At 49.9% G+C, this 119,586-nt stretch overlaps 3 protein-coding genes, 2 long non-coding RNA genes and 1 pseudogene across 19 annotated transcripts in view; 3 read left to right on the plus strand and 3 right to left on the minus strand.

Moving 5' to 3' along the window:
- Positions 1 to 13,986, minus strand: part of WDR4 (WD repeat domain 4) — a 24,256-nt gene extending 10,270 nt beyond the window's left edge. For all 3 annotated transcript variants that reach the window (XM_059921642.1, XM_059921643.1, XM_059921644.1), the window contains exons 1-6: positions 13,853 to 13,986; positions 11,842 to 11,907; positions 10,697 to 10,840; positions 3,697 to 3,853; positions 3,001 to 3,113; positions 412 to 472 (exon numbers count right to left, since the gene is read on the minus strand). In XM_059921642.1, the coding sequence (XP_059777625.1) occupies positions 412 to 472; positions 3,001 to 3,113; positions 3,697 to 3,853; positions 10,697 to 10,840; positions 11,842 to 11,907; positions 13,853 to 13,941 (630 nt within the window). In that variant the 5' untranslated portion in view covers positions 13,942 to 13,986. The remainder of the gene's footprint in view (positions 1 to 411; positions 473 to 3,000; positions 3,114 to 3,696; positions 3,854 to 10,696; positions 10,841 to 11,841; positions 11,908 to 13,852) is intronic.
- An 8,964-nt stretch (positions 13,987 to 22,950) lies between these two features.
- On the plus strand, positions 22,951 to 33,124 carry NDUFV3 (NADH:ubiquinone oxidoreductase subunit V3). Of its 2 annotated transcripts, XM_059921645.1 has the most exons (4): positions 22,951 to 23,108; positions 24,330 to 24,450; positions 29,477 to 30,571; positions 32,885 to 33,124. In XM_059921645.1, the coding sequence occupies exons 1-4, from the start codon at positions 23,061 to 23,063 to the stop codon at positions 33,046 to 33,048; spliced, it is 1,428 nt and encodes a 475-aa protein (XP_059777628.1). In that variant the 5' UTR covers positions 22,951 to 23,060; the 3' UTR covers positions 33,049 to 33,124. The 2 variants fall into 2 exon arrangements, with proteins under 2 accessions (XP_059777628.1, XP_059777629.1); XM_059921646.1 differs by lacking the exon at positions 29,477 to 30,571 and having other exon boundaries at positions 22,954 to 23,108.
- Positions 33,125 to 42,329: 9,205 nt separating this feature from the next.
- Positions 42,330 to 46,374, minus strand: LOC132365020 (uncharacterized). Its single transcript, XR_009503031.1, has 5 exons — positions 46,312 to 46,374; positions 45,980 to 46,113; positions 44,021 to 44,165; positions 42,751 to 42,881; positions 42,330 to 42,649 (listed from the first exon to the last, which is right to left on the minus strand). It is a non-coding gene; the product is annotated as an uncharacterized LOC132365020 (long non-coding RNA).
- Positions 46,375 to 53,636: 7,262 nt separating this feature from the next.
- LOC132365019 (uncharacterized) lies at positions 53,637 to 62,281 on the minus strand. Its single transcript, XR_009503030.1, has 3 exons — positions 61,671 to 62,281; positions 60,982 to 61,035; positions 53,637 to 55,036 (listed from the first exon to the last, which is right to left on the minus strand). It is a non-coding gene; the product is annotated as an uncharacterized LOC132365019 (long non-coding RNA).
- Positions 62,282 to 62,713: 432 nt separating this feature from the next.
- On the plus strand, positions 62,714 to 107,490 carry PKNOX1 (PBX/knotted 1 homeobox 1). 12 transcript variants are annotated; one of them, XM_059921647.1, is made up of 14 exons: positions 70,588 to 70,694; positions 71,042 to 71,252; positions 76,272 to 76,437; positions 78,233 to 78,301; positions 79,260 to 79,366; positions 82,867 to 82,994; positions 85,002 to 85,173; positions 86,984 to 87,154; positions 90,946 to 91,045; positions 91,932 to 92,029; positions 95,982 to 96,110; positions 99,550 to 99,626; positions 101,799 to 101,971; positions 104,307 to 107,490. In XM_059921647.1, the coding sequence occupies exons 5-14, from the start codon at positions 79,298 to 79,300 to the stop codon at positions 104,516 to 104,518; spliced, it is 1,329 nt and encodes a 442-aa protein (XP_059777630.1). In that variant the 5' UTR covers positions 70,588 to 70,694; positions 71,042 to 71,252; positions 76,272 to 76,437; positions 78,233 to 78,301; positions 79,260 to 79,297; the 3' UTR covers positions 104,519 to 107,490. The 12 variants fall into 12 exon arrangements, with proteins under 12 accessions (XP_059777638.1, XP_059777641.1, XP_059777631.1 ...); XM_059921648.1 differs by lacking the exons at positions 70,588 to 70,694; positions 76,272 to 76,437 and adding an exon at positions 63,777 to 66,569; XM_059921650.1 differs by lacking the exons at positions 70,588 to 70,694; positions 76,272 to 76,437 and adding an exon at positions 63,777 to 66,569 and having other exon boundaries at positions 71,089 to 71,252.
- LOC132365022 (small ribosomal subunit protein eS26-like) lies at positions 71,272 to 72,271 on the plus strand (annotated as a pseudogene).
- Positions 107,491 to 119,586: the final 12,096 nt, after the last annotated feature.

Consider the following 119,586-nt stretch of genomic DNA (forward strand, 5'->3'; position numbering starts at 1 on the left):
ACGCACTCACACAGGGGCGGGTCAGGGAGAAGGGCTGAGAGCAGCAGCGATGGGGAGGAGGGGAACCAGGTCCCTCTGGGATTCGGAAAGGGCCGTCTACCAACCGTTTTAATGAGGTCACGGTGCTGTAAGGACCCCTCAGACCGGAGTCCCTGCACACTGGTTCCGGCTCAGCGCCCGCACACGCACTCACACGCACAGCCCTGGAGCAGGGAGCGGGCCGGCCAGCTCTACCCTGCGGCCCACAAGCACCACCTAGTGGACGGCCACCCAGGAAAGGCACGTGCTGACCTCCCGACCACACTGGGAACAAAAGACAGGCTGCTGGCTGACAGGCCCTCCCCCAAGCGAGGCTCCAGGCTGCAACCCCACCAAGGGGAGCGGGGCGCGCGTGGGGAGTGCAGCACTTACCCCGGAGGAGGACAAGAGCAGCTCGGGGTGGTCGGGCACCACGAAGATGCGACTCACAAACCTACAGGTGGAGAGAAGCAGAGGTGAGCCGGGCTGCTGTGACTCTGCCCCGCCCGTATCACCTCGACCCTGACCCCAAGAGCAGCCGAGAGGAGCAGCGTGACTGCGTGGGGAGCACGCCCTGTCACTCGGGCCCAGAGGCACCCCCCGGCCGCGCCTGCCAGGAAGGCCCCAGCGGGTCTGCCCTGCTCGGGAGCTGCCCCAGCGCGCACGGGGTCTGTGACAGCAGGGTGGCCTGCGAGCAGGGCGGGGTGGAAGGGGAGCGGCACCACTGACCGCAGCCAGAGCCACACCCATCGAGCCTCACCCAAGCAAGCCAGCTCCCCCCAGAAAGCAGCCTCGGGGCTGCAGGCGCGCACCCGCATCTCTAACGCGCTCACTAGCTCACGGGCGCCTGGGGACCCCTGGGGAGGTGGGGACCCCTGGGAGGGGGGCCCCCGTGGCTCCCTCGCCTCCACCGGTTCCCATCCCAGCCGCCTGGAGCTTCACCCCGGCCTGGGCCCCGTCCTGGCTGCAGCCACCCTCCCTCCCCAGGACAGCCTTCCCCGAAGGCCCTCAAAAAGGAACAAGTACACGCTGCAGGGGGAATGCAGCCGGTGTCCCCCGCAATGGCACGTCCACGACAGCGGGTACGAGCCACCTCGATGTCTCTACAGGAAAGGAGTGGAAACCACAGTTTCCAGGGCCTTCACCAAGACTCTTAAAGAGCAATGATTGGTCATTTATTCGCCGAAATATCCACTGAGCACCTCGTGCCAGGCGCTGTGCTGAGGGCTGCAGACAGCAGTGAGCAAACCTGACAAAGACGTGCCCCAAGTCTAGGACTCGGGGGGAGACAGGCCATAGGAGACCCTGGGTGTCAGCGGAGGCTCAGAACGGCCCGTCCAACAGAAACACGGCCCCAGCCACGATGTGAGCCACGAAGGGCATTTTACATTTGCTGATAACCGCGATAAAAAGGTAAATAGACTCAGATGAGACTAATTTTAATACTATGTTTTGACTTAACTCAATATACCCAAAATGTTACCATCTCAACCTGCAATCAATATAACAAATAATGAGCTATTTTTACATTGTTTTTTCACACTGTCTGGAATCAGGTGTTTTACACTAACTACTGGCACATCTCACTTGAGACCTGGTGGCTCATGGCTCTGAACTGGCCGCACAGGCTGAGAAGCCCAGCTGGGAGGGGCTGGGGGGGGGTGCTTCCTGAGAGGGCAGGTGGCATCGGGCAGAAAGCTGAGTGAAGGAGGGCGCTGAGCCGCATGGGCAAGAGCTTGCCCGGTGGAGAGAACGGCAGATGCAAAGGCCCCGAGGCACAGTGTGCCCAGTGGGGTGGGGAGCAGCAAAGACCCCCGAGAGACGGCAACGGGGCGGGGCCTGGCAAGTCACAGGAACCCTGCTCGCAGGATTACTAGACAACTGAATAAAAGCTAAAACAACGCTATCATGACGTACAAACCCAGCAACCATCGACCTTTAAGGTCAACGTTTACATTCCATTCAAAAACCAGGAAACAGGAGCAACATCAGAATTGAATTAAATTCCTCCAATTCTTCCCCTGCCTCAAATAACGTAGTTTAAAACACTTCAGCCAGTTAAACTAAGTGCTTTTCCTTCCTGAAAACTGTAATCAGCCTTTTGCCTCAGGAGAGCAACATTCTTCAGAAACGCCACCCTCACATAACGTCAAACTTCACTTACTAAACGAGCGCTCACCTGCCAGAAGACAGATCGCAGAGCAACGCCACCCGCCTGGACGACTTAAATTACTGAAGCACGTTCCTCGTCCCCCGACACACACCCCACTGACCTCTGACTACTGCCAGGCGCTGATGGGCATCTACGCTGGCCTGCGGTGACCACGAACTGGGGACTGAGACCTCGGTGCCACCAAGAAAACCTCTGGGAAATAGATTCTGAATAGGGAAGGAGGTTCTGAAGGTTCTGAAGCCCTGGGATCAGGGGGTGAGCTAGACCGGGGCCTCATGAGGAAGCAAACCGATGCAGGCCAGGCCACCCAGGCTGGTCCCCTCCTCCCAGGAGGCACCTCTCGCTTCGCGACCAGCTTCCCCAGCTGAAGGGTCCGCCTGCATTTCAAACCTGAGCCTCGCTCTGTGGAGGGTGAGGGACTCACTGGGTGCGGGGATGGGGGACACTCACTCGGTGAGGGGACGGGGACAGGGGACACGGTGCGGGGACAGGGGACACTCACTAGGTGGGGGGATGGGGACGGGGGACACTCACTAGTTGGGGCGACGGGGACAGGGGACACGGTGCGGGGATGGGGACACTCACTAGGTGGGGGGATGGGGACAGGGGACACGGTGCGGGGACAGGGGACACTCACTAGGTGGGGGGACGGGGACGGGGGACACTCACTAGTTGGGGCGACGGGGACAGGGGACACGGTGCGGGGACAGGGACACTCACTCGGTGTGGGGACGGGGGACACTCACTCGGTGCGGGTGCGGGGACGGGGACACTCACTCGGTGTGGGGACAGGGACGGGGGACACTCACTCGGTGTGCCCAAGGCAGAAGGACTCGATGTTGTGTGGAGCCGCGGCCCAGCTCACTCGGATTTTCTCGTCCCGGTCGGCAGTGAGGACATAGCGGTCGTCGGGACTCACGGCCTGTGCACGAGGGTTAGAAAGGGCTGGTTAGCACGGCCGGCTCCCCCCGCCACCCCAGGCCTCAGCTCAGGTGTCCCCCGAGGGCCACAGCTGCCCCACACCTCCTGCTCCCGCCCCAGCCCGGCCACGCCCACTCCCGTCTCCGGCACCTGGTCACCTTCCTCTCCTTCCTGTCACATGTCCCCATGTCCAGCCCGCCACTGAGTCCTGGTGATCTGTCCTTCACGACCCCCCCGGTTCCTGTGTGCCCCTGCAGGGTCCCACCCCGCCCGCCGCCCGTGGCCGCAGCCCGGCCCTCGTGGGCCTCTCGGGGCCTCTGGGGGGGCAGCTCCTGGCTCGGGGGCTCGGAGGACGCCTGCTCTTTCCACACCCCTCCCCCTCGTCTCCCCGACCTGGGCCTCCCCCACATCTAGACCACCCAGCTGCCCCTAACTTGACCGTCCTCCTTCAGCCTGCTGCCAGCTTCACCTCTGAAATTGGGGCCCTGCCCACAGCGGAGCCCAAACCCGCCCCCCTGGCACACAGGCCGCCCCCTCCTCGTCCCGAGCCGGACTGTAGCCAATGAAGCACGTCGCCCACGTACCACATCCAGCAGCATCGACAGGTGTCCCAGTTCAAGCTTGCCGCTCCCGTGCGGCTCCAGCACCGAAAAGGAATAAACGTCCCCAGACTTGTCTGCTACCAGAACCTTCTCCTCAGAGGCCGTGAAGGTCAGGGCTGTGCACCTCCTCACCACAGACCTACAAGGCCAGAGACGCCCACGGTCGGCCTATACGGTCGGCGCCAGGGCCGCCCGCTGACCTGCAAGGCTCCCGCCACGTGGCAGTTACCGAAGACGGTGCCAAAAACATAAAGGATGGAAACAGAGCCAATGCCTCAGACAAAACCTACTTTCGCGATATTTTTTCTTTTAAAAATGTGCTAATGGCAGAATCTGGGTGGCGGGTACCTACGTGTCCAACGTGAGACCCGCTCAGCTTGACAGTGTGTTTGAAGGCTGTCGTGATAGAGTGCTGGGGGCGGGGCTCCCTGGCCTCCCTGTGCGTCGGGGGGACGACAGCAGCCAGCTTCCTAGAGGCCAATGCGCTCTGGGCCGCGACCGCAGCTGCGGGGGGCCCTCCTGCCCCCGCGGCTTCCCGTCCAGGACCCCGCCCTCCGCACCGCCCACCCACTGCCGGCTCCGCCGGCTCGCCAGGACCCTGCGCGCGCTGCTCGTGCGCACACGGGAGGGCCGGCCCCCTCCGCTGGGGGCACATCACAAATCCACATGCTTGATCCGGAGCCACAAGAGCTGGCACGTCTGCGAGCTGGCTCAGTAATGACGTCAGCCACGAGGAGCAAAACCTCAAGCTGTGGTGACACAGGCCCCATCGCCGGCCTGCTCGCCCCGGGTCGGGGTCATGCCATTCCCTCCTGTCGCCGTTTTTCATTTTGTTTCTACTGGGACGTCTTCCAGGTAGCAAAATAGGCTCTCCACGACAAGGTACCCGTATTTTTCATTCTACGTTAGAGACAAGCCGTAACGCTGCTTTACACACAAATGCCTTCCGTTTATCTACACGCATGGCCTCTTCACAGAAGGGCCGGTCTCAGCTTTGCTGTCACCTGAGGGCTGGAAGGGGACCCACTGTCCCCGTAAAGAGCTAACGTCCGTGCAGATGACACCCAGCTCACAGCAGCCGGGACTCCAAACTTCCGCTTGAAACGGAAACTGAACGTTACGCCCCCCGCCCCTCACATAGGGCCCATCAGAGCCCTGCCCGCCTCTCGGGAGGGAGGGAGGGACGAGAGGACAGAGAAGCTAGCGCGAGCCCCTGCTGGGTTCCAGGCGCCGCCACGGGGCTCGGCAGCTGCTGCACCGCCCCCACGCCTCGGTCCGGTGCCGCCCGGCAAGGAGGCGTGATGCCATGAACGTGGGGAAACAACAAGGAAAGGGAGCCAGACCCCAGGGCGAGACTGATGAGAACTCGCAGCGCGCCCGTCACTTAAACAAACGGCCTGTGCGGCACCAGCACCACAGCCGCACAGCCTAGCGGGCCGACTGAGCACCTGCACGGAGCGCAGCCACAGCCTGGGGGGCGGAGGGGGAGGCACAACCCGTGGCCACGGCCTGGGGGGAGGAGGGGGAGGCACGGCCTCCTAGGGCGCACTGGCCTAGGACAGTCCTCGGGAAGCAACAGGCTTGCATCCCAATGAGCTCGCCCACCCCAGGAGGAAGTGAGCCCTCCAGAGCCGGCCCCCTCCCCACTGCAGCCCCCGCTTCCCGCTCCGCATCTCGCCCCTTTGTCCTCTGCCAGCTGGGGGCTTCCAGCTTCTCAGGCTAAACCCGTCCTGGCAACGATTCCAGGATGTGGCTCAGCTGTGCAGTACGGGTGTAGGAATTGGGACCCGTGGGCATCAGGACACAGGTGGCAGCAGGCCATCGGACAGGACCATCGGTGGCTGGCCATGCCGCCCCAGCAGAACGAGCCCCGGGGGCACCAACCTTCGGCCTCTGCGGGGTCTGGGGCCTCAGCGCTTTCCCTTGCTCCACGGAGGCACTGGGTTCAAGGTCCAGGCCCCTCTCCTCAGGCCCCCCCCAGGGTGGGTGTGGCCCCCTCCTCCGTGCCAGGGGCAGAGGAAGGGGCCGCTAGAGCGAGCTCTGAGCCGTGAGCAGGTCCCACAGCCGCTCGGGGCCCCGGCCGGTCAAATGTGGATGAACTGGACGTCAGATGTACCAAGGGTGGGTGCTGTTCTGAGGGGGCCCATCGGATCCCAAAGGGGTCTGTGCCCCAAAGGTGAAGAGCTGCCGCACCCCCTCCAGGGTGACGTCCACTAGACCAGCATGGGGGGAACCGCCCACTGCATGTCGTCACCCTGGCGACTTCAACTCACCCTGCTCTCCTGCAAAAGCGTAATCAGAGAGGGAAGGCGCTGAGCTCAGGGTAAACGCACAGGAAAAGGCAACGGGAGACACACGACCCCTGCCCTGAGCTCGCCCCGGCCCAGCCCCTTGGCACCATTATCCGAAGGCTGCAACATGAGGGAGGCCCTGGAGTTGTAATCTGGTTCCTTAACTTCATCCAATCACATCGTGCCTTCCACACCACCTAATGCAAGCATTTCCTACACAAAGTTATTCTGTGGATATCAACTTAAAAGCCAAGAGAACGTACGACTAAAGGGAAAACGCCCAGCACCAAGACCGCTGAGGTCTACGGCCCCAAGTGTTATTGGGTCTCACGTGGAAAGAAGCCCCGACACACGACCTTCCAGAGACAAAACAACACGGCACCTTCCCTTCAGTGCACACCCACAGGCCTCGGGGTGGAGGGACCCAGGCACGGTCACGGGGACCAGGCGTCTGAACACCTGCCCTGCCCCGCACCCGAGGAGGCCTCACCTAAACTCTCGCACTAAGAAGCCCGACGTCACGCAGACCCCCTGCTCCCTCCTCAGACCCTGCACGAGGCAGGACCCTTCTAGAACAGCCAGAGCCCCCCAGAGCCCTGGGCGCTTGCCGTGCCACCCCGGCAGAAGGGCAGGACCTCCGGAACCAGGACCCAGGAGTGCGGCAGGCTGCGTGGACACCCCCATGCCCACGTCCAGAGTGAAATCCCTACCCGCCCGCGGAACGCACACAGAAGTGGCAGTTCACCCGCGTGTCTGCCTTCCAGCAAGTCCAGAGCTGCCACCTACAGAGCAAGAGCAAGCTGGCCGCCAACTCTCCCCACCACCAGCAGGCCCTGCGCCCGCACCCACGCGTCACAGAAGTGGTCAGTGGGCCTGCGAGGGACCCAGGGGTCAAGAGCCCTAACAGTGGGCACACCCCCTCGGTGAAGAATCACCCTCATCCAAAGAGAGGTCAGGCCCGTGGCCTCACGGCCTGGGAGGAGGTGATCTCGAGGAGGACAAAACAGGTCTCCAGGGGCAGAAACAGATCCCGTGAGGAAACTGTCGCAGGCGGAAGGCAGGTGCCGGGGAGGCAAACGCCGAGTTGGAGGGCCACGCGGTGTCTCTTGCTAGGGATCTCTGGATGATGAGATTCAGGGTGATCTGTTTTTGTTCCCACTTTGGCCTTTTCTGAGGTTCCCAAATTTTTACATGAACCAAAAAAATTCAAGGGGGAGAATGGAAAAAATTGCTGTGGTAGGAAAGCACACTGCTCCAGGGACCAGACAGGACACCTGCGAACCTGCCCTCAGCTGCCCTCCCGCAGACCCCACAGGGGCAGGTCTGCACACAAGCACGCCCGTGGCAGCTCTGGACGGCGGCCTGGGGGAGCCTGTCGGCCAAGGCTCACCCGAAGTGTCTCGCTCAGCACGCGACGCTATACGGACGGCCGGGTGACAGGACAGCCGCAGTGGATGGATGCGTTTAACACAAATGGGAAAAACCCACGTTCCCCAACCACCCCGCAGGAAAGCACAGGGCGTGAGAAGACAGCTCACAAGATACAAGCAGTTCTTCAGGGTGAGGCTGCTCTCCTCGCTCCTAACAAGGCAAGCATGCAAGGTCCCACTTTTCTTCTCACACGGCCCCAAGTCCAAGGTTAGACGCTACTCAGTGCTGGGGTGTGAGGCGCTGCTCCTGCACTCGGGGGGGTAAAGGGAAAAGCCCTTGGGAAGGCCATTTGTGATAAGCGACATAATTTACAAATACACATCTTCAGACTTGGCGACTCAGTTTTGGCAACTTTTACAGATAAATGAGAAAAATTACGTCTGTATATGATAATTCACTGAAGCACTTTTTGGAAGAGCAGAACAAGTGAAAGGCAGGTAAGACATGTCCATGAAGAGGGAGGCCAAGAAAACGACGGGACTGCACGCAGTTGCTGCTCTTCACGAAGTACTGCCCAGCACAGACGTCTCTGCCATCGGCTCCATCGGGTGTACCTCCAACACGCCCTTCAGTCCTGAAGACCCCGAGTCTCCTCTGACCCAGGCCGGATCCCCTGGGTCCTCTGATCATTGCCCGGGTCCCCTCGTCAACCTGGGGGTCAGACGCAGATTTACGGATGTCCTTGGAGGGCGATCAGAGCTCTGAAACATCACGCTGCAGGCAGAATCAGTCTGCATGTCCTCAAGGTACACCGGTGGGCGTACCAGCAGCACGGCCAAACAGCCGTTACTTTAGCAGAAGAATTACTGCCAGATTCCTTTAGATCGTTTGATTTTCATCTTTTGGGGCAAAGCCCCCTTTGAGAATCTGGTGTAAGGTATGGAGACTCCACAGACAAAAGTCAGCAGTCAGGGGCTTCCCTGGTGGTGCAGTGGTTGAGAATCTGCCTGCCAATGCAGGGGACACGGGTTCGAGCCCTGGTCTGGGAGGATACCACATGCCGCGGAGCAACTAGGCCCATGAGCCACAATTACTGAGCCTGCGTGTCTGGAGCCTGTGCTCCACAACAAGAGAGGCCGCAATAGTGAGAAGCCCGCGCACCGCGATGAAGAGTGAGCCCCGCTTGCCACAACTAGAGAAAGCCCTCGCACAGAAATGAAGACCCAACACAGCCATAAATAAATAAATAAATACTTTAAAAAAAAAAATCTATTAAAAAAAAAAAAAGTCAGCAGTCAGGGTCAAGAAAGGAGATTAACTACTGTTACGGGCTGAACTGTGCCCCCCCCCCCAGATTCATGCTGGAATCTAAAACCGCCCCCCAGACTTCAGAATGTGGCTGTATTTGGAAAGACAGCCTTTAGAGAGGTGATTCAGGTGCAATGTGGCTGCTCAGGTGGACCCCAATCCAGCGTGATGGGCATCCTTACAAGAGGAAAACAGCACACAGAGGGATGACCGTGTGAAGGGACAGCAAGAGGGTGGCCATCTACAGGCCACGCCCAGGAGAAGCCAATCCTGCTGACGCCTTGATCTTGGACCTCAGCCCCCAGAACTGTGAGGACTAAATACCTGCTGTTTAAGCTGTGGTGTTCGTCACGGCAGCCCTGGCGGCCTCATCAGCTACCATCACCTGCCATCACTGTCGCGGGCCTGCCCTCCCCGCTCCCTACAGGCTGTGGAAGCAAAACCAAGGCTACCTGCAAGGATCCCTGTGGGGGAGCTCAGGGTCAGAAACCCCAACGTTCCCGGCGATGTTCAACCCTGAACCCCGAAAATACATGACATCGTCTGTGCTCTAAGTGACCCGCTAATGTTCCGGCTATGCTGGCAGGAGGACGCTGCCTCACAGGCCTCTCCGGTTGAGGGTGATGTGAATCCACATCGGCAGGAAGGAGCAGCTCATCATCAATTATCCTGTGGCTATACGGCAACACACATTTAAGAGTCATTTTGGGGCTGGAAACTGTAATTGACTGTGGGCGATAGCTGGAGGGCATGGGTGCAGGGAGATTCCCTGTACATCCTTTTAATTTTCTGTTTTAAGCTTTTAAAACATGAGCATCTATTGCCCATCTAATACACAAAAACATGTATAAGGTAAAAACGAAGTAATGTTACTGGACTTTATTTTTAACCTGACTGGAATCGAGCGCAGAGTGGGTACTCCTTGCTTTTGATGCCACCTGGAATCTGGCTTTTTATCCTTCTCTTAGCAAATAGGATGAGATAAAAATCTTAGAAGTGTAGCTGTCCCAATACAGGTGTGAGTCGGCTACAACAGGAAATTCCTTGACCTTGGCCCTTCAGTAGTTAGAACATTATAACCGCACACGTTTATCTCTGATTATGAGAGGGCAGTTAAACCCTGCAGCCGCAGGGAGGCGAGGAGGAGGGGAAGGGCCGGCTCTGCTCCAGGTGGGTGTTTCCATCAGTGTCAAAGAACAATCAAAATAAAGCCAGCCTGCACCCTCCGAAGGAAACAGAGAAGGTGCAAGTTAAGAGCGTATCAAAGCCAAAGGACATTTATATCTGCCCCCAGCCGACTGTCAGCATCACCCACCTCCTCTCCAAAGACGAGGAAGCTCTCGGGAAGCGAGCGCTCAGAAAACCGCAGTGCCCCCTCCCTTCGAGGAAATGATGGAGAGAGATGCAGGAGAAGAATAAAAAGTCGGAAGAGCATGCACAGGACTTGGCTGGGTAAGAGGAAACACCTAGGCCCAGTGACAGCTATGTTCTTGCTGAGTTACTGACATCATCTCCCATCAATGCTGAGCCCCCAGCCCTTGAGATACGCAAGTAAGTGTACCGACTTAAAAACTCACCAAGTTAAAACCGTGGCCCAGGTGCCTTAACTTACACGAAGCCCCTGACACACTCTCAGGGGGCATGCTGGCGTTCTCTATTTCTGCCACCACAAGACTGGAGGAAAACTGTTTGGAAAGCACGATGGCACAATGGCCAGGGGCACAGACTCTGTAGCCAGTGACCAGGACAGGGCCCAGCTGAGCTGAGTAACTGGAACTGCTTCAAAGTTTCCTGAGCAGCGGTGTGGGTGAGAACACCGCCCCGCCCCACTCACGGGCCTGTTATGAGAATTAAATCAGTTAACACAAGTACAGCACTCGAAACAGCTCCTGGCACAGAACTGGTGCTCTGTGTTAGCTTCTTACACTATCGCTACTGTCACTATTGTTATTGGCATGCAAGTGTAAGCCGTGCGTTCAACATCGTAACGATTCAATGTTAGCATTTCATACCTGACACTCAGACATTGCCATGGTTTTGTACGGAAAAGAATCAGACGCTTACTGTCATCAGTTAAAGCAAAATAGCTGCCAGACTTGGAGAAGGTGGACGCCAGAATCGTGTCACTCCCCTTATCCACGGGCTGTCCGTCCTCCCTGAGAAAGAGAGGGGACAGGTCAGGCCTTACCTCAGCAAGTGAGACTGCGCCCTCCAGGCCAGCCCTGTGCGTTTATAACGTGATCGGACGCAGAAAATGTGATGAGGTTCACGTAGCCAGAATAGAAAACATATTAAGGGGACATGGGGAGGTTAGAGACCACTCTAATGTTTAAGGAGTAAAGCTAATTAAACAGAAAAGTCTCTCAGCATACACACCAGAATCCCAAGGGCTGAGCTGCAAAGACCCTCAGAGGCCCACTCCCTCAAGGACATGAACTCATCTACAACTAGAGGCAGGGATCAAATCATATTAAGAAAAATAAAGTGGGCCCCAAGCCCGATTCTTCTAAAGAAAACCACCATACAGAATGACCATACTCTGAAAACAAACCTATGGTTACCAGGGGGGAAAGGTGGAGAGGGATAAATTGGGAGATTGGGATTGACATATACACACTACTATACATAAAACAGATAACTAATAAGGACCTACTGTATAGGACAGGGAACTCTACTCAATACTCTGTAATGACCTATATGGGAAAAGAATCTAAAAAAGAGTGGATGTATATATAGATGTATAGCTGATTCACTTTGCTGTACACCTGAAACTAACACAACACTGTAAATCAACTATACCTCAATAAAAATTTTTTTAAAAACCATACTCTACTTTTATCTTTCAGTTAGCTAAAATTAATTTCATATACATGCTTTCAATGCATTTAAAATTGCCCTGTTATTTCAAAGTGCCAGTAAAATAGCTAATTACTGACAAAAACGAATTTAAAGTATTTTAAAAGGTGCTAATATTCTTAATGCCGAATTTGAAAGGTAGTTCCACATTTCTCTCCTGAGGTGGCACCTGGTTTATCCACACAGCCGGGTCACAGAAATGAAGAATTCAGCAAATAAGACAACAGCTTACACCTCAGACTAAACGGTCCCATTATGCAAACCATGCATCAGCCCTGAAGAGGCGCCCCTACCATCTCACCCTTTATGCTCTTGTGTCTCCTTTTCTGCAGCACTGCAATCATATATGAAGAGGCTGTCATCATCACTAAAGAAAAAAATAACAAAAACATTTTAAAGGAAGCACTTCGTTAATTATAATGCTCATTTCTTTTTTTTTTTTTAACCTGGATCAGAAAAATTTGCGTACTCACTAAGGGTCTTATCCACAAGAAACTGTCTCCATAAGATATTTCAGGAGGGGCTTCCCTGGTGGCACAGTGGTTGAGAATCTGCCTGCCAATGCAGGGGACACGGGTTCGAGCCCTGGTCTAGGAAGATCCCACATGCCGCGGAGCAAATGGGCCCGTGAGCCACAACTACTGAGCCTGCGTGTCTGGAGCCTGTGCTCCGCAACAAGAGAGGCCGCGACAGTGAGAGGCCCACGCACCGTGATGAAGAGAGGCCCCCGCTTGCCGCAACTAGAGAAAGCCCTCGCACAGAAACGAAGACCCAACACAGACAAAAATAAATAAATAAATAAATAAATAAATAAATAAATAAGATATTTCAGGGAACAGTTAAGGAGCTTTATTTGCTTAACCTATTTATATTTGCCATACATATCTGATATGGTCTGTCCATAAAAGTCAGTTAAGTGAAATAAGTGAGGACAAAAACTCAACAGGAAGTAATATACCGTTCTTTGATAAGCAGAACATCAGTGCAAGATGGCTATGTAAGAAGAAGTTATATTCTGATGTTATTGAGTTTTCAGAGGGTCTTTTGCACCCAAGTTTAAAACCGCCATAACTTGTTTAGAAAAATGTCTCATCTGCCCCAGAAAAGCTCCCATGGCTGCCAAGCATTTACCAGTATAGAAGCCACCCACCTTCCCTATCAGACCCTGAGCTCCCCCTCCAGTGCCTGGCACAGAGAAGACATCGTGCAAATTTATAGCCTTTAAAGTGACTGCAGCCAAACTCTTTTCACGTGGAACACTGCAGTGCAGGAAGAGAAACAGTCCTCCAAGCCAGAAGCTGTGCCAGCCAGCCACTAGATTTCCTCAAAAGGTATGGAATGAAGCAACCAGATGGAGTCTAATTTAGCCATCTCTCACTGTGGCATGTGTTAGATACCCCGAGGCTCTAAAACAAAATAACCTGGGACAGACAACAGGTTTGTGAATAAATCTGTGAAATCTAAACTTAACATCTTATTGGATCTCTGAAACCAAACACTGAACAAAGAACACAGAGAGTACCTTTACATTTGACAGACACATTGTTTCAAGTATGGAAGAATCAAAACTACCCTGGGAAAGAAAACAGACGCCGAAACTGACCACCACTAATATCCAAGAGGCTCCTGGGTCAAGACTATTCGATCAACAAACATTTACTGATTTAAAAATCCCGGGAACGATAAGGAAGGGGCGTGAAATTAGCGAAAGCAAAAGCAGGACCTTGTAATGGGCCACTAGGGAGGTGCGCGCAGTGACTCTGGAGTACCCCCGAGCGAGGAGGTGTCAGATAAAACCCTCCAGCCCCGAAGGGCAAGTAGGGCGGGGTCGAGGGATGTGGGCTGGGAGGAGGAAACAGGCACCTACGCAGGAAGAGGGAGGGGAGAGAGGGAGTGCGCCGAACTTGGTCCCCGGGAGTAAAGCCCTCTCCCCAAGGGAAAGCAAGGGCTGCTTTTCACCCCTCTCTCCAGAGAGGGTAGGACCAGCGTCCCCCGGACCTCGCAGAGCCCGGAAGTGTCCCGCGCCGAACCCTCAAAGAGCGCCGAAGACCCACCGCGGAGGGCGCGGGGCTCTGGGCAGGCGGCTAGGGGACCCCCGGGAGGATGTTGGGAGAAAGGCGCGAAGAGCGGACATTCCGCGGCGCAGGCACGCGGCCGGGCCCAGGTGGCAACGGAGAGCTCACAGGTAGCAGTGGGGCTCCCCGGGGTCACCCCAAGGCGGGTGCAACCCCGGCTGTGCGGGAGAGCCGGGGTCTCAAGGCCCCGACGCGCGACCGCAGCCTTGGCTCCTGCTCCAGACCCAGACCCCTCACCTGTTCGAAGTGGAGGTGGCCAGTAACCGGCTGCCGCCCCGCACCACCAGCGCATGCCCGCACAGCGACAGCCCTGCAGAACCCGCCATGTACCCGCCCGCGGTACAGCCACCCACGTGCGCCGCCTAGCGCTTCTTCCTGCCAGCGCCGAAAAGTGACGTCAGACGTAGACGCCGCGAGGAGACGTCATCCGGGCTGGCCCCGCGAACGCGCCAGCCCCGGGCATGCGCAGAAGGTGCATTCTCCCTTCAACTCGCAAGGTGGCTTTCGCGCCTCTGGTGGCTTGGGGTCTGTTGCTGATCGCGTTTGTCCGGATGGAATACACTTGCTTGTTTAGTGTTCGTCTCTTTCTCCAGACTGCATAGGGCCAGTTCTGGATCTTTCTCACGCTGTGGCTGGGCGACTTGGCTGGCCTGGTACCTACTTGGTCCTTCAAAAAGTGAGAAGTTCTGAGTTTGCATCCAGGTCGAGGACGCGGTGTCTGAGGTGGACTCAGAGCTGAGGGAAGAGAAGCCAGACGCGCCCGAAACGCAAAGCCTCTGAACTGCTATGTTTTTTTTTTTTGTAATTATTTTATTTATTTATTTATTTTTGGCTGTGTTGGGTCTTCGTTTCTGTGCGAGGGCTTTCTCTAGTTGCGGCGAGCGGGGGCCGCTCTTCATCGTGGTGCGCGGGCCTCTCACTATCGTGGCCTCTCTTGTTGCGGAGCACAGGCTCCAGACGCGCAGGCTCAGTAGTTGTGGCTCACGGGCCCAGTTGCTCTGTGGCATGTGGGATCCTCCCAGACCAGGGCTCAAACCCGTGTCCCCTGCATTGGCAGGCAGATTCTCAACCACTGCGCCACCAGGGAAGCCCCTGAACTGCTATTTTAAAACCCAAGATAGGGCTCTTTTCCTGTGTTCTTATGCTCATGGAGTGGCGTCACCAGGCACCAGTTATGCGGGATGATTTCTCGGGACTCTCCGCCCCCATATTCCACACTGTTCATCTAATCTCCTAAATCCTCCTGGACGCCCCTTCTCTCCATCTCCGTGGCCTCCGCCACGACACAGCCCACAGGAGTCCCGCTGCCCACTGGTGTCACATCCGCCCTTGTCTCCCCGCCACCCCACCCCCCCATGCACTTTCCACACTAAAGCCAGAGGGACCTTTTCAGAACACAGTTCCAATTCCCTGCTTAAAATCAACAAGTGGCTTCTCATTGTTCTCAGTACAGAAACCAAATCCTAATCTTCCACTATGAGACCACGTGTGGTCTGCCTCCTAACGACTCTGCAGCCTCCTTCCCTACCAGGCCAGCTTCAGTCTCAGGGCTCTAGCCATGACTACCCTTCCGTTCACTGGAACAATGGTCCTACTAACCACAGGACCTTAGCACGTGCTATTCTTTCCGCCTGAAATGTTCGCCCCCACACCCTGTATATGTCCCTAGTTAATTCCAGTCACCCAGTTTCATCACAGTGGAGTCATCACTTAATCAGGGAAGCCTCTCCTGACTTTCCATTATTTGCATCCACAGCACCGTGATAACTTGTTTAATGTCTGTCTCCAGACTACAAATACCATGAAGGCAGGCACTGATGCCTACTAAATTGGCAAGTCACTGATCAATGCCCCAGCTTGCACCACAAAACCTGGCATGAAGTCAGTGCTTAATATTTGCTAAGTAAATAAATGGAACAACTAATTGACAGTCTTAAAAGATCAGCTATTTTTGCATAAGAGGAATTATGATAGGCATGAGGCATGGAAATTCTGCCTGACCCAAACCCCACCTCCGGTTTGATTCAAGGATGAATTTACACCCAGACTTAAAGCAGAATGCTTGGGGGACTTCCCTGGTGGTCCAGTGGTTAAGAATCAGCCTTCCAATGCAGGGGACACAGGTTCGATCCCTGGTCGGGAATCTAAGATCCCACATGCTGTGGGGCAACTAAGCCCGCACGCCACAACTACTGAGCCCACGTGCCACAGTGAGGAGCCCACGCGCTGCAGTGGAGGATCCCACATGCCGCAATGGAGGATCCCGTGTGCCGCAACAAAGATCCCAACGAAGAACCCGCGTGCCGCAGCTAAGACCCGATGCAGCTAAAAATAAAATAAATATTAAAAAAAAAAAAAGCAGAATGCTTGGGAAAAGTTTGGCTTCCTTTAAGACAATGAGGTAAAATGGGCTTTCATGGAGGCAGAAGATGGAAGAGTCTGTATCACAGAACGGAGAACACAGAGGGCTGGGGGTGGGGGGGAGAAGGGGCAGGAGCTAAGCTGGAGACTCACATGAGATCATTGCAAGGGAGCTTCCACGGAGGGATTGACGCTGGGCAGTAACCAGAGGAAGCAGGAGGCTCCACAGTGTTTCTGAAGATGAATCGGCTATAAACATTTCTATTCAGCTAACCTAGCCGGTACAGTGAAAGTCCATACTCATGGTCTGGGGTATTTTTCAGGCCTGCAGGTGAATTTACAGTTTCTCTTCTGGGTGGGATAACAATACCAAGACCACAGAGATCCTAGAAAGGGGCAGCCAGTCATCAGCACATCAGCAGGCTTGCAAGCAAATTTAACTTTCTTTACAATCGTGGTTTACATCGTTTTAAATGTTCTGTAACACACACTCTAACAGATACAATTAACTGTAATGTGCGTATTTAAACTGACCTTGAAGCTTCACTACTTTCATGTTATAGGTTACAACCTTGAGAAATAACTACAATTTTTTTGGAGTTGCAGTATTCCTCCTAAGTCTTTATTATTTGTTATTTGGAGGAAAAATAATAAAGACTTAAGAGGAATCCTGTATTGTATCAAAAGACGCAGAGCAGGTATAAATGAAAACTTAAAGATCTGTACTTGACCATCAGATGTAAACAAAACTTAAGCATTTTGAACTTTTTGAGTTGATAAATCATTTGCCTCATACTTTGAATTCTTATAGTACTTGTGCCAGCAAGACTTATTTTCCTCAAGATTTTTTTCGTCAAATTTCAAGATAACATCTACCTTTTTAATTTTAATCAAATCTAATTGAAGGGGCTTCCCTGGTGGCGCAGGGGTTAAGAATCCGCCTGCCAATACAGGGTACACGGGTTCAAGCCCTGGTCCGGGAAGATCCCACATGCCGCAGAGCAACTAAGCCCGTTCGCCACAACTACTGAGCCCACGCACCTAGAGCCCGTCCTCCACAACAAGAGAAGCCACCGCAATGAGAAGCCCGCGCACTGCAACGAAGAGTAGCCCCTGCTCGTGGCAACTAGAGAAAGCCCACACGCGGCAACAAAGACCCAATGCAGCCAAAAATAAATTAATTAATTAATTAATTTTTTTAAAAAAGTTAAGAGAATAGATCTTGAAAGTTCTCATCACAAGAAAAAAAAGTTTGCAACTATGTGTGGTAATGAATGTTACCTAGACTTACTGTGGTCATCATTTCACAATATATACAAATATTGAATCATTATGTTGTACACCTGGAACTAATACAATGTTATATGTCAACTATATCTCAATAAAAAATAAAATAAAAATTTTACGGAAAAGAGAAGAAAAAAGAAAATGTTACACATATATGTGTATATATATATATATATATACACACATATATATGTATATATAATTCAGCCATAAAAAAGAAGTAAATCCTGCCACTGCACCATTGCAACAACATGGATGAACCTAGAGGGCATGATTCTGTGTGAAATAAGACAGACAGAAAAAGATGAATACTGTATAATCTTATTTATATGTGGAATAAAAAAACCGAACTCATAGAAACAGAGCAGATTGGCAGCTGGCAGGGGCAGGGGTTGGAGTGGGGAATCAGGGGAAAATGGGTGAAGGCGGTCAAAGGCTACAAACCTCCAGTTATAAGATGAATAAATACTGGGCATGTAATGTACAACATGGTGACCATAGTTAGGAATATTGGATTGTATACTGGAAATTTGATAGAGTAGATCTTAAAAGTTCTCACCACACACACAAAAATTATACCTATGTGAGGCGAGGGGAGTGTTAACTAACCTTACTGTGGTAATAATTTGCAATATATACACTTGACCCTTGACCAACTCAGGGGTGAGGGGCGCCAACCCCCTGTGCAGTCGAAATGCAAGTACTGCTATCTCTGCCTCAAAGGGCAGTAAGCTGACGCAGTTTGTACCAAATCAGGACTCAAACCCCAGTTCTTTTGATTCCGCATATTGTGATTGCTAATCGAACACAAACTTTTCCCTACACTTAGTTAATGTAAAGACCTGTAAAAGGAAAATACAGGTACTATATTTATTGAAAAAATACAGGTATAAGTGGACCCATGCAGTTCAAACCCTGTTGTTCAAGGGTCAACTGTACATATGTCAAATCATTACATTATTCACCTTAAACTTACACAATGTTTTGTCAATTATATCTCAATAAAGCTTAAAAATTTTTTCCATTAAAAAAAAATAAAGTCACTCATAATCTCCCATTTGGTGTGGTTTTGACATATGTTATGGGTTGAATTGTGTTTCCCCCAGATATACTGAAGCTATATGGAAGTCCTAACCCCCAGGACCTCAGAATATGACCCTATTTGGAGAGAGGGTCTTTACAGAGGTAATCAAGTTATAATGAGGTCATTGGGGTGGGCCCTAATCCAATATGACCAGTGTCCTTATACTACGGGGAAATTTAGATACACAGACATGCACAGAAGGAAGACTCAGTGAAGACACACAAGGAGTACGCCTTGTGAAGACAGAGGCAGAGACTGGACTGATGCAGCAGAAACCTAGGGACAGCAAGGACTGCTGGCCACCACAGCTAGGAAGAGGCAAGGAAGGATTCTACCCAGGGTCTCAGGGGGTGCGTGGCCCTGCTGACACCTTGATTTAGGACTCCAACCTCCAGGAAAAACTGTGAGACAATAAATTTCTGTTGTTTTAAGCCACTCAGCTTGTGGTCCTTTGTTACAGCAGCCCTCGCAGGCTACTATGACATATTTTCATCTTGAGGACACTGGTATTATAACAACTAAGTTCTTAGTGGCAGCACTCAGCTTCTCGCTTAGTTGGTAGTGACCTTTGTCCATCAGAGGGTTGGAAAGTCTCCAGTAACAGCCACTTGGTGAGGCGGGAGAAACGTGAAGGCAGATCTTCCAAGCTGGATGCAAGTTTTATCCTGGTTGGTCCATCTAGGATGAGTTAGAGCATGGTTATATATGCAGGATTCGTAGACACAGGACCTTGCTGGATAAGCCTGGTCATCATGTCAGTGTACAAGAAGACAGACTTCCTAGTAGTATCATTGGAATCTACATCTTTTCCATGAAACAGTGGGCGTCTAAAATGATCATATCAGGACTTCCCTGGTGGTCCAGTGGTTAAGACTCTGTGCTTCCACTGCAGGGGGCACGGGTTGGATCCCTGATTCGTAAACTAAGATCCCACATGATTCATGGCACGGCCAAAAAGTAAAAAAAGAAAAAAGAAAAGAAAACAATCATATAACTTTGAAGCACCAAATGAAACAAAACATTTGTGGGTTTTTTTAACTCATCAAAATGCATTATGAAATATTTCTTACAAATCAAAACCGTGTACATAAAAGAGCAAACGCTCATGTACCCCCAATATACCTTAAGAACTAACCATTACTGGACTTCTAACCTCCAGAACTGTGAGAAAATAAATTTGTTTTAAACCACCAAAAATAAAAAAAGAACTAACCATTACAAATAGAACTGAAGCCCCAAGGCTCCCTTCCATGTAGACCTCACTCCTGTCTCCCAAATCCCCTCCAGAGGTAGCCCCTATCTGATTCTTTCGGGTGGCTTGTCCTTCTTGTTAATAAGTAGGAAACACTTTATGTATTTTGGATACCAATTCCTCACGAGTTAAATGATTTCCCGGTTTGTGGTTTGTCATTTCACTTTTTATAGTATCTTTTGCTAAAGAGAAATTTTAATTTTAGAGCTTGGCATGTCCTGGACCATGGGAGGCATGTGTATGTTTTAACCCCAGACTCAAGAGAGAATAGGCCTTGAGATATTTATCCCCACCTGAGATAGAGACACTTCCTGTGGGCTTTCTTTGCAGGTTTTTTGCTAGCGGGTGGCTTTGCCCAGGTTCACCCTGTCACTGAGGGGAGCTCTGCAAGGGCTTCCTCTGGTGCTCTCCAGCCCACTCGCAAGTGTCCTCAGGGCCGAAGTCTTGTCTCCTCTTCTGATGTCAGTTACACCAACGCTTTGCCTTACTGAGATCAGCAAATGCTCCCAGGGCAGTGCTGGCTTCCTGTAGTTTCTGGCTTCTGTTTTTTGGCCCCTGGAGATACACACTTCCTGTGGTCCAGGACACACCAAACTGTGAAAAACACGATCACACTAGACCAAGACAAGCAGCACTAAGAAGAGTATGGCAGGCAAAACCCAAATCCACTCTGGAGGAATACACATTCAACCCAGAACTTGGGAATTTCCACAGAGAAGAGCCCAGAAACACGAGCTTCCAGTACATCACTTCACAGCAATCATGAATAGGAGCCAGCAGAGACCACGGAAAACAGAACTGGCGTGAGAACGGAACTGGTCATTTGAAATTATGCTTGTAATATTGTACCCAGCATTGCTACATGTTTTGTAACCTGAGGGTTTTTCATTACGTCTCGTGGCCACATACTGCCAGAAATAGAAGTCATTACATATGTTTTAAAACACAGTTTTAAGTACATCCAGTATAACTTCAACTTTATTTTCTTATTTTTTCTTTATATAAAAGCTTTTAAATTTACTTTTCCTGTTTGCTGAGCAACCTGGTTTTTTTATTCTATTATTAAAAAGAAAATGATCTTACTAACTTAGTAAGGCATAACTATGTATGGTCATTCTAAACAATAGTTTAAAACTACACTGTTACTATATACACACTACTATATATAAAATAAACAACAAGGACCTACTGTATAGCACAGGGAACTATACTCAATATTTTGTAATAATCTATATGGGAAAAGACTCTGAAAAAAAAAAAATATATATATATAACTGAATCACTTTAATGTACACCTGAAACTAACACAACATTGTAAATCAACTATACTCCAATAAAAATAAATTTAAAAACTACACTGTTATTGAAAGCTTTGTTTTAAAAAAATCTGAATTTAAGACATCATTAAATCATACTTATTTACATAGGATAATGCCATAATACATTTCCTTTGGGGCTTACAAAGTATGTACATATTAGCCCAGGATGCAGAGTGAGGTCATGCATATGGAAGGTGTGATAGCTGAGTATGTTTATTTTCCTCTTTGGCCCAAACACCTTTGAGTTCAGGACCCATCACTGGGTCCAAGTGATGCCCAAGTTATCTAGTTATCTTAAAAAGAAGTTTAATTCACCCTTGGTTGGGTGGGTGGTGGATTCCTAATAGTTTAGATAGAATTTTATGTGATTCATTAAGGAATATAGACAAACACAAGTTTTTGAGGTTTTGCCTAAAAACGCTGGATCAGCACTTGCTAGAACTTCAGGCAGAGGTGACGGTGCCTGCAGAACGACTAGGGCAGAGAATTAACAACTGAGGAACAACCTCCGCTGTCAGCAAAATCTAGCCTACACTTTTCCAGCTGACTGTGAAAGACGATATAATCCCCTCTCCACAAATACTTGTGAAACCACCGGCCCTTTCTCTGGCCTCTGCTTGATTTTTCTATTTCCTATTTGCCTCTTGCACTTGGCCCTGTTGCTTCTGTTCCTTTTGGCCAAATGTCGTGTAGGCCTGCCTTAACCTCCCCACCTGACTGCAGCAGCTTCCAAGGAGGTCCTGCTCCCCCCAGGCTTAGGTGCTGGTGCCAACTAAAACTTGTCACTTGCCATCTGCCTCTACAAAGATGAGGTCACCCACCACTGCAGCCGCTCACCTTCAACACCCCCTGAAAGGAGTTCAGGGTGGAGATCAGGAATGATGCCCTCTGTGCTCTGGGAGAAACTGGCAGCACAGGCCTTCAGATAGTTAGAGATTTTCAGGAGGAGATTTTATGAGCCAAATATCTAGAAAAGCACTAAAATCACTCACGGTGACATCTGCTCCTCCTGATTAGCATGATCTGAGGGTGGAGTTTTCCGCCCTCTGACCTCAAAAGGTCATTCGTCAGACACCTGGCCCTGGCCCAGTTTTAGGGTTGGTGATCCCAACCAGTCTTAGCCGGCTTGAACTGGACAGGAGCCCACCCCAAGCTCCTGAAAAACCACTAAAGCCTCCGTTACTATAGTGACCCATAGGTCAGAGGTGTTATCTATAGGGGTGACTAAGGAGTCAAAAGTAATTAAGGTGAGCTCGGTCAGTGAAGGCAGGTTAAAAGCAGAGTTTTTAGCAAGCTGTTCCTTTAGCTGCTATTCTGTCAGACAAGCTCAAGTATTTCTGTTAGTCACCAGTTTCTGTTAATCCTATGTGGATGCTTTTTTTTTTTTTTTAACGCTACGGGGCACGGTTTCATGGGGTATGTTTTGCCCATTTATCTAGCACTTGAATGAGTCTCCAGCCTTAGCCAAGGTGGAGGGCCTCTCCCGGGTGGAGTTGAGGTGTGGGTGTGCTCCTCTTGGTTGGAATGCTTGCCGGCACCGGGCATGGGCAGGAGTGGGGAGTGAAGGCACGATCAATGGGGGAGAAGGAAGCCAATAACTAACTACACCTACTCCATGTCTATGCCTAACTTGGGGCAAGTCTGCACCGCAAGTTATAAACACTCAAGTAAACTAAAGCTTGCACTTCTGATCTGCTTGGCTCCGGGACTAGTGCGGTCACAGGCCAAAAGAGCGTCCACGGTCCCACCTGAGGCTGCCCTGCGGGGTGACCACAGGTGACCACTCCGGTCGGAGGACAGGAAATGGCACCCACAACGACCACTTTGGTGACCCAGCGCCCAGGCCGCCGAGCCATCCGGGTCCGCGGGCCCCACCCGCCAGTGATTGGTGGCTCTTCCCGGGGGCGTGGCCTCGAGGCGCAGCGCGGGGAACCTGGAGGCCGCCAGGATGCGCGCGCAGGACCTCGGTGGTGGTGCGCGCGCAGCAGCCGGAGCCCCGCCCCGCCCCGTCCCTGCCTGTGATTGGCGCCTTCATCCTAGGGGGCGGGCCCTCAGGTGGCAGAGAGCGCGCTGCGGCTGCGTCTGTTAGGTGTGATCTTCTCCCTCCCGGCCTGTCCCCCGGCCCGCGCCCCCGTCATAGCCATGGCGGCCTCGCTTCTGCTGCGGCAAGGACTAGCCGGGGGGCTGAAGGTAAAGGGGGGCCGGGCCGGCGCCCGGGTGCCCACGGAGGGCGGGGCGAGGGCCGCGGCCCTGACGGTCACCTCCAGCCGTCCGGGGACGCCGCTGACCCCACTTCCCGGGCCGAGGAGAGGACGCCGTGTCGGAGGCCGGGCCTGGGGAGCGGCGAGGGTCCAGGCGACCCCGGCCACCGTTCCCTCTGGTCCTGGATCACCGGGAACCTCCGGTGTGCGGTCCGGGCCTCCGACAGGCGTGGGGGCCGCTGGTGCCCCGCGCCGAGCCCTGTCCGAACCCTTGAAGACAGTGTCTCTACTGCTTACTTAACCCGCGAGGAAATGAGGGCACTTTCAGGCACCTGGTTGACCCGGTAACTTACGAGGCAGCCATGTGAAGCCAGCTTAGGTTACCTCATCTGTGAAAAGAAAGGAGGAAAGAAGGGCTTTCTTTCTCCATATAGGAAAAGCGAAGTCCCCTTCACTATCTTTAAAATTAAAAGGGGCTCTTATTACAAAAGCAAGAACTATTCGTGGCAAAATAAAGTACAGATGGTTGGAGGGGAGATCTGTTGTCAGAGAGGCCACTATTTACCTCTGCATATGTAGTCCCAGTTCATTTTTTTTTAGCTTTCATGTACACACATACACACGTGCTGACGTCATAACCATAAGAAGCAAATGTTTCACTCTCACATGTGGGCTGTAGGCACCTCTGTTCTGTGTCCAGCATCTGGAACAGTGCCCAGCGCATAGCAGGCCTTAGTAAGTGTATGCTGAGTGAATTAACGCTCTGTAAAATGTTTTCCACTTATGATACATGGTAGGCAGTTTTGAAGCAACTATTATTCATCTACATTATTTTTCATGGCTAGATAGTGCTTCTACCTTATATTCTAAGTACAGGAAAACATTTTATGAAAAGAATCAGTATTTTGTAGGTTGATAGGTAATTGGAGAGTACAAAACTGTACGCTCAGGAGAAAGTCTGGTTGGAGAAATACCCAAATGTTAATAGTGACTGTCCTTGAACTCAGGTGTTTTTTTCTTGCAGCTTTCTTTGTATTTTCCCACATTTCCATAATACACATAGATTAAGAGAATTGTAACAACCGTTAGAAACATGCCATAGGTATGCAAAGCATTTATATGTCATAATAATACATAGTATTCATGTCGTAATAGCTGTTAAAAACGGTATTACTCTAAAATATTCGTATTTGTGCCATTCTTTTGTCAGACTGTGCTCCTAGAAGCAGGAGTGTTTCGAGGACTTGCTTCTACTGTTTCTCTCTCTGCAGAATCAGGAAAGAATGAAAAGGGATTGCCACCGAATCCCAAGAAGCAAAGTTCACCAAAAAGTAAGATTTTAGTGGTTGTCCTAAGGGAGGCAGAATACAGAGTAAATCAGTCAGCTTCCCAAGCAGGAAAAGGAGTTTACTAGCTACATAATTGGACTCTTCGTTTCTAGCAGTGTCCAGGTTATAATCAGACATAGGATCTGTAACAGGCTTTAGACCAAACACATCAGTAACATAACAGTTAACTCTGTTAAGGCTGAACTCAACGATTAGCCCTGAACTGTTCTGTCTGTATTTTCTAAATGCCAAACTCCACGGACAGCAACGGGGTGCAGAGTATGCAGGCTCTGTGGCATTTAGGTGGCCCTAATACCGATCCCGTACTCCCGTGAAGTAGCTGTGAACCCCACCTTTTTTTCTTCCCTGATGGTGACTTTTCAGTGTCTCTGGGACTTATCCGTAGTCTCCCAGGCTTTGCTTGGTCATAGCCCAGGATTGCAGGCATTCTTTTATGACCGTGGAGAGAGAGTTAGGAGCAGGCACCGTTTTCCATTATGACTCACTTTGGTGACGCATGATTCTAATCTGCTTCCAGCTCTTTCCACAGTCATTTTGACTTTTTCCCCTGAATCCAATGTAGTGTATCCTCATAGGAGGAAAACAGGAAATGCAGCAGTATAAACCTGATTATAACCCAGGTCTATTGCGTTTAGTCTTAACTGATGAAACCCTCGTTAACTCTTAATATATACATATGATATATACAGTCTCTTTATAAATCTTTGACTGTATGGGGTTTAGAATGATAATTTGAGTTTGTCTTATTTTCATCAAAGTATCATTTCCTCAGTTTGAATGCTTGAAAGTGTGTAGACACTTTTGTTTAGTCCCCCTTCATCTGCCCACGGAGACGTGGGCAGCTTATAAAACGTCCGCGCGCTGTTGAGAGAGCCAGCCACCCACTGCCTTTCACACGCCATCCATCCACGCTGAGGAGGCGTAGCCCCCCTGTGGTGTCTACGCGCCCCCATCCGAATTCAACAGGAACGTTGTTGTTTTCTGTCCTGTACCTGCTGTGTTTTTAAAGCCAGTATTCCGTTTTCATTTTAATCTGTACGTTTTTAAACAGGTATCTTAAACATAAGGACCCTTCTTCTTTTTTCCAAAGATCCCCCTTTTTACAAACGTGCTTCTGTGTATGAGTAGGAATGGAATACTTCATCCTGTGGCGGTTTTGGGTGCAGTTACGAGAAGGGAACACTGAGCTGGGAGTTGGCCTTGGGCTCATGTAGCTTCTGCCTCTGGGCGTGGCAGGCCCTACCGCCCTCGGAGTTCCTCCGCGCTGAGTGGGATCAGCGCGCCAGTCCTGGCCTGGTCGACGTGAGACTGGTGACCAGCGTGTCATGTGTATGTGCTGTCAGGTGGGAGGACAGTTTTTAGAGCTACACCGTCTTTAATGCACATTATGTTTGTATCTCAGAATTTAAAAAATAATTACAATCCCTCCATGAAGAAAAAGAAATGATGCTTCTTAGTCAATATGTGCAGGCCTCGGTATTTCTCCCGAAGTGTCAGTGATCGGTGAGTGTAAGATACAGAAACGCCTTGGCCCGCCAGTGGCGCATTGCCACTGTGGGTGGCTTTGGAAGCTCTAGGGAAAGTTTCCTGCATGCAGACGGGGCCCTGAGCGCTCACCCTTGGGTTCACATCTAGTCCGGGATCTGCATCCGGGGTGAACACGCTCTCCATTGTTCCACCTGGGGCGCCAGCCCATCGTAGCCACGCTTCCTTCCTGAGGGGAGCCGCCAGCACGGCGAGCACAGACATCAGAAGCCGGGTCTCCAGGCGGGTGCCTCCCCTGCACAGCTGCCTGGCTTGCCAGCTTTGATGTTCTGGTGAATTCCATCACTAGGCTGAATTTGCAATAATCAGTAATAAACCATTGACTGGATAACTCCTATGTTGCTTTTTAAAGACTCTGTCAAGAAGCCAAAGTTAATTATCTACTTCAAGTCCCTGTTCCAGTTTGAGAAATGAGGAATCTCCGGAAATAGGGGTTTGGTGTATTTAATTCTAACCAGCGTTGCTAGGCACTGTTTTAAGCACTCCGTATCTCCCCTCCACACCCTGTGAGAAGGTACCATTAGTATCCCTGGGTTATAGATGAGAAAGTGGTGGGGGGGGACTCCTGAGCTGCCCAGGGTCACACAGACATGAGTAGTGGAGCCCGGTCTGAGCCCAGGCAGTAAGGCCCCACGGCCCGTATTTATAAGCAACGCGCTGTCTTGCCTCTGAAAAAAGTCTCAGTTCTCGCATGTTCATTAAAACCAAAACCAAAAAAAAAAACTTCTTTTAGTAGTAAAAAACATGTAAAAAGAGGTTTTAGTGACCATATAGAATTTGAATAACTATTCTTTCACATCTTGTTGAAATGCACCTTTGTTTCTGAATGTGCTTTGTTTCTGAAATTAGTTTTGTGACCCACTGACAAGATGTGGCGGTACTGTAAGGCTGCTGATCTGTTTCAAACACCAAAGTCATTTTTACTTTCAGTAGGGGACTACTAAAAAGTTGAAGGTCATGCCCTCCCTTGCTTTTCAATGAGCAGAAAAGAAACTCAGGAAATTCAAATTGAGAGGAGATAGAGAAGCAATAAGAGAACTCCTGTCTCTGCGCTGTCACTAGTGTTTGTAGACCTTTATTTACGTGGGTTGTGATGGTCTCTGAGGGTTCGAAACCGTCCCTGAAAGCCCTCCTCTTGTGCTGGGAGGGGTGTCTCCATGGCTAGTCTTATTTAAGTAGCTTTGTGTTTTTGTATATTTATCTTTCAAGGAAAGTCACACTGAAACTAAAACGTTTTCAGAGTATGCAGGCATCCCGCCTCTAGAAACGCAAGAGGTTTCATGAAAACGAACAGGTAAAGTCATACTTAATATTCAAAGTGAGAGCCATTGTTCCTGTGCCCGATGGGTGTGTCTCCAGGTGACATCATCCTGCACTGTTGAATGCAGGCGTGGGGTCCACACTGGCACTTTGGCACAGAGGTCACTGGTGGCAGCTGCGGATCATCGTGGCAGGCTTCCTGCTGAGTCACAGAGGACGCTGGGCCTGTGCTGCAGCAGGTCAGAGGCTGGCTCTTAATAAAAAGCAGATATGCTACTGTGGTTTATTCTATTAGCCTTTCCATGGAATTGTCCCAATAACTACGCCTGAATAAAAGATATTTTAAAACATTAATGTTCTTATTAACATTATATGTTAATGTTAATAAGAACATTAATGTTCTTATAACATTAAGACAAGTTTCCTTTTTCAAACAAAATAAACTATATCATTTGAAATTTTCTTTCTGTTTTCAATAGGTGATAAATCAAACTCTAACGTTTTAATAACTTATTTACGTTTTAAAAAATCTCCACAGTAAATTTTAGAAGATTGAGGCATAATAATTAGATAGCAGCCTATCTAAAATAAGCCTTATTTTAAGTTAATTTTTTACACTTGGAAAATTCTTGCTCAGCATAAAAGTGGATTAATGATACAGGTGAGCAGGCTAGCAGGGTTTGGAGACCAGCCTGTGTTACCCATTGCTTATAGGAATTTCTGTGCTATATCAGGTATGGTTTAGAAAGACAGAGAAAGAGAGAGTTCAAGTGCATGTGCATGCCTTTGCCATGTTTTTATGTTTAACATGATCCTGGAGCTCTGTTCTGCTCCTGCAGTCAGAATGCAGATTCTGGGGTGGCACACGGCCACAGAATCAGACAGGGCGTGGAGGAGGGGGTGGTGATGGGGGTGGAGGTGATGCGGTGATGGTTTTTTTAAACAGTAACCCAGTGCTCTAGCTGTTCATTCATATCCTCTTACACTGCCCATTAATCTCTCTCTGGCCCATTTCTGATTATTTCTGGTTATTCCTCAGTTTTCTTTGACCATTTTCTATCATTCTGTTTTATATATATATAGAGAGAGAGAGAGAGAGAGTTCCTGAGCTCAGAAAACAATTAGAAACTTTTTTGGATACCAGTAAGATGGTAAAGTTTCGAAATACATTTTTTTCCACTTTAACTTTAAAGAAGTAGTATACTTTTTAGTATAAAATAGACTCCTAGACTTGAAAGTAAGGAATGCATTTAGAGTTTGCTCATCTGAAATATATTTTTTAAAGTTTTGCTTTAGATTTGAAAAATAATTTTAATTTATAAAAACTTGTCCTGTATTTTTCTTCTAATCTGTATGGTTAAAAAAGATTTAGCACCTGAGAAAATTGAATGAAATGAGCTCTCATGAATGTACTGTGGTGGGCTTTCATTTTCTTTTGTAACTGACTCTACAAAGTCTAAGACTTTTATATCAGCACCTTTTTGTAACAGCTTAAAACTCATTGTTTCCAATGATATATATGATACTAAATTATTTTAGGCTTTTCTGGTCTTGTAATACTTTTCCTTGGCAGAAGAAATCCCCAAATGATATGATTTTGCAGGACTTTTCTTCCTCTCGGGGCACCTTCATTTGAATCACATTATCCCCTCCGTCTGATCTCCCACTCTTCAACTCATGCATATGCTCACCCCAGACCCAAACCAGGCTACTGTCTCTACTTCTGCTTTGCTGTTTTGTTCAGAAAGTTCAAGTTCATACAATACGGGTAATTTTTTAAAATATTTGAGGTGTACCAGTTTTTTTAGGGATTTAAGAAATGATACATTTCTAAAACTTCATCATCTGAAAATATATTATAGTTTATCTTAAATTTAGATGAAATAGTAGCTTAAAAAATAATTACCATCCAGCAGCTCTCGCTGCGAAAAATGGAGACAAGATTTTTACTTCTATTGGTAAAAATCCCATCTTAAAAAGTTTCAGCTACCAAGAAGAACATCTGCCTTTTTTTGCTGTTCTCTGTCTTGTGTGGCTTGCCTTTCACTTAAGAGTGGGTTTCGACGGAACAGTTCCTAAGATGATTATGTTGAAGATATTATCGATAACAAGGTGATATGTTATGAAATGTCTGTGGCCTTGGTGAATTTTCACTGTTTTACTAAATATTAAAAATAATCTTCCTCTTTATGCCATTTCCTAGCTGTAGTGGAACTGAAGGAGAGGGGCCGCCAGCTAGCCGCCCCAGCAGCAGATGAATTGTCTAAAAACGTACCTTCACCCACTTCTTCCCCACCAGTTGTGAACCAAGGCAGGGTGCTAGCTGGCCCTAACCCCGATGCCAGCATGCCACTCACAGACCGAGGGCTTCTGAAGTTTTTGCCAAGAAAGACTTTGGTAGAGTTTCCTCAGAAAGTTGCACCTCCACTCGGAAAACAGGGTTCTGATTCAGAAGCAACCCAGCAGAGCAGGAAAGGGACAGATGATTCATCTTCGTCTTCATCTTCGTCCAGCTCCTCTGATTCAGAGTCTGACGAGGAGGGTGACAGCTCAGAAGCGGGTCCTCAGGCGAAGAGCAAACGCAGAGGAGGGTTTCCCGTAGCAGAGGCCTCTCACTCCTCTGCAGACGGGGCCCCCCAAACTGAAATATCTGCACAAGAGAAGAGTGTGTCACAGCAGCCGCATCCGGACCTCGTCTCCGCACAGAGGCCCCACCAGGCAAAGAAGAAAGGGGCCTCCAGTCAACCATCAGAGGACAGAAAAGACCCCAAACCAAAGACCACAGCACCCAAGTCACACGCAGCTGAACAGTTTATGGAGCAAGATGTAAAGGAAAAACAATGGCAGCAAGTATCTACATCAAATGAAATAGGTAAAGAAAGCCAGAAGCCACTCAAAGGTAAAAAAACCTTATCTGACCGTACGAAATCAGGATTATCCACGCAACCGAATGGCAGCCCAGCGCCCACTCAGTCTGCAGAAACCAGAGCAGGAAGACGGCTGCCAGCAACTCCTGAGACCAAAGAAAGGCTTTTGGAAAAACAAGTACCAGAACCTGATGGGGAGGTGGCTCTTTCCCTGTTCAAAAAAGAAAATCTGGGAAAGCAAGTAGCAGAAGGAATCTTGAAGGCTAAGGAAGAGATTTTGGAAGATCAGTTACCAGTAAAAAATTTGAAGCCAGTCCCTCTTCACAATAAAGACGTTTCTGATGAAAAGACAGCAGTACTAAAGCTTGAGGAGAAGGGCGGAATCATCGAAGACTCAGCAACTCAGATGGAAGGCCAGGACGGCACACAGGGTATACCTTGACTTGTGGCCGAGAGCTCTTGTCCTGTGGTGGTGGGTGAGACTCTGAAGAGCCGTGTGATCTGAGGAAGCATTGCGCTTGATCAGATTCTGTGGTAGGAACATGGCCGGTAGCGCTGTCTCAGACAAGCTGAGGGATATATGTTAATTATGGATAAACGTTCCTGAAACATTTAAAATTTATATCACAGTGGAAGAGTATGCCCTCGGCACTCTTGGACTGTCCCTTAGCCAGTATCACTTGTGAAAATAGGCCATTTAACATTATCACCCTTAACTTCTGAGGGTGTTTAAGTGTTCATTTCTTGAACCTGCAGAGCATGTCACCGAGTGGAGGGGGGCTGTCCTATTAAACTCCCACAGGTGAGGAGCGATAGTTACACTTGTGGTGATGGTCTTCAGGTGAGCCAGACGGGCTGTTGCTTTCAGCATCTTTATGCCTAAGGGAAAATCGCATTTTAGGGAGTAAAGCCGTGACATGAAGGCAGCCATGAAACGCACGAGTCTAATTTACACTAGACGTTTCCTGCTCCTAAAAAGTGCAACGGGCTGCTTTGTTTTTCTATATTGAATTTTTATGAAGTGCTTTTTTGCTACCCTAAATTTTTAAAGGGAAACTTTATTCCTGTTATTTTACCATTTTCTTGCGCTTTGAACTTCATAAAATGCAGTGTGCTTTAGGTGGATCATGGCAAAACGGTAAAGCAGGTGGCCTGTTTTAGGATCTGTGGCTCTGGAAAACGCATCACTGACAAACCCCGCTCCTTCCTGTTTGCTCTCTTCTTTTTAAAGCCTCCCCCTTGCCTAATTTACATTCCCTGTAATTATACTTACTGGTTGCACTATGTTGACAGGATTTATGTGTCTTCTTCCCTCTCCATCTTCTCCCTCTTTCATAAATACGCGAAGTGCCAGCGCCTGCCAGACTTCTCCAGACATCAAGAACCACTTTCCTGACGCTGCTGTTGTAGTCATTCTGCTGTAAATTTGTAAAACCTTCAGGATGATAACAGAGAGAATTGGGGGTTTTCAGACTGCAATCTTTTTGAAAACAATTTGACTCTACTCTTTCATGATTGTGTTATTTTTCCAGTATTCTCTTTGCCCTTCAGAGGCTAAAGACACTGCCCAGGAGTGCAGCTCACTTGCAGGGGGCAGCGTCTACAGGGGGGCCGACTTCGTAGCTCTCCCGGCCCAGCTGCCTGGCTCCTTGCCCTCCGGGGGGATTGGTGTTGGACAGGAGTTCTCCAAACCCTCGTTCCCTCCAGTCAGCACCTTCCCCACTTGGGCTGTAAGAGTACATCTGCTTGGCATGTCCCTGCACCACATCGAAGATACTCTGCTTGTTGAGATTGGAAAGATGTCACTTCTTTAAATAAGACATCATTTATTTTAATACAACCAAAAAAATGAAAACCAGAACTTTTGGTATGAATCCAAATAGTGGAAAACTAGTTATTTTTTGTGCCGCATGAGTAGAAGTGGCGTGAGTCCCGATGGCAGTGGTTTAGGGTCAGTAAGAGCTTAACCAGCCTGAGCCGTCATCCCACACCAGCTTTGCTGTGCCTCCATCGTGTCGCGTGTCACGTTGCAGGAGAGCCGGGTGTCTTTTGCTTCATCCACGCTCTTAGTTTTAAGATCACCAATTGTGTAGGTGTGTGGATTTTAATTCTTTTTTCCACTTAGAGAAATAAGGCTAAGTATTTCTTAGTCTGTGAATCTGAAGTATACCAACAACTTCTTCAAAAAAAGTTAAACGAGAAACTACACATCTCATTTCCAGTTCCCCTTAACTGTGTCATTATTATTAAAACCACTGGGCTTTATCTAATTTTCTTGTGTTTAGAGACTTAAAAGGCTCACTTAGTTTCTGCTTTTAAATTTCTCTTCTGTGAATGGTTTATTTCTATTAGAGACAGATTTTTAATAGATCTGCTTTTTTTCTGCATCTTTAAATGACCTGAAAGTCCCTCCATAACTGTTCTTGGCATTTTCAAGTCTAGAGGTATACAAAGTTAAGATGTTAAGACACGATGTAAAAACTATTCCATTTCTTACATTATTGAGGCTATATGTTTTAGTATAAATTTTCAGCTAATTTATTTTGCTTTTGAAGACACTTGCTTTATGGGCTTTTCTAAGTAGACAGTGCATTCAGGAAGGGTTCATGTAGAATGCTTGGTATGCGAGTGTGTGTGAGTGTGTGTGTGTGTGTGTGTGTGTGTGTGTGTGAGAGTGTGCGCTGACTCATTCAGAAGCTCCCTCCCTGTCGGAGGTCCTCACGGACGCTGTGTTTCCCCCGCAGAGTCCCCGCCGGCCGCCACCCTCACTGAGCCATTTGACAACACCACGTATAAGAATCTCCAGCATCACGACTACAGCACGTACACCTTCTTGGACCTAAACCTGGAGCTCTCGAAGTTCAGGATGCCTCAGCCCTCTTCAGGACGAGAGTCACCTCGCCACTGAGAGCTCAGTTTAAAGATTAACCTTTCGGTGTCTTTCTGCATTCTTTCGTGCGAAAATAAAATCCGCTCAGTGGTCATGAGGCCTGGTGTGTAGGATTGCTTTCCCTTCCACACCTTTCATAGTGAGTTGTGAATTGGCAGCGGTCCTGCTGATGATTTATTCACCATGTGTTTAGACGCATCTATGTGCAGGGAATTTTTCTTTTCCTTTTTTTTAATTAAAAAAAATTTTTTAATTAATTAATTTATTTATTTTTGGCTGTGTTGGGTCTTCGTTGCTGCGAGCAGTCTTTCTCTAGTTGCGGCGAGCAGGGGCTACTCTTTGTTGTGGTGCGCTGGCTTCTCATTGCGGTGGCTTCTCTTGTGGTGGAGCATGGGCTCTAGGTGCACGGGCTTCAGTAGTTGTGGCACATGGGCTCAGTAGTTGTGGCTCGTGGGCTCTAGAGCTCAGGCTCAGTAGTTGTGGCGTATGGGCTTAGTTACTCCACGGCATGTGGGATCTTCCTGGACCAGGGTTTGAACCTATGTCCCCTGCATTGGCAGGCAGATTCTTAACCGCTGTGCCACCAGAGAAGTCCGGGAATTTTTCCTTAATTATCAAGTATGGCTCACTGGACAAATCCACACAATTAGAGAATTGTAGGTGCTTTCCCTCTGTGCTGGGCCCCTGGTCAGTTTAGCGTTTTCTGGTTCACCAGCAAGGTGTTGATAAGGGCAGCAGGGCCTTCTGATTTGGTAGACCTAGTTCTTGATGAATTGGAAATAGGAGTTTTACACATTTTAACTAACTGCTGCATTGCAAAGAAATGATTAAATTATGGCGTTTTATTATGAAAAGGATCGGAATTCTTTTGCTCACTTGAATCAGGCATGGGATGTAAACTCGGGGAAGTTTCGAGCGGTGGCATTACAGACAGGTGAAGGTTGTATAGGGTCCAACAGCAGCTGGGTTCCCAGGTGGCCCGGCAGACGGAGCTGGTTTAGCCACGGAGGGTTTCTGGGTTGGCCGAAGAACTGCGTCGCTCGCGGGAACCTACCCAGGCTTGGGGCCGTGCGCCGTGCGAGCAGGTTCCCGTGTGTCACTCGGTGCCTGCACCAGGCCCCTGTGAGGCCGGAATAAACAGTCCGCTCTGAGTAGTAACAAATCCAGATGACGTGTTGCTGGGATGAGAGACTGCGCCCATCTGTCAGGGCCTCGCGTCCCCCCCCCCCCGCCCCGAAGCAGAATGTCCATCTGCACACCGGGGACGTTTCCTGGTTTGCCTGTTCTCACACTTCCCTGATGTTTATGTGCCCAAACTCGTGGGCCTTATTTCATTTCAATTCTAGTTCTTGGCCTCTAGTCAATTTATAGCAAACAGTACAGTGTATTATAACTTCTGACTCACATTTCTGTAATCCTGCGTTTCTTAAAATGAGTCCAAGTAAGGATACCAGGACTGAAAACATGGTGTTGAGAAGTAATATTGTGATCGTATGTCTCAGATTTTGTTATCACCCCAGAGGCTTAGCAACTCTGCAAGATTCTTCTAATCACATTTTTTATTATAATAGCACTAAAACCCCATTACCAAAAGAAAGAAAATGGAAAATACTAAGATTACCTAAAATCCCCTCTGCTAACCCAACCATTATTAACACTGAACAGGTTTTCCTGGTGGTGGTGGTTTCGTTTAGATACAACCATATAATGTATGTATGGTTTTCCATCCTTCTGGGGTTTTTTTCATTTGATAGCTTGCTTCTCACACTGGCCCCCAGAAGCCCTGTGCTCTGTGGTGGCGTGGGCGGGGCCGTGGACTCTGCTGCCACGGAGTGTGTCTCCCTGGGCTGTTAACACCACGGAGAGTTGAAGTTCTTTTTACATAAAAACCAGTCCAAATATATTTTAAGTTGCATGAAGTTTTCCCTTGGAACCAGTGCTGTTGGGCTCATCTTTCAGTCTCTCTGGGAGTTTGGTGTCCTCTGCCCCGCCGCCTGAAAAGGCTTCACGCAGCCACGATAAACAGCACCGGGCATGGCTCTGCATTTAGACCCCCAGATCCTCCATCTGGGGGCAACACCGTGGTTACCCGCCAAGTGCAGCTTTTTGGATTTGTGTAATTTCCCATGTTCTCCTTTAAAGAGTGCTACCGGAAACATCTTTGTGAATGTAACTCATTTTGTATTTTGTATTGTTTCTTGAAGATGAATTTCCAGAAACGGAGCTGATGAATCATAAGTGATCCATGAACACACGTATTGCTCTCATTTCTGTGAGATTTTTAAACCGGCTTAATAATGTTTTTGAGTTCAATAAGGTAATGATTCTGCCTCCTTTTATATTTTTCCCATCACGTCACCTGAACTCTGACATCTTCCTAGATGCTGGTTCTCTTACACCTGTTACAACACGTACCCTGGGACTGCAGGAGGCTGTACAGAGACCCTCAGTCCAGGCCCTGCTTGTGTGGACCCTGGTTCTCATGCTTACTGGCAGCTGCTTAACCTGAAACTCAGCAGGTTATCGTGTGGCTTTTCTGGTGCTGCTTCCAAGCCCGAGGTTTGTGTTTTGATAGTTTCTATATTCTCCTACTTGTCTCCCAACCCAAGACAGTGCTCGGCGGCTCCCTCGCTCACCCCCAGCGCTGTGTGACCGTGGCCCCGTACCTTGCGTGTAGGATGCAGGCAAAGGTTTGTAAAATGAGTTCGCCGACACCACGATGTGCTACACCCTGCAGGGAGGCTGCATGAGATAGAAACGATGCACACCGATTCAGTCTGTTAAAGCAGGGGTGGCACGCTTTTCCAGAAATGGGCCGGATAGTAAATATTTTTGGCTTTGACACATACAGTCAGTGCGGCTCAGTCATTCTTTTTCTTCAACCCTTTAAAGATGTTGAAAACCATTCTTGCTGTGGGCCTTACAGAAAGAGGCAGAGAGCAGGGTTTGTCTGAGGGCCGCAGTTTTAAGTATTAATACCCCAGTATTATGCGGCAGCCACAGATCATTTGATTCAATGAAAGGCCAGCTAAGTGGTGTGCTCAGCACCCCAGTTCTACTGCCTTCTCCCCTGCCCAACTCTGGCCTTCATTCTAGAAGGGATCTGACACAAAGACTAAGACGTAAGATATTAACCACCAAAGTGATGCCCCTTTTGGAGTAGTTTTCACTCTTGCGGGCCTGTAATCAACATCAGTCTAAATGTCTACTCCACGCTGGGCTCGGCTCTGGGCCTTGGGTTCACAGATGGTAAAGGCCGCTGGCCTCTCCCGAGTTCACAGCCTGAGAAAGAAAGGAGGCGTGTGAGGCACATTGCAGGCCACGTGCCGAGTCTCACGACATGAGTCAGCTGTCTGGAGAAGAGGTGAGGGTGGGCGTTCATCAGAGAAGGCTCTGTGGGGTGTGATGTCTCACCTGCACGCTGGAAGGGGGCCAGGGACCCACCGGGGCAGGTGTAGCTGGTGGAGGGAGCCCTGAAGGTCGGTCTCCGAGGCGCGGGGGCTGGGGGGTGTGATGCACGGGCCTGGACGCTGGAAGAGCGTTGTGTTTTCGGGAAGCTGTAAGTCCTTTGGCATTGCTAATGTGGTAAGTACTGGCGCTGAACCACGCAGCCAGGGCTCCGCCTGCCACGGCAAAATGCAGCAGGTTCAGTGGCTAAACCACACCCATTTACTGTCTCACAGTTCTGGAGGCTGGACGTCTAAGATCAAGGTGCCGGCTGATTCAACGTCTGGTGAGAGCCCTCCTCCTGGCTTGCACGTGTCTGCCTTCTCCCTGTGTCCTTACATGGCAGAGGCAGAGAGCAAGATTTCTGGTGTCTCTTTTTGTGAGGGCACTAATCCCATCTTGGGCCCCCTACCCTTCTGGCCTCTCTAGCCCTAATTCCTCCCATCACATCGGGGGTTAGGGCTTCAACATATGAATTTGAGGGGGACACAAACATTCAGTCCACAACAGGCTCTGTCCTGTAGGAGAAGAATTTCACTGTCTGGTTTTATTTTTTTTTTAACTGGTAATTTGTTTGAAATATTCTGACAAAAAGTATGGGAAGGGCTGAGCTGCAGAGATGATAAAAGAATGGGAAAATGATAATTGCTGAGCCTGGGTGATGGGCACATGGTAGTTGACGATTCTGTTCTCTGCAACTTATTAAGTCCTTGGGAACTTTCATAATAAAAAGACTTTTACAGGGCTTCCCTGGTGGCACAGTGGTTAAGAATCCGCCTGCCAATGCAGGGGACACGGGTTCAAGCCCTGGTTCGGGAAGATCCCACATGCCACGGAGCAACTAAGCCCGTGCACCACAACTACTGAAGCCCGCACGCCTAGAGCCCGTGCTCCACAACAAGAGAAGCCACCGCAATGAGCAGCCCGCGCACTGCAACGAAGAGTAGCCCCTGCTCACCACAAATAGAGAAAAGCCCGCACGCAGCAACGAAGACCCAACAGAGCCGCAGATAAATAAATAGATTTATTTAAAAATAAATAAATACATTTCCTTTTCTCATTCTTTTCCATGTGTTTGGACATCTAGCCTTCGGTGATAGCATTTCTGTCTGTCCCCACATCTACCATCTTCTAACTCCTTTCTCCAGAGAGTGTATCACCCCGCGCCCTTGGCGGGAGAAAAACTAGGCAGTGAAATCCAGCTGCTCGGAGGTGAATGAGCTCATTTCCGACCCAGGGATTGGAGAGCGCGGGGCGGGCCGGGCTGACCACACAGCCCCTCTGCACGGAGCTAGGACAGGGCACGGGGTCAGGGTGGCAAGACCACGGAACTGTCACGAACCCCGACTAAGGACGAATCAGACAAGCCAAGGGGTCTGGAGGAGGCAGGGGGGTCGGGGGAAGGCTGAGGGGCTGACTCAGCCGGACCTTCAGAGCAGGGTAGCCAGGGCCTCGAGCAGAAACTTGGAGAACAGCCACCCGGCTCTGCAGGGCTCGCACGGGCTGTTTCTCGATTCAGTGGGATTTTTAGGAATGAGTGTCTTGAAAAAAAAACGTGTTTCTGACGTTTAGGAATTCCTTCTTTTTTACGTCAATTTCTTTCCATCTGTTAAAATTTAATAATTTAATGCTTTTTAATTTTGAAAGTGTCAGATGAGTTCTTTTATGTCTGACAGATTCTTGTACAGAAGAGACTTTTTAAATTAATATTACACTTTAAAAAATTTTTTTTTAATTTAAACAAATTTTTAAATTTTTTTAAAACATTAAAGTTTTTAAAATCCAGTATTCTTAATAAAAAACTAATTTTTCTTAAAGCATTTTTTTACAAATCTCAGTAACCTACTTATAAAGTCCAGTTTTAACAAACACTTCTAAACTTATAAAGTAAGTTTTTACTGGATACGTATTTCTTAGTGATTTGTATTGAAACTATTTTTTTCAATTAGTTCCTATATCCATGAATGACTATTACTTAAGGCTAGAAGAGGTTCAATGAAAATTAACAGAAAAAAAAAAAAAAAAGAGAAAGTATAGACCACTCTTGAGGATTGATTCAGGTCTTGTGGGCCTGAATCTGACAGAATATGGAGAGCTCTTTTAAATAAAAATAATGCACAATTATGAATTCAAAATTAGGTATGAAAGTGATATTATTTAGAATGAGAAAAAATAGCTTACAAATTTTAAAATTTGGTAGATACCATAAACCTCACAAAATCCAGAAAAATCAAATGATATTTTGATTAATGGCTTGACATACCTCTTTATGTGTCAAGCAGTTAATAAAAAAATAATTTTTGGTTGCATACTTTTTGATTGCTTCTTCACATAGCATTTTTATAGTACTATTTTGATAGAATAGAAAGATAATTCAGTCCACCTGCAGGGCTGATCAAAATTTGTTTTTGATAGTCTGGATACATAAAAAATGTGACCGCACACAGACATCCTTGCTGTTTGTAGTACTGCTTCAAGCACAGGAATTCTGATAAATATAAATTCACATGATTCCCATCAAAAAAGAGAAAGCAAGGCCTATGTTTAATTGCATGTACTGTATTATGGAGTTCGTTCCCCACGGAGAGAAGTTCTGTTCATCTAGGTATGGAGGGGAACCAAATCCTGATACCATATTTCATGATTTAAAGAATTTTCCATGACTAGTTTCTGGCTCCCTGCATTTCAAAATTTGTTTCTCAGGACTTCCCTGGTGGTCCAGTGGTTGAGGCTCTGCCTTCCAATGCAGGGGACTCGGGTTCAATCCCTGATCCGGGAACTAGGATCCCACATGCCTGTGGGGCAACTAACCTGTGCGCTGCAATTACTGAGCCCACGTGCTCTGGAGCCCGCAGGCCACAACTGGAGAGAAGCCTGTGCGCCACAAGGAAAGATCATGTGTGCCGCAACTAAGACCCGATGCAGCCAAAAATAAATAAATAAACATTAAAAAAGACAAAAATTTGCTTCTCCTCCTTCCCCACCTACTGCTGCTGCCAAACCTCTCAGGACGTGGTCACAGCTCACGTTCACGTCACATGTTTGTAAGCATGCTACATGTTCACGGTCATGGGACATGGTCATAGCACGTGTCCATGGTGCTCATACTGCAGTCTCCCCTCTGGTCACCACCTTCACATCTGCGTGCCTGGCGGGTCGGCTCGGTGGGAAGCAGGAGCGTCCCCGGAGGCCGTACCCACAGCAGACAGCTCTCAGTAGCTCGGCCACACGGGAAGTCGGTGTGAACCCACAGACATGTCTCTAAACCCAGACAAAGTGTGCCCCGCCAGCCACTCCAAGCCGGCCAGGAGGGGAAAGTGATGGGGGACCCTGGAGTGGAAAGAGGCTGTGGTTTGGTTTTGTTTTTTTGGCACATGGGATCTTAGTTCCCTGACCAGGGATCGAACCCATGCCCCCTGCAGTGTGAGCGCAGAGCCCTAACCACTGGACCTCCAGGGAAGTCCCAAGAGACTGTGGTCTTAAGTGATTGTGGTCAAATACCCTCCTTTTGCAAGTCTGACGCCACCTGACTGTGTGAAGCCTTGGCTGGCCCCACCACTACTCCCGGGAGGGGCCTGAGGCTTGTCTCCTTAGCCACGGGAGAGCCGCCCCTGGGCTGGGGTCAGCGTCCAGCTTGCACACGTGCCATGATGATGGCCAAGTGCATCTTCACACAAAAGCCTCAGCACTTCCCATTCAGCTCATTTAAATATAACACATACGTGCGGGCAGGAGTGAGTGAGAGCAGGCAAGATTGCCCCATGTCAAAAAGAAAAAAAAAAAAAAAGAGTATGGATTTATAGTATATAGTAACCAATTATCTTTTGGCAAAAATCAGTGACTGTTTTCCCAAGTCTGGAGAACACATGAAACATTCAATTTTCTCCAGTATCTGTTTCTTTTACTTGAGGATGTTACCTTGATCTGTCAGAAGTGAGGACTTCTCCCCGCCTCCCTGAAATCATGAAAACTGTGCAGCTGAACCCCAGTTAGTGCGAGCACTCACCACACACTTCCTCGTGGGAAACGGGCAGCAGGCGCCCCTGCATCCTGCAAATACTGAGTATCCCAGCTCCGTGATGGACACACGGCTAGGTGGGATCTCCGACCTGCCAAAGGTTATCACCTGGATGAAGCCGGGAGTCGTACCCTCGAGCCAGGGGAGGGGGTCTGACTTTGAGTCTGCTCTGCTCTCTGAGGACCCTCGTCCTTCTTCCCTAATCGGAGGTGGAAGGGGCACAGCTACACGTGACCACTGTTCTCAAGACCCGGCCCCCACCCCAAACACCCAACATCCTGACACAGGCCAAAATGTCTGTGTCTGATGCTACAGTTTGTTCATAACAGAAATACACATACAAGCCCAGGGAAGATGGGAGCCCCACTTGGGGTCCTGGGGCCTTGATTAGTGGGGCGTCCTCCGACATTGCGAGTTGTTTCTTTGCGGGGTGCCCCAGAGATTTCTTTTTTTTAACATCTCTGGGATGACGTATCCGAGCAGGCTCCCAGATGAGTGAGAAGCCAGCCTTTCTTCTGTGTGGGGAACAGGGTGCTGGTGAAAGGGGAGATGGACAGGGCAGGCACCCACCACAGGCTTCTCCAGACATCAGGGCACAGCAAGTGCCAGGGGAAGGTGAGGGGTGCAGACTCTGCCCTCCAAACCACCCGTGCCCTGTGCCCCGAGCAGCCCCTGCTGCCCAGCGCATATTAAAATACCTTCCATTCATACCGGGTTCGACGCTTACAAATCAAGTATTAACCTAAGTAATGTTGGGAATGAAACAGTAAAACTGAATCAGCCCCTCGGCCACTGCGGGGCTGGGTGGTGGGGTACCTCACCTGGGCGGAGGGTGAAGACGGAAATGGGTGTTCCAGAAAGTGGGCTGTTCGGGATCTGGTTAAGCAAGGTCTACCCACACTCAAGGAGCGGACCTTCCACAAAATAGATACTAGGGCAGCATGAATGATTAGGTCCATGTTAGAATTATGCTTGTGACAGATGGAGACGTGGGTTGGAACACAAATTCTCCATGTATGTTCCTTTTATCCATTTGGATTTTTGAAGTATGTGAATTTATTACTTACTCAAAAATAAGATTTTAAATCTTTGGGAAAAAATTTTTAAAGAAAGAAGCAACTCTTTTTACCAAATAAGGCTGAAGCTATTTCTTCTGTTGACCCCGCCTGCTGAACCCCCAGCTAAGCAGGGATGTAATGGGTGGAACAAATCAGGGACAGAATATGGCCAGGCACGGCCGTGCCAGTCTAACATCTAAAACAGGCAACCAGGCAAACACATTAAAGGGGCAAACATGGGCAGCCTGGAGAGAAGCTTCTTTGTGCTTTCTTAGGTGGTTGAGGCCGACCGACCACCTGCATCCCCTTGGCAAGAGCTGCCTCCAGGCTCTGAGGGCCACGGAGCGGCTTCCTGGACCACCACGCTCTGTCCTGGGATGCCAGCCCTGCCCCGGAGTGGGACCAGCCCTCGAGGGATGGAGTCCGACCTGTCACCTGGGCTCCCCTAGTCCTTTTTTCTCTCTTTTAAGCACTGGCGTTAAAACCTTACAAAATCCAAACTAATCAGAGCCCAGGTTACAAGTATATCTTGATGTTTTTAGTTCATCAGAAGCCTTGCCAAGGTTTTTAAAGTATGGGGCTTAAAATACATCATCCGCTGCTCCGAGCCAGCTGGGGGAAGCCAAAGGAAAACACCGTCTCCCTCGGAACATATGGCAAGTCGCTGCTGCCGGAATAGGGAGAAATCAGAAAAGAAAAGATGCTCTGGCACAAAAGTAAAATGTGGGTTTATTGCAGGGAAATAGACAAAGCTTCATGCCACCAAATGCTGTTTTCAGAGCGATTTTTTTTTTTTTAAAGCTGAGATTTCTTTTTTTTTAATTAATTTATTTTTGTCTACACTGGGTCTTTGTTGCTGCGTGCAGGCTTTCTCTAGTTGTGGCAAGCGGGAGCTACTCTTCATCGCGGTGCACGGGCCTCTCATCGTGGTGGCTTCTCTTGTTGCGGAGCACGGGCTCTAGGGGCGCGGGCTCAGTAGTTGTGGCACACGGGCTTAGTTGCTCCTCGGCACGTGGGATCTTCCTGGATCAGGGCTTGAACCCGTGTCCCCTGCATTGGCAGGCGGATTCTTAACCACTGCGCCACCAGGGAAGCCCTGTCAGAGAGAATTGTTAAATGATAGAGTTGATGAAAAAAAGAAAGGGGGAAAGGCATTGCTGAAACCTCACGTGGGTGCTGGGGACCCGAACGTCCTACCTGAGATGGCGACCGGAAGGGAGGGAGATGGATCTGGATAGAGCTAACATGTGCACACTGCACAGCGAGGTTCGTGGGCAGGACGGGCTCCAGCCTGGGCCTCATGGTCCTCCAAGCAGATCCTTTTCTTTCTTTTTTTAAAAAATGTATTTTATTGAAGTATAGTTGATTTACAATGTTGTGTTAATTTCTGCTGTACAGCAAAGTGACTCAGTTACACTTATATACGCATCCTTTTTCATATTCTTTTCCATGATGGTTTATCCCAGGAGATTGGATATAGTTCCCTGTGTGCTACAGCAGGACCTTGTTGTTTATCCATTTGAAATGTAATGGTTAAGCAGGTCCTTTTCTGGCCCGTGGCTTTCAGTTCCCACCTTCCCCCTTCTCACTGTGCCACCGGGTCCTTTAAAGCATCGTGATGGCATCAGCAGGTGTACTGCTGCAAACGAAGGTCACCTGCACGCAGGGGACAGCTTAAAGAGCTTGTGGTGCTTGAACCATATTTAAGGTTTATTTTTCAGCATCTTTGGATGTCCCCTGTATTTCTGCTCAGTCTTTTGGTTATTTAATCTAAAACGCATGATTCTCTTTTCCACACTTTTAGCATTCCTGGGGTTTCCACCTCGCTCTCCTCCTTTCACTGAATGTTATACTTGTTATTGTTATTAAGGATTTGACAACACAGAAGGAGGAAATTTTATGTAGTGTCACTGGGTAGTCAACGTTTTACTACTGGAGTTGGAGCGTCCTTAGGAAAATATGTGTGCAACAAAAGACTGTTGGTGGTGTAACTGTAGAGGTATTAGGTTAATATATAATGCATAAGTCTGTGTCATGGATCGTTTTTATTCATCATAAAATTTTCAAATGACTCGAGGAGGTGTGGCCCTCGCAGCTGTTCCCCCGCGCTAACGGCCTCGGGCTCTGACTCAGAGAGGAATTCTGTGCCAAAGCACCTGGCAGGCACCACAGTTCTTGGGATACTCCCAGGGAGGCGATGACTCGTTGTCAGCAGGGGTGAGGATGACAAACCAATAAAAGCCTGCGTGGGGAGGACCTGGTGAGGATAGAAGTCTGGGTCCCTGGCGTGTGAAGAGGCTGTTTTGACCCCAAAATGCTTACCATTGATTTACTTAAATCAGTTTCTATTTACGAAGTCTGATTTTTGCCCCCTGGAGCAGATCGGAGAGGCCTGTGAACACGAGTCCGAGGACAGAGCTGCATGTGGAGAGCGGATCCCCCAGCCTGATGCCCGCGTGCCCCTCACCTGGCGGTGCACAGTGTCTGTCTGAGGTCGGACCGTGCAGCCCTCGAGATGCCCTGAGGCTGCTGTCTCTAGGGCCGAGCTGCTCAAACTTGACCCCGTAGGAATCGCCCAAGGGCGCCGGTGACTCCTGGGCCCAGGGTGGGAGCTGCGGGGACAAAACAAACGAGAGTGGAGATTGATTTTATTCAGGCTGCTAAGGTAAGGGGATGCCCAAGATCAGAGCGTCTCAGCGGAGGGGGCCTGCCTCGGGCTTTACAGGCAGGGCCGTCGAGAGACGGCTCAGTGCGCTGAACGGAAATGTTTGTCTCTGTGTCCAGCTGGTTTCACAGGGACAATTCTAATCTCAGCTCACCCTTCACAAGACAAAGAACAGGACATTGGAGGGCCTGTGTGTAAAAGGGCATCTTCTGCGAGTCCTGCGGGAGTCGTGAGGAAGCGCGGACTTATCTAAGTCGTGTGGGGCAGGAGGGTTTCCTGGGGCTCAGCACCAATAATCCGCACTTTAGACAAATGCTCAGTGACTGAGAGGCAGGTGGGACTGGACCAGACGTTGAGAAACTCTGCTCTGGAGCGTCTGAGAGATGCGAGAGGGCCCGTGTTGCCCTGGTAACACCTTCGACATCTCCTGGTCCTGTGATAACCTGACACACTGTGGTGCAGGTATCGCGGCCTCTCCAGCGTTTGCTGCTGTCGGCCCATGAGGCGGGTCTCCCCCATCTGACACTGGGGAGACCCCAGGCCCACGATGGAGGAGGTGCCTCCCCGTCCCCGCCGAACAGAGGGTCTGCCAGCCTAGGGTACCTGCCCTCTGCCCTCTGTCCTCAGTGACCTTTGCGGGCCTGTCCCCTCTCACCCCAACCTGGTCGGACCAGAACCACCCGGGCTTCCCCACCATGACCCTCAGTGCTGGGCGGATGGCGGCTGCTCCCACAGGGCGTAGGCTGCTTTCTGCTGCCCTCTCCCTGTTCCCAGCGGGACACAGTCCCAGTCATCTGAGGACACTTCCTGCGGGCACTGGCTGCGAGCTGGGGCCAAGGGACGAGGCACCGCTGGTTCCTCCCATGGGATCATGGAGAGCTGAGAGCCCCCAGAGGGAGGGCAGGGGAGGGGCGGTGCCAGAACCGGGGAGGCAGGCGAATGCATGGGGCTGTGACAGCGGGCGAGGACCCTGCACCCATGGTGACCCAGGCATGACCCCTCACTTTCCACCGACCCTCTGCCTTCTGAAGGTGCCCACGTCGGCCTGCCCACCCGGGAGCCAGAGGAGGATCCTGGGGGCAGCCAGTGCGATGGTCCCTCAGGGCACAGAGCAGGAGGGGACAGGGGGAGGGCTGGGGGCGGGTGCAGCATCCCCGCCTTCCCTGCGGGAACCAGGCTGGGCTTCCTCCTTCTCCCCTGAAAAGGGCACCTCTTCCAGGGCACAGCAAGAGCCCATGCGGACACTGGGGATATTTTCATTTATCGGCATCTACATTTTTGTTTGCTTCTATGTGTGAGCTTTCAACGATGTGTGTTATTCGATAACAAAATCTAATACAACTGGTCTGTTCTCAAACATACACGAAGCAGCGACAGGGGGAAACGTTAGGGCAGCTGGCCCATCCCTGACCCATCCCCGGGCTTGCGGTTGGGCTGGAGGTACTGCCTCCTCTTAGAGGGTGGCCCCCAGGCCCCCGAGGTGCTATGTTGAGACCTGGGGGTGGTCGCAGGACTTATCTGGACCAGGTACCTGGGCCCAAGGTGAGTGGGCTGGGGGTGAGTGGTACGACTCTGACACCAACTCCGGGGTCAGTGCAGACCCTGCAGGTTGAGGACATGGTCCCCCCACAAGACCGTCCTCACTCCCGACACCAGCTGCACTTTGGGGGTTCCAGGACCCTCGTGCTTCTGACCAACTGGCTACAAATTTGGGGGTTCCCAGCACCCCCTCCAGTTCCATCGGTCGCCAGAATGACTCACGGAACTCAGGAAAGCAGGTCCCAATGACTACAGGTGAGGTCCGGGAGGGCCCTCGGGTGCGCCCTCCGCCCATCAGCACAGCCACGTGAGTCGCTGATCCAGACGCCCATCTGAGTTTCCAGCGCCTGGAGTTCCTAGGGGTTTGTTACATACGCATGATTGAACCACTGATCTTGTGATTGAATCCAGTTTCCAGCCCCCCCTCCCCTCCCTGGAGGTCAGAGGTCAGCCTGATGTCACTCGACACCAGGTCCCCACCCTCTAAACCCTTGTCTTTCTGGCACGATGGGCGCCCCCCAACCTGAAGCTCTCAAGGGGCCACGGTTAGTCACCTCATTAGCATAAACTCAGGTGTGGTCTGAGGGGTGGAGCAGGAACCGGAGACAAAGATGCCAAATTCTTGTTGTACAACAGCTGCCCAGGGGGTGCCTCGAGGCGCCAAGGAAATTCCTGAACTGGCCATCTCGCCTCTGGGAGCTGCCCTGGAAGCCCCACCCCTGTGGGGAGGCCAGAGGGGGGGACGCGTCTGGCAATGTTTCCTCGATGCCCGGGCATCCAAAGCTCAGCAGAAAACCCCAGACACGCAAGATGTCTTGGCGGGAGATGGTGTTTGCTGTCATTCTCCTCGCAGGCACGTTGGAGCTGCCAGTGCAACAACAAAAATAAGTATTTTTAGGGTTGCAGTTAAACAAAAGGTCACACATTTATTCTGTATGACTCCATATGTTTGGAATTTAAATAACATTCTTCTGAGTAAATGTAATTCGGGGCATTTAGCTTCCTAGTTATTCTTTAGAGGGACTCTGATTTTTACTTTCAGGAAGTAAGCTCTTAATTTATTTAAATAGTTGTGGGCTGAGATAAATCTATCCGTGTGATGGATCTGGTTGAAGACCTCTGTGTCCCAGCTGACACTGTGTCGTGGGTGACACGCTCTCTACATGACCGAGTCAATCTGTGTGTGGGATGGCTGCGTCAGTTTGCAGGAGCACAGTTAGGACGGAGGGAAGTTGGCTTCTGGTACCTACCTTCCCCCACAGACTCAGTGTATCATTCTGGGTGATACTTTTCAGTGCTTCTATTTTCCCATAAAGTGGAATTATTAACACTTGCAGCCTACTGCATTGAAATAGCATGATGTCTGGGATTTGCTTTAAACTATGTAAGGGGAACAAAGGATGGGAAATAGATGAAACAAGATTGGCAAAATATTGACAGATGAATGAATAAAGAAGATGTGGTGTATATATATATAATGGAATACTACTCAGCCATAAAAAAGAATGAAATAATGCCATTTGCAGCAACGTGGATGAACCTAGAGATTATCATACTAAGTGAAGTAAGTCAGAAAAAGAAGGACAAATACCATATGCTATCACTTATATGTGGAATCTAAAAAAATGATACAAGTGAACTTATTTACAAAACAGAAATAGACTCACAGACATAGAAAACAAACTTATGGTTACCAAAGGGGAAAGGGTGGGGAAGGGATAAATTAGGAGGTTGGGATGAACAGATACACACTACTGTATATAAAATAGATAAACAACAAGGGCCTGCTGTACAGCACAGGGAACTATATTCAATAACTTGCGATAAACCATAATGGAAAAGAATCTGAAAGAGAATATATATATATGTATAACTGACTCACTTTCCTGTACACCAGAAACTAACACAACATTGTAAATCAACTATACTTCAGGGAATTCCCTGGTGGTCGGTCCAGTGGTTAGGACTCCGCGCTTCCACTGCAGGGGGGCACGGGTTCGATCCCTGGTCGGGGAACTAAGATCCTGCAAGCTGCATGGAGCGGCCAGAAAAAAAGAAAAGAAAAAAACCTGCAATACAGAGTTGTTTGTTTGGGGGAAAAAAAAGAAAGTCGTTAAAAAAGATTGGCAAAATGTTGATAAGCTTACAGCTGAATGATGAGTCCACACAGGTTCATGATACTCTTCCCTCTACTTTTGTGCATGCAAAGAATTTTGTGAATTTTTGTGAAAACTTCCCAAATGAAAAGGTTAAAAAGATAAGAGTAACACCTGCCCCTGTGTACCGCACATGAGCTGTCCTTAGAGCACCTTGTATCCCTTGGAGAAGGATGTCTCGTAAATACAAGACCGAGTCACTACTCCGTGGCCCTCAAATTAATTGCATCACACCTTGAGGTATTGTTGACGAGGAGATAGAAAACAGATCAGACCCCACGGGAAGCATGGCCACGAAAGAGGAAGACAGAACTTTCAAAGCATCGGATGCTACGAGGGAAGAGCTCGTCTTCAACTGACAAACTGGAAGGCCATCTGGGCAAATCGTTGACGTGGGAGGTGCATTTGCAATACATCAAAAATATGTTTCCCGGTCGCTGACAGTTTATTTCTGGAGTTCCATAAGTGTAACATTTCCGATCTCGTAAATGATAAATAATAAATGTTTATTTATAAATCACTGGTTCCCAGAGGCGGATGAGCACACAAAATAAAAACAAGCTGCAGAAGCTGGTTAATTCCCACCAGCCTGACTCACGGTGGGGATTCACGAGCCCGCGGGAGAGGCCAGTACACCCAGGAAACTGTGTTCATCACAACACCAAGGCTACCGAGTGCGGTCGGCGACACACAGAGCACCGGCGTGCGTGCAGCAGAGGAAGGCACGTCCTTGCAGATCAACAAACCTGCCCCTGCTTGGAAAGATGCATGTTTGAGAAGATGTCGTTGGCTTCTTGCAAACCCCTGGGCTTTCTGTGATAGGAGACAGAGCATCAGCTAAAGATTGGTGCAAATAAAAACCCTGAAAGGAAAAGGATGCCTCATGGTTCTATCAAGATCACCCCTCCTGGGTCAGGGTGTGCGTTAGTCTGTGTGAGCTGCCGAACTGGCTGCCAGAGGCGGAAGCAGTTTATTCTTCCAGGCCTGGGTGACAGGGGCCCACAGCTGTTTCGAGAAATGATAATCGTGGAGAAAGGTGACGTGGCTCTTGCTGAAAATGAGCCAAAAATTACTCTGTAACTCAAGGCCTCCCTAATTTTTTAAAACAACTAACGTGTCTTTGGGAATGCAGGATGGCTGAGGATTGGAACTAGGCAGGAGTGGAAGCTTATCTGAGTTAGCAAACCCTTTGGCCATGAGATAATAAGATGGTGTAGATAAGCTTATAGCGGAATCAGAATAAGTAAGAAATGCTTTTTTAAAGGCTTTGAAAACTTTTACATACAATTGGCAAAAGCTTAGCTAATTTTAAGTGATTCCACCCCATTGTTAAACAAGCCTTCCGAATCCTTACTAGGGAAGCGTTTGTGTTCTTTGTTCACTCTGAAGGCAGTAAAAGAGGACGCCCAGTTAGTTAAGCCGTGAAGAGCACTGGCTGGGATGAGGGCCCGGCCCCGGCTTCGTGGTCCTTCGGGGCTGCTGAGAGCCCTCAACTTGTCCAGACAGTTTTCTTCCCATAAAAGGACCCAGGGTTTCCTTCCAGGTCTCTAATTACATGAGCACTTTCTGTTTTCAGGTAACAAATCTATTCTTTAATCTTTTCCACTGATCCTGACTAATATTTGCACATAAGAAAAGTGCATTGATTTGCATGATCTAAAAGTGCATTTACATAGCACAGGGAGATCAGCTTGGTGCCTTGTGACCACCTAGAGGGGTGGGATAGGGAGGGTGGGAGGGAGACACAAGAGGGAGGAGATATGGGGATATATGTATATGTATAGCTGATTCACTTTGTTATAAAGCAGAAACTAACACACCATTGTCAAGCAATTACACTCCAGCAAAGATGTTAAAAAAATAAAGTAAAAAAAAATAAATAAAAGTGCATTTAGATAATGTCATACATGGTGACGTGGCCAAATAAGAGGCCACGGGCAGTGAGAGGGCGGCACAGCCCCTGAGGGCGGCGAGCTGTCCGCCAGCCCACCACCCAGCCAGGCTTGGTCCTTTCTTTTCTTCTCATTGAAAATATGCTGTAGAAACAGCAGCTCTGTTCTCTGATGTCTCAAGAGATGGTAAACATTCATTTCAGCAAGATCAGGAAAAGAGCCAAGAATGAGGGGGCAAGAAGAAAAAGAAACATTTTTTCATTTTAATGCTCCTTTTTGTGCTAATTTCGTGCGGTCTCGAGGGCAGGAGGACAGCGTGCCAGCCCCGCCTCCCTCTCCCCTTAAGCCTCCATCATCAGCCTCTCCGGATGAGCCGCAGAGACCCCAGGCCCTGCAAAGGCCAGTGCAGCCGGCCGGCGGGCAGGGGCGGGAGAGGGGCCCGCAGCCAGGCCACCATCTCTCTGTCCCCCCTCATCCTCTCTACCCCCCTCCCCCACCGCTCCTCCTCGGCCAGGTGGGCAGCCAGAGCCCCTCCAGGCAGGAGGGCACCCTTCCCAAGGACACTGATGGCTGTGGGCAGAGAGGAAGCAGGACTTGAAAGCACGTCTTCTGAGGCTGAAGCTCAGCTGTAACATCCCTGTAGGAAGAACCTGGACCTGAGCCTTCCACGGTCCTCCCACGGCCGCCTTGCCATCCACGGTAGGGAAGGACGAAATGGTGCAGCAAGTAAATGAAGCCTGCCTGTTCTCGTGGTGGCCTCTACGTGCCATTCTAAGGGCCTAAATAGAGACAGAAAGGGGTACTGTCTTACTCAGGGGTCTCCAGAGAATCAGAACCAATAGGATGGAGAGATAGATAGATAGAGACATACAGACACACACATAGAGAGAGACAGACACAGAGACAGAGAGAGATTGATTTTAAGGAAGTGGCTCATGCCACGTGGGTACTGGCAAGCCTGAAGTCTGCAGGCAGGTTGGCAGGCTGGAAATTCTGGTAAGCAGTCGGCTGGGAGAATTCCTTCCTCCTCAGGGAAGCTCAGTCTTCTCTCTAAAGGCCTTCAACTGGTCGGATGAGGCCCACCGCATTACGAGGGTGCTCGGCTTTACTCCAAGTCAGCTGATTCAAACGTTAATCACACCTGACAAATACCTTCACAGCAATATCTAGACGGGTATTTGACCACACAACTGGGCACCCCAGCACAGCCACGCTGACACAGGAAGCTAACCACCCCAGGTGCCGAAGCCCAGGAAATCCTGTCCTGACCCAACGCAGCTGAGCCCACGCCCAGTGCCAGCTGCACACACTGGGTCATCTCACAGCTCTTGCCTCTGTCTTCCTCCGGCCTGAGTGCGTTGCCTCTCTCTTTTAAAATAAAGCACAATTGGGCTTCCCTGGTGGCGCGGTGGTTAAGAATCCGCCTGCCAATGCAGGGGACACGGGTTCGAGCCCTGGTCCAGGAAGATCCCACATGCCGCGGAGCAACTAAGTCCGTGCGCCACAGCTACTGAGCCTGCGCTCTAGAGCCCGTGAGCCACAACTACTGAGCCCGCGTGCTGCAACTACTGAGCCCGCGCGTCTAGAGCCCGTGCCTTGCAACAAGAGAAGCCACTGCAATGAGAAGCCCGTGCACTGCAACGAAGAGTAGCCCCTGCTCGCCGCAACTAGAGAAAGCGCGCATGCAGCAACGATGACCCAACGGAGCCAAAAATAAATTAAAAAAAAATAAAAAATAAAGCAAAAGTATTATTCAGCCTTAAAAGGAAGGAATTCTGACCCATGCCACAACACAGATGAACCCTGAGGCCACCATGCCCAAGGACATAAACCAGTCACCAAAAGATGCGTCCACTCAGACGAGGCCCCCGAGAGGCAGAGACAGAAGGCAGAACTGTGACCCCCCAGGGGCTGGGGGGTGTGTGGGGAGCTGCCCTTCCAGGGCCCAGAGCCTCAGCTTTGCAAGACAACGGAGCGCTGTGGATGGGCGGTGATGGCAGGACTACAGCACGTGTGCGCCAGGCCACTGACCTGGACGCCTGCAAACAGTCGGAAAGGCCAACCTTGTGTTATGCGTATTGTACCCAAGTGTGTAATACGGTTTCCAAATATTGGGGGTTCCCCATTATCTCTCTGTTACCGATCTGTAGTGTAGTTCCATTGTGGTGGGAGGACGGGCTTTGTACGTCTGGAACCTTTTAAATTCCCGGACGCCCGAGCGCACTTGCTGGCTTGCTCCGTCCTGCTGTTGTTGCCGTGTTTCCACTGCTCAGTGACCTCCTCAGCAAAGGGTCTCTTACAGGATTACAGAATCCAGTGATTTGCAGAACGATTGCAGCGGACACGATATGATGATATTTGTACGGTTCCCGGCGTGTGGAGGGAGAGGCCCTGGAAGGGTGTATGAAACGTGGGCTCGGCTCAGAATAAAAAGAGGGAGCGTCACACCGACCACTGAACACCTGCACGGGACCTCGCACCCCGTGGGCTCTCAATTACAGGACAATAGCAGGTGAACGATGGAAAGGAGGAAAAGACATTGCTGAAGAGGTCCTGCGGGGAACTAACTAGACATCAATTTCAAGGACGTCATTCTTCCGTGTGGCACGCATGTCTAACCAGCTTCTCTCAATGTGTGGCCCATGGGCCCTGAGGGCCCCCAGACCCGTTCAGGGTTCAGCAGTTCAGGGTCAAAGCTACTTTTAAAAATTAGGAGTTTGGGATTAACAGATACACACTACTATATATAAAATAGGTAAACAACAAGGACCTACTGTATAGCACAAGGGACTATAAATCACTTATAATGGAAAAGAATCTGAGAAAGAGTAGATATTTGTATAAGTGAATCACTTTGCTGTGCAGCAGAAATTAACACAACATTGTAAGTCAACTATACTTTGGTAAATTTTTAAAAATCTGAAAAAGAATGTATATATGTATAACTGAATCACTTTGCTGTACACCTGCAACTAACACAACAGTGTAAATCAACTATACTTCAATTAAAAGATAACTGATACTAAAAAAACTACTTTTCTAATAATACTAAGACGGTCCTTGCATTTTCACGGGGACGTAATGGTACATACATATATCACCATCTTTATCCATTCATCTGTTGATGGATACCTAGGTTGTTTTCATATCTTGGCTATTGTAAATTATGTTGCTATGAACACTGAGGTGAATCTATCTTTTCAAATTAGTGTTTTTGTATTCCTTGGATAAATACTCAGATATGGAATAGTTGGATCATATATGGTAGTTCTAGTCTTAATTTTTTGAGGAGTCTCCTCACTGTTTTCCATACTGGCTGCTCCAATTTACATTCCGCGCAACTGTGATTTTTAATATTGTCTAGTGAAATGGGTCAATATTTGGAATAACTGCATAATTCAGTGAATTAATATTTTCCAAATGACCAAATGGCCATGTTACAAAATCATGTGTGGGTAATAGATCCATCCAAAGTGCCAGAGAGACCAGTGGGTTTTAGTCTAACAGCAGGAAGGGTACATTGCAGTGCTGCTGGAGTCCACATTGCAATGAACCTGTAAGGAACATTCACGTGTCAGTTTTGGTGGAGAACCTATATAAACGCTCCTCCATTTTCCTGCTACACATCCCTGCGAGGTCAAATTTTCTTCACAGACATCAACTAAAACAATATATTACAAGAGACTGAACACAGAAGCAGCTATGAGAATCTAGCCGTCTTCTATCAAGCTAGACATTAAAGAGATCTGCAAAAATATGAAACAAGTCCCTCGTTCTCACTAATCACTTTTTGAAAATAATGATTTTTCATAAAATGTTATTTATTGTTGAGTAACATAGAATCGGTTTCTTATTGTAAGTTTAAATACATGAATAAAAATCTTTTAAAAACAATCTTTTAGTCTTAATTTCTAATATTGTATATGTTTTCATGAACCCAAAGCCAGCTGCGAAGTGGGACAGGGCAGGCTCTGGCTGGGAGAATTCAGGGTGGTAAAAAGGGACTCATTCCAATCCCTCTGGGAAATTAAGTCTAAACTTCCCAATTCCTCATTTTTAGGAATTTCTTTATCTTATACATTTAACCTCTTAAGTATTTCATAAGGTAGGAGGGGAGGGAAAGACAGCTAAAGAAATTGGGAAGCAAAGGAGTCTTAAAAATCATTGATACCACCTCACACCCACGAGGGTATAGACCCAAAAGAACTGAAAGCAGGAACTCAAACAGATATTTGTACATCCATGTTCACAGCAGCATTACTCACACTAGCCAAGGGGTGGAAACAACCCCACTGTCCACTGAAAGGTGAATGGATGAACAAGATGTGGTCTATCCAGACTACGGAATATTATTCAACCTTAAAAGAGAAGGAAGTCCTGTCACCTGATACAACATGGAGGAACGTTGAGGACATTGCGCTTGGTAAAATAAGCAGGGGCCTTCGAGTAATGTTTAAATCAGATCACTCTTCATAGCAAACAATAAAGAGAAGTTGGATTCTGCTTGTTAGTTCCGTTTCTCCGACCAGGAAGTGGACGCACAGCCCGGCTGGATGCTTCGGGCAGAGGTGGGCTTCATCCACCCACCACCCTGGACCCCCTACGCCGGTGGCAGCGATCAGAACAAAGTGAGCTCGGCCCTGCGAAAGCTCGCGTTGTCATTACTTCTGTAACTTCAACGAGAAACAGACTTTTACATACATGACATCACAGACCATGCCTCTTGACCGTTACCCAATTTAGAAACTGGCCCGATCACAAAGGAAGCTGAAGCAGCAGCTGGTTTGGGAAAGTCGCTGGTTGCAAGCGAGCAGCTGGGTCACTGTGCCACTTGCAGCTGCGTGGCCCGAGGAGGTCTGTTCTGGTCCTGCTCAAAAAAGTCGCCACCTGGCTCTCCTCGGGAACAGCCAACTCCAGAACCTGTGGCGCATCTGAGGGGTGGGCAGCCATCATGGTGTGACCCGCAACGAGACCGGGGAGAGGGGACCGCTGTGAAATAGGAGCTGCGGAACGAAGCTTCGTGCCATCGACACAGCTGCACTGGGGCAGGTGGGTGGAACAAAGCTCTTCCACTGGCAAAGCTGTCCAGAGGCTGTGCAGTCAGGGGAGAGGCAGGAATCGTTGTCCTCTACCACGGTGTTTCGTACTTTTTTTTTTTTAACTGGACAATATAGTTTAATGTCGCAAAAATCTAGGGAACGATCCGGTATTTCAGTTAAGGCTCTGGGTGCCTGAAAATGATAAGGAGAAAATTGGTTTCACGGCCTAAAAACATGAGGTTGCATCAGGGAACGTGTTTATGTAAATAAGACTTAGTTTAAAACCTTGGAAAGGTCAGGATAAAACCAAGAGGAAGTTGGCTTTTCACTGTAGCATCTGCTGTTTGGTTGCTTGTTTTGACTGGTATTTCGTATCCTTGGCTTCATCTCAGGGGAGCATGCCTGGCCAGGAGGCAAGCCTGGGAGACAAGGGCCACCGCAGCGCCCCTGCCCCCAGAATGCCTCCTGAATAAACATTTTCCTGATGAGCAGATTTTCAGTTATTGACAGAGAGTCATCCCAAGTAAGTTGAGTCATTCTGGTGTCAGGGCTGGAGCCCACTGGCCAGGAGAGGCCTTGGTTTGGAGGTGTGGTGATCAATCATAAAACGGCCATGGGACCGTGCTGACCTATGGATGGGGAAGGGACCCACACGGCACGGACCTGGTGTGATTTGATGCTGTGATCAGAGCTCAGGCCCTAGTCCCCCTCACAATTCTGCCTGGCCAGCTGTGTTTCCACGGTAGGATTTCCTGGTGTGAGGGTTGGATTGTATCCCCCCAAAATTCATATGGTGAGTCCTAACCCCTAGGACCTCACAATGTGACTGTATTTGGAGATACAGGGTCTTTACCAAGTTACAGTGAGGTCACTGGGGTAGGCCCTAATCTGACTGATATCCTTAAAAAAGGGGGGAAACTGGGCACACAGAGGCACACAGGGAGAACACCACGAAGGCAGAAGTCGGGGTGATACTTCTACAAGCCAAGGAATGCCAAAAATTGCCAGCAAGCTACCAGAAGCTAGGGGAGAGCCTGGGACAGATTCTCCCTCACAGCCCTCGGAAGGAACCAACCCTGCTGACACCTTGATCTTGGTTGGACTTCTGGCCTCCAGACTGAGAGAGAATAACTCTCTGTTGTTTAAACCACTCAGTCTGTGGCACTTTGTTACGGCCGCCCTAGCAAAGTAATAATACACCTGGTGTAAGGACACCTGGTATAAGCAAAAACGTTTGCTGGGCGTCTCCAGTGGGCAACTATGCATTCTTTAGAGCTCACCCTTCTGGGTTATCTGATTCTAGCTTTTCCTTGCCTTTGAGCTATCTTACAGTTCTAGAGAACGGGTGATGATGCAAATTATTTCTGTCTATGGACTCTGTGATGGAGGGACAACCCTCACCCCATGGTCCCCAAATCCTCCCACCCAGAGCCAGATTTGCACAATTTGCAAGTTCACGCCAATATTCCTGCCTACATAGGTGTCTGTTCTTTGCATTTTCCTTTGAACTGGCTGGAATGTCTTACCAGTTCCCTCACTCAATTAACAAGCTCAGGAAGCTGTTTGCCACCTGCTGATTGCATGTCCGCCTGAGAGTCACAATTCTTTCTTTGGTCAACATTATTTTTTAACATTGGCCATGGCTGCCATTTCCCTGTTGCGTTGTGCTGGGATCCTTGAGGAGGAACTGTCACAGCTGGGGGCAGTGTCTCCCACCCTGATCTTTTAGGGACTTAATTGTTGGAATTGTCCTCTTTAGAAAACCGGGGCTCCGGGTGGGGGGGTGGTGGTGGTGGGATGAACTGGGAGATTGGGATTGACATATATACAACTAATATGTATGAAATAGATAACTAATAAGAGCCTGCTGTATAAAGTGAATAAATAAATAACCAGTGGCAAAAAAACCCCCCAAAAACAAAAAAAAAACCCCAAATTGCTGACACAGGTGAAAGTAAACAAATAAAATTATTGTTAATTTTTAAAAAAATATTTAAAAATAAAATAAATAAAAACAAAACCACGAGCCATGAAATAGAGAGAGACAGAGAGAGAGAGAAAGTAGATAGAAAGGTAGGAAAGCACTTCTTTCTTCAGCGTTCTAGTGACTGCTCCCTCCCCCTTCCCCTTCAGCCTAGGAGTTCACAGTGGTTTGTTGTTAATTAGTCCCCTGGATACTTAAGTATCTTTTTAAAATAGTACTTTTATTAAATTGCTCTTGAAATCTTCCTGATTGATACAACTCCCAAATTTGTATCTCTACCTATAACCTCTCTCACAAACTCCAGATTTGTTTACAAAACACTCACTTGTTATTCTCAGAAGTCATTTTGAAAATACCTCAAAATCAGCACGCACAAAACTGAACTTTTGAATTTCCCCCAAATACCATCTCTGCCAGAGCCTTCCCCATGTTATTTAATGGCAACTTCATCTGGGAGTTGCTTTAGCCACTCATTATCTTATGATCCAACAATTCTTTATTAGATGCACACCCCTGAGAAATTCTTGCACGTGTACCCCAGGAGACATGCAAAAGAATATTAATATCATGTCTATAATTCTTGCAAAGAAAGAACAGTCTAAATCTCATTAAGAGTAGATTGGATAAAATGCTGGAGAGGGTGTGGAGAAAAGGGAACCCTCCTGCACTGTTGGTGGGAATGTAAATTGATACAGCCACTATGGAGAACAGTATGGAGGTTCCTTAAAAAACTAAAAATAGAACTACCATACGACCCAGCAATCCCACTACTGGGCATATACCCTGAGAAAACCATAATTCAAAAAGAGTCATGCACCAGAATGTTCACTGCAGCACTATTTACAATAGCCAGGACATGGAAGCAACCTAAGTGTCCATCGACAGATGAATGGAGAAAGAAGATGTGGCACATGTGTACAATGGAATATTACTCAGCCATAAAAAGAAACGAAATTGAGTTATTTGTAGTGAGGTGGATGGACCTAGAGACTGTCATAGAGTGAAGTCAGAGAGAGAAAAACAAATACCGTATGCTAACACATATATATGGAATCTAAAAAAAAAAAAGTGTTTCTGATGAACCTAGGGGCAGGACAGGAATAAAGATGCAGATGTAGAGAATGGACTTGAGGACACGGGGAGGGGGAAAGGTAAGCTGGGAGAAGTGAGAGAGTGGCATGGACACATATACACTACCAAATGTAAAACAGATAGCTAGTGGGAAGCAGCTGCATCGCACAGGAAGATCAGCTCGGTGCTTTGTGACCACCTAGAGGGGTGGGATAAGGAGGGTGGGAGGGAGACGCAAGAGGGAGGAGATATGGGGATATATGTAGACATATAGCTGATTCACTTTGTTATACAGCAGAAACTAACACAACATTGTAAAGCAATTATACGCCAATAAAGATGTCAAAAAAAAAAAAAAAGAGTAGATTGGATAAGCAGTGGTTATACAGACGGAATAGTATACAGCCCTAAAAACGAGTGAACCTCAGTACTGTGCAGACTCATAAATGGATGTCTCAAACCAAAGATTAGGTTAAAAGAACAAGACTCAATAAAATTCAAATATTGTTTTAAAACAGTGAAAAGTAAAATATATTATTTCAGATTTCAAATCTAGATGGTAAAACTATAAGGAAGGGCAAAGGAATTACAAAACAAAAAACAGAAGTCAGGATATGTTTATTTCTGGTTAGAGAAAAAGAAAAGCATTTAAGAAAGGGGACAGTGGGTTTGAAAGGTAATGGCATTGTTCTATTTCCCAAGATTGATAAGTGTATTTATATTCCTTTTATTATTATATAAATGTACGTATATGCTATCTGCTCCCTTGCAGATAGATAATGTTTCATAAAAAAAAGTTACACAATTTAAAAAAAACGGGGCTCAGGCGTGAAGAACCGTGGGTCCTCCAGTCTCGGCCCTGGGCACCCACTGTGTGCTGGGAGCCTTCCACACGCAGCTCATTGCCTCCTCTGCAGAATCCCCTGAGAGATGTACGACAGTCCCCACTGAAGGCAGGGAGCTGGATCTCGGGAGGTCAAGTGCCCCCATCCACATTCATACGGCAAGTTGCAAAGCCAGACTCCGCCCCCAGCACTGTGGACTGCAAGCCCAGGGCTCTTCTGACTATACCACAGTGCTCTCTTTTACACAGAAAAAGAAATACCACGTGGGTGGGCCCTAAGATGGTCCTGGGGGATCCTCTCTCACTGGTGTTTGTGTCTTCCTGTGACCCCCTCCCCTTGTGTGTGGGCAGGACCTGAGACTTGCTTCTAACCAATAGAATAGACAAGGGTGATGGGAAGATGCTTCTGGGATTACTTTACATAACACTGTAACTTCTGTCTGCCTAGCAGACTCTATTCCTTGCTGGCTTGGACAAGCAAGCTACTGTGTTCCTCTCTGGACAGGTCCATGTGGCAAGAAACTCAAGGGGCCTCCAGCCAAGAGCCAGCAAGGACCTGAGGCCCTCAGTCCATCTGCCCACAATAATGTGCACTTGGAAATGGATCCTTCCCCAGTCAAGCCTTCAATGAGACCCCAGCCCTGACGGCCACTCGTGACAGGCAGAGGACCCAGTCAAGACATGCCCAGATTCCTGACCCACAGAAATTTGAGATAATGTATGTTGTTTTCAGACACTAAGTTTGGGATAATTTGTTATGAAGCAATAGATAACCAATACACCATGCCTTAGAAGTACTCGTTCATGCATTCAACAAATATTTACTTGCCAGGCACTAGTACAGGTGCTCGGCATACATCAGTGAACAAAACAGAGTAAAATTCTTGTTCTCCTGGAGCGTAGATTCTAGTGTTTATGTGTGTGTGTGTTGGGGGTGGGAGTGTTGGACGATAGACATAATAAACAAGTTACATGGTTATACAGTTACATCATATGTTGCGTGTATCTACACGAGTACCACAGAGGAGGAAGCAGGGTGAGGAGGATAGGGAATGGGTTGGGAGTTTGCAATTTTAAACCTCTTTTGAGAAAGTGATGTTGAGAAAGATTTCAGGGAGTGAGGGAGAAAGCCATGCAGATATCTTTGGGAAGAGTGCTTCAAGCACAGGAAATAAGCAGTGCAAAGGCCCTGAGGCTGAATCACGCTTGCAGAGAGCGAGGAGCCGCAAGGTGGCAGACTGGAACAGAGTGGGTGACAGGAAAGATGGTGGGAGCTGAGGTCAGAAGTGCAGAGGGGAGACAGATCCGGGAGATCCTCAGGGGCTCTGCATGGACTTTGCTTTTGCTCTGAATGAGATGGGTAACACTCGGAGGGGTTGAGCACAGCAGTGATGAGGTCTGACGTATTTTTAAAAGGATCATCCCCTACTCATCGCTGGTGACTTCCTGCTCACCTATGCAAACTGAAGCAGCTTACACATGAGCCACACTGGCCGCCATAACAAGCCAAGAGACTTGCTCTTATTTTTAGGTGTTTTTCTCACTCGTTCTTCTTACCAAAGCCCCAGATCCCAGCCATCCTCTGAGGATGGCCCAAGCCCTGCCTGCCCCCGTCACCTCCTCCAGCCTTCACCCCGTAATCTCCCCCACACAGTGCAGCTCCCTGCACCCCATCCGGGCTGCCACAGGCTTTGTGCACTGGCTCATAAGCTCCGCCAGGCAGGGTCCAGGGCTCACCTTTCTCCTACATTCTCCCCAACCCGCTCCAGCTTGACACAGGGCTGCACAGAGCGGGGCTCTGTCAGGCTGGCCGGCACCTTGGCAGAGTTCTTTCTGCCTTTCCCTGTGGGTCCCTCAAAGCGCTCCTCCGCCTCCCTGCCTGCCCCCACCTACTGCGCCCTCCCCTCCTGGCCTCACAGCACCTACTGTCATCTGGATAGTTCTATGAACAATTATACGAGGCTTTTCATTTCACACACCTAGACGTGGTCCTTGGGAAAATAGTAGCAAATCTTTATAAAAAAGAAATTGGAAGGAAAGTAATCAGAAGAGCTGCTTGTGCACAAACGTTCCTTTTCTGCTAGTAAACGGCCCTGGTGCCAATACTAGGGGGCAGGCTGTGGAGGGAGGCAAACGGAAGCAAAGGAAGCCTTGCCCTCCGTGACCCCACTTCTACCTCATTTTGAGTTATTTTTCCTAAAGAGGGCCCCCGAATGTGTGAGCCTTAGAGCCGCAAACCTGGAGGGGATCACTGACGGCACTTGCAGCTCTTCCTCTTTTCTGGAGATGGCCCTGTAGAGAGAAGGAAAGGAAGGGCAGGCGGATCATGGGGGGCACGGGTAGAGGAGACCAGGCGCAGAGGCCAGACTGGAGTGCAGGGCCTGGGCCCCATCTGCCTGGTGACTTGTACCTGGCTATCAGGGGGCTGCACACCCCCAGGTCTTCCTAGTCCGAGACCCCTGCTGCGTCACACACTTGATGGGAACCAGGTGAAAGCTTCAGCCCTGGGCCAGCACTAGGATGAGGCCAGCGAGCCCAGGGCTGCTGCACCGCGCCTGTGACCAGGGCAGACGGTTGGGCCCGAGCTTCGTATAATGCTCTGCTGTCCCTGCCTTAAAATTCTTAATAAAAAAAAAAAATTCGTAATAACTTTTGAACAAGGGACTTGCATTTCCATTTTGCACTGGGCCCTGCACATATAGGTAGCCGGTCTGCATCACTGAGATTTTGGGGTCCCCTCCCTCCAACTTTCCACTGGTCAGTGGCTCACTGGCCTCCCCCGAGCCCAGGCGCTGCTACAACCTACTCTCTGGAAAACAGAGCCGTTCTGCAGGGCCACACAGACTGTCTGTGGCTTCCTGGTGTTGGTGGAACCCTGAAGACTTAGAGGAGGGATGTCCTGACGAGCTGTTCACAACTGAACCCACCCCAGACACCTTCCAGCCACGTGTTCCCGTCCTGGGTCGGCTTCTTCCCGGAGCAGCGCGGGAGCCCTTCTCCAGACAGCGATCCCACACAGGAGGAAGGTTTCTGCGAAAATGGACAGTCGGCCAAGCCCCGTGCCTCTGCACTAGGGAAGGCCTGCCCTTCCCTTAACGTCTAGGAGCGCACGGCCACCGGCGGGGCCCGCGGGCGCAAGGCAGCACCGCCTTTTAAAGTCCACCTTGAAATACGGACCACACTTTTCGGGTCGCTCTAAGGGAGGCCACTTCACCTGCAGACGGGGCCTTGCGTGGATCAGCGGGGGACAGGTGCCTGAGGGCAGAGCGCGAGACCAGAGGCGAGCGTGTTGCGGTGGCTGGAGCCCGGACCAGGGCTAAGGCCGCCCGGGGTCAGGCGGGTCTCTGGGCACAGCCGCCGCGCTCGGGACGCACGTGCGCATCCGCGGGGAAGAAAGCGGGGGGCTGCCGCGGGCCTGTACACAAAGAGGGCGCCGCGCAGAGTAGGGGGCTGGGCGCCAAACGCCCGCGCGGCCCGGCCTCCGAGGGCAGCCCGGAGATGGCCGGGCCCCGCGGCGCCCGGGCGCGCGAAGAGGACCCGAAGCTCCTCCCGCGGATGGTACAGCCCGCCCTCCCCGCCGGATCCTCGTGGATGGTCTCGACCAGCCGAGCCCCACCACACACCTCCCCCGGCCGCTGAGGAGTGAGCGGAGGGGGCGTGGCGCGCGCAGGCCACGCCCCCATCTGCGTAGTAGTGAGGCGGGGCTCGCGGCCAGCGGGGTGGGCCTCTCCTCGCGCCGCGGCGCTCGTGGGCGGGGCCCGACTGGGGAGCGAGGCGGGGGTGGGGTCGGCCGCCGCCAGCCCCCGGCTCACTCTCCGCCCCCGGCGCGCAGGCCCCGCCCCCGGCCGCCGCGGCGCCGGGACGGGGCGGGGCCCGGGCCCGGAAGGCCCCGCCCCCTCTGTGAATATTGATGCGGCGCGCGTCGGCGTCGCCCTCCTCCCATTGAGCGAGGCTGTGTCGCGTGGCCCAGCGTCGGCGTGACGGTTGGACGCGGGCGCGGCACTGCGGGTCCCGATTGCTGCAGCCGCTTGTCAGTGTGATGAAGATTGGCACCCAGGTAAGCTGTCACTCAACCGCTCTGCCGCCGCCGCCGCTCCGCCGCCCCGTCACTATCAATCACGCCGGCCTGCAGGCGCCGCGGCCGCCGCCCCGCCGCCGCCGCCCGGGTCTCCGCGGGTTGCCGCCGCCCGGGAGGGCCGCGTCAGACCCGCCGCCCGGGGCAGGGGGCGGGGAGGGGGCGCGTGTGGGGGAGGGGAGCCGCGGCCGCGGGGAGGGGCGCTGTCCGCCGGGCCGGCGCGGGGGCGCGCCCCGCTTGTTTTTCGGTGTGGGCTTAGGGACGCGGAAATTTCTGGAAGGCTCCGCCGCCGCCGCCGCGCGGGGCCAGTGGTGAGGCGCGCGCTCCTAACCGTCCCTCTCGGAGCGCGGCGCGCACCTCTGCGCGGGCGGGGCAGGGGGCGCGGGGGCGCGCGGCGGGGGCGGGGCCCAGGCTGAGGAGGCGCGCGGGGGCGGGGCCGGGAGCGGGCGGGGGCGGGGCCAGCGGCGCGGGGGCGGCGGCGGCGGCGGCGGCGGTGCTCCGGGGGTCCCCGAGGCCCTGCGGTGGCCGCCGCCGAGTCCGAGGCTGGGAGGGAGCCGGGTGCCCGGTGTCTGGAATGAGTGACAAATGCGTCGCGAGTAATAAACGGCCGATGTGAAGTAGAGGCCTGGGCGCGTCGGGCACGGTCCGGCCGCTCGCTGGAATTCCACATTCCTTTAGAAAGAGATCGTGAGTCACTTCAGAAAAGGCAGGGAGCGTTAGTCTGCTTTATATCATCGTCGGGGCTGTTGAAACGCTGTTTTGTTAGCGGTTCCGAGCCTCGGCCAGCCAGGTTCTTCTTCGTGAAGTTTGACTCCTAGAATGCGTCTCAGTGCGTGCTGCTGGGGTCGGAGCCCCGGGCGGGGGCGGGGCGGACGGGGGGGGGCGGGTAAGGGCAGAAGGCAGATCCTTGCTGGGGGGGGGGGGATACCTATACATGCGCGAATATGCATTTGGTAAATTTGATCGCACACCTGCAACCATCCAGGATAGATTTGCCATTCGTAAGGGGGTTGAAATTAATTTTGATTCCAAGACTTAGTTTTTAATAGAAACTACTGGTGTTTCCTTAGGAAGGGAGTGCTTTCTACTTTATGGTAAATGAAACCCTCAGCTTTCGTTGGGTATACTTGTATGATTTTTCCTGACATACTGAAAAGGGATTTATGTATTTATATAATACATAATTTTATATAATGTATTCTGAATATTGTATGGAAGAATCGAAGTGAAATGTAAAAATTTTGCCAGTACAGTTATTGGTGATACTCTCAAATCTAGTTGTACATGCATTTGGAAGATGGCTCACTGACTCAAATCTGCCTTGCATCATTTTTTTGCTTAATTTACCGAGCGTGGAGAATGGTATGTAGATCGTTTAGTTACAGTATTTGGTTGAATCGGCAGTGCAGGGTTGTGTGATATTGACTGACACAGGGCTTTCGGAAGGCAGCAGTGGAAGGACCCTTCCTGCTTCAGAGATTTACAAGTGGGAATTGAAATGTGGTAGGTGAAGTATGACTCGGAAGATTAACGTTCTATGCTGAGGATTTAAGTGTCAGCACTAATGGAACTGGGTGTAAACAGCTGTCCTCTAGTGTACTACATTTACATTTCTGTATCAGTGTGTTGTAACTTTAGGAAAGTATCACTTAGGATTAGTGAAAGGTAACATTCTGGTTGTAACTTTCGCTCTTGTTTCAAACTAACTGAAACTGTTTCGAAGAAAACCTTGAAGCTTCTGGACTGATGCAAATCATGCGCCCAGGGGACATTTCCCTGCGCTCTGCTGGCCTCCAGACTCCTCCTCTCCTCCTCCTACAAACGGTTTAGAAAAAATAAGAGAGGATCAAGAAGAGAACCTATTACACTGAAATACAGTTATCAAAATATTGAACCAAACTGGTGATAAATTTCTTTACATGCTTTTTATTAGCTCACTTAGTAACAGATTGAACACTGGCTCTAATAATTTCTTTTTGAGTATATGATGCTAATGCTTTGTGAAAATACCTGTGGTTTCTGTTGGCGAAGAAGTCACAGGTGCTCTTCAGGATTTCATGTCTACCGGTGGAATTGAATGAGTGTTAAATTGCAGCCAGATGTTATTGCAAATAAAGATGTGATTTTTTTTCTCATTCAGGTTCACAGAGACCAAGTTAAGAACCTCTGCACTGGAAGGCTGTTTACTCTCAGCCCATCCCTTAGGAGGAATATGTATGTGCCTCCTTTTTCCTTCCTCAAATGCTTATACCGATGGCAAGGGTGATGAGGAAGTACAAACAGTGCAGCTGAGGGAACCCAAAGCTTCACAGTATGGGGTCATAGTGGGGTGAGGCCACGTGGGGTTACTGCCTGACACCGGTTGTGATGACTCACAGCTGTGATGGGTTACTGTTCTGTCGTGTACAATCTGTTTAGGAAGACGTGGAAAGAGAAATATAGTGTAGAAAAGGTTCAGTTTGGAAATTGTTAGAATAAACATTCAAGGGCCGGGAGGCATGGGTTTTGGTTGGAAAGGCCTGGCTGCCGAGGCCATCAGATGAGGCCCCTCCGGCCGTGTTGTCTGCCCTCCAGCAAGTGGACAGGGTGCCTAGCTGCTGGGTGCCCCGGCCGGCAGCCGTGCCTGGTGTCGGTGTGTCAGCCCCACTGGTCTAGTCACTGTTTCTGGGAGTTTCACTCACGGAGGGCCTGGTACTGACCCAGCAGACCTGCTGTCTGACAAGGTGGTTTCAGGCTCCTGATGCAGAAGCACTGTGGCCCTGAGGATGTGTCTGGGGGACCTGGGGAGGGGACAGAGCAGCTGCTTCATTCCATGTAGGATTCCTTGGGGAAAGAAAGGGTCCTACAGCTTTGTCAGAATCTTGAAAAAGTACTGATCAGTCAGGTTGCAGGATTGAGGGCCGGGAGGTAGTGAACCTTTCAGATGCCCTTTGCCTTGGGTCTTCCCTTCAGTGTTGGCGTGTGCTCGTCCTGACGGGTCCAGCAGCAGGCCTTGTCATCCCTCCCCTCAGGGTGAGCTGCTAAGTATGCGGTGATGCGCTCCTGTCCGGGGGATTATTTCTGTTCAGGGCGACCCTGCCACCCAAATGGTGTGTGTCCTTTGGTGTAACCTCTGGCCTGGCAGAGCCTTGTTGGGGACAGGCTGCAGGACACGTGGTGGGAAATGCCTTTATTGTTGGCGTCTGTCTCTGATGGGTGCCTGGCTCTTGTAGTCAGGCCCCAGGACGGCAGGGAGCGGGCTGACTTCAAGTCCAGGGCTTTAGGGTCACACAGGAATAAGGAAAAAAGGAATCTAGCGGGGTCCAGGGACCAAGGTAGTGCTGGGCCTCGGGACTGATGGAACTGCGGCTTGGGCCCTGGCGGGATCCGGCTGCCACCTTGGTCTTGACCTTCCCCGTTTACTTCCACTGAAGTGTAAGTGCTCTTAACCGTGGGCTGCTTCTGCACACTGTCTGCTGCATGTTCTCCGTTTTCCAGCTCTGCCCACCTCATCCTCTTCCTGTTTCCCAGCACACATCCTGGAGACAGGGTGACAGCTCTCTCACCTTCCACCGTGTCCCCCAGGTGCTGACCTGGGCGCTAGGGGCTCCTGGTCCCTGAGCTCTCCCCAGGGAGCGGTGGGCTCCTTTCAGAAGGGTCTGCAGTGGTGGGTGGGGTCACTCGGAAGGGACTGTGGATGGTAGGAATTGTGATCGCAGCTTTCTGAACAGTCTGATCGGACTTGCAGAGATAACGCCTTCACGAGAGTTTGGTAAGCCCTCACTATATGTCACACGTTGTCTGAGACATTTTACCAAAGTTTGTATTTTTTTTGCATTAAAAAAAATCAAGAATTTAACTTTGTGATAGTCTAAGTTCAGTCATGTGTTTGTGTACAGTTTTTTTAAAAACACATACGTGGGCTTCCCTGGGGGCACAGTGGTTAAGAATCTGCCTGCCAATGCAGGGGACACGGGTTCGAGCCCTGGTCCGGGAAGATCCCACATGCCGCGGAGCAACTAAGCCTGTGCGCCACAACTACTGAGCCTGTGCTCTAGAGCCCGCGAGCCACAACTACTGAGCCTACGTGCCACAACTAGTAAAAGCCCGCGCACCTAGAGCCCATGCTCCGCAACAAGAGAAGCCACTACAATGAGAAATGAGAAGCCCGCGCACCACAATGAAGAGTAGCCCCTGCTCGCTGCAACTGGAGAAAGCCCGTGCGCAGCAACGAAGACCCAACGCAGCCAAAAATAAATAAATAAATAGTTTTTAAAAACAGAACCCTATAAAACAAATATTTATTTCAGCACAATTTATTGCAGCCTACGTGAAACACCCCTGTGATCCTCTACGGCAGGCATTCAAAGCTGGGGCCCCGCTGACATTTGGGGCTGGGTACTTCGTGTCCTGTGCATTGTGGGATTTTAGTAGACACCAGAGGGACCCCCACCCCCAGTTGTGACGACCAAAAATGTCTTCGGATATCGCCAAGTGTTCCCTGGGGGACAGAAATCCCCCCTGGTTGAGAAGTACTGACCTAGAACAGCATTTCCCAAAATGCCTTGTGTGGAACCCGAGTTTAATGGGATAGGCATAAATTTTTACAGATTGATCGGTTCAGCTCCTTTGAATTGTGTTTTTAGTCAGTGTTATTACGTATGTTTTCATGTATTTACATAATCGACACATTTCTCATTTTAAATATTTGCCTACAATCTCTATTTTCTGGCCGTGCCCGATGTTGTGAAGCCTTTCAAGCATTTAGGTCTTGTTGTTTCCCGGGTTTATTTGATCATCCTCTGGGCTGCCAAGCTGAGCGCCAGCCCGATCAGGATAGGGATGGTGCTGCCAGGCCTGCGTCCATGGTGCTCTGTCCCTGAGCTCAGACAGCGCCCTAGGGAGAAAGATTGTCCCATGAGAGAGCCCTGGCCTTGAAGGGTTGGGGTTCCTGTTTTTCCTACAACGTATTCATTGACCGTTAATAGCAAGTATATCATGAAAGTGTTAAATATCAGTTTTTAATGATGCCAGTGATATGATCCTAAAAGCAAAGATGTGGTGTGAATTTAAATTCTAGCAGCCGTGAAAGGCCGTTCAGCTCAGAATTTACTGAAATAGATTCTGAAACCATTAAACACCTTTGTTGTTAGAATTTTGCTGTATCTCTTGTGGACATAGGTGGTTGGCTTGGAAATATTTTGGGGAGATAGATTTTAACAGGATTTAACATCTGATTTTATTTGAATATTAAACTTCAGGGACTTCCCTGGTGACGCGGTGGATAAGACTCCAAGCTGCCAATGCAGGGGGCCGGGGTTCGATCCCTGGTCAGGGAACTAGATCCCACATGCATGCTGCAACTAAGACCAGGTGCAACCAAATAAATAAATATTAAAAAAAAAAAGAAAAAAGAAAAAAAAAAAACTTCAAGTGGTACCTCCCAAAACCTTGCTTGAAAAATAAAGTGATCTCTTGATAAACGTTTTCCTCAGAATGAGTTCTTGACTGAACACCTCCCTGGGATGGGACATGGAGCCAGGATAGAAGGCAGGGGACATTTGGCTGGTGTTCTCGAGTGGCAGTCACCTCAACCCTTCCACACACAGAATGAAAATTGATTGCACTGTAGTGACATACAGCTGGTGTCCTGCAAGGTGTCTTGGAAAGGATCTGTTTTTTAAAATTTATTTAATTTATTTATTTAATTTTGGCTGTGTTGTGTCTTCGTTTCTGTGCGAGGGCTTTCTCTAGTTGTGGCGAGTGGGGGCCACTCTTCATCGCGGTGCGCGGGCCTCTCACTATCGTGGCCTCTCTTGTTGCGGAGCACAGGCTCCAGACACGCAGGCTCAGTAATTGTGGCTCACGGGCTTAGCTGCTCCGCGGCATGTGGGATCCTCCCAGACCGGGGCTCGAACCCGTGTCCCCTGCATTGGCAGGCAGATTCTCAACCACTGCGCCACCAGGGAAGCCCAGGATCTGTTTTTTTTTTGAATATAGAATTTTGAGAGTCTTGGCTTCCTTGACAGCTTTCTTAGCTTTATTAATACACAGGTTTGGTTTAGAAAAGGATCATCAATTGAACGTTTTGGGAAAGATAAGTAACTGCCCCCCAAAATCTAGAGATACAGTTTGTATTGTCTCTCAGCCCTTTTCTGGCTTCGTAACCGGCTCTCACAGCCACTAAGACTGAAATTACCCCAGAATTTCCTGCGTTTCTCGGTTAGTGGAATTGGTGGAACTCTTAGAGCAGCTTCTGAGAGCAGCTGGGGAGGTGCCCTGCTGGGAAACTGGAGCCCAGCTGGGTGGGCCTGGCAGCCTGGGAGGGAGGGGGCCGCTTGGACGCACCAGCCTGTGTGTAGAGTAAATGAAAAGTGCAAGAGACTTGACGTCACCAAAACTGAGAGAGCGCACCGTAGCTGGGGTTATATTTGTCAGCTATAACATGTCTCTTGGGACAGCTAAACTTTAGGCCTGGGGTGGGCAAACTACAGGCCTATGGGCCATGTCCCACTGTGGCCTGTTTTTGTACAGCCCTAGAGCCGTACATAGTACATTTTAGAGGAAAAAGAAGATGGGGACTTCCCTGGTGGCGCAGTGGTTAAGAATCCGCCTGCCAATGCAGGGGACACGGGTTCGATCTCTGGTCTGGGAAGATCCCACATGCCGCGGAGCAACTAAGTCTGTGCGCCACAACTACTGAGCCTGTGCTCTAGAGCCCGCAAGCCACAACTACTGAGCCCGCGTGCCTAGAGCCTGTGCTCCGCAATGAGAAGCCCGTGCACCGCAACGAAGAGTAGCTCCTGCTCGCAGCAACTAGAGAAGGCCCGCACGCAACAATGAAGACCCAACGCAGCCAAAAATAAATAAATTAATAAATTAAAAAATAAATAAATAAAAAGGGATATGACTACAGATACGAAAATTTTACAAGTAAGAACATCCATGTACAATTTGATGGCAGTAAATTTGAAAAGCTGTGGATGGTTTATGAAGAAGATATAAATGATCAGAATTGACCTTGGAGGGACTTCCATGGTGACGCAGTGGATAAGACTCCGAGCTCCCAATGCAGGGGGCCCAGGTTCAATCCCTGGTTAGGGGACTGGATCCCACATGCATGCCGCTACTGAGAGTTTGCATGCCGCAGCTAAGGAGACTGCCTGCCACAACTAAGACCCGGTGCAACTAAATAAATAAATAAAATAGAATTGAACTTGGAGGAAGAAAACTTGTACAGACCAGCAACTTTAGATGAAATGGAGAAGGTGGTCAAGATTTATCTTTTTTTATTTTTTATTTTTTTTTTAGTAATTCTGTTTTAAAATTATTTATTTATTTATTTACGGCTGTGTTGGGTCTTCGTTGCGCACAGGCTTTCTCTAGTTGCGGCAAGTGGGGGCTACTCTTTGTTGTGGTGCATGGGCTTCTCATTGCGATGGCTTCTCTTGTTGCGGAGCACGGGCTCTAGAGGTGTGGGCTTCAGTAGTTGTGACATGCAGACTCAGTAGTTGTGGCTCGTCGACTCTAGAGCGCAGGCTCAGTAGTTGTGGTGCATGGGCTTAGTTGCTCCATGGCATATGGGATCTTCCCGGACCAGGACTCGAACCCGTGTCCCTTGCGTTGGCAGGCGGATTCTTAACCACTGTGCCACCAGGGAAGTCCCAAGATTTATCATTTTAGAAAGGCACTGGCGTGAGTTAGATCAGACTTTCATGGAACAGATACTTACTGTGTTAAATGTAACAACCATTCACTAACAAAATTACTGTGCACCTGCTGTGTACCAGACATTGCGATGGTGGTGGGGAGTATAATGGTGAACAAAAACAGACACGGCTCCTTCCTGCCAGGAAGTAGTAAAGGCACAAGTTAATCCAAGACCCATCTGAATAATGTAAGATTACAGCTGTAGGAAGGACTGTAAAAGGGAGGCATGTTTTGCTCTGAGACGTGGGTCAGAGGTCAGGGGCAGCTCTTCTAAGATGGGGATGACTGATGTGAATGGTCCAGGGGAGCAGGAGTGGGCGAGGGGAGGAGGATTAGGGTGATCAGTCCAGAGGGGGGTGGGAACTGTGCTCAGAGGCTTTGTGGGTTGGGGGAAGCCCAGGGCTCTGAAGAACCTGGAAGGGCCTGGTATGCTTGCGGTGCGTGTGGGGAGTGGGGGTGATGGGGGCAGGGGAGGGAGGGGCACAGTAAGGACCCAGTCATGCTGCGTTAAAAGTTATGATCTGTATCTTGTAGGCAGTAGGAATCCTCTGAAGGGTTTTAAGTGGGTGTGTCTTGATCAGATTTGGGTTTCCAGAAGATCCCTTTGAAGACTTGGAAACACCCATGTCCACAGAGGGGCTGGAAAATAACTGCATTGAGTCTGCTGCACCTGTAGCACTCACTCTGCAGCTGTAAACAGGAGTGAAGGTGACGACAACCTGCTGTGAAGCATCTTTAGGATATGGTAAGTGCGAAAAGGAAGGCTCAGAGCTGAGAAGAGCACGCACTTTGATCTGAGAGAGGTGTCTAAATATTTGCTTATGATAAAAAAGCTTAAACCCCAGGCTAGTTAAAATGGGGTTCCTTATTGGAGAGGGAGGGGACAGGGTTATAGATTAGGTTTCTAAACGTGTCTTCTATAGTGAAAGTAAATCAAAAGGAGCGGGGAGGACTACCTAAAAATTAAAGCAAAATGAGTCAAAAGAACCTAACTAGGGCTCCCTTGCCTCCTTGCTTCCAAGATGGCCAAGAAAAGAAGGAAAAATGGTCATGCCAAAAGGGGCCGAGGCCACGTGCAGCCTTTGGCTGCACCAGCTGTGCCCAGTGCATGCCCAAGAATAAGCCCATTAAGAAGTTCATCGTTTGGAACATAGTAGAGGCCGAAGCCATCAGGGACTTTTCCGAAGCAAGTGTTTTCGACACCTGTGTGCTTCCCAAGCTATATGTGAAAGTACGTTACTGTGTGAGCACAGCATGGTAGTCGAGAATGGTTCTCGGGAAGCCGGAAGGATGGAACACTCCCACCCTGACTTAGACCTGCGGGTGCTGCCCCATGGCCTCCACCAAAGCCCAAGTAAGGAGCTAAGTCCTTAAAGACTGAAGAAATACTATTCTCTGAAAACACAATAACATGGAAAGTATACTTTAAAAAAAAAAAAGAAAAGAGGACTTCCCTGGTGGTCCAGTGGTTAAGAATCTGCCTGCCAATGCAGGGGACACGGGTTCGATCTCTGGTCTGGGAAGATCCCACATGTCCCGGAGCAACTAAGCCCGCGCACCACAACTACTGAAACTTGTGCACCTAGACCCCGTGCTCTGCAGCACGGGAAACCACCACAATGAGAAGCACGCGAGCCACAACGAACGAAGAGTAGCCCCCGCTCGCCGCAACTAGAGAAAGCCCACACGCAGCAACAAAGACCCAGCACAGCCAAAAAAAAAAAAAAAAACAAGAACCTAACTAGGAATTGAATTGGTGGCTTAAGTACACGGAGAATTATTATTTCCAGTGACTTCAAAACAAATTGGATTGTACATCTATCCTAGTGGGATAAATCCTAAAGACAAAGGAACTACAAAGAAATCTTAAACAATTTTTAGTACTTGTATTGTTAGTAGTAATATTCATGTTATTTTTGAAACTATATATATATATATATATATATATACACACACACACATACACACATATATAAAATGATAAATGTCATTATGTTACTGTCATTTGGAAATTATTTTCAGGGTAAGAAAAGAGATATACAAATATTAATTTGAAGTAAAGTAAATACCCTGTAATCCCAGATTTGAATTGGAGGTATCAGTGTTAATTTGTTTTTAAAAAATTTTTATGAGAAAACATTTCTTATCCCTGTCCATTGGAAAGGCTAGAAACAGTGACCAACCAGTAGCAATGAGCACACAGCGCCTAGATTGTGGTTTCTACGTATCATTTCCCATTGGAATCAAAGCCCCTTGAATCAGTGGCAAAGTCTGGGTTTGGCACAGAAAATAAACAATATGAGCCTGGAGTATCTCGCTTTACCTGAAAGCAAGAAAGCTATCAAGAATTACTAGAGTGTGTTAAAAGCTGTAGGAGGTAACTGAAGGGGCTTACATTGGAAAAAGATGGGATAATTTGGAACATCAGAAAATATATACATATATAAAAAAGCTGTACTTATTTTTTACATGTTTAAACCCGTGAATCACAGCCTCACTGGTCACTATTCAGGAACGCGAGGGAATCAGCACGTTACTCTGAAAATCGATACCAGAGGGAAAGCAGCAAGCCTTAAGAAATCCCATCACTGGGGCTGCAGTGTGGAGAATGGACTTGGGGGTCGGGTGGGGTTGGGAAGAGTGGCCATGGGAGAGAGGTCCGGAGGCATTACTGGGAGCTCAGGTAATGGAGGTGTGATGGTTGGTGATTGTTTCTGTAAGCTTAGTTGTTGAATCAACACCAGATGGCTCTTCTCCAAAGTGAAATTCTGGAAAATAAACTTTACGGTTGTATTGGGGTCTTCATCGCCCAGCATTTCAACTCTTACATGCTCACGGGTAGTATCGTTACCATGTGCTGGCAACATACGGTGGCTGCATCATGTATTTCTCATACATGTTGATCGGGCAGGAAGGAGGAGTTCCTTTCCTTTTCAGTAATTGTTACGATATTTTGGTTTAGGTTTGCGTTGGGTCTTCGTTGCTGCGCGCAGGCTTTCTCTAGTTGTGGCGAGTGGGGGCTGCTCTTCATTGCAGTGCGTGGGCTTCTCATTGTGGTGGCTTCTCTTGTTGCGGAGCACGGGCTCTAGGCGCGCGGGCTTCAGTAGTTGTGGCACGCGGGCTTCAGTAGTTGTGGTGCACGGGCTTAGTTGCTCCGCAGCATGTGGGATCTTTCCGGACCAGGGCTCGAACCCGTGTTCCCTGCATTGGCAGGCGGATTCTTAACCACTGCGCCACCAGGGAAGTCCCTGGACCATCAAACTTAATAAAGGGTGTAGGAGAGGACCCCACGCTCTTGGTCCTAGAGAGCTGTCTCTTCTCCCCACATTAATACCCAAATACTTTTTCAACATTGTTATAAAGTTGTTTCTTGACAGCAGGGACTGTGTTTGGTTTGCTGCTCCATCCCCAGCATTTAGAACAGAGCTTGGTCCAGAGAAGACTTTCAGTAAACATTTGTGGATTGAAAGGCACAGTTACGTGCACAGCAGATTGTGTGCCCTGCTTTTCCACTTGACAGCACCCATGAGCCTTTTTCCTTGGACTTAACCTTCATGTTCGTGACTGATGGTCGGAACCGTCATGGATTTCACCATTCCCCTATGCATGACGTGTAGGTTCTGTTTCTCTTTTCTATCAATGTGGATAAGAAACATTATTTGCCTCTGACTTTCTTGCCATGAGATTTTTTTTTTTTTTTTAACAAATGACTTCATTCTTTTTTTAAAAATTTACTTATTTTATTTTTGGCTGTGTTGGGTCTTCGTTGCTGCACGCGGGCTTTCTCTAGTTGTGGTGAGCAGGGGCTACTCTTTGTTGCGGTGTGCGGGCTTCTCATCGCGGTGGCTTCTCTTGTTGAGGAGCACAGGCTCTAGGCGTGCAGGCTTCAGTAGTTGTGGCTCACGGGCTGTAGAGCACAGGCTCAGCAGTTGTGGCGCACGGGCTCAGTTGCTCCGCTTGCCATGAGTTTTTAATGCCCTTTGAAATGAGGCTTTTGAGCTCTTCTCTTTTGAGAAGAGATTATTTGAGGTTATTTTAAAATCAACCTTTATTAAGGCTACAAAGCTACAGGCCTGTTTTTTTCTCTATGCTTTTATGTTAGAATTTGTAGATTTCATTTTTCTCTTTATAAGTTTAGTAAATTTTGATCTTTCACCCATAAGACAGCCTTTGATCAACTCAAGATGATCAGACTACATGTACCATTTTTAATGATCAGTCCCATATACAACTTAAATCTCCTTATGCATTTTGAACCCTAGTTTTAAGTTTAGTAGATACACTTTTCGTTTTAAGCACCTTAAATATGTGACCAAATAAATAAAACCTTCTCAGCAGATCTAGTAACTTAAAATTACACATGTAGTGAATCTCAAGTTCTCAAACTTTCCAAACCTTCTACCAGGAAGTGACGTTCATGGGATGAGGAACTTGGTTTTGTTCACTGCTGTACCCTCAGGACCTAGAATAGTCCCTGGCAGTCAGTAAACTTGCATAAATGAAGAAATGTTTACAATCTTAGTAAATTTCTTGTGCCTTTTCACTAAAAAAGAAATGTGTAAAATCAGTAACTCAGTTATACTTTTAAATTGGAATCAAGGCTAAAACCTAAGATTAATTTGCCAAATTTTCTTGCGTACTGCAAACAACTTAAATGTCAAATATATAGATTATTCTGAAGCTAAACACAAAAATATTAAAATCTAAATCTCCCACAGGGCTTAGAGACACCATTAAGGCAGTAAGGAAGTCATCTCAGGCGAATGGGGCTTCTCATCTGGGGGACCGCGTGGGCTGGGATGAGGGGAGCTGGGGTGCTGCTGACCTGGGGTGCCCTCCGCCCTCTGACCCGCATGCTGCACCTCCTCTTCCTGTCTCTGCGGACTGAGCCAACCTGGACCTTCCCGGACTCACCATCTGCTCTGAGCAGGAAGGCCTTCTCCACCTGGTGGGACTCAGCCAGTCTGTCTACCTCTGGTTCTTCCCTGATTTGTCAGTTGTCCTGGACTAGAATGCTTAGAAATATTAAAATGCCTGCCTGTTAGATTTGGCTCACATTTCATTTTTTTGTCTGCCTTTCAGGTCGCAACACTAACGCTGTCTTCTTAGCTGAGTTTGAGAAGAGTGTAACTTTTTTTTATGGGTAACTGTACATATGGTCAAATCGCCTTCCAAACCAGTTACACGGTTTGTGAGACCTAGGATTCCTTCAGGGTGCCGGCTTTCGCTTCATCTTTGCTAGCAAAGTGGCTCACTTTTGTTTTAAAGTTAGTAATTGCTAGCTGAGAAAGGATGTATAGTTTAAATTTTGTATTTCTTTAATTACTTTTAGTTTTAACGTTTCTGTACATGAAGATTGGAAAGTTGTGTTTTCTTCATTTGTGTTAGTCTGGCTGGAACTCTTGAAAGGGTACCAAAGTGACAGTTTCCATAAATGTGTTCTTTTTTAACTGGATGAAACTTGTAGAAATAAAATGGAGAAAAACCGTGTCTCACCCTTAAACACCATGGTATTGTAAGTCTGTTGGGTTGGCAGTTCTTTTACTTGGATTTTAGAGCCTCGCGTGACGTTAAGAAGTGAGGACAGTTGGAGGAAAGGGAACCCGTGTGCACTGTTGGTGGGGATGTGAAGTGGTGCAGCCACTATGGAGAACAGTATGGAGGGTCCTCCAAAAACTAAATATAGAGCTACCATATGATCCTGCAATCCCACTCCTGGGCGTGTATCCGGAGGAAATGAAAACACTGATTCAAATGTCCACAGCAGCACTGTTTCCAGTAGCGAAGAAATGGAAGCAACCGAGGTGTCCATCAGCACGTGAATGGATAAAGATGTGGTATATATTTACACAATGGAGTACAACTCAGCCATAAAAAAAGAGTGAAATCCTGCCATTTGCAACAACATGGAGGGACTTGGGGCGTGTTATGTAAGTGAAATAAGTCAGAGAAAGGCAAATACTGTATGTTTCCCTTATATGTGGAATCTAAGAAATAAACTAGTGACTATAACAAAACAGAAACAGACTCAGAAATATAGAGAACAAACTAGTGGTTACCAGTGGGGAGAGGGAAAGGGCAGGTAGGGGTAGGGGATTATGAGACATAAACTACTAGGTATAAAATAAATAAGATACAAGGATATATTTTACAGCACAGGGAATATAGCCAATATTTTTTAATAATTGTAAATGGAGTATAACCTTTAAAAAAAGAAGTGAAACACTGTTGTTGAATTTGAATATAATAGAAGCTTACTTTTCTATGTAATGGGGGAGAGAATTAGGGATTAATTGATTGTTCAGAAATCTCAGGTTAACCTTGGTTTTCATATAATGCCTAAAAGAAGAGTTTTTGCTAAACGAAGATGAGCCTGCTGACCTTTCACCCTTGGGTTGGATGCTTTATTTCCCAGTTAATGGTAGGTTTCCCTTAGTCACCCAGATTCTGTCTTGGGCCTGCCTTGGCCAGGGATGGGAGGGCCTGCAGCTGAGTAGCTGAGGTTGCCAGAGGCCTGGACCAGGGCACACGCTTCCTCCCAAGCCCAAAGCGGCTCTGCGGGATGACCCTGTGAATTCTGCTGGGGGCTGTTTGCCTGCCCGCTTGCAGGTGCCAGCCAGTGTTTCTGCCCCAACACGGAGGATCATTTTGCTGCAGCCTGGAATTGAGCACCTGAGGACTTTGCAGATAGATGGCTGCCGGCGGGCCTGGGCCACCCTTTCAAGCGGACAGCGCCATCTGCTGGCAGCTTCTTCCGGGCGCCTTCGGTGTCCTGCGGCAGTGGGACCTTGGCACTCTGTCCCCATCTTTTTACTCAACAAAATGTTAGTCATATGGAGTTGCCTTTTTTTTTTTTTTTTCCCACTTCCTTGCGTGGTGTTCCATTGTAGAGAGAGCATGTATTTTCAAAGCTTTTGACGCAAATTTCAAAATTTTTCCTTTAGAACAGTTGTACCAAGTTATGTCAGATACTGAAGTTTTAACCAGGTTGGTAGAGAGGACTACACATCTATATGTTTTTAAAATGAAACGTTGACTTGTCCCCAATATTTATTATGGGCATTTGGAAAGCCCGCAGAGTTGGAAGAGTGATCTGCCACTGCCTAGATCCGGCAGCTGCGGGCTCGGCCGCAGTGTCGTCTCGTGGGGCGGCCCGGCGGAGGCTGGAAAGTAACCGTGGAGAATTGGCCCCCAGCCGAGACCCACTTGGCTGCGGCTCTGCCTTCTCGGTCTAGGCCCTTCCGGGGCCTCCGCTGTGCATTTTGTTCAGGTCAGCTGTTGGGAAGCCGCTGTCAGGCGGACGCCTGTAGGCGAGCAGCTCGGGCTCCTCCTGGCGCTGGGCTCAGGACCGGCTGGCTCCCGGTGTCCTCGGCCTGTCTCGGCACCACTCCAGTCTGCTTCGGATTCACACAGGTTCACGTGGCCATCCCCTCGGCGCCTCTCAGGGCCTCCCCTCTCCCTCTCGGCAGGACACGCCTCTCGAGACCCCTAACGTGATTACCCCTGTAAAGACCCTGTTTCTAAGTGAGGCCCCACTTGCAGGGCCTGGGGGTTAGGACCTGGGCTATCTTGGCGGACACGTTTACACGTCTGCACGTGCTGGCCACGCCCTGACGACTACCGGGCTTGTACTGGTGGCCCAGGCTCGCTCGTTCAGAATTCCCTCGTGGGTGCCGAGAAGCGCCTGAAACCTTCAGCGTCCCATCTCTTGCTCTCTCCTCCCAGGCCGCAGAAGCCGCTGCCCACCGTCGGCTCCACCTCGGGACATGCGGCTCTGCTCTGCCGGTGGCTCAGGTGGGAACTGCCGACCCTCCCCGGACCCCCCCCCCCCCAATCCCGGGCCATCGGCACGCCCTGTGCGCCCGTCGGGCCCCATCCACACAGCCTCCGCCCTCCTCGGCCCTACAGCCCCTCACCCGCCCTGCCCACCGTCAGAGGGGCCGTCCTGAGCCGGGAGCCTCAGTGCCCTTCTGGTCAGACCTTCCTGGGGCTTCCGTCCCCCCCACTCCCGCAAGAAGGCGCACAATCTTCACGTGACCCGTGAGTGGGTGTGACCTGCTCCCGTGTCCCCCACTGCCCCCCAACTCTGCCGTCCCGCTGCACACGGCTCCGCTGTCCTCCTGCCTGCGGGGGGCACGGGCGGTATCCCCAGCTGGTTTCTCTCGTCTCATTTACCTGTGTGCGTGGTGACAGGTGAACGACAGCGTTCCCACCTTTGCGTCGCGTGCAGATGTGAGCCGATGCCCGGCAGAGCCTCCCTGAGCTCACCTGTGTCCTTCCTGCCTGAGATCGGCCTCCCCGGGCTCAGTGTCAGTGCACCTGCCCCATCACGCAGCCGTGTGACCCGCCAGCTGCGCGCTCACCCTCTGTCGTGTCACCCGGCCCGAGCGCCCCTACCCCCTCCGTGTGCTGCCTGGCCTTCCTCTTATTTGTGGCCCCGGGAAAGCCCCAGGGCCCAGGACAGTGTCCCACACGTGTAGACATTACTAGGTGTTTGCTGGGTGAGTGAAGGAATAAACCCAAATGCCTGAAGACGTGATAACGCGTCCGGGCCCGGGGCAAGTACAAACACGCAATCGCCAGGCAGGTGCGGGGATGCTGAGTGGGATTTGGCTGATACCGTAGTGTGAAGGATGGTTTTTACTCTCCGTGTGAAGATGTGTGTTCAAAAAGGTACACGAGTGCTGTGGAATAAGGGGACGAGAAATGCTCTGAGATATTAACCGATGCTTCTCTGCTTTTGTCTTCCCAGACACCGTTTGCTTTTGACTCAAGATGATTTGATGCTGTATGAAGAACTCGCTCACCATGATGGCTACACAGGCGTTGACCATAGACAGCTATCAAGACGGGCAACAAGTGAGCGCCGGCGCTCCGTTCCACTTCCTAAGCAGTCAGCCGACCTAGAACTGAAACACGAACAGTGCCGCGTGTGTTCACAAGCTGGTTTCCGTGAGGGTGCAGGTTCAGTGTGGAGCGATTGGTGCATTTATTATATCTTGGTGCTCAGAAAGATTAGCTGTAGAATTGTTCAAGTTATTTCCTAAATGACACCGAGATTGCCAGTAATTTTGACCCCCCTGAGTCATAGTTTCTTGGGAATTTACCTTTCTAACGTCAGTGTTGGCAAGTATCGTTGCTCTTAAAGGCTGTGGTGATAATCATAGACTCCCGTGTTGCCCGGTTTGCTGGCCTGGGCGGGAGCTGTGCGGTTTCGTTCCCCTGCATGTGGGTGGCAGAGGGGACCGTCCGACGGCACGTGGGGTGCAGCTGCGGTGCTGTCTGTATGTCTCCTGCCCCTGCAGGAGACGGTCATGATGCCCGGCTCCCTGCTCAAGGGTTTAGGGATCCCCCCCCCGCCCCAAGCCTGGGGCGCCTCGCCCACCTGTCACTCCCCACTTGGTGAGACTCAGGGGGTGTGTAGGACCTGGGCTGTGACCCTGTCCCCTTCCCAAGTCGGGTCTTTCCTTGATGGACAGTTTTGTTCCATTCCTGGGATGTTTCCTGTTGCAGTGATTTTGGTTTTGTTGATTTAAAAAAATGTTTTAAGTGTTTTTGCTTCTTAGAGGTAGGGAATTGTATTTCAGGCTGCTCTCTTCACCAGGAAGTCCTCTGATATTTCCAAGAGATTTTGTTTCTCAAATGCACATCTAACGATGTCCCCGCTGTCCCTGGGCCCTGCGGTGGCTCCTCGTGGACTCCCTGCCTGGAGGGCCCTACGACCTCACAGGCTCTCGCCTCTGCCTGCCCCGGGGCCCTGGCTCTGCTCGCCCCTTGGCTCTGCTCCGCTCTGTCCTGCAGGTCTTTGCTTCGCCCCGCTTTCTGCGAGGACCCCCCACCGGCCCTGGTTACCCCCACGGCCCGCTCCCCACCTGCCAGCCGCTTCCCGGTCCCTTCCTCTGATCTTTGTTCTCCATCCGTGGCAGTGATCACCTTCCGACACAGCCTGTTACGTGTCCGTCTCCCTCCCGCTGGTCCCTGCCCTGATGCAGGGAGTCCAGGGCAGGGCTGGGCGCAGCGGGGGAAAGGCCTCGCTTGTAACGGCTCAGCACTCCCCGGGACGTGGAGAACCGCTTGTGAGCATTCCTTTCAGTAAGCATTTGATCTTCTACAGTACAGACAGACCGCGTTTACTTAGCCGGTCCTCTGAGCTTGAACATTTAGATTCCTCTTTTTTCACGATCATTTTTTTTAAATCCTGAAATAAATCCTTTAAGGCTTTTTTTTTTTTGTAATACTGTCAGACTTCTCTCCAGAAGGACTGTGTTTGATTGGGCTTTAGTCAGTCGCTTTTGGTTTTTTTTTTTGCATTGGGTGTGGGGCGAGCAGGGTCTACTTTTCATTGCGGTGCGCGGGCTTCTCATTGCGGTGGCTTCTCTTGTTGCGGAGCACGGGCTCTAGGTGCACAGGCTTCAGTAGTTGCAGCACGCGGGCTCAGTAGTTGCAATGCGTGGGCTCAGTAGTTGCGGCACGTGGGCTCTAGGCGCGCGGGCTTCAGTAGTTGTGGCACGCGGGCTCAGTAGTTGTGGCTCGTGGGCTCAGTAGTTGTGGCTCACGGGCTCTAGAGCGCAGGCTCAGTAGTTGTGGCGCACAGGCTTAGTTGCTCCGCGGCATGTGGGATCTTTCCGGACCAGGACTCGAACCCGTGTCTCCTACGTTGGCAGGCGGATTCCTAACCACTGCACACCAGGGAAGTCCCACTCAGTAGTTGTGGTACACAGGTTGTTTATTTTTTTAAGAGAGAAGCAATTCCCAAGTATACTGTTCCATCTAAAGGCAGCAGAATGGAAGTAACCTGCTCACTCTGGCCTGTTGGAGAGTTGAGAACAGGGCCCGAGCCCGGACCTGCAGGGCTGCTCTCTCGGCTGCAGCCCCGAGCACCAGGCTGGGTTCCTGGCAGGATGCAGGCTCTCCCATCTCCGTGGATGAGCTCCCCCACCCCCCACCCCGCCACAGGTTCCCCAACAGGCTGCTTCCTTGAGGGGCGGGGGGTGGCAGTTGCGGGCGGGGCAGGTGGATCCCAGATACCCCAGTCCTGAAGAAGCCGAGGAGGGCGGTGATCTGCTCAGGGATAACGAGAAGTTTACTGTGGCGATTTTGTTTTATTTGTAAACTGAATTCTTTATGTTGAAGGATTTAAATACTTTTCCCCTAAGTTACCAACAACACAGCCAGTTTAAAGCAATTTCAGTGGTAATATCTTTAAGGCTTCCTCTTACGTTTAACACTTTCTTTAAACACAGCTAGTCTTTGCTTTCTGGATGCAGTGACTTTCCTTAACATTTTAAAAAAAAATTTTATTTATTATTTTCGGTTGCTTTGGGTCTTCATTGTGGTGTGTGGGCATCTCATTGCGGTGACTTCTCTTGTTGCGGAGCACGGGCTCTAGGCGCGCAGGCTTCAGTAGTTGCAGCATGCGGGCTCTAGAGTGCGCAGGCTTCAGTAGTTGTGGCTTGTGGGCTCTAGGGTGTGCGGGCTTCAGTAGTTGTGGCACGTGGGCTCAGTAGTTGTGGCTCGTGGGCTCTAGAGCGCAGGCTCAGTAGTTGTGGTGCACGGGCTTAGTTGCTCCGCGGCATGGGGGATCTTCCCAGACCAGGGCTTGAACCCGTGTCCCCTGCATTGGCAGGCAGATTCTTAACCACTGCGCCACCAGGGAAGTCCCCGTAACATTTTTATAGCTTGTGTATTCCTGAGTTTAAGGATAGGTAAGGGAGAATTTCAGCCCTGTCACAAATATGGAGCATCTTGGGTTTGAGTTGTTTTTGTGACAAGATAAGAGAGCTTGGATTATTTGTTTATTCTTCTCTTCCTGCAACGTTACTCAGTGTGAGGACAGATAACAAGGAGAGGCAAACGAGAAAGACTGCATGTGTACCAGTTCCCTTCAGGGATATAGAGTTATTACGGTTTTGAAAATCATAAGCATTTCACAGATATCGGTCCTCTCAATTTTTAAATGTTTTGGAAATTTGACCTTTGTTTTAGCTATTTAGAAGCACATTAAGTTCAAAGGAGTTTGTTGGTAGTATTCTTTACGTATTATTGCCTGTCACATAACTGTCTTGCAGTTTACCATTCCACTGCATTTCTGTTTGAGAATAGAATACAGTAAGTCCCCTGCATACGAACGTGTTCCTTTCCAACAGCGAGTTTGTCCAATTTGTTCATAAGTCCAACAAAGTTAGCCTAGGTATCCAACTAACACAAATTGGCTATATAGTACTGTACTGTAATAGGTTTATAATCCGTTCGCATCTTTGAAAGTTCACAACTTGAAGGTTCGTACATAGGGGACTTACTGTACTTGGTAGCAGCTTATTTTCTTTTTAGTAACAAAAGTTCTCTTCCTCCTTTCACAGATGCAAGTAGTAACAGAGTTAAAAACGGAGCAAGACCCCACCTGCTCTGAACCAGATGTGGAAGGAGTGAGCCCTCCCCCTGTGGGGTCCCAGACCCCGATGGACGCAGACAAGCAGGCCATTTATAGGTAGCAATGAGATGTGAAGCGTGTGGGTGTTCAGAGGTGTAAAGAGAATGGAAAATCTGGTTAAATGGAACGTGAGCTATTAGCCAGGCAGAGTAGTGAGGCATGATGTGATAACTACTGGGGTGAAAGTTTTCTCAGATTACAATGTTATTCCTAATATCTTTTTAAAAAAGTTTTGGAATGTAAATCTACATTTTAGTCAACCTTACAAAAAGCAATCTTCAGGCCCAGATAGTTGTACTGGAGAATTCTACCAAAAAGAAGGAAAAGCAGTAAGTCGACACAGTCTCTTCCAGAAAATAGAAGAAGAGGGAATGTTTCTGAACTCATTTTATGAATTGAACATCACTCTGATACTAAAGCCAGACAAAGACAATATAAAAAAAAAAACAACTAAAGACTAGTATACCTCATGAACTTTGGCATAAAAATCATTCATAAAATATTAACAAATAAAATCCAGTAACATGTAGAGAGAAGAATATTTAGTGACCAAATGGAGCTTATCCCAGTAATATGAGACTGGTTCACCATTCAGAGATCAACCAATGAGACCCACAACGTGATCATATCAAGTGATGCCGAAAAGCATTTGAGAGAAGTCAACAGCCAGTTATGATTAAAAACTGTCAGTGAAGCAGTAATAGAGGGGAACTTTCTTAGCCTGATGTAGGGAAACTACAAAAGAACCCTGCAGCTCGCATCATACTTAACGACGGAAGACGGAATGTTTTCCCCCAAGTTTGGGGATAAGGCAGAGGTGTCCACCCTGGCTCCTCCTGTTCAGCTCTGTAATGGACATTTAGCCAGTTCACTGAGGCAAGACAAAGAAAGAAAAGGCATATCAGGTTAGCAAGGAAGAAATAAAGCTGGCTTTTTGCACAACTGACATGATTGTCCACATATAGAAAAATCCCAAAGAGTGTACCAAAGAACTTCCAGAACTAAATAAGTGAGTTTAATTAGGTCACAGGTTGCAAGGGCAACACACAGAAACAGTCCTATTTCTCTACCAGTAATGTACATTAGAAACAAATTAAAAAGAAAATACCACTTTTGAGAGCTCCAAAAAATTTTAGGTATAACTCTAATAAAGCACATACAGAACCTTTATGTTGAAAACTATAAAATGCCAATGGAAGCAGTCAAAGGAAACCTAAATAAAGGGCATACCATGTTCATGGATTGGAAGACTCAACATAGTAAAGATGTCATTTCTCCTAAAATTGCTCTATAGCAATTACAATTAAAGTTGTAGCAGGATATTTCTGTACATATAGACAAGTTATTTCTAAATTTTATATGGAAGTCAAAATAACTAGACCAGCTAAAACAATTTTGAAAAGAAGAATAAAGTTGGAAGAATCAGTCTACCTGATTTTCTCAGTGGAGAAAAGGTGTTTCCAACAAATTGTCCAAGTTGGAACAATTGGACATCAACATGCAGAGAGAAGATCCTTGACCTAATCTCACATCCTTTACAAAAATCTACTCAAAATGGAGTATGGATCTAAAAGTAAAATTTAAAACTGTCCAACTGGTGTTAACCATACAGTGAAATATTATGCAGCCATAAAAAAGAATGAAGTACTGTTACATGTTACAACACTGATGAGCCTAGGAAACATCACGCTAAGTGAAAGAAGCCAGACACCAAAGGTCACATAGTATATGACTCCATTTATATGAAATGTCTAGAATTGGCAAATCTGTAGAGACAGAAAGTAGATTAGTGGTGGCCTGGTGCTGGGGTTTGGTGGAAAATGGAGAGTGCTAATAGTTACAGGGTTTCTTTGGGGGATGAATATATTATAAAATCGACTGTGGTGATGGTTGCACAACTCTGTGACTATACTAAAATCCGTTGCATTATAAACTGTAAATAGATGAATTGTGTGACATGTGAATTATATCTCAGCAAAGCTGTTATATAAAACATTGCATATGTACATACTAAAACATTTTCATGAAAGTGTAGAACACATATTTTAAAATTTTTCCCCCCAGGCATCCACTATTTCCATTATTAGCTTTGTTGTTTGAAAAATGTGAACAATCTACACAGGGCTCGGAAGGCACAACTTCTGCCAGTTTTGATGTGGACATTGAGAACTTTGTAAGGAAGCAAGAGAAGGAAGGAAAGCCCTTCTTTTGTGAAGATCCAGAAACTGACAATTTAGTAAGTAAAATACATGTTTTTAATTTTTATTTCTTCTAAATTTAATCTGTTCGATAAATTTTAAATTTCTAATTAGAACTTCAGATTGTTTGTGGCTCTGCCGAAGGGGAGAACTGTACAATTCATGAGATAATTTTCCGTGTGTGACTTGAATGTCGCCAGGTCTCCAGCCTTCTCTGTTGACCCCTTCCTGTAATAATCCAACAGGATGGCTTGAGCCTGCATCCTGAGTGGGCTGGGGGTTCAGTCCCTCCCGGATGTTCAGGAAGGTCCACTGGGGTCAGCGTGCCCTGTGTCTTGCTTCCTGGGAACGTGTCTGGGCCCAGCTTCAGGTGTTGGCTCTTCCCTGATCGTGGACCACAACTTTGTTCTCCAAGACAGCTCTGTCTGGAGGCTGGAACTGGTGGTGGGTGACAGACTGTGTGACGACTCGGAGTGGCCTGTGAGCACAGAGCAGGGATGTGAGTGTGGAGCAGGGACGGGCCTATCAAGGGTCCGACACCCCTCACGGCCTCCCTTAGGCTTTCTGTCTGAAGCCAGCCTGGCTCACGCGGATGCCCCCCTCCCAGGTCCAGTGCTCCAAAACCCTGGGTTCTCTGTGCTTCCCGAAAGCAATGGAGAGTTCCTTCGGCTGACATCACTGCTGTGCCGAGGGGAGCGGCATCCTTCAGCACCGGGCAGCCCTGGCAGCCTGTGTCTGGGGCTGGATTCCCACTAGAGTTGGCCAGCTCTCAGACCAGAACCTTAGGCCCCTCATCAGCAGGAAAGGGTCTTTGGAAAACTTTTCCCTGAATAAATTGCCTTGGTCTTAGGTGTTATTGTTTTTAATTTTTCATTAATATTCAACCCTTACAGCCAAATAGATTCTATAGGTGAGTTGTCTGACTTTGAGTCTGTCTCCTCATCTTCGAAGTGGGACCAGCAGCACCTGCCTTTTGGGGATGAGGGCCAGATGCTCTCTCTGCCTCTGCATCTCCATTATGCGGCCATCAGCGGGGAGGGAACGGGGGTAGCCAGCGTGCGCCAGGCCGGCAGGGGCCAGGGCTCTCCTGCCTGGTGCCCTAGCACAGGACCTAGCAGAGCCAGATACTTGGTCATTCTCACTACTGACTGGCTGACTGGTTCATTCCACAGAGATGTGTAAACTGTCACCACCAAGGTCACGGGCAAGGAGCTGACTTTTAGGTCGTTCGTTCACAGGAAGTGGTGTTTACGGTAATGGTTCATCACTAGTGTCAGTTATCTACTGCTGGGAGACGAATTACCCCCAAATTTAGTGACTTTGTATAAAACTGAAGAACTTTTAGAAAAATTGTAAGAGAAAATCTTTAGGATCTGGGGCTAATCTAGGGGCAGGCAGAGTTCTTAGACTTGATGCCAAAAGCAGAATCCATTAAAGGCAGAGTGGGTAAGTTGAACTTCTTCAAAATGAAGAACCACCCGGGAGGTGCGTACGGATTCATCCCCATTTACAGATGAAGGAGGAGGAGCAGGGCGAGGGTGAGTCGCTAGGCGAGGCCCAGGTCGAGGCCCGGCTGGCTCCCGGAGCTGTGACCGCCTCTGTCCCTGCACACCAGATGGAGCCGAAACACCAAGCCACAGGTCAGCGGGGCTGGAATGCTTGGTGGTTCTGCATAACATGTGGTGTCTTTCTCCTCCTGTTACTGGCGGTACAGGTGGCCTTGGCTGGCTCATAACCAAGCTGAGTCATAGCCAAGCTCCTCACCAAGGAGAGTCGTGTGGTGATAATGATAACTTACAGTCATGCTCCCTTTTTCTGGTCTGAAAGTCTTCATTTTCTTGCTTCTAGATGGTAAAAGCAATCCAGGTTCTGCGTATTCATCTTCTTGAGCTGGAAAAGGTTAATGAACTCTGCAAAGATTTCTGCAGTCGCTATATTGCTTGTCTAAAAACGAAAATGAACAGTGAAACTCTCCTGAGTGGGGAACCTGGCAGCCCGTACTCCCCTGTCCAGTCGCAGGTATTTACGGCGGGCCCTGTGCTCCTGCTTGTCACTGCAGGATCGGCGAGGGTGAAACGTGCTGATGTCTGAGGCCAGCAGCCCTTTCAGGATCGTGGGGCTGTCCTCGGCTGTTCTGCTCTGAGGATCCTCTAGGTCTCTGAACGTGGCCTGTGCTGGGAATGTGTTCCCTCAGGCCAGAGAGAGCCCACCTGGGCTTCGTGCCGTGAAAAAGGGAGGCTTCACTCTGTGTCCTGGACCCTGGAGCCCATGTTTCTGGAGGCCAGAGTATCAGTCATTTCTTTCTAATTCTTTTTTTTTTTTAAATGAATTTTTAAGATTGTGGTAAAATACACAAAACACAAAACTTACCATTTTAACCATTTTAAAGTGCACAGCTTAGTGGCATTAAGCACATTCACATTGTTGTGCAACCATCACCACCATCCTTTCCAGAATTTTCTCACCTTCCCAAACTGAGACCCTGTCCCCATGAAACACTGACTCCTCATTCTCCCTCCTCCTCCCCCCCAGCCCCTGGCCCCCACTATCCTGCTTTCTGTCTCTGTGACCTTGACTAATCTAGGTACCTTATGTAAGGGCGGTCATACCATATTTGTCCTTTTGTGTTTGGCTTGTTTTACCTAGCATAATGTCCGCAAGTTCATCCATGTTGAAGCACTGTAATATTTAGCCGTTCTGAAGGTGTGTAGTGACATTTCATTGTGGTTGTAATTCGCATTTCCCTGATGGCAGTGATGTTGACCATCTTTTCATGTGCTTATTTCCCATCTGTATATTCTCTTTGGTAGAATGTCTGCTCGTGTCTTTTGTCCATTTTCTAATTGGATTTTTAAAAAATTGTTGACCTTTGAGAGTATTCTAGATGCAAGTCCTCCATTGGATATATGGTTTACCAATATTTTCTCCAAGTCTCTAGCATATCTTTCCATCCTCTTAACAGGGTCTTTTGTAGAGCAAACCTTTTTCATTTTGATAAAATCCCATTTATCAAATTTCCTTTTATGAGTCATACTTTCAGTGTCAAGTCTAAGAACTCTTTGTCTAGCCCTAGGTCCCAAAGATTTTTCTCTTATTTTTTTCCTAAAAATTTTATATTTTACATTTAAATCCATGGCCCATTTTCAGGTTTGTTTTTTTTTGCCTATGTTCGTCCATTTGCTCCAGCACCATTTGTTGAAAGGGCTGTCCTTCCTCTGTGGAACTGCCTTTGCACTATTGTCAAAAACTAGTTGGGCATATTTGTAGGCCCTGTTGCTGTGTTCTCTGTTCTGTCCCATTGATCTGTGTATCTAGACCGTATAGTCTTGATTCCTATGGCTATATAAGTCTCAAAATTGGGTAGACTGATAACTCCTACTTTATTATTTTTCAAGATTATTTTAGTTATTCTAGTTCCGTAGTCTTTCCACATGAATTTTAGAATAATCTTGTCTATATCTGCAAAAAAATGTTACTGAGGTTTTGACAGGAGTTGCGTTAAACCTGTGTGTCATCTTGGGGAGAGTTGACACCTTTACTGTGTTAACTCTCCCAACGCACAGTCGTGGCACTGTCTCCACTAATTTACTCTTCTGTGATTTCTTTCATCAGTGTTTTCTCGCTTTTGACATAAAATTCCTGCACACGTGGTATTAGAATTATACCTAAGTATTTCACTCTTTTGCACAATCGTAAATTGTATTATATTTTTAACTTCAGAGTCCATGCCAATATGTAGAAATCCAGTTGATTTTTGTATCTTTATCTTGTATTCTGGGACCTGGCTGAACTTCCTTATTAGTCCTAGGAGATGCTTTTTGTAGATTCTTTAGGATTTTCTACCTGTTTAGTCTTGTCATCTGCAAATAGGGACAGTTCTGTTTTTTCCCTTCTGATCTATATACTTTGTTTCCTTTTCTTGCCTTATTGCTCTGGCTAGAACATCCAGTACTATCTTGAATGGGATTGAGGGGACATCTTTGCCTTCTTCCCAGTCTCAGGGGGAATAGTGGTAGGTTTTTTTTTTTCTAGATGCTCTTTATCAGGTTGAGTAAGTTCCCTTCTATTCCTATTTTTCTGAGAGTTTTTATTACGCTGAATTTTGACAAATGCTTTCCTGCATAGATTGATATGTGATTTTTCTTCTTTCATCTACTAATATGGTAGATTTACATTACTTGATTTTTTTTTGAATATTGAGCAAGCTTTGCATTCCTGAAATAAACTCCACTTGGCCCTGGCACATAATTCTTTTTGTATAGATTCCTGAATTCTGTTTACTAATATTTTGTTAAGCATTTTTTTGTCTATATTGAGGGATAGTCATCTGTAGTTATCTTTTTTGGTACAGTCTTTGGCTAGGTTTGGTATCAGGATAGTATAAGCTTCATAAAATGAATTGGAGAATGTGTTCCCTCCTCTTCTGTTTTCTGGAAGAAATATGTAGAATTGGTTAATTGTGTTAATTCTTCTTTAAATGCTTGATAGAATTCTCCAGCGACACTACCTAGACCTGGAGATTTCTTTTTTGGAAGTTTTAAAATTACTAATTCAGTTTCCTTATTAGTTATAGGGCTATTCAGATTATCTGTTTCATGTTGGATTTTGTCTAAGATGTCAAATTTATGTGTGTCGAGTTGTTTACAGTAGTATTCCTTTTTCATCTTTTGATATCTTCAGGGTCTGTAGTGATCTACCCTGTTTCATTCCTGATATCGGTAACTTGTTTTTCTCTCTCTTTTTTTTTTCTGTCCGTCTTACTAGAGGTTTGTCACTGTATTGATCTTTGCAAAGAACCAGCTCTTATTTCATTGATTTTTCTGTTTTTCTATTTTCAATTTCATTGATTTCTGCTTTAATCTTTATTATTTCCTTCCTTCTGCTTGCTTTGGTTTCATTTTGCTCCTCTTTTTCTAGGTTCTTGATGTGGGAGCTTAGAATACTGATTTGGATTGCTTAATTTTTATTCTGACCAAGTTTATATAGCAAACTTTATATAGACCTACCGAAGCTTATACGTGCAAATGGATGTGATAGCCCACAGAGTAATTGTCTTTGAAGGGTATCTACTTAGGCTATTTAACCGCTCAGATATCTGGGTGCCTGCTGTGTGCCAGAGCCTGTGCTGGATGCCAGGTGCAGAGGTCCGTCCCTCGCCAACTCCCAGTCCAGCCACCACAGGAAATGGATAAAGTGGCCCATTTGGATCTGACTTCAGATGGGTAGATTCTCCGACATGGTGTTTACGGACGTTTGCACGGAGCCTGCAGTAGGCCAGGCTCAGACCCAGCACCCCACAGGCATGGACACTGGGGCCTCCGGTGTGCTGTGTGCTGTGGGAAGGGCAGGTACAGGCTGTGCCCCCGGGGTGACTCCCCAGCCTGTGGCATCATCGTTTGAATAGCTCATCCTGTCCAGGAGGCTTTGGTTCTTGGAAAACTCTGAGCCAAGTTGAATGGAGAAGGTGTGTGACTCGATCAGGTAATTTTAGTCTTCCTAGTTATACCTCCAGGGCTGTAGGGTGTGTTTAGTATGCTGATGAGGTGAAAGATAATCTTTTGGAAGCTAAATTGAAACTAATATCTCAGTATTGATCATACCATATTTAACATTCAGTCAGTTTGGCATCTCTCGCTTCCAGTTGTGTCTGTAGCGCATGCCTTACGAAGGCTGTCCTCTGATGATGCCCTTTGCCTCAAGCATCTTTCCTTTACTGCTGGTGCCATTATGCCACGTGTTTTGGAGTTTTAAACATGAGTTTTCTGTTTTCTGATAACATAACCCGTTCGCTGTGTGTTTATGACTTACAGCAGATTCAAAGCGCCATCACAGGCACTCTCAGCCCCCAAGGAATCGTGGTGCCAGCATCCGCTCTGCAACAGGGGAATGTCACCATGGCAACAGTGGCAGGTATGACGACAGAAAAAGGGACACTTTCCTTGAGCTTTTGCAGAAAGAAGTCCTTTATGTTAGAATGAAGAAGTGCATAAACATGGTTTCTAATTAATGCCAGTTCCTGATACAGGAGTGTCAACGTCTAGAGCTCTTTGAATGCCTGGTTCTTGTTCATTCTCAGTAACAAATATTTTATACAAATTGTGTTTCCCTCTCAAAAAATATTGGCCGGAAAGGTTTTATACGGGAGTTGAAAACATATAGCAAAAACCAACAGAAATTTTCAAATAACATAGTTTTTAATTGTGCTCTTAGCAGCACCTGGAAAAGAGTAGCGTCATTAATCGATGATAAGCAAATGAAAATGCAGCCTTAGTGTTAGTATTACTTGTTTTGGATGCACCAGGGAACTCTAGAATCTGTCCTCTTCCTGTGATGGTTTTTCTTATACGTTGCACATACAGAACCATCATGAAAATGGAATGGGCACAGGAGGGGGAGAAATTGAACGAAAACCCTCCACATAATCACACAAAGGGAAACCTCCGCAGGAAGATGAAAGCACGTTGGATGAAAAAAATAACTAGAATAAAAATATTTGTTATCTAACACCTTTGGCCAAGTCCTTTAATATGTGCCAGGAAATGGAGGTGAACAAAGGAGGGGACTCACAGACTGCCCCCCCAGCCGCCCCGCCCTGTGCTGTCTCAGGAGGAGCCATGGCTGCCCGCCCCGCCCCGCCGCCGAAGTGAAAAGTCAACTAGCAAAGTGCTGTTGACCGTTCGAAATGATTTTCAAAGCTCATAAGCTACAGATTTTGTCCTTTCGGTGAGCACACCAAGAAGAGCGGTCATAATCGTTGGGACTGGGGAGTGATTCAGCTTTTCGTGTCCCTTTCTAGGGGGCACAGTCTATCAGCCGGTCACGGTCGTCACTCCCCAAGGCCAGGTAGTGACGCAGGCGCTGTCGCCCGGCACGATCCGGATCCAGAACTCCCAGGTGCGTGAGCTGGCCCCGCGGGGTGCTTGGGGGCGTGTCGGCACAGGTGCGGGGGCACAGGCGGCCCGGGCTCCAGCCGTCCCCTCGGCGTGAAGGCCATTCGGGCGGTCTCCAGTTAACCTGAATGTCGGTGTCGTGCGTCTTCTTCACGGTTCATCTTCTGCATTGTTGCAGAGTTCAGAGAAGCCTAAGGAAGGAGGAAAAGGTCCCCCAGGATCCCTCCCCGTGAGGGGCCACTGCTGTCCCGTCTAACGTGGGGCCGTGTGGTTGTCTCCACTTCAGGAGGGCGGAGGCTGTGTAGACGCACCCTGCCCGGACCCCCGGAAGTTCACCCCGCCCCAGGCCTCCAGCTGAGGGGGCGGGCTTGGGCCGGCAGAAGCGCCAGCGCTGGCAGTGCCGTGACGTGCCCCAACCTGGGGGTCGTCTTACCCTCTCTGTGCCTTTGTGGTAACGTGAGTCCAGTCCCCTCTACGTTCTAGGGATATACGCACACATTTTTTTATTTTGTACACTTAGCTAGGTTTAAATCGGAAGCAGTGTTTTCGCCATCAGTTCTTATTTAAGACCATTGATTCGTCCTTTATGTTAGTTCTTTGTCTTCGGCCTGCACAGATGCTTTGTACATCCTCATTAACCACTTTGAGGCCCGGCCTTGGGGATGTCAGTGTTTTCTTAAATCAGAAGCAGGTGTGAGAGGGTCTGGGGCAGGGGCCGCCTGGGCACACCCGGGGCCAGGATATGGAGTGGCCCCCAGGCCCAGCCACGGGGAGTGAGGGTAGGCGCCCCCAGCGCCGGCCCGCCATCCCCTGGCCAGCCCGCCTTCCCTGAAGTTTTCCATTTACAGTGGCTGGGAACAGAAAGCTGGTTTTCAGAGCGTTTCCTGGCCTCACAGTGAACTGTTTTTAGAGGAAGGAAACACTGTGAAGTCCAGTGCTTACTTGTACAGTGGAGGCTCATTCGTTCTGCTGTTTAAGGAAGAACTTGACCAAGTTTACATAGCAGATGTGCAGAGTTTGGGTCACGTCCGTGGAGCCGCTGCTCCCTGAGGCCAGCTGGCTAGGAGCCGCCTCTGCTCTGGTCCTGGGTGACCCCGCAGCCCACCTTACACTTGTCCCCTCCCCGTCACAGCCCCGACGTCTGTCCCTTGCAGGGTGGCAGGGCCGAGGAGCTGGAGAGACAAGTCCCGCGTGGGGCGGGCGGGGGGTTTCACGGAAGAGTAAATAGACCGGCTGGGGCCCGGCTGGGGCGTTCCGTGACCAGGGGGCCCACGCGTGTAGGTACGTGATCCTGCAGAGCTGTGGTGGCCGCGCTGGGCGTTCTTCCTTCTTCACCTGGCCGACGTCTGGGCTCTTGCTGGGCTGCAGGTAGTTAGGGTGAGTCCCTCAGCAGCGACGGCTTCTGTGTCCTAGAGACTGGAGGTCAGGAGAGCACGTGGTGGTCTCTGACGGCGCACGGCGGTGCCGGCCCCTCCCCGCGCCGGGCACATGGGCCACGGGGGCATTTTCTGACCTGGTGCCGGTCACACGGAGGAGCCGGACGCTCCTCCTGGGCTGGGCCGTCTCTACGGAAGAGTCCCCCCTTGTGCTCATAGTACATGCTCGTTGAAAAGCATTCTTTTCCGAGGAAGTAAGAGTAACCAGGGGAGTGAGATTCCACGGATTTCTCCGCGCTCCACCCTGCTCCCCTTTCCTGGGATAGTCTTGCTTGTACACAACCGTTAATGCGTAAGGTTTGGGGTTGTGCTGTTGTCTGACGCGTGGCAGGTTTTCGCCTCCTTTTCGCGATTTACAGTGACGCTTGACTCTCTGGTATCAGGTCGGCCTGTGCCCACGTTGGTGAGAGGCCTGGACCAGACTCACAGCGGCTCCCGCCCTCACCTTCGCTCCTCTTGGGCGACCACTTTCAGGCCTCCTGGCCACTGCTTCTGCTGTGCCCTCCGTGTTTGAAATAAAATCCCCTCCCCTAACTCACCCGTACAGCCTGTGGCGTGGGCTTTTTGCCCTGCTGGGGGCTGTGCTCTCTCCCGCCCCCTCGCTGGCCGGGATGCCGGTCGTGTAGACGCAGTGCAGCTGATGCGTGTTCATCGTGAACATCCTCAGGGGCGTGTAAATGCCGGCTTCTGCTGAGCTGCGTGTATAACTGTGATCACGCTGCCCGAGTGCGCAGCTGGGTTCTCTCCCCTCCGCACAGTTTCCACGGCGTCGGTGGCTGAATCCTCACGGATCCCCCAGCCTGCTTTTGGTGTCCCTGTCAGGTAGCTGGTCGGGGCCGCGTGGCCTCGGGGCTCTCGGCCTCCTGGTCTCCACCTCGGCCAGGCGTCGCGTGTCGGACATCCGGCACGTCACCCTGAGGAGCCCCTTCTCCGCGAGCCCACGTCTTCTACTTTCTAGGCTTTACTCCCCCTTTGCGAACTTGCGGAGAAAACGTGTGTGGGAGGTGCCTCGTGTTGGCACTTAGCAAACCTAAAAGTGACTTAGTCTTGGTCTCATCCTTGACACGCAGCTGGTTTGCATGTACAATTCCAGGTCGGGAAGGGGCTTCCTGGGCGCTGTCAGTGTGTCCTAGCCGCCGCGCTGCCTTCGAGAAGGTCCGTGTGAGCTCCGCTGTCCTGTCTTCTGTGTTGTCTCCTCTGTCAGACGCGTCTCTTTTCCCTGAGTTTTTGGCGCGGGTCTTGTTTGTCGACTGCGCTGGACACTGCCGGGGACCTCGTGTCCTTAAGACTGGGACATTTTCCTGAACTCTCTGTGACAGCCCTGCCCCCGCCCCCAACCTGCACAATCTCTCCTTCCAGAGCCCTTACTGATCGGACGCTAGACCGTCTGAACCGAGTCTCTTGATTTTTCTGTATTTTTATATTTGTATTCCCGTTGTCTACTTTCTGTCTACTTTCCGAGAACTTGCCTTTTATCTTCCAACCCATCGGTTAAGTTTTACATTTCAAGTGTAGTTGTAATTTCTGAGACTCTTCTTTACCCACTGTGCTCTCCTACTCTTGGTTCATGGATGGTTGACATGTGCTTTGCTTTCTGCACTCTCCCTGTTTCCCCCACGTCATACCATTCATTCGCTTTGCTGTTGGCTTTTTGTGATGGAGGCGTTCACGTGTTTGGGGGCAGTTGGCTGTCCTTCTAAATGTAAACATGAGGCCCTAGAATGCTCTTTGGTGCTTGTCAGGTGCTGGGCTTTGGCAGGCTGGCTCACCTGTGGCCTGGCCTCCAAATTATGCCCTCCCTCAGCCTTTTCTTCCTTCTGTTTCCCTGGAGCAGGACTCTGATCTCTTGCTTGGGGCGGAAGCATAGTTGCAGGGGCAGGAGTGGGCGGGGTCTCCCACCTTGTGTGCAGATCTTCCTCACCCTCGTTCTAGCCTTGCCCCTCCTCCCACCCTCCAGCTGTGCTCGGTCTTCAGCCTCTGGTCTGTTTCTTTGGGAAAGAGACCCCGAGTCTCTGCAGGGCTGGGGCAGATCAGTCACCTGCAGAGAACGATGGGGAGTGGTATGGGGGCCCCACTGCTTCTTAAATGGGTTTTCACCCAGTTAGTGGCCCTTCCAGCTTCCCCGTCCGTCCTTGTCGGTTGTTTGAATCCTGCTCCAGGCCAGGAAACGGGCTGTTGTCGCATCTGTCGCTAGAGGAGACAAGCTGAGGACAAGTGTGCGTGAGGGCGGGGCTCGGCTGCGTGCAGAGTGGGACACTAGGGGCTTCTCCGTGCCCGTCCCACCTGCGTCGCCAGACGGGGGGCCCCTGCGCGGCTGAGACGCGAGTGTAAAGGGTTACAGCACGAGGGGCCACATCCTTGGAAAATCACCCCTACAGGGTCCCAGTGTTTATGCCTTTCCTGTAAATAAGACGTTTAGTCGTAAGATCCTTGGTTATTCTCTCCGTCTGCAGTCGTAAGCTACTTGGATATGTCATCATTGTCTATGCTTTCTAACGTTATTTTTCAATTGTTTAAAAGCTTCAGTTACAGTTAAACCAGGATCTCAGCATCTTGCACCAAGATGACGGCTCATCTAAGAACAAGAGGGGGGTCCTGCCGAAGCACGCCACCAGCGTGATGAGGTCCTGGCTCTTCCAGCACATCGGGGTGAGGACGCGCGCTCCGCCATCAGCCAGACCTCCGCCATGCTTGCTTTCTGGCTTATTTTCTAGAAAAAGTGGACTTATGTGGGCCGGTAGGCCTGGTTTTAAGAATCAGTGTTTTGTTGATTGTCCATGATGGGTCGAGCACAGGACAGAAGGGAGGGTTACCCAAAAACTGGTGACGGAATAAGTTCAGCTGATGTTAACGGTACACGCCCCTGAGAGAAACTGCCCATGGAGGGTGCCTGCGGGCAGGTGAGGTTAATTAGAGAAGTGGGCAGAGAAGAGGTGCTCTGGGGCAAAACCTTGGAAAGTAGCGATGTTTGATACATTGGATTTGGGAGGGAGATGAGGAGTTGAGCTGTGGACAGAGGGGTTGGCACATGGGCCTGTGACCGTGAAGGGGAGCTTGGCGTGCCTTGTCTGCGTGCCCCCTTTCCTCACCTGGACCTCAGCATGTCCTCCTGAAGCCGTCCTGTCTCAGGGCGCATGCTTGCCCACCGATTTCTGGGGAAGGCTCGCTGGTTACCTGCCTGAGCCCCAGTCCCCACGCCCCCGACCTCGAGGGAGGGTGTGACCACGAGTAGCTTCCAGGGGTGACAGCCTTCTCGCTGCTGCCAGGTTGGGAAGGACCAGGCTGGCCCCGGGGGGCGTGGCGGGATGGAGGTGGGAAGGCGGGCGCACCGCTGGGTTACGGCCTGTGCAGGCAGAGGGAGGGGGCCCGGGGGGCGTGCGGGTGGATGCGGAGGGCCGGAGGGCCGGTAGGGAGAAGCCCCTCTCTGTGGATCTGTCCATCCGCAGCCCCGGCCTGGCCGCTCCTGAGAGCTGAGCTGGTCGGCCCAGACCTGCCCCTGGGCGTCAGTGCCGCCGTCACCCGCTGCGGCCGCGCCCTCACTTCCCCGGCCTCCTCGCCTCCACCCGATGCACCGTGGTGCCCTCGGGTCTCCGCAGCACCCCTTCGCCCCCGGGGGCGCCCCCCGCCTGGGCTGAGGCCGCGTCCGTGCCTGGGCACCCGCCTCCATCCTCACCCGGCTGTCGCCTCTGGTCCCCCTGGGGTTTGGCCCTGGTCACTGCTGAGCCCCCTTCCTCTGCCCGGAGCGGGCGGCTCACGTGCCGCGGGAGAATGCGGTCGTCATCGGCAGTGTGACCCCGCCTAGAAGCTGGTCCTAGCGAGGGTCACAAGCAATGGAGAAGTTTAGGGACAGAATGTTACAGTGCTGTTCGTTGCGATGATGGGAAATGGGTTGGTGTGTGAGTTAGGACCTGTCAATTTGATGGAAGTTTGTACAGCGAGTTAACACGATAAGCAAGGGCCAAAAGCACTAGGAAACTTTAGGTACGTGGACATAAGTGAAAAAGCAGAACATACATGTTTCTAAATACATTGTGAGTATTACAACCGATAAATGTGTCTGTAATGTAGTGATTGGACTACAACACAAGTAAGTGATGGAATTGGCTGTTTTCCTGTTAAGTTTCCTTTAATGTTTTAATCATTTCTGAAATAGACCCTGCTCAGAGGTTCAATTAAAATGCCTTTTTTTTTTTTTCCTATGAAGCATCTTCTATGTCTTCTTCTTGACCTCATTTCTCTGAAATACTGTCCTCTCCTTGTAGTTTTCCTGATACTCTAGGCAGCACTTATTACTGTTTTGGTGGGTTTTTTGTTTTGTTTTGTTTTCTGGTTTGTGTACTTGCTTCCTGCCCCCTTTTTATTTTATGAGCTATTCAAAGGACAAGAACAATATTTCTGTTTCCATAAACTCTCCCTTGGGGCCAGATGCTCATCTGTAGAATGGAAGTGAATCACTGTTGGTTAGTGTGAGGAGTCGGACCACTGCTGTTGAGATAAATGCGGTGCTGTCCCATTATCCCCAGAATGCACAGTGCCTTTCCGGACACACTGAGTGTCCCTTACAAACCAGAACGGACCCCACCTCCTTACTTCGTTGGTGCCAGTCACTCCCTGGGGTCCTGGTCGGTGCAAAACAAGGGCCTTCAGCGCGTGCAAGTTTTAGAGTGAATGTCGTACTGGTTTCTACAGGCAGATGGTAACCGACCTTGGAGAAGTTGTGTATTACTGTAGATAGAAATTGTTTTCCTCCGGTACGTCTGTGAATTTTGGTACAAGCATACTGCACTTTATTGCGCTTCTCAGATGTTCGTTTTTCACAAACTGAAGGTTTGTGGCGACCCTGCATGGATCACATCTGTCGGTGCCGTTGTTTCCAACAGTGTTTGCTCACTTCATATCTCTGTGTCACATTTTGGTAATTCTCTCAATATTTCAAACTTTTCCATTATTATTATATTTGATGTGATGATCTGTGCTCAGTCATCTTTGACGTGACTTTTGCAAGAAGATTACAGCTGAAGGCTCAGATGGTTAGCATTTTTTAGCAATAAAGTATTTTTAAATTAAGGTACGTACATTGTTCTATTAGATGTAATGTTACTGCACACTTCGTGGACTACAGTAGAGCGTGAACATAACTTTTATATAACATTTTTGGAAACACAAAAATTCGTGACTCGCTTTATCGCAATATTCGCTTTACTGAGGTGGTCTGGAACTGAACCTGCAGTATTTCCTAGGTGTGTCTGTATTTATTATACTTCTGGCTTTTTCTGAGTGAAATATTTCAGTCATACGTGAAATAAAGAGTAAATAGCAGACACCCCGTCCCCAGCCCTCAGTTCAGTTCTCTGCCGGCCGCACACGCGAGTCTAGCGACGCCATAGGTGACACCTGTGCCTCCCGGTGTCAGCTCGTGCTTGCACTTCCCGTGACAGAAACGTGTCGCCTGAATGTGGCGGCCTGGAGCAGCCCCATCCGCTTCCCGCCTCCTCTTGTTCAGCCGGCCCAGGGTGCGGGGACGGTGTGCGCTGCCCTGCTCCGTTTCCTCGTCGTAAAATTAAGGTGACGACAGCTCTGTGACTGTGAGGAGTCAGTGAATCCCTGTAGGATGTACGGGGGTGACCTGCACGCTCTGTCTTGCTGTGGGTCGAAACTCAGCCATTTATCTGCTTTAAATGGATGCAGTTTACGGTCCTTGAATTACACCTGTGATGTTGATACAAAAGCCAGAGATTGTCTCGGGTGCTTCGAGCAGCACCTGGAGCAGCCCAGGGGCCCCTCTGCGTGCCCCGCGCTCTTCCCTTCGCCGTGGCCTTTGAGCGTGCGGACTCCTGTCTGCGTCACGCCTCTGCCTGGGCTTTCACCAGCTGCTGCAACACCTGTGTTCTTGGGCAGCTGGGAGAAAGGCTTCATTTGTTTTAGGCATTTCTGGAAAAAATGATGAGACTGAAGTTAGGTTTTAGCTACAAGCACCCTTGACACCAGTTTTTACTAACGATTATTTGTGTGCTTCTGTTTTACCAGGATGATCTTGAGTTCCTTTTTAAAAACTGAAGTTCACGGTGACCCTTCTTTTTATTTTCAGCATCCCTACCCGACAGAAGATGAGAAAAAACAGATTGCTGCTCAGACAAATTTGACACTACTCCAAGTTAACAACTGGTAAGCTGTGCCCGCTTTCTGAAATTGTGCTGTCCGCATAACAGAGCACCTGGCAATCCTGACACCAATAAGTAGTAAATTTTGGTTGAAGTATATGAGTTCTTTTAACTAGCATTCCTGTGTTATGAGAGTCTGGAATTGGTGGCAGCCAGGTAAGCATAAATCACACACGCTCTCACCTTAAGTTTTCCATGCTCGATACCCCACTGAGGACCTTTGGCCGACATCCTCCTCCCTCTACTAGAGATGGGTTTCTCCAGGGCGTTAAGCAGCGCCCCTCACCCCAGCCTCCACTCAGAAACACGATGTTTCCGTGCACGAGCTCTTCTGGGCGGTGGACGGCCGGGGTGAGTTCCCCTCACCCCTGGTGGCCCTTCCGCACCCCTCCCACCTTTTGAAACCTGTGTCACTTGTTCAGCCGTGACTCGGGGAGGGAGTCCCATGGCTGGCCGGCTGCGCGGTGGTCCTGCCCCGCAGCAGGCCTCAGGGTCCTGAGAGGGAAGCGTCTCTTTATGAAACACCCTGTTCTGGTTCTTGTGTCACATGTCAGTGTGGACACTTGAACCCTGACCGTGATGGTTTTTCCCTTAAATAAGAGGCGTTCACGTCACGAAGCGGCTTTGAGGTCTAGGTGTGCCCTTGCTTTCTGCTTGGTAGTCATTTGCCTCATTTTTATTTACTTATTATTCAGATGTAGGAACTGATTTCAGGTTAATGAAATTGGCTTGCATAAAAGAAAAGGAAATACAGATTCTACCACTTGTAAACATTGTTATCTTTTCATTTTAACTGTTTAAATTTAAACTTGAAGGTCAGGTGAGTTCCAATATAAATGATAAAATCTTCCATTTGGGGCAATTGTGTATGCAGGAGGTATGCTTTGGCGTTGCATCAAGTATTTCTAGTACCTTGCATTTGGGCCAGTATTTTTCACTTGGGTAGCCATAATAGACCATACTCTCTGAATTATTTCCTGTTAGATCTTTTAGATAGAGTGTTAACAGGAGTTCAAAAGTTTCGAGTACTGTGCGGCTGTGAGTTGTGTAACGTCTTAGCATGTTCTCCGTTATTTTCATGCGGTGCCATGTAGGGACTGTGTCTGGTGTAGCGATAGGTGGATTGAGGGATGCGAGGCGCGGAGGTGCGTCTCTGGATGTTCTGATGCGATTGTCGCCAATCAGCCTTCTCCTCGTATTTATTCCTCATTTGTGGACTCCCTGCCCTTCCCTAAGTTGCTCCTCTGCTGTCTTAACAGAACTGTCTTATCTAGAAGGTTTGACCTCAACTTTTAATTTTGAAATTCATCACAGTTTAAAACATGGCTTTTATAAATTCTAAACTTTCTAAAGTCGTTTAGTTAATATTTGGAGCTATTTTTACCTTTTGTGACTTTCTTTCCTTTTATATTTGCAAAAATTATATCTTGGAGCGAGATTGGACAACACTCATCATTAGCTTATGCCTCTGCCTCGCGGCAGCTTTGACAAAGATGGATAAAGAGACAGATTGAAAGGCGGCAGCGGGGTCCCTTCCCAGGCGGTGCTGGGCCGGCGCTGAGCTGCCGGGGCTGCTGTGACCCTCCCAGTCCTGCTCACGCCCAGCTGCAGGGCCCGGAGATCGACCCTGAACGAAGCTCTGAGGCGCCAGCCCGTTCATCTGTATTATTAGAATATGTCCTAGTGCAATTGTAGACGGTTTTGAATCTTAGGACTTTGAAGTTAGGCAGCCTCAGAGCCGGACATCTGTCCACACTCAGGGCTCGGCCGGGTGGGACCCTCAGGTAAGAGATGCACAGCCTGCAAGGCCTTGGGCGTCACGAGACTGCAGGGTATGTAGTTTTGCTGCTTTGACCTTTCTCTTCCTCAGAGAAAATCATGCCCCACATTCACAACTTTGACAGTATCATCAGTGTCATTATGAATATCAATTTCACAAACGGAATAAATCAATTGACGTGGAAGAAAGGCACCATGGAAGAGTTGGTCTTTATTCAAATGAATTACTTTAAAAACAGCCCTGTTCTCTGGACATTTAGATAATAATGCGTGTCGTTACTCTGAGTGCTTCTTCTAACAGGGAATATGCGTTTCTGCTCGTGTGGTTTGTCAGGTGGGCCTGTTACTGCCTTGGACGGCCTCGGAAAGGCCGTTTTGACCTGTTTCCTGCGCACAGGTTCATCAATGCAAGAAGACGAATCCTGCAGCCGATGTTGGATTCTAGTTGCTCAGAAACTCCAAAAACAAAGAAGAAAACTGCTCAGAACAGACCCGTCCAGAGGTTTTGGCCCGATTCCATCGCCTCAGGAGCCGCACAGCCAGCCGCCAGCGAGCTGACCGTGTCCGAAGGTGGGGACCGGGCCCGGGCCTGTGCCCTCGCAGCCGGTGGGCGGCCGCCGTCCTGGGGGCTGGGGGTGTGTGAGGCCACGAACCAAGGGCAGGCAGTGGTCTTTCTGCATGTGACCATGAGAGAGCGCTGGTCCTGGTGCTTGTTAGGGGCGCAGGTGTGCCCGGGAGAGCCGGGTCCAAGGCCAGTCCCCCGAGGTCCCTCCCGTCTCTTTGTGTCCCTCCTGCTTCAGTGCAGGGAGTGGACGTGTCGTGCGCTCACCGCCTGGCGCTTCACCCTTTATGTCCCTGCGGCCCTCATTCGGCTTTTCTTCTTCCCTTTGACCCCCGTCCCCTCATCACGGGCCACTGTTTCTGTGTTTAGTTGACGAGTATCTTCTGTGTGCGTGAGTTCCTCACACTTCAGGTGGTTGTGTGTGTGTATTTTTAAATGTAATAACTTGTGTTATTATCGCATTCTTACCTTCTCATTCTCTTACTTTTTCCGCTCAGCAGTTTACTGTTATTCAGTTGGGAAAGTTTGGGGCCATTATTTCTTCAAATATATTTTCTGACCTCCCCTCCGCCAGGGGCTCCAGTTGCCCATATGATAGGGCATTATAACCCACAGTTACTGCTGCTTTTTCCAGGATTTTGGATTCTTTTTCTCTGTTTCATCCTGGATAGTTTCTGTTTCTATTTTTAAGCTTCCCCAGTCTTGTGTTCTGTGATGTTTAATCTTCCGCTAATCCTGTCCCTGTGTTTTTCATGTTGGACATTGTCTAGAAACTCCATGTGAGCTTTTGTATCTTTCACGGTCTACTGAAGTTTGGAACAAACAGCACACAGTCACCAGTAACTGTTTTGATGACCTCCTCTGCTAATTGTAACATCTGTCAGCTCTAGGCTGGTTTCTGTTGACTGAATTCTCATTATGGGTTGTTTTCCTGCCTGTTTGCGTGCCTGGTAATCTTTGACTAGAGGTCAGACGTTGTGGGTGTTAGCTTATCGGGGGATGGGTGTTTCCGTGTCGCTCCAGGTCTCCCTGAGCTGTGTTCCAGCAGTTCGGTTACTCGGCACTCTCTGATCCTCTTGTGCTGTGCTTTTGCAATTGGTTCTTGCCTGGTGGTCCCAGCAGTGCTGGTTCCCGGCCTGCTTTTCCCCCTCGGCAGAGGCGGGGCCTGTCAGCGCCCGGCCCGGGGCCTGTGCCTCGGGGTGTGTCCAGTCCAGCTCTGCCGGCTCTGGACACTGTGCTCTGTCATCTTTGGGGCTGATTCTTTTCCCGGCCTCAGTTGTTTCCTGCACACATGCGCTCATCTGTCCTCCGCCAATGCTCAGGGTGTCCCAGAGCTGGGCTGGCCCTGGGCTTGGAATGGGCCCCTCGTGGTATGTGCGTTTAAAGCTTTGGCTTCTTTATTTGGGTTTTGATAGGCAGTGGTTTTACCTTCATACTTAAATCATTTGTATTTTCCGTTTTTGTTTTCCTTTTTAATTCAAGAATTAGTTGGAAAGGTTTTTTTCCTCTCTGTCTCCCCCTCCCTTGCCCCGCTCCTGGAAAAGGCAATACCTATCTCCTGGGGAGGAAGTTCAGGCAAGGATATGCAGTGAGAAGTAGTCTCTCCTCCGCCCTGGCTTCTAATCTTCTCCAGAGACGGCCCTTGGTACCAGTGTCCTGTGGCGGCTCCCAGTGCGTGTCTGCTGCCGTGGTCTGTGCACAGACAAGAATGAATGCATGAATGACTCGTTTCTAAAATCTTCCTAAACATGTTATGCTATATGAATTATATATACCACAGATGACATCCTCTTGCTTTCTTCACCCGTTGGTGCTGTGGAGATTTCTATGGACGGGCACGTGTGACCCACCGTGTGGGCTTCCCTAGCGCCGCGCCGTCCTCGGCCCCGCGTGTTTCATTGGTGTCCCGCTCGCGGGCCCTTGGTGGTCTCCCCTCCTCTGCTGTCGGGCCGGAGGTGCAGGAGCGCGTGTCGCAGGTTCTCCTTCTCCCTCTCAGACTGGCCTGCCTTCCTCTGACCCAGTCCTCCCACCCCGTCTCCCCGCCTGTGTCGTCTCGTGGCCTCTCCCCTGTGTCCTGGGTCTCTTGTCCTCCGTGTGGCACTGGCTTTCGCCCCAGGCGTCTGTGCCCTTTACCGTCCTGACCCTCGGACCCTCCGTAGACTGAGAGCTTAGCCGCGCAGGGTCTGGGGCCCGTCCTAGAGACGGGTCCTTAACTCCCTGCAGACGGTCCCAGGGACGTGCAGGGGGCTTCGCGGGAGGTCGGGCAGCCCGGCCCCACGGGTCGAGGGGTAACGGTTTGCATCCGAGCGCCGATGGCGTGGTGACAGCCGCCTTGTGCCGCAGGAGCCGTCGTGACCATCACCGCGCCCGTGAGCATGACCGTGGACAGCCTGCAGCCCCTGTCGTCGGACGGGGCCACGCTGGCGGTGCAGCAGGTGATGATGGCCGAGCAGAGCGAGGACGACTCGGTGGACAGCACGGGGGACGGCGGGGCGGCGCTGGCGCCCGGCCACCTGGGCGGGCTGGTGCTGGAGAACAGCGACTCCCTGCAGTAGGGCCGCCCGCCCCGCGTTTTATAGTTTGCACAGCAAACATTTTACACAGTTTTATTTCTAATATGTTTTATATGTAGGCATAGAAGAGTGCACTTTTGTATTTCCTAGTAAGCTTCCAGGGCGTCTTTGCTGGTGCAGCGACTTCTTTCAAGGTGTGTGTGTGTGTGTGTGTGCGTGTGTGTGTGTTTTTAAGGAAATTCTTTCAAGGTTTAACGCTAAAAATATGATGAATGACAGACCCCCTCCCCCGCCCCCTGAACCCCTGACTAGGTTAAGGAATAGTGCTGCCGCTTTCTAAACAATGATGCAGTTTCAATTTAGTTCTGTGGTGGAAGCAGGTCTCAGTGGGCTGGTTTACTTGTGGAGCCCGTGGATTAGGAAGAAGCTTCTGCCCCTGAAAACTGCCAGTGCGAGGCGATGACAACACACAGCGATAAACCGCGTGTGACCTGGTGGCGAGTGTACGGCGAGTTAAGTGTGGTTCCGCTCTCTCGTGTTCCGTGAGCCTGTGTCATTTGCTATATGTGAAAAGAAACTCCTATTTTTACCTTGCTGGAATTATTGGATAAAGAGCTATTTTTATAAATTCGCTATGAATTGGGTTATGACTATATCGAGGATAAAATTTCTAGAGGAGAAACAGTACATGCTTACTCTCTCGATTTGGAACGTTCTGAATTGACCAAATTTCACGAACTTGCCCAAAGTTAGCTAGCATTCCATGGTTCTCTGCTATCCCAGGGTAGCAATTTACGTTTACTCCTATAAAAGAAACACCTATTTAATGAAGTTTTGATATCTTCAAATTTTAGTCTAGACGTAAATGCTCAGATTGCATCCTACACTTGATCTTAAACATACATCTAAAGGTACTTGCTAAGTAGAGCTTAGGTAAGTTAAGAAATGGTAGCCAGTGGTCAGTTAAAAGCTCTTACTGACATATTTCAGTCTAATTTAAATTTGACCACAGTTAAATGGTTAGTGTACCATGTTAGCTGGGTGTTGTTTTAGAATTTTTTAGTCAGCCAGATGTTACGTGTAGAATGTTTATGATAAACGAATATAAAGTGTCCTCTATCCCGCTGGCTCAGAGCCGGGGTAAAGAGCAAACCCTCGGCTTTGTTACATGATTAACAAACATCCACTGTGGGAGGGGAACTAGCGGGGCCCGGAGGATGGGGTGACGGGGGCCCTCCTGCCGCCGTGTCTCACGCTGGTCCTGGGGTCGGTGTTCTCTCCTGCACGTGGTTCTTCCCTCTGACTTGATCACGTCAGATCTGGAGTAGTGTTGGGACTTCGGTTCCTGGTGACCAGATGAACCCCAAGAGCAGACTGGGTTTGTTTCGTTGGGTTTTGATTTGTTTCCATTGGTTTGCTTTCAAGTGGGGCTTTTTCTCAGAGAGGAAACAGAGCCCCTGGTTTCACGGAGGAAATCTTGGTGTAACCGTCAAGCTCAGCGCACTTCTCAAGGACAGTCTTATGGTCGGGAAGGTCGCCAGTTCCTGAGAAGCAGTGACAGTGAGTGGTGTGGACCAAGGCTACATGGCGGGTGTTTTGAGCTGGTGCAGGTTGTTTTCTGGAACTGACTTTCCCCCCCGAAATTGTTAATAATTAAAGTTACTCACAGGAGAGCACTTCCTAGGTAGCTCAGAAGGAAGCAAGAAACACACAGAAATTTCTTTTAAAATATTTCAGGAGATTTAAAAGAAAAACTTGATTCTCGACTCTTTTGGGGGAGAAAATAACATTTTAAAGCAGCTATTGCGTTCCTCATTTGTAAACAATTTCAAATATTTTAAGTCAAGTCTACACCAGTTTAAAAGATCATTTGAAGTCCAACGAAGTTGGAATTTAAGACGAGGCCCTGTGGAAGCCGGCCAGCCCCTCCCTCCTCCCTCCCTCCCTCGCCTCCCCCCGCCCCCCCTTCCCTCTGCCCTTGGGCTCAGATCAGTGACCGCGGCAGGTGGTCGCTCCAGGTCAGCGTTTCTCCGCAGCAGAAATCCTGTCCCGGGGGTTCGTGCCGCACAGGCCGCGGCAGCGCTTACGCGGGGCCGCGTGGGGGTCCAGCCGTCGGTGCCCGGGGTCTCGGCCACACTCCCTCCAGCCGAAGTCTGCGTCCTGCTCGCCACATTCAGAGGACAAGGATGAAGATCATTCGAGAGAGGGCGCTCTGGACACAGCCTGAGGTTCCTTTAAGCTCTTCCCATGAGTAACTAAGGGGATTTTAAACAACCTGACAGGCAGACTGTTCACCGCCGCCCGGCGTATTGGTGGTCAGTTGGTACCTAATAAATACCCGTTTTCCAGCCCTCGGATTTTTGAGAGCATCTGTGAGAGCACGACCCCGTTGAGCTTTCATTTTAAATGAACAAGTTCGATCCTGACTTTGCTTTTGTTAAATTGTTTCCCTGTGAAGGATGCTTTTGACGGTGGTTTAGACCCAGGTTAAGCGTGATGTGTCACCTGCTGCTCAGCTCGTGAGCCGGTAGCGGACGGCTGGGCCATGCCCCGGCCACGCTCCAGCTGCTGCACTAACGGAGCTTTCCGTGTTTCGATTCCAGAAATAAGACAGTGTAAGCATTTATCCAGTGTGCAAAGTGCGATGGGCCCCGACCCCAGCTCGCTCACAGACCACAGAGCCCTGATGCTGGAACCTCAGCCCCGAGGGTTCCGGGAGTAATCTCTGCATAACCTGCCCGTGACCCGACTCTTACCTGGGTGAGAAAGTGTTGGAGCACTTTTTCTTTTAGACAAGCTCAGACATCCCCGGAAGGTGAGAACGGCCCACCTCTGGCAGTTAGGGACAGAAATAACTCCGCCATCCTCCCCTGTTTTAGTTCTGTTTGGTCTATGAACTGACAATCTTTAAATGTGAATACTGTAACAATTGTTTTCTTGGATTGTTGTCTTTGAAAGGGATTTTTGTGAAGCAACTGATTTATCAAAGCAAAAAAATTAAAAACAGAAACATGCTTCATGGACGTTTTATTTTCTAAAGCTCGTGTCACCGCAGCTGCTTTTCCATTTTAAGAACAACATTCAGATGTTGACATGTTTGCTGGTGGCACTTGGGGTCCGTCGTGACCCCCGCACAGTCTTAAAATTAGGATTGCACCGCCCTGGCGCATTCAGGCCCATTTACATTTTCAAGAATCTTTTCTAAGTTTCTTCAGGTCGTCATTGGTTTTCCAGGAGAAAAATTGCAAAGTTTTTATTTGTTTTTTATTGTAGTTCACCACAAATCTAATTATTTTGATAGTAATGAGAAAATGATTCATTAGTAAGGTACTGCCTTCGATAGTTCATGTTGTCACATTACCCGCCAGAGCAGTTCCTGGACATACTGAAGCGGGGGGGGGGGGGGGGGGGCGTCCATTAAAACACTGTCAGAGAGTTTTAACTCCCAAACCGTTTATACTTACAAGCTACAGCCAGCAGACTTCAGTAATTTTTTAAAGTGCATCTGAAATCGTGAACTTGGCTGGAATGAGGAGTGACAGCTATGAAATGTGTTGCGCCAAGACCTTGTTCTGACCCATTTGACAGAAAAAGGGAGTCACCCTCTTCTCTCTCCAGCTCTTTTTCGGTCAGAGGTGAGAGGGTAGGCGTGAAACTTCACCAGGTGAGGCCTTGGCTCAGCCCTGGGCCCCTCTAGGCTTCAAGTGCTTCATTTGTAAATGGGAAGAAGTTGGTTTATAAAAGGAAGAAATTGGTTTATAAGATTTGGTCTAGGGGGCTTCCCTGGTGGCGCAGTGGTTGAGAGTCTGCCTGCCAATGCAGGGGACACGGGTTCGAGCCCTGGTCTGGGAAGATCCCACATGCCGCGGAGCAACTAGGCCCGTGAGCCAGAATTGCTGAGCCTGCGCGTCTGGAGCCTGTGCTCCACAACAAGAGAGGCCGCGATAGTGAGAGGCCCGCGCACCGCGATGAAGAGTGGCCCCCGCTTGCCGCAACTAGAGAAAGCCCCTCGCACAGAAACGAAGACCCAACACAGCCATAAATAAATAAATAAAAATAAAGGAATTCCTTTAAAAAAAAAAAAGATTTGGTCTAGCTCAAAGTAATACTTGATGAATAAAATTCTATCTAGAGAAAGGTGAGTGAATAAGTAATGAGCTAGCAAATCGTGAAAATAAGAACTGAATTTGGACCAAATATTCAGTGTTTTGCATTTTGTTGCATTATGAGATGTCCTAAATAATGTATGTATTATGTTTAGCCCACGTGCTGTGTTATATATACTCTTAAGAAGGAATTCTTAGCACAAGTTAGTTTTGCCCTTTTACAAACAGATTCTCTTATTTTCATTAAGACCTAAGGTCTCCGTACCATTTTAAAATGTAAATTTGCAAAACAGTAGAGCTATAGCTTAATCACTTAATGAATGCTGGCCTAGGGGGCGGGCCCCTCAGCCTGCGGCTGTGAGCCTGCTCTGCTCGTGACCCTGACCCCCAGCCCAGGCCGGGACTCTGCAGAGGAGGGTCCAGGACTGTCTCAGCTCAGCAAGATCTCTCCCAGCTCTTCCCTGTTAGTCTATAAAGGACTAGTTAGTGTTGCTTAATGAAATAATTTGGTCAGTATTTTACATACAAATAGTATTGAGAAGGCATTTCTCGCACAGATGTTTCCATTTGTTTAAACGAACCCAAGAGTGCAGCCTATAAAAGCCAACAATGGCATTAATATACAGGGATAAATCAGGAATTCTTTTATCCCAGTGTCTTTGAAAAGGAACATTTCAGTGATGTTGATGGCTCTAGGTGCTTACACATTCTTAGAAAATGGTTGGTAGAAAAAAATCAGGTACATTTAAAAAATATTTCGCTTTATGTTAACTCAGTTTTTTTTTTTTTTTTTTTTGATATTAACACCGCAGTCAATCCAAGTAAGTGGTGAAGCCCTTCGTAGTTTATGCTCTCAGTGTAGACCTGAGTTTTCCAGCCAGAGAGTTCTGTTGCAGGAGGACAGCCCTGAAGCTGCAGGAGATGCTCCCCGGCCTCGAGCCAGAGAAGCCAAGGAAGGGGTGTTTCCAGGAGGAGCCGAGTGTGGAGGACGTGGGACGGGGCCCCTGGCGCTTTGATGAGAGCAGCCTCAGGGACGCCGGGCCGAACCAGGCGGCCGGGCTCCCGGGGCCGGTGGCCACGAAGCCAGCGGAAGCTAATGGAGGGGCTCACCGTCGTTACCACAGGGCGAGGAGGACCTACGAGGCCGAATGCATGAGTCAGAGGACGAGCCCTGGTGGATGCGGCCAAATCAAAAGGGCGACAGCCTGGACCGCCGACAGGCGACACTCGGGAAGAAACGCTTCTCCCTCGCTTTCTTTGTTAACATCTAAAGCTGACAAGGAGTTCATACTGAGGGTAAAGGGAGAATTCTTGGAAATCAAAAGAAAATGGCAGAGGATCTTAAGTCAGTTCCCTGAAAGGAAAACCCGTGCAGCCAACAAACATGTGAAGACGTTGTGGGCCTCACCCCCATCAGAGGCTAAATCAGGACCACGACGAGACTGCCCCTTGCCCGGCAGAAGTCAGGAAGGTGGCACCGAGTGTGGCAGCATCGCTGGGACGGCCGTCGCGGAGCCCTGGCGGTCCCCAAGGAGATGGGGCTGGACTCTGGTCCTACAGGCTCTGCCGGAATAACTCTGCAGGGTCACGTGAGGACCTGCCGAGGTGCCCGCGGGCAGGAGTCACGGAAGCGCCCCGGGGGTCCCTGCCAAGTGGAGCGGCCGTGCGGTCCGGGCTCGGGCAGCGACGGGCGGCACGTGGACACTCTCGGGGCAGGTTCTGAGGACGAGGGGTTGTCTTCTCTTTGCCGCGTGTCTCATGATACGTGACCGAATGCCGGACACTTTTTGTAGAACAGCAGAGACCAAAGCCGAGAGGCCTCGCGCGCGGAAGTGGGCGCAGCCAGCGGCAGGCTCGCGGCGCGGGGCAGAGTCCGTCTGTTGGGCCCTCGTGCTGGGTTTGGGGTTTAGTTTTGTCGCTGCTTCCGTGGCCTTCAGACTCCTCCTGCCAGAGGCTCTCCGTCCGTGTTCCTGCCCGGCCTCCAGCTTTCTGCCGGCCCTGGGGCGGGGTGGGAGGTGGGGGGGAGGGGGCGTGCCTCTCGTCTCTGTCCCCCCCCACCCCACCCCCGCCCCCCAGGTGGAGGCAGGTGTTCTCCTGGTCCAGGCTCGGTCGCAGGCAGGTCTTGCGTCCTGGGGCCCAGGGGTCAGCCTTTCCAGCCATCCTGCCCCCCTCCCGCCTCTGCCGCAGCCTCTGCCTCGTGTCTGGGTGGGGTTTGGGGTTTGGGGTTTGGGGGCGTGTCCCTGGGGCTGAGAGGCTTCTCTGCTCCTCCCCAGAAGCGGCAGCCTTCACCTGGGTGGGGTCGGGGGGTCGTCCCTCCCCCGCTGGATTAAGGCTTTGCTTCGAAGGAGGGGAGGGTCAGGGTGGTGGGCGGCGTTTCACGCCTGCTCCCCCGGGGCACCGGGCTGGGTTGGGGGGGAGGTCTCCAGCCCCTGCCCTGCTCCCCGGCACACGTGGGAGAGAACGCTCGCCGGCCGAGGTGGTGCCCTTCGCGGCTGGGCTGCCAGCTATGCCAAAGGGGAACCAGGCTGCAGCCCCGCCTCCCGCCTTGGGGGGCTTGTCCCTCTTTGGGATTCAGTCAACTGCTCGCCTTGCAACCGCAGCTCTCTGAGCTCAAGCAGAATTAAAGATGTTGTAGATTATCCACTTTTTCTCCTTGACAGGCTGTGAAGTGTTCTCGTGGCCTCTACATCCAAAATGCAACTGGGGCCCCAAAGTGATTACTGAAGACAAGATTTTACGATCTGTTTGAGTGGAGAAAAAGGAAGTGGAACCAGACCTATTTCACCATTTAGGCACATGGGAAATGTACAAAACGCTGTTTTTCAAGGATACGTATCTTTCCAAATGTCCCAGGGAGGACGCCTGGGAGGGAGGGGGGAGGGCAGGCGTTAGGAGTGGGTCCTGAGGATGAGCCCATCTCAGATGAGGTGGGGCCTTGTCCAAACGGGGTCGGAGTGCACAACGAGCTCTCTGCACCGCAGGTCAGGAATTAAAAGTGGGAATCGGGAGTGGGAAGAACTGTGCCTAGAGACTGTTTTTACTGGGAATTTAAGGGGCCGTTCGGGCGCCTCCCACCTTACTGTTGAGCGACCTAAAGCCGTTCCCGTCCTGATTCTTTTCCCGGCAGTGTTTGTTCGCGGCCAGCCTTGGGGTCTCTACAGGTTAATTTCCCCACAGTGGCCACAGCAGTCTTTCCGGGCCCATGTGCTCTTCTAGAACTTTGTCCATCAAGCAAGTCCCCTTCTCTAGAAACTGGGTGAGGTCTGCCTCCGCCCTGACGTCAGGCAGGATGCGTGTCTGTGACGCTGGTGACTGAGGTTAGAAGAAAAGTGGACCGCGTCCTCTCGGCGCGGTACCACTCGGGACGCGTGCCCTTGTAAGGAAGCCCAGGCCACGTGCAGAGCTTCCAGCCACGGCATCAGCCTCCTGCCACGCACAGGCGGGTGGCCTCGCAGACGCTGGGAGCTGCGCTGTGAGGTGGGGCAGCTGCTCGACGTGGGAAGTGTGAGCAGATAGGTGTCGTCGCTGCCCGATGCTGCTGGAGGTGCCTACCTGGGCAGCCTCGGTGCCCGCGCGCCGCGGTGCCCTGCCTTCGCGGGGCCCCTTCTCCCTCACCACGTCAGGCACTGTGGACCCAGAAGACAGTGAGCCACGTCGATTTTGATGCCGGTCTGGATCCAATCACTGACCTTCCCCCCACTTTGATACTGGGCCCGAGAAGAGGCACTGAGAGGGGCTCGAAGGGCCCATCTTGCCAGGGACGCCGCCCTCCAGCCAGTCACCTGCCTTGCCCAGGGTGCGGAGCTTACATTTGGCCCTGCGGTGGTGTCTTCAGCGAGGACAGGCATCCGGGGCTGTGCGGCGAGGGGCTCTGCTTCCCACCCGCTCCCCTCCCGACTGGTGTGCTTGTCACTCAACCCTGCCTGCTGAGAGCCTCCCGGCCACGCCCTGCCTGGGACACTCCCGACCTGATGGAGGAGGTGGATGTGGCGATCCCCACGTGGGCTGGCCCGGTCCCACCGGGGCACATGGCTGGGCTCGATCACGGAAGCCGGAGGCGTTCATGAGAAGGCTGAGCCGTAGACTGCAGAGATAGACCAGTCCTGTCACTAACACGCACAAGAAACGCGCCAGCTGCAAATCAGGTGTCCCTAGGACGAAGGCTTTAGGGCCTTGTTTAAATAACGGCCCGTCTGTAACGAGCAGCCTGTGCGTCCTGGCGATTAAGTGCCGCTGCGTCTCTGAAGCAATGATGCGTGTTCTCGAACAGCCGACGGCTGCACAAATGCGCACGCGGCCGCCCTCCACGAACCCCCCAGTGCCTGCCTTGCCCAGGAGGCTCCACCTGCTGCAGTGGCGGCCGCAGCGACCGGGGCTGCGGGCTGCCCGTCCCGCGAGGTCACGTGCCCGGCCCAGGACGCAGGCACCGAGGGCTTGGCTGAGCCCAGGCCCCTCCCCGGGTGGGGGAGTCACTGCCGCCCCCATCCCCAACGTCATGGCTGCAGGGAGGGGATGGAGGCTGGGAGAGCCCCTCAGCAGCGTCCAGGACCCCGGCTTCCTCCTCCTGTCCTGCCCTGGGGGCTCCCGCAAGACGCCGGGCCGGGCAGGAAGCAAGGAGACGCGCTGCCTCCGCGGGGGCCCACCCGGCGTCGTGTTCCGCTTGCTGCGGCATCGCACGTGGAGGGGGTGGAGCTGACGGTCCCACAGCGCTTCCTCGTCTCCCCCCAGGTGCTCCCCTTCGGAGTGTGTTCGTCCCCTCGGGGCTCATCAACGGGCCTTTGACGGTTCTGATAGTCTTCCAGTGTCAACACGTGGTTCATCCATCTCTCCCTTTCTTTACAGTTGTAAACCTCTAAGTACATACGTGTTCCAAAAAACTGCACTCTTCACTTTTCCCCACCCAGTTAAGTTAAAAATAGCTGACATGTGTTTGTTATTATTACACAATACTGAAATTCTAACTTAATTTTAAATTTCAAAAAAATTAGAGAACTTAAAAAGTTCTGAGGAGATCGACTCACAAACACACACCGCCCGCCCGCCTTGCCCACGGTGCTGGTCTTCGTAACTCAAGGGCAGGACTCCTGGACTCGAGGGAGGCATGTTCACTGGCAGAGCCCACGCGAGCGTCCTGCCCGGGGGACCCTGGGGGGCCCTTGGGGGCACACTGAGCCGTCTGAGCAAAGCTCCAGTTCCACGGCCAGCTTTTAGGGACCCCGGGGGGGGGACCAGTCTCTGCGGCAGGGCCAGCCTGCATACAGAAGCGACCCCATCACGCCCACTGGCTCTCCCCAGCGCCCAGACGCCGGGCTGTCTCTCCCTGCCTGGCCTTGCTGACGGCCCGGCCTCCCTCTCTGCTCCCCTGCTGTCCTCCCGGCCATTCTGGTAACGCAGCGGTCCCCAACCTTTTTGGCACCAGGGGCCAGTTTCGTGGAAGACAGTTTTCCCACTGATGTGGGGTGGGGGATGGTCCGGGTGGTGATGTCAGTGACGGGGAGCGATGGGGAGAGGCAGATAGACGAAGCTTCACTCGCCTGCCCGCCGCTCACCTCCTGCTGTGCGGCCCGGTTCCTAACAGGCTGCGGACCAGTAGCGGTCCGCGGCCCAGGGACTGGGGACCCCGGTGGCAAAGGACTGAGGAGGAGCTGGCGATGCTGCTCTGACCACGCCCGCCGGCCGGGACGCCTCCTCTATTCTCGTGGTTTCACGGCCTCTGCTGTACGAACAGCATCAGGAGATGCTCGCCAAGACCTCTGCGTACCGTGGACGTGCCCTGTCCAGAGCACCGGCACACACATGCCACACGGGGCTTCCGTTCACCAAAGAGCCGATGTGAACTCCACCAAAACCAACCTCTGGTGGGTGCAGGGCTCAGAGCAGGGCAGACGTGCTCCTGCAGGAAACAGAGCACCGAGCCAGAAACGACGGGCCACCTCAGCTGCGGGCTACCCTCTGACTCGGCTCTGAACCTGCTCCCTCTGCGCATCCGGTCCCTCGGCCCATCCCCCGACTTGGCGAGCATCTCCTGCCCCAGGGCCTTTGCACCTTCTGTGCCTTCAGCTTGCTGGGCTCTTCCCCTGCTGCCCACCGGGCAGCCCCGCCAGTCTGTTGGGAAACGCGGCCACACTGCCTCCCAGAGATCTCCAACCCTTTCCTTGCTTTTTCTTTCTTTTTAAAATTGCGGTGAGGGCCTCCCTGGTGGCGCGGTGGTGAAGAATCCGCCTGCCAACGCAGGGGACAGGGCTTCAAGCCCTGGTCTGGGAAGATCCCACATGCCACGGAGCAACTGGGCCCGTGCGCCACAACTGCTGCGCCTGCGCTCTAGAGTCCGTGAGCCACAACTGCTGAGCCCACGAGCCACAACTACTGAGCCCGCGTGCCACAACTACTGAGCCCACGTGCCACAGCTACTGAGCCCGTGAGCCACAACTCCTGAGCCCATGTGCCACAACTACAGAGCCCGTGAGCCACAACTACTGAGCCCATGTGCCACAACTACTGAGCCAGTGCTCTAGAGCCTGCAAGCCACAACTACTGAGCCCACGTGCCACAGCTACTGAGCCCGTGAGCCACAACTACTAAGCCTGCGCTCTAGAGCCTGCAAGCCACAACCACCAAGCCCGTGCTCTAGAGCCCATGAGCCACAACTACTGAGCCTGCGAGCCACAACTACTGAGCCCATTTGCCACAACACTGAGCCTGTGAGCCACAACTACTGAGCCCATGAGCCACAACTACTGAGCCTCTGCTCGAGAGGCTGTGAGCCACAACTACTGAGCCTGCGCTCTAGAGCCTGCAAGCCACAACTACTGAGCTTGTGTGCCACAACTACTGAGCCCACACGCCACAACTACTGAGTCTGTGAGCCACAACTCCTGAGCCCATGTGCCACAACTACTGAGCCCACGAGCCACAACTACTGAGCCCACTCTCTAGAGCCCACAAGCCACAACTACTGAGCCCATGAGCCACAACTACTGAGCCTGTACTCTAGAGCCTGTGAGCCACAACTACTGAGCCCACAAGCCACAATTACTGAGACTGCGAGCCACAATTACTGAGCCTGCGCTCTAGAGCCTGCAAGCCACAACTACTGAGCTTGTGTGCCACAACTACTGAGCCCACACGCCACAACTACTGAGTCTGTGAGCCACAACTCCTGAGCCCATGTGCCACAACTACTGAGCCCACGAGCCACAACTACTGAGCCTGTACTCTAGAGCCTGTGAGCCACAACTACTGAGCCCACAAGCCACAATTACTGAGACTGCGAGCCACAATTACTGAGCCTGCGCTCTAGAGCCTGCAAGCCACAACCACTGAAGCCTGCGCGCCTAGAGCCCATGCTCCGCAACAAGAGAAGACACCGGAATGAGAAGCCCGCGCACCGCAACAAAGAGTAGCCCCCACTTGCCACAACTAGAGAAAGCCCGTGCACAGCAACCAAGACCCAACACAGCCAAAAATAAATAAATAAATAAATTTTAAAAAATTGTGGTAAAATACACATATCATAGCATTTACCATCTTAACTATTTTTAAGTGCACAGTTTATTTCATCTTCCCAAACGGGAACTCTGTCCCTGTTAAATACTCGCTCCCCGTCACCTCCCCCAGCCCTGGGCCCCCACTATTCTCACTTTCTGTCCCTGTGAATCTGACTCCTCTAGGGACCTCTGTGAGTTAGGGGCCATACAGTAGTGTCCTTCTGTGACCAGCTGATTTCACTCGGCATAACGTCCTGCAGGCTCATCCACGTTGTGGCACGTGTCCGAATGCCCCTTTTCGAGGCTGAATACTATTCCACCATGTGTACAGATGGTACTTTTTAATCCACTGTCCATGGGTCTCTCGCTTTTTCCTGGCAGCACAGATCACCTTTGCAGTTGTTCTGTTTCTTCTTTGATTCCTCCCATGAGCAGGGGAGCCCCGGTGCCTGATCCGTGGTGGGAGCTCAGTGGCTGTCTGGTGAGTGAGTGAGTGAATGAGACAGCATTTTAAGGCTCCTGCTGTCAAGCCGCCCTCCCCAGGGGTCGTCCCGATTTGATTTCCCCTTATTGGGAGCTGGTGGAGGCCCACGCTGGGCGGGCAGGGACGCCCAGCTCCCCCCCCACCCCCCCACCCCCCCCCCCCCCCGCTTCCTCTCTAATACTGACCAATTTGGTAGATAACAAAGAGCCTCGCTGTGAGCCTGCTGGTCTCTGTGTACACGTGGAGGCACGTTACCAGCCTCCTAAGGAATGAAGGGCCGCTGACAGTATTTCAAGCCGAGGAGGCAAAGATGGGGACATCAAATCCCTCCCGTCTCTGTCTCCATGGCCACATCCTCCTCCTCTCGTCCATGTGTCTCAGGTCTCCCCTCGCCTCTCCCCTAGACGGACCCTTGTTGGCACACACGTGAGGGCCTTTAGGCCCACCTGGATGACCCAGGATAATCGCCCCATCTCGAGAGCCTTACCTTCATCACACCTGCAAACACTTCCAAAGAGGGGAACATTCTCAGGTTCCAGGGATTAGGACCTGATATCTCTTATTTGTCCTACCACAGTTTTACTGAAAAATAATTTTTTGAAGAAACTTCCCCATCCTCAGTCAAATCATCAAATGAGTCCCCCCCAAGGTCAGAGCACATCTCCGGCCAGCTCTGTGCAGTCCCAGGCCCTCCTCGGACCTGGTGGGGAAGGCCTCCACCTGCCGGGTTGTCTGTGGGGACCGGGACGGCTTCCCGCACAGCCCCCGGGGGGACAGTGGCGTGTGGCCTGCTCGTGGCTGCCGGGGGCCCAGAGCTGCAGGACACCCAGAAGGAGCCTCGGTCTTAGAGACAAATAGCTGACGACTAAGGAACTGGCCATTCCCAAAAGGCACACCCAGCTGTACCCGGGGCTCTTTACAGAGCAGTGAAGCCGCGTCCACGACAGGAGGCCTTTCCCGGAAGATGGATGGAGCGCGGTGGCTGGGACAGGGTCGGGCAGCTGTGAGCACCCCTTCCACACAGCCCAGCCCCGCCAGAAAGCTCCCGAGGGACGGTGGCCTCTCCCGTCGAATCTTCGGCCTGCCCGTGTGGTCTGAGGCCTTGGAAGGGGCCGTCTCCGGCGTGTAGGAAACAAGAGCGGGCCCTCAGGGCTGCGTCTTCAGCATGTCCTGCACGCTGTGTCCGTCTATTGAAATCTATGGCTGCCCATACCCATCTTGATGGCCTGCTGGGGCCCTTGTTTTCCCCCTTCACTTTGGTGGAGTGCATCTTCCAGTGCTCCCCTGGGCCCGGAGGCCACCTGCCTCGGGGGAAACGTCTACATCCTCCCTCCAGGGTTAAGGGAGAGCATGCTTGCATCCAGGATTCTGGCCCACGTCCCTTCTTTCAGATGTTTTGAGGCTTCGCTCCCTTGTCCCCCAGGCTCCACATGCTAGAGATGGAGAAGCTGGATCCTTTTCTCATTCCCTAGACTCTCTCTGTGAGCTGGGTTTCCCCACCCCTAACTGGAAACTTTTTCTGATTTCTTGTCCCAAGTGATCTAACATTTCACGATGATGTTCCCCGGGTGGGTCTTTCTCCATCCATTGTGCTGGGTACTAGGTGGAACCTTTCAATCTACAAACTCGTGTCTTTCAGTCTGGGACAGTTTCTTGAATTATTTCACTGGTGATTTCCTTCTCTCTTGTCTCCTCTTTTCTGGAACTCCTACAAGCCAGATGTTGGAACCCAAGAAGCTCAAAGAATTCCAAGCACAAGAAACATGAAGAAAGATACATCACGATTTCCAAAACAATACTGAACATAAACAAAGCCAGAGGACTCACACTTCTTGATATCAAAACTTACTACAAAGCTACAGTAATTAAAACAGTGTGGTACTGGCCTAAGGACAGACATAGAGACCAGTGGAACAGAATCAAAAGTTCAGAAATAAACCCATACATCTATGGCCAACTGATTTTCCACAAGAGTGCCAAGACCATTCAATGGAGAAAGAATGTCTGTTCCCCAAATGGACAGCCATATACAAAAGAATGAATTTGGACCCCTGCCCACACCATGTACAAAAATTAACTCAAAATGGATCAGTGAGGGGTCTTCCCTGGTGGCGCAGTGGTTGAGAATCTGCCTGCCAATGCAGGGGACATGGGTTCGAGCCCTGGTCTGGGAAGATCCCACATGCCGCGGAGCAACTAGGCCCGTGAGCCACAACTACTGAGCCTGCGCGTCTGGAGCCTGTGCTCCACAACAAGAGAGGCCGCGATAGTGAGAGGCCCGCGCACCGCGATGAAGAGTGGCTCCCGCTTGCCACAACTAGAGACCCAACACAGCCAAAAATAAATAAATAAATAAATAAATAAATAAATAAATAAATAAATAAAATGGATCAATGAACTAAATGTAAAAGCTAAAACTATAAAACTCTTAGAAGAAAACATGACCTTGGATTGGCAAGGATATAATACCAAAAGCGAAACAAAAGAAAAAACATAAATTGAACATCATCAAAAACAAAACACTGTTGTACACCAAAGGTCATCATCAAGAAAGAGGACAGATACCCCACAGAATGGGAGAAAATATTTGCAAATCACATGTCTGATAAGGCTCTAGTATCCAGAATATATAAAGAACTTCTACAACTGAACAAAAGGCAAACAACTCAATTTTAAAATGGGCAAAGGACTTGAATAGACATTTCTCCAAAGAAGATACACAAATGACCAAACAAGCACATAAAAAGATGCTCAATATCATTAGTCATTAAGGAAATGCAAATCAAAACCACAGTGAGGTAACACTTTACACCCACTATCATGGCTATAAAAAACAAAACCCAGAAAGTAAGTGTTGGTGAGGATGTGCAGCAACTGGAACCTTCATGCACTGCTGGTGGGGATGTAAAATGGTGCAACCGTGGAACACAATTTGGTGGCTCCCCAAAAAATTAATCATAGAATTATCACGTGGCCCAGCAATTCCAGTCCTGGGTATATAACCAAAAGAACTGAAAACAGGTGTTCAAACAA

This window comes from Balaenoptera ricei, chromosome 4 (genome assembly GCF_028023285.1).
Source record: "Balaenoptera ricei isolate mBalRic1 chromosome 4, mBalRic1.hap2, whole genome shotgun sequence".
Lineage (NCBI taxonomy): Eukaryota > Metazoa > Chordata > Mammalia > Artiodactyla > Balaenopteridae > Balaenoptera > Balaenoptera ricei.

Bases quoted from the DNA above. Each gene is read 5' to 3' on its own strand.
- NDUFV3 (XM_059921645.1), top strand. From the start codon at position 23,061: ATGGCGGCCTCGCTTCTGCTGCGGCAAGGACTAGCCGGGGGGCTGAAG. The intron at 24,451-29,476 runs GTAAGATTTTAG...GCCATTTCCTAG, and splicing joins GAAGCAAAGTTCACCAAAAA to CTGTAGTGGAACTGAAGGAG. The intron at 30,572-32,884 runs GTATACCTTGAC...TTTCCCCCGCAG, and splicing joins AGGCCAGGACGGCACACAGG to AGTCCCCGCCGGCCGCCACC.
- PKNOX1 (XM_059921655.1), top strand. From the start codon at position 79,298: ATGAAGAACTCGCTCACCATGATGGCTACACAGGCGTTGACCATAGAC. The intron at 79,367-82,866 runs GTGAGCGCCGGC...CTCCTTTCACAG, and splicing joins GCTATCAAGACGGGCAACAA to ATGCAAGTAGTAACAGAGTT. The intron at 96,111-99,549 runs GTGAGGACGCGC...TTTTATTTTCAG, and splicing joins GGCTCTTCCAGCACATCGGG to CATCCCTACCCGACAGAAGA.